The following is a 121,896-nucleotide window of genomic DNA, read 5'->3' as shown; positions in this document are numbered from 1 at the left end:
TCTTGGCTTATTGAACTTTAGTGGGGCTTAGCGATCTTCCCTCACTCGGTAGTCCTAGTCTAGTTTCGAAGAGCATCAGAAACCTACACTTTATCACTATCTTTAAGTAAAAAAAAGGCGCCCTGGGCACCGGGGCTCGCCCGGGACTGAGTCAGCGGCGGGGTCGAGAAGTTCGGCGGGAGGCGCAGGGCGGGGCTTCCTCCCGCCGACTCCGAACCCGGCTCAACTTTTCCGAGTCCACGTCTCTTCCTTCGGAGAGGCGTGTTTCTCCAGGTCGGGACCAGCCAACGTGACAACTACAGACCTTTACAGAAAGAGCTCCCGTCCCGCCTCGAGGACCTCCCCCCGGCCGGGGCAGCCCGGACCAGCTCGACCAAGCCCCTCACGGACTGCAGCGCGCGGCTCCCCGAGGCCGAGCCCGCCTCTCGTCTCGCTTCTGGGCGCCCGCGTCGCGGCGCCGAGCGCAGCATCCCCGGCATGGAGACCGGCTCGGACTCAGGTCAGAGGCCTGCGCGTCCGCGTTCCGGAGGCCTGAGGCGTTCCGCGTCGGGGCTGCCGGAGGCTGCGCGGGCAAGGAGGGGCGGCGAGGAGCGGCTAGGCCGGGCCGCCAGTGAAGGCCGCCGCGTGCCGGGTCCGCGCAGGGAGCGCTCGCGGGCCGGCTCCCGCGCGCGGGGCGGGCGGCGGCAGGTGGGCAGGACGAGCCGCGAGCGAGCGAGCGAGGGCGGGCGGGCGCGCGAGGGGCCCGGCGGGGGGGCCGCTGGGAGGATGGCTCAGCTCTTTCTAAATATAAAACCGGCGTGAGTTGGGCGAGCGCGGCGCTGAGCCGCAGAGCCGCCGCGCGGGCCGGGCGTACCGGGCCTCGGCCGACGGACAGCGGCGGCTCCGCAGAGGCGCCGGACTGCCGGAGAGCCCGAGTCGCGAGCTCGCGGGGGACGGCGAGAACTACGCGTGCAGCGAGGAGGACGCAGGCGGCGGCGGCGACGGCGGGCGGGCCTCGTGGGCGCAGCGCGGCCCGCGCCGAACTACCGGAGGCGGCTGCCGGCCTGTGCTGCACCGAGAGCGGCGAGCCCCCAGTGCCGCCCGTCCGTGCCCTCCCCCTCCGGCCCCTCCCTCCCTCCCTCCCCGGCGCAACATGGCTGCGGCCGCCGCCTCCGCCTCCCAGGACGAGCTGAGTAAGTGCCACGGCCAGCCTGCGGCCGCGAGCCGGAGCCGGCGCAGCGCCGGGCCGGGTCGGGCGGGAGGGCCGGGGAACAGGGCCGGAGAGCAGGGCCGGGCTGGCGGGCGTGCGGCGGCCGCGGCGTGCGGGGGGCTGGGGCGCTTGGGCCTGGCGGGCGGGCGGGCGGGGCGCCGGCCGCCGCCGGCGTTTGTAGGCCTCAGGTTTGCACCGTCACGTTGCGAAATTGAAACCGGAGCCCCGGGCGGAGCCACCTCTGTGTGCGATCCGCCCCGGCCTGGGGGTGGGGGGAGCCTAGCCCCCTGCCTATGGGGGCTGGGCTGGCTGGGCGGCCGGAGCCCCAGGGGGGCGGGCTGTGTCTGCCGTCCCGTCTGACCCCCTCCGTGGACCCCGGGCCCAACTGTTAGGCGAGTTCTAGAAGTGGAGCTTTCGGGGAGGAGGAGAAGGTGCTGTGTTGTGACACTAGAAATCAGCGGAAAGGTCAGGAACAGGCGGTGACCCTCAGGTGGAGCAGGAAGGACGGGCGGGCAGGGAGGGTCGCGGCGCTAGCCGCAGGGGAAACCTCGGGGTGACAGCGCTTTCAGAAAGGAGAGCCAGTGCACACTTGACCTTAAACGTTGCAGTTTTCCGGGGGACGGCGATCCACGCTCGGGGAGAGCGGTGGTCACCCTGAATCGCAGGCCACCTCGCCCGCCGCCCGGGTTCGCCTCGGTGCTTTGTGGGAAGTGTAGTCCCCGGGCGCCGCAGGCCCACGCTGGGGTCATAAAAATTGAATTTTCCTAAGACAGTTTCTGATTGCCTTTGGGGTGGTTAGGTGAAAAGCTTTAGGCTGAGGTGTTTTCTCAACGCTGCCCTTCAGCTTATGAAGAACAAGAAAGGTGTTATTTAGGGATGAGGTGGGTTTTAAATGGAATGAAGCCTGGGTGAGGTGTCTCAAGCCTTGTGAAGTTTCTGTTGTTACAGCCCTCTCTGAATTTTCATATGAAAGTAGCTATACGCACAATAATTTCTGTTTCTTTGGTGCTTGGCAGTTTAAAGATACTTTTATATACATGATCTCACTTTTGTCCTCCTAACAGCCTAGTAAGGCAGGTAGGTAGGAATTATCCTTGTTTTAAAGAGGAGGCAGGCTTAGAGAGATAAGTGCCTTGCTGCTTTGACACAAAACTGGTGTAGCAGCAGTGGTGTTTGCTCATTTTGAGGCTGAAATAAAGAATTGGTGTCACCCTGGGCAGGATGGAGAGTCTTGAGTAGACAAGGTCTCATGCGGTGGTTAGAGATAGACGGGGCCTGATAGCCACAGAGTTGATTGCTTGTGTGTCAGTTCCAAGCTGGAGCACCACCAGGCCTTTTGGGGAGATCAGCTCCCTGATCTTTTTTCTTCCATTTTTTGTTACTGTGGTAAAATACACATAATATAAAATTTACCATCATAACCATTTTTAACTGTACAGGCCAGTGGTCTTACGGACATTCATATTGTTGTGTAACCATCACCACCGTTTATCTCCAGAACTGTTTTCATCTTGCAAAACTGAAACTCTATGCCCACTAAACCCTCCCTTTCCCCCCTCCTCCCAGCCCCTGGCAGCTACTGTTCTACTTTCTGTCTCTATGATTTTTTTTTGTAAATAAATTTATTTATTTATTTTTTGGCTGTGTTGGGTCTTTGTTGCTGTGCGCGGGCTTTCTCTAGTTGCGGCGAGCAGGGGCTACTTTTTGTTGCAGTGTGCGGGCTTCTCATTGAGGTGGCTTCTCTTGTAGCGGAGCACCGGCTCTAGACGCACGGGCTTCAGTAGTTGTGGCACACGGGTTCTACAGCGTAGGCTCAGTAGTTGTGGCACACGGGCTCAGTAGTTGTGGCACACGGGCTCAGTAGCTCCACAGCATGTGGGATCTTCCTGGACCAGGGATCGAACCCACGTCCCCTGCATTGGCAGGCGGATTCTTAACCACTGCACCACCAGGGAAGTCTCTGTCTCTATGATTTTGATATCTCTAGGTATCTCATGTAAGTGGACTCATACAGGATTTGTCTTTTTGTGGCTGGCTTATTTCACTTGGCATAATGTCCTCAGGGTTCATCCATGTTGTACCATGTGACAGGATTTTCTTTTTAAGGCTGAGTAATATTCTATTGTATGCATATGTCATATTTTCTCTTCCATCTGTCGAGGGACACTTGGGTTGCTTGTATGTTTTTAGCTATTGTGAATAATGCTGCTATGAATATGGATGTACACATCTCTCTTTGAGACTGTGCTTCCAGTTCTTTTGGATATACCCAGAAGTGGGATTGTTGGATTATATGGTAATTCTATTTTTAATTTTTTGAGGAACTACCATACTGTTTTCCACAGTGCCTATACCATTTTATGTTCCCACCAGCAGTAAACAAGGGCTCCAGTTTTTCTAGGACCTCGCCAACACTTGTTATTTTCTATATTTTTGATAGCAGCTATCCCAGTGGGTGTGAGGTGGTCTGACGTTTTAAGTTGTTCCACTGCAAGATATCTGAGTTCATGTTGTAGCACTAAACACATTAAAATATAAATTACTAGTTGGAATGGGGAACAAAACTAGAGGAAGAATTGGATATCATTCTTAAGTGGCTGATGTATTTGTATATATGCGGTGTGCTCCTGTAAATCAGGGACCTGTTAAAACGTTTTTAGTTCTTCTGGTTGAGGAATTTATTGGCTTTAGCAGCTACTGGAAAAGTTAGGAAGAAATAATTCCAGTGCTTGCTTTTCCATTGTTTTGTTTGGTCAAGTCACCAATCTTTGGCCACAGATGTCTGTTGACTTGGTTTCTGCATTTCTTCAGGAGAGCTTAAATACTTGGCACTTGGTACCTTGGAATAATTTAACTTGAAATCACACTGATATATACCGAACATGTATATAAGGAACTTCAAATAAACCATTTTCAGTTTCAGAAAGGTTATAGTTAAAGGAGAGATGGCTGGTAAAAAGGTGCTTTTTAGAATTCTGCTATAAAAAAAAGCAGCTAAGTATCTGAATATTTGCTGGCTATTATTTCTGACTAGTAGATGATAATAAAAGTAAACTACTAGATGCCAGCATTGGTTCTCCCCCTAATATTTTATCATAAAACTCTTCAAAAATACAGAAAAATTGAAAGTGAGCATTCATATACCCACTACCTAGATTCTACATGTGATATTTTACTTCTAGCTTTATCACATATCTGTCCATTTTCAAGCCACATTTTAAAATGTTATTTTAGTTATTTTATTATTTAAAAAAGATTGTGGTAAGATACACATACATAACATAAAATTTATCATTGTAACTTTTTAAGTGTACAGTTCAGTGGCGTTAAGTACTCAATCCATCTTATTTTGATGCATTTCAGAGTGAATTGGAGACATCAGTACACTTCCCCCTAAATGTTTCAGCACTAGCATTGTTTTAAGTGCTTTGTGTATATTCTCTTTTTTAAAGATTTTTTAATATTTATTTTATTTATTATTATTTATTTTTGGCTGCGTTGGGTCTTCGTTGCTGTGCACGAGCTTTCTCTAGTGGTGAGTGGGGGCTGCTCTTTGTTGCGGTGCGCGGGCTTCTCATTGTGGTGGCTTCTCTTGTTGCAGAGCATGGGCTCTAGGCGCATGGGCTTCAGTAGTTGTGGCACGCGGGCTCAGTAGTTGTGGCACGCGGGCTCAGTAGTTGTGGCTCGCTGGCTGTAGAGTGCAGGCTCAGTAGTTGTGGTGCACGGGCTTAGTTGCTCTGCGGCATGTGGGATCTTCCCGGACCAGGGCTCGAACCCGTGTCCCCTGCATTGGCAGGCAGATTCTTAACCACTGCACCACCAGGGAAGCCCCTATATTCTTTTATTCATCAAAATAATCCTAAGAGGTAGGTAAAGTTCTTATTTCTGTTTTATGGAGTGGAAAACAGTCATTTTAGGTTCCCTAGGTCCCTCAGCTAGTAAATGGTGGAGTTGAACTGGATTCCAGGTGGCTCACAGGCACTCATAACCAGCCTTTAGGCTGGATTACCTCCGTGTACCATAGAGTGTTCATGCTGATGAAGAGATCAAATCAGATGCATTGCTAAATTCTCAGCTACTTGATGCTTTAATCCAATGATTTAACTGCTGTTTAACACTGCTATGGTGTCCAAAAGAAACATGAAAGTCTACTGATGGAATTATAATACTACTGAGAAGAAAGAGGAAGAGTACTTGTAAACAGATATGTAAGGACCAAAGCGTATGATTTGTTATAGTTAGTAATGCTAGAGTAATATTATCATTTTTGGTTCCCAGGTCTGTTATTTTGAGATGTATAACTCGTAACACTGCCTTTCTATACATTTTAAATCAATGCGTTTTACCTTTGCATTTGAAGTGATATATATGTCATAAATTTAAATGAAATCTGTAGCTGCTTTCAGTTGTATCTGATACTGCACTCTGTAGGAGCTCCTGAGAAGCAGAATTGACAGGTTTGTCTTTTACTTATCTCTTTTCTTTTCTTTTCTTTCTTTTTCTTCTTCTCTTTTTTTTTTTTCGAGTAGTATCATAGAGTAGTATCATGTATGAAAGTTGTCAAAAGGTAAGCAGGATAATCTTGGGTTGGGGTTTGTTAAAATTTGTTATCCTTTCAAAATATCCTGTAATTGTCACTTTGAGTCAGGTGATTGTAATAGAATAATGGTAAAGCTAATGTTTTTTGAGAGCTTACCATTGTGTTCTAATCACTTTGTACAAATTAATTGATTGAATCCTTACAACAACCCTGTGACTTCGGTACTATTGTTGTCTGGTGTCGCTTCTCTCATGTTACAGAGTTAGGGCTTGAACTCAGATTTTTTGATTCCAAAGTTTATTTTAATTTTGTGCTGCTACTGTACTAGTGTCTCTGAAAGGGAAAATATAGTTTATAAGAAGATCAACATGGCTTTTTTCCCCATGTCTTGCTAGCCTCCAGAAGAAACCTGCTATAGTGTATAAAATGTGGCAATATTCTGGTTCATTGAATAGGACATACTAGATTTGGGGGTAAGATGCCAAAATAGAGAACAATTAGTTCTGACTGTTAAAGGCAGTTCTGAAATCTAGTTTGTAAATTACTTAAGATCATAGTCTGTAGTTTTCTTTCTTTATATTTAGAGTAATATAACTGTTTGGAATGGAATGAAATTCAATGCAAGGCATGTGGGCTAGTTTTTCTTCTAATATTATCCTCTGCCAGTTCATGGAAAAGTTGACATTGTAGTTATATTTCAGCAATGGGTAGGGAGATTTCTGACAGAGGGAAGGAAGCATTTGAGACTTTTCACCTGGTCAGCTGTTCAGTGGTTTCATGTTCTGGGCTTTATAATTCTAAGGCATCCTTAGAATCTGATCTTCATTGGGATAAAGACAGCTCATGAAGGAGCAACAGCCTATAATCTTAAAGCACATTGATGCTATTCAACTTGACCATTCGACACAGCCACTTCAGTTGCAAAAGTTGGCTGGATAATCAACATGTCAGGTGTCTTCTGAGAGAGTCTCTGCCAGTGCCAGGCGTCCTAGTGGCTCTTGTAGAGGATGAGATGGGGACGCTGTGTGTGTAGCTGTGTAGGTGAACGTGATTCTGTGAGCATACTGAAACAGCCCCAGAGAGATGGCTGCTTTAATGACAGCCATATATGCAGCTGAGCTGAGCTATGTAGAAAGGCTAAATCAAGCCTGTATTATTTTAATTTTGGGTACTTAGCCAGATCGGAAGGTTAAAATGGAAAATAGTAATGATATTTCTGTTTTTTATAATTTCTAGTTTTCCACTTCTACCCAATCTGGTTTTGAATTATGCTTTCAGTAAATTGTAATATTTAATAAAGGCCAGTGTTGGTGAGAATAGTTGGCACTGGGGCATTCCACCTTGTTCAGAAGATAGATGTTAAAATTATAGGCACTGCCAGTGTGCTCAAATGGTCTGATCTAAGTTGCTGGTCTCTGGTTTCGAGCCTGGCCGGTCTCTGCCTTGGTGCTTGCCATCTTATATGACTCCAGTTCTTTAAAAATGGAGTTACTAACATATGGTCCTGGCCTCACAGGGTTTATAATTCAGTGCAGAGGCAGATTTATATATAAATATAAATAGCTAATAGGAAGTGTGATACGAAAAATGCCTAACACAGTTCTTAGAAATGTCAAGGAGTGAGGATAGTATTCCAGGCTAAGGGAACAATAGCTTGAGCTCAGTCATAGAGTTTGAAAAATATTGTGCATTTTCAGGGAAAGTTGGAAGGAGTCTGATATGCTAGAATGGGGGTACTATGGCTGCATGAAGTACTAGGAAAGGAGTTAAAATTTGGAGTCTGAGACTTGGCCTTTTCTGCCTTTCACAATTTGGGATCTTGAGCAGATTATTTTACCTTACTAAGTTTAAGTTTCTCATACAATTGGGATAATTAGAAATACTCATAGTGTTGTTAGGCTTAATGTACATGTTAATGCACTGTATAAACAATTAAATTCTGTATATTATTTTTAGTGGAGGGGGTGGTAGGAGATAAAGCTAAGGAAAAGAAAGGTTGGGACCAGCTTGCCTAGGAATGCCAACACAACTAGTTTTTATTTATTTTTTTGGCTGTGTTGGGTCTTTGTTGCTGCGCCCGGGCTTTCTCTAGTTGTGGCAAGCGGGGGCTACTCTTTGTTGCGGTGCGTGGGCTTCTCATTGCGGTGGCTTCTCTTGTTGCAGAGCATGGGCTCTAGGCGCACAGGCTTCAGTAGTTGTGGCTCTTGGGCTCTAGAGCGCAGGCTCAGTAGTTGTGGTGCACCAGTTTAGTTGTTCCGCAGCATGTGGGATCTTCCTGGGCCAGGGCTTGAACCTGTGTCCCCTGCATTGGCAGGTGGATTCTTAACAACTGTGCCACCAGGGAAGCCCAACACAACTAGTTTGAACTTTGTTCTGTAGACAGTAGAGGACCATCAAAGGCTTTCAAGCAGGGGTGTAACCTGAGTAGACCCTTTTATAAGGATAACAGGTGGCAGTGGTATAACATTGATTGCAGGGGTCCAGAGACCAAGAGCAGCTAGACTAAAAGGACAATATTACAGTAGCCAAGTTAGAAGAAACTTAGGGTCTGAACTGGGATAGTGGAAGTGGATTTGACAGGTAATATAATCTAGAATCCCTAAAATATGTAGGAACTATTGGCTGAGTAGTGGAGAGTTATTCAACAGAAGGAGTTAGAGAGGATTCCCAGAATCTACCTAGAGATTAAGGGGGTCGAGAATATAGCCTCTAGACAGATTTGGGGAGGTAAGAGTGGAGAGAAGAGAGAGCAGGTTTGTGTTCAAGAGATAAATCATTTGTTGAATGAATGGGTTGAATTATTGAGGCACCCATGTTGAGTTGTTTAGGGAGACTGTTTTGAATAGTGACTAAAACCTCTGGTGTTGAAGTCAGAACTGGTTTTGGATCTTGACTCTGGCACTTTTTAGTTTTAATGTCAAGGGATCTAACTTTTAAGCCTTGGATTTCTCATTTGTAAAATGGGATAACAAAACTATTTTATGGGGTTGTTATAAGAATGGGAAGAGATAATGCATGTTAAGAACTTGGTATAGTGTTGGGCACATGGATTACAGGTGTGTGGGAACTTTGGTTCTGAAACTTGGGAGAGTGGGGGGTGATGTGGACGGATTGTCCAGAGGACAGCTGTCTGGGGGCTATGAATATATAGGGATGAGAAGAAGACAGAAAAGAACCAGGGAAGGGGATCAGAAGTGCCTAGAGAGGGCAAAGGTTTCCCAGGGTTATGACGATCAAATGTTTGCATTCTCAGTTGTTATAATGTGTTAATCAAGTGTGCCCATCCCCTAATACTCTTCTTATAAAATTATTGTGTGAATCAGACACTTTGTTCTAATTTTAATGTAAGGTTTTGTATGTTTATGATATATATATAGACACACACAATGTATGTTGTATTGGGGTTTTTTAGCCTTCAGTGAATAACTAGCAGTATATATGTATTTTAAGTATTAACATATTTGTTCTACACACTCAATTTTTTAAAATTGAGTATTGTTGATTTACAATGTTGTGTTAGTTTCTGGTGTACGTCAAAGTGATTCAGTTATACACACACACATACACACATATATATACACATATATTCTTTTTCATATTATTTTCGATTATGGTTTATTACAGAATACTGAATATAGTCCCTGTGTTGTACAGTAGGACCTTGTTTCTACACACCAGATTTTATTTATGGACATATTCCTTACTATTTCTCCAATTTGGTAATCACTATGATTTCCCACCCTCATTCTGAATTTGCAAAGCAGGGCATCAAATTAGGAGCTCTTAGCATGGAAATGAAAAGTGTTTATTTTGTTTTTTTACATGGTAGCTATGAGTATAAATCTTTTAATTGTTTTTTTTTCCCCTGGTGTTCTAAATAATAGATTCTTTATACAATTGCATATGTACGAGTGGATGAACACACCATTGGTGATCCAGAGGATTTTTGTCAAGACTGGATAAACCATGTATCACATTGATTGTAGAGGTTAGTAGATTTAGTTCCTTAGGATGTGTGCATTTTTTGTAGTAGCATTTAAAAATGCATAGGTTATCAAGTAGCAATTTCCCCCCAAGATCTTCATGGGTTTTTCTCCTTTTCTAGCTATCCTGAGGGAATCAGTGAAGTTCATTTTAGTTTATATATGCTTGAAGCTTCTATTCTCTGTAATTACATAAACATTAATTTAAAAAGTTAGCAAGCAAAAGATAAAACTTGAAGATGTTCTTTAGCAGTGTGTGCAAGGAAAAGGCTGTGGGTGTTAGTTTACAAGTAGTATTGTCTGCCACGACCACGAAGTATGATTTTATGTGCTCCAGGAATGTCATCATGGATTTAATTGTTTTATTTGTGAAAAGAGGTAAGGAGAAAGGCATCATCATGGTATTTGGATATTCCTGATTCTGCCATTTTGACATGCACTGTGATGGAAAAGCCACTTAATTCTACTTTGTTCTGAGGCTGAACAAGAATATGGTGTCAGTTTCACTCTTGGATGATATTGGATGGTCCTTTGATTGAAATTCTGTAAATTCAGATTGTAATTCTCTGATATCATGAGCTCAATATCCAGGGAGTACCTGAGATTTTGTAGCTTCAATCCAAAGGTGCCTTTTGTTGCCGTCTTTCAATTTAACTACTGGATTCCCCTTCCCCCGGTGCATTCTACTGTTTTTTGGAGTGTATGTTGCTGCCAATGGTGTATGATGCCTTAATTCATTAGGTGGAATTTTGAGTTATGGAATGAATGGAATGTTTTATAAACCAAAGTTCAACTTTAGAATAAACTTTGACTTATTTTTACTGTTTCACATATCTTCATTCCGTTTTAGAGAAATGGAAAATTGGAAGGTTGGAGAAAGTGTTTAGAAGAGAAATGACATTATTTACGCCTAGATTATTTTTTAGAGCTTTTGGACCTGTATAAATGTGTTAATTGCCATATACCGAAAGCAAGCAGGTCAAACCACAAATGCTGGGATTTAAATAGTGACTTAAATAAAAGACATTCTAGAGTTTACACATCCAAATGAGCATTGTTCTAGGTAATTAGCCGCTTTGGGTGGATCTTAACTATCATACATTTGACTTCTATGCAGTCTGAACTCTTGCATAGAATGTATCATCTCCTTTAAGCTGACTTTCATAAGCTGAACTAATCTTTCTGCTCATCAGTTTACTAACACTGATTTCTAATTGGGCGTCTGCCAGCTGCTGTATCTGGGGGAAAGGGCCTCCTTGGGAGTTGGAAGTGTTTGTGGACCTCAGTGCATCTGGAGTCTGGCACTTGTTCATTAAATCTAGGGTACAGATGAGCGCTGCTGTTTCCTCACTTGACCCAGCCCTGCCAAGCTAACTGTATGATGTCTTCTGTCCCTCCCTCTTTGTGTGTGGTGTTGCCTGGGGTTGGGGAGTGATGGGCAGGGGCTGTGTGTGAACAGGGAGGCATCGCCTTACTTTGGGCTGTACTGGGTTGGTAGGGGGGCTTAAAGTAGCCTGACATCATATGCAAATGGCTAGGACTTCTGAAGTGGCAGAAGAAAGGCTTCTTTCCCCTTCCCTGGAAACAGTCTAGTCACTCGTGCATCCTGATGCAGGGGTTTCCACATTGGGGTATCTGCTTGGGCCTTGGGGCTAAGACTGGTGGGCTAGGGAACAGGAAGATGGCTTGTCTGATTGCCTTAGTTCTGGGGGAAAGGAGTATCAGCAGGGACTTTGTCAGCAGGAACCTCCTGCTCAGGACCTCATTGCCTGCAAAGGTTCTTATCTACTGACCCCTTGGTTCTTGGGCTGCCCTGGGTGGAGGGAGGCAACTCCCGCAGGAACCATGATGGATTGTCTCTTTCTGGGAATGAATCCTCCCCCAACCCCTGACTTACTATATTTGTGTTTACTGCTGGACTTTTCAACATTTTCCTTTTAATACATTGGTGTTTAATGAGTTCTTTTAAAAAAAAGTGGGGAATGGGGGAAAGCCTGTATTTAAAAACACAGAAGTGGACATCACAGTTCTAAGCATTAATTCCTAAAGAAGTATCCTACTGGCCTCATTTAGATTTTGCCAGGTATTAGAGTGGCATTTAGTGAATTGAAATGGTATATAGGAACCAATAGATGATGTGGACTTTAACTACCAGTTAGTATTTGGTTAGATTTTTAAAAATTAATCAATTTATTTTTGGCTGCGTTGGGTCTTCGTTGCCGCATGCGAGCTTTCTCTAGTTGCGGCGAGCGAGGGTTACTCTTCATTGCGGTATGCGGGCTTCTCATTGCGGTGGCTTCTCTTGTTGCAGAACACGGGCTCTAGGCACGCCTGCTTTAGTAGTTGTGGTGTGTAGGCTCAGTAGTTGTGGCTCGTGGGCCCTAGAGTGCAGGCTCAGTAGTTGTGGTGCAAGGGCTTAGTTGCTCCGTGGCATGTGGGATCTTCCTGGACTGGGGCTCGAACCCGTGTCCCCTGCATTGGCAGGCGGTTTCTTAACCACTGCGCCACCAGGGAAGTCCTAGATTTTTAATTCTGGTAGATTGATGTACCAGAAGAGATTGAGTATTACATACAAAATCTAGATGCCAGCTAGGGCTTCCTTATTCTTCGTAGTTTTAGCCTCAGACTCCTAATTGCAGATTGTCAAAGTCCAGAGGTACTCACCCACCTACCCCTGCAATCTATCACATCCAATTTTTGTGAATTTTCTAGTTTAGTTTAACTTATGCTTTTCTTAGCTTCTGGGCTCCCATTTCTGAAAATGGTGTTTTGGTTCCACCCATGTCAGTTTGGACGTGAAACCCGCCTGTTTCACTGGTACACACACACACACAGTCCTCTTTTCCCAAGCATTTCAATAATTCACTTAGCTCTTCAAGAGCTCTTAGCTCTTAGATGTGGTGAGTCATGGGGAAAGGGCTTGACTTTCTGCCCTTTCCTGGTCTGTCCTCCCCTTCCATCTTTTTTTTTTCTCCTATCCTTCTCTTTGCAGTAACTACTGCACCCCTCCTGATTTAGAGCAGAATAGTTCTGTCACACAGTCAGACCTTCTGGAATTTCTCTCCTCCTCTTCTTTTTTTTTTTTTTTTAAACATTAAGCACTTATCATGACATTAAAAACCTAGGGCTTCCCTGGTGGTGCAGTGGTTAAGAATCTGCCTGCCAATGCAGGGGACACGGGTTTGTGCCCTGGTCTGGGAAAATCCCACATGCTGCGGAGCAACTAAGCCCCTGTGCCACAACTACTGAGCCTGCGCTCTAGAGCCCGCAAGCCACAACTGCTGAAGCCTGTGCGCCTAGAGCCCGTGCTGTGCAACAAGAGAAGCCACCGCAATGAGAAGCCCGCGCACAGCAACGAAGAGTAGCCCCCGCTCGCCGCAACTAGAGAAAGCCCACGCGCAGCAACAAAGACCCAACGCAGCCAAAAATAAAAATAAATTTAAAAACTAAAAACATATAGTCCCTTTTCCAAGAGATTCTGATGTCAGGTGTTATGAATTGCCACTAATCCCCTCCTTTCCTTTGCCACAGATGTTAGATGTATAAACTTCTAAATGGCTTTTCCAAATATGAGGAATTAATATTTCATACACTCAACAAATATTTGAGCAACTTCTTTCTATAAGGCACTAAGTTAAATGCTGGGATACCAAGAGACTACTTCACAGTTTCTCAACCTGAGGAGCTCTGGAGATGGATGGAGTAAATGAGTAGGCACTCAGGTGGAGTCACACCTCAAAGAGCTGTTATGGTCTAGGGAAGGGATGATCGGGCAGTTACATAATGTACAGCAAAAGATAACAAGTGCCAGGAGAGATGTAGAAAAGGTCTGTGGGAGTTTGTAGGGCCAGGATGGGATGTGTAAGTGTGGAGCATGTAGTATTTGAGCTGGACCTTGAATGGAGAGGATTTAGATATGTGGAGATGCAGAAATGGTCAGGAGAGGTTGGTAGAGTATTCTTGGATGAGGGGCTTGGTTGATCAAAAGAATTGTGCAAGAAGAACATATGGTGCACTTAAGAAGCTCTTGCAGTTTGGACAGCTGTTGGGGAGCAGTGTGATGCATGGTCAAGAAGGTCCTTTGTGGCTAGATTGGTCTACTCTTTTTTTTTTTTTTGAATTTTATTTATTTATTTAATTTATGGCTGTGTTGGGTCTTCGTTTCTGTGCGAGGGCTTTCTCTAGTTGTGGCAAGCGGGGGCCACTCTTCATTGCGGTGCGCAGGCCTCTCACTATCGCGGCCTCTCTTGTTGCGGAGCACAGGCTCCAGACGCGCAGGCTCAGTAGTTGTGGCTCACGGGCCCAGTTGCTCCGCGGCATGTGGGATCTTCCCAGACCAGGGCTTGAACCCGTGTCCCCTGCATTGGCAGGCAGATTCTCAACCACTGCGCCACCAGGGAAGCCCTGGTCTAGTCTTAGTAAGGACTTCCTCTCATCTGATATTCACCTCCGGCATATGCTACATGTGCTAGCTGCTTATTTTTTAATGTACTTTTATGGAAGTAGATTTTTCCCCCCCTTGGCAAAAACCTTCCGTTTACATTTGGACACAGTGTTAAGGTGGTATAAGCAAAAATGGGGCACTTACTGTAAGGAGTCATGGAGTCTTATGGAAATAAGAGGGACCCTCAGGAGGGGTTTGGAACTAAGGACTAGATGTCCTCCAGTTCTTCCACCTTCTCTCTGCACCCCCTGCCATTCTTTCTTCAGACCAGCTTCTTCTGATTTTGTGCTCCATGGCGTAGGCTGAAGATGCCCATGTCATATCTCCTGGCTTACTCTCAGAGGTCCAGGCACTCAAGGGAGGCTTGACTCTTTGGTCCCAATTCTGAGTTCCTGAGGAAAGGATAAATGAGTCAGGGACTATCCCTGTCACATTGGCTGTGGTCAGGGTACAAAGTCATGTTGTGCATAGTTATCTAGTAAGGCTTAGTGTCATCCCCGCCTACTTTCTCTGCCTCAGCTGTGCTGTAATTTAGCATACTAGAAGGAGCATTGGGTTTGCAGTTGACCGCCTGGAGTTTGAAACCTAGCCCTGCCACTTACTTACTACCTTTGTAATCTTGGTCAACATTCTCAGTGAATTCTGGGCTCTGTTTCCTCATCTGTAAGTTGAAGCTAATATTACCTACTTCAGTAAGTAGTACTTTAGAGGGAGGTACTGTGTTCTGTTGTGCACTTGGAGGATAAAGACCTCTCTAGGTTCAACTTGTGATTCTTTGTGTCATTAGCTTGGTGACCTTTGGCAAGTCAGATCCTGAGCCCCAGTTTTTCATCTACAAGTGCAGATAATCGCTGCCCACCTCACAATGTTTTTCTGAGGCTCAGAAGGCCATGTGAAACTGCTTTGTGACTATAATGTATTTACATATGTGTGAAGCAGAAGAAGTTAAATACTATTAGGGAGACTGTTTTCCTTGTGAAATTATTCTGTTATAGTCTAGTGTATTTTGGTAGTAACTTGACAGATCTTTCTCAAAATATCCTGTAACGTTGGATTATTAATTGATTTATGATGCAATGGGCAGTGGTCCAAGTATTTTCAGCTTTCCCTTTCAATCTCAGCTTCCACTTAAGGCTTCTAACCTGATTTATAATTTAAAATTTACTTTCACATTCAGAAAAAAATGATGTTCTTTGTAGAAAATTTAAACGAATGTAAAGAAATCTGAAACCTGTCACACTGAAATAACCATTTTCTCTTTTTAATTCACACAAGTAATTCACGCTCATGAAGTTAAGTTAGTAATGACATAGAATTAAACCAGCAAGCCAAAAAAGAGTCCTCTGAAATTCCACCACATAAGGATAATCACTACCTTAAATATAGCCCTTTCTGTAATCTTTTTGACAGTAATGTTTTTCTTGCATACTTTCTAAGGAATGATTTCATGTTCAAGTTGTCATGAAGAGGTGATTCATCTAAGGAAAGTGATTTATTGCTTTTTCTTTCCTTCTTTCTTTTTTATTTTTTAAAGTATTTTTTCCATAAGTGATGATATGAGTGAAAAGCCAGTATTTGCCTTTTATAATCCTGTGAAAAAAATAGCCTTTCTTCCTTGACTCAGAAGCCAAAGTTGTATTTTTTGGAGAGATATGAAGAATGAGTGATTTATGTGGACAGTTTTATTTCTCAGGAATAATTATATGTTTTCAGACTTATCAGTGGCCAATGGTAGATAACACTGAAGTGAAGTCCTTAAACCTTTACTGGTTATTTCTTCCTTGTGGGGTAGAAGGAAGGAAGGTCCCATCTTTCCCTTTAGATAGAGAAATTAAAGACAGGCAAATAATATGAATTAGAGAATTATTTAATGGAAAGTAAATGAATATATTTATTCTTTTTTTAAATCTTTTTTTCTTTCTTTCTTTTAATATTTATTTATTTATTTTTGGCTGCATTGGGTCTTCGTTGCTGCGCATGAGCTTTCTCTAGTTGCAGCGAGCGGGGGCTACTCTTGGTTGGGGGGCATGGGCTTCTCATTGCGTTGGCTTCTCTTGTTGCAGAGCATGGGCCCTAAGAGCACAGGCTTCAGTAGTTGTGGCATGCGGGCTCAGTAGTTGTGGCTTGCGGGCCCTAGAGTGCAGGCTCAGTAGTTCTGGCACACGGGCTTAGTTGCTCCGTGGTGTGTGGGATCTTACTGGACGAGGGCTTGAACCCGTATCCCCTGCATTGGCAGGCGGATTCTTAACCGCTGCACCAACAGGGAAGTCCCAATATATTTATTCTTAGTAGATTTTTTTTCCCACAGGAATGTAATAGCTGACATAAGCTAAACTGGGATTTGTTTTTTTGTTTGTTTGTTCATTTGGGGATTTAAGAATCTCAGTGTTTCTGATATGTTTCCTTTGAGACTAAATGTTTTTTTAAAGACTATTTTTTAAGAGCAGTTTTAGGTTTACAACAAAATTGACAGGAAGGTACAGAGATTTCCCATACACCCCCTGCCACCATATTTGTATAGCCACCCTCATTATCCACATCACTCAACAGAATGGTACATATTTTACAAAGGATGAACCTACACTGACATATCATAATTACCGCACATCCATAGTTTACCTTATGGTTCACTCTTGGTGTTGTATATTCTGTGGGTTTAGACAGATGTATAATGATATATATCCATCATTGTAATATCACAGAGAATATTTTCACTGCCCTACAAATCCTCTGTGTTCTTCATATTCATCCTTCCTTTCCCCTTCCTCCCTGGCAACTACTGATCTTTTTACTGTCTCCATAGTTATGCCTTTTCCAGAATGTCATATAGTCAGAATCATACAGTACGTAGCCTTTTCAGATTGGCTTCTTTCACTTAGTAATATGCCTTTAAGGTTCCTCCATGTCTTTTCATGGTTTGACAGCTCATTTCTTTTTAGCGCTGAGTAATAGTCCATTGTCTGTATGTACCAGTTTATTTATCCATTCACCCACTGAAGGACATCTTGGTTACTTCCAAGTGTTGGCAATTATGAATAAAGCTGCTGTAAACATCCATGTGCAGGTCTTTGTGTGGACATAAGTTTTCAACTCCTTGGGTAAATACCAAGGAGTGTGATTGCTGGATTGTATGGTAGGAGTATGTTTAGTTTTCCTAAGTTGTTGTCTTCCAAAATGGCTATACCATTTTGCATTTCTACCAGTAAATGTTCTTATTTTTGTTCTACCATATTCTTTTTTTAAAAAAATTTATTTATTTATTTATTTGGCTGCATTGGGTCTTCGTTGCTGCACGTGGGCTTTCTCTAGTTGCTGGGAGCAGGGACTACTCTTCGTTGTGGTGCATGGGCTTCTCATCGTGGTGGCTTCTCTTGTTGCGGAACATGGGCTCTAGGCGCACGGGCTTCGGTAGTTGTGGCTCGTGGGCTCTAGAGCGCAGGCTCAGTAGTTGTGACGCACGGGCTTAGTTGCCACGTGGTATGTGGGATCTTCCCAGACCAGGGCTCGAACCCCAGTCCCCTGCGTTGGCAGATGGATTCTTAACTACTGCGCCACCAGGGAAGTCTACTTCCATATTCTTTAAGGTTCCTTTCAAGTTGTAAAATTCTGTGATTTAAATTTCTTTATCCTTGAAACATGGATTCATTTAAAAAATTTGCTCTGTATGTTATTTTTTCTAAAAAGAAATGTATTTTTACTGAAGAGTATTTGAAAAGTACATGAAAATATAAAGAAGAAAAATTACTGATGTATTTTCTTCTTTTTATATAGTATCATAAAACAATTATTATGGTATATATATTCTTTTTAACTAATGAAATATTTCAAGTATGAAGAAAAGTATAGAGAATTATCTTAGGAACACTTAGGTATGTCCCACTCATATTTGTCAAATCTGTACATTTTTTGCTATTAGCTTCAGGTCTTTTATTTATTTAGCTATTATTATTATTTTTTAACTTTTAAAAAAATTTTTATTTTAATTATTTATTTTTGGCTGCGTTTGGTCTTCGTTGCTGTGCGCGGGCTTTCTCTAATTACAGCGAGCAGGGGCTACTCTTCGTTGCGGTGCACGGGCTTCTCATTGCGGTGGCTTCTCTTGCTGCGGAACATGGGCTCTAGGTGCACGGGCTTCAGTAGTTGTGGCACGTGGGCTCAGTAGTGGTGGCTCACGGGCTCTAGAGCACGGGCTCAGTAGTTGTGGCGCACGGGCTTAGTTGCTCCACAGCATGTGGGGTCTTCCCGGACCAGGGATCAAACCCGTGTCCCCTGCATTGGCAGGCAGATTCTTAACCACTGCACCACCAGGGAAGCCCCAGGTCTTTTATTTTTTAAAGACATAAACATTACTGATACAATTCAAACCCCCTGTGTTACCCCTTACAGATTTTCCTTTTCTTTCTTTTTTTCTCTCCTCTCCCCTTCATTTTTTCTTCTCTTTTATCTCCTTGACCAAGGGTTGTCATTCCTGTGCTGTACATATCATAAGCAATGTATATGTTGCATTTAAAAACTTGACATAAGTGGAACCATAATGTACATATCCTGCAACTTGCTTTCTTTGTTTGATCTTAGTTTTTAAGATATTGTCATGTTGGTCCATGTGACATGTGACTCTTGCTTATTTTCATTGTTGTATGACCCTGCCACATTTTCTTTATCCATTTTCCTGTTGACTGACATTTAGATTGTTTCCTTTTTTTTTTTTTTTGCATTTACTGACCCTGTGGCTATGAACAGTTTCTTACAGTGTCCTTGTGCTTGTCTTTGCCTGGGAGTTTTTCTCCAGGACAGTGATACACAAAGAAGTGTGGTCTGAGGACTTGGGAATTATGTCTTGCAAACAGGGAACTTGTGGCAGAATCTAAATCAACTCTCACTGTTAATTTATTTAACATTTCTTATGCTGGTAAGACTTTCTCAGTGAAGCAAGAAGTGTTCCTTCTCTCTTAGAGGGCTGGTGACAAACAGTTTGCAGCTGCGCTGCTTTGCAGCTGGGCACTGCTCTAGAGTATGGTCCCCTGGAGTAGGACTGCCAGGTTGAAGGGGATGTGCCTCTTGAACCTCACTGGAGACTACTTAACTAGAGATTTGTTCCTCAGAGATTGTATCCGTGTACAGCCCATCAGTGGTGAGCCTGAGTTCCTCTTGGTTGGTTTCCAGTCTTTGCCAACATTTGAAGAGTTTTTCTAATGTGTAGGGTGCAAAATTGTATCTCATTATTGTGTTAATTTTATGTATTCCTGATCAGTGTGACTGAGCATCTTTTTTTTTTTTTTATTTTTAAAAAAATTTTTTTTTTTAAGACTGTTGCTTTTTTTTTTTTTTTTCTTTTAGTTAATTAATTAATTAATTAATTTATGGCTGTGTTGGGTCTTCGTTTCTGTGTGAGGGCTTTCTCCAGTTGCGGCAAGCGGGGGCCACTCTTCATCGCGGTGCGCGGGCCTCTCACTGTCGCGGCCTCTCTTGTTGCGGAGCACAGGCTCCAGACGCGCAGGCTCAGTAGTTGTGGCTCACGGGCCTAGTTGCTCCGCGGCATGTGGGATCTTCCCAGACCAGGGCTCGAACCCGTGTCCCCTGCATTGGCAGGCAGATTCTCAACCACTGCGCCACCAGGGAAGCCCCCTGAGCATCTTTTTACGTGTTATTAAATGTATGACTCTCATCTCTGAATTGCCTGCTTATACTCTTTGTCCATTTAAAATCTTTGGATTAATTTGCTTTTTCTTGATTTGTAGGAATTTTAAAAGTATATTTACTCAATTTCTTTTCATTTAAAAACATTGTAGCTATTTATATCTTATTCTTTTACTTTATGGTGTGTTTTATATTTTAAAATCTTAACCTGTTATTTATTTTTTAAAATTTTATTTATTTATTTATTTATCTATCTATCTATCTATCTATTTATTTATTTATTTATGGCTGTGTTGGATCTTCGTTTCTGTGCGAGGGCTTTCTCTAGTTGTGGCAAGCGGGGGCCACTCTTCACCGTGGTGCGTGGGCCTCTCACTGTCGCGGCCTCTCTTGTTGCAGAGCACAGGCTCCAGACGCTCAGGCTCAGTAGTTGTGGCTCATGGGCCTAGTCGCTCCGCGGCATGTGAGACCTTCCCAGGCCAGGGCTCGGACCCATGTCCCCTGCATTGGCAGGCAGATTCTCAACCACTGCGCCACCAGGGAAGCCCAACCTGTTAGTCTTTAATGCCTTGTGCTTAAGTTTTAATTTTCCCTTCTCAGTTTTCTTTTAAAAGCTTTAAAATCTTGCTTCTTACACTTGTGTCATTAATTTACCTGCAAGGATTTTTTAGGTTTTTTTTTTTTTTAAATGGGCAAATAAATTTTTTCCAGTTCTTCCTGACTAGTCCATTTTTTTTCTTTCCTGAGTTGTTATGACCCCATACTCAGTTTTCTTCCTATTTTTGTCTGTTGCCTATCCTTCCGTTTTTCAGACTCTCCTTCCTCCATCCTTAAATGCTCTTGTCTTGAGCAGTCTATCTCTGGCCTTCTGTTGTTTTCTTTCTACTGCAGTTACCATACACGTGTGCTAAACCTGGACACCAGCCTTGCCTCTTCCTTCTCTACTCTATACCCATGACCACCAAGCTCTGGCACACAGTAGGGCTTCAGTACATACTTGAATGAGTGTGTGAGTGAATGTGTGATCTAGATAGGGGAATTAGTGCTTTACAGGGTGAAGACAGCAGGGTGCTGGGCCTTGATGGAGGAGAGAATTTGGCAGAGCAGGGAGAAGGAGGAAGGGTAAATTTAGTTTGACATGTTTGGTCTTAGCTTCTTATTCATAGTAGTGAGCTTTCTCTGGTGTTTTCTGACCTTTGAATTTGTACATTTTCCCGTTGTCATAAATACCACCTGAATGAGGCAAATTCTTATGACCTTTTGGTGATTCTCTCAAACAGGGCTCCCTGTAGAAGGTGCAGTATACAGGGATAGTATCATATAAAATACAGGGTCATCGTTGTAGACAGTTGCATGGGTAGGTAAGGGTTTTTAGACTGAAGGTCAGAAGGCCCTATTCTAGTTCTTGCTTGGCTGTAATTACCTCCGTGACCTTAAAACTCACTGTGCTTTTTTATATTCAACAGTCTTTCAGTCCTCTCTGACTCCAAGTGGAGTAGAAACCTTTCTTTGTACAGGTTTCATAATAAATTTTTTTTTCTTGACTTGGGCAGTAGTTATATAGGTGTTTATAATAACTAATTAAACTACACTTATGTTTTGTACGCATTTTTCTAAATGTTTTGTTTCACAATGAAAAAGATTTTAAAAACCCACAAAAGACTAGGTTTCTTACATCCCTCGTGTGCCAAAAAAACTCCAGCTGGATTAAAGACGTGGATACAGAAAGGAAAATCGTAAGAGCTAGAAGAAAACACAGATAAACATATGTGTCAGGGTTTCCAGGACCACCCCCAGGTTCCATGACTTGCTAGGAGGATTCACAGGACTCTGCACATATTTGTACTCATGGCTAACATTTATTACCGTAAAAGGATAAAAAGCAAAATGAGCAAAGGGAAAAGGCACATGAGGTGGAGTCTGGAGGAAACCAGGTGCAAGCTGCCGAGAGTCCTCTCCCAGTTGAGGCATATGGGACATGCTTAATTCCTTCAGCAATGAGTTTTGACAACATGTGTGAAATGCTGTCTACCAGGGATATTCTTTAGAGACTCGTTACCGAGGGTTTTTATTTGGTGCTGGTCACATTGGCACCTTCTGCCTAACACGTACTAGAATTCTAGATTCTCAAGAGGAAAGCACGGTTGAGCATGAAGCATATTGTTTGCACAAACAGTTCAGGCACAGCGAGTAACTCTCATCAGCTCTGGGAATGGTGGGAACCCTCCTGAAATCCAAGTCTCCAGATGGCAGCCAAGGACCAGCCTTGGCAAACAAAGCCTTGTAAGGATAGCAGTCTCAGGCCCGCTGTGTTAACTCTTCTCTGCAGAATATAATATTTTTTATAATCTTAGAGTTAAAAAGGCATTTCTAAGCATGACTAGAAACTCAGAAGCCATAAAACAAAGGAATGGTAAATTTATGTTTAAAAAACTTAGATATGAAAAGAAAGAATGTGCTATAGAGTCACAAGGCATACTAGGAAAAAAGTATTTTAATGTATGGAAGAACAGGGGGTAGTTTTTTCAATATTGTATAAAAGCTTTTAGAAGTCAGCAACTCAAAAGAATAAAGCAATTTGCTGAAGAAGATATGTCAAATGACCAATAAGGGACTTCCCTGGTGGTGCAGTGGTTAAGAATCCACCTGCCAATGCAGGGGACACGAGTTCGAGCCCTGGTCCAGGAAGATCCCACATGCCGCGGAGCAGCTAAGCCCATGCACTACAACTACTGAGCCTGCGCTCTAGAGCCCGCGAGCCACAACTACTGAGCCCAAGTGTCACAACTACTGAAGCCCGCGCGCCCTAGAGCCTGTGCTCTGCAACAAGAGAAGCCACCGCAATGAGAGACCCGTGCACTGCAACGAAGAGTAGCCCTCGCTCTCCGCAACTAGAGAAAGCCTGCGCACAGCAACGAAGACCCAACACAGCCATAAATAAATAAACAAACAAACTTTACCTCAGTAATAGAAGATATAAAACAACAGTGAGATTTTTTTTAATTTATCATATTCAGCTAAGGTTGATTACTTACAATCTTTGTAAGATTGATTACTCATTGTAGGAGTGAGTATAGGGAAATTGGTACTTACATATACTGCTGGTGGTATAAATGAGCACAGCCTTTTTGAAGGACATTTTTCCAAAATCTCTTAAACTTGACGCTCGTACCCTTTAACTCAGCAGTTTCATTTCTAGGGTTTTAGCTTACAGAAACCCATACAAGTGCACAGATACAGATGGATAAGGATGTTCTTTGTTTTTTATTTTATTTTATTTTTTTTAACACCTTTTTTTTTTGACATCTTTATTGGAGTATAGTTGTTTTACAGTGGTGTGTTAATTTCTGCTGTATAACAAAGTGAATCAGCTATACATATACATATATCCCCATATCTAAGGATGTTCTTTGGAGCGTCGTTTGTGGTACTGTAAATCTGATAATAGCACAAATAGTTAAATAAATCATACTACTTCTATAGACATAGTTGCCATTATCAATTAGATCTTTATTTAGTGCTATGCAAAGATATTTAAGATTTTATACATATCCACACTTTTTTTTTTTTTAGTGTAATTCTTTGGGTATTAAAACCTGACCTGAATGGATATGAGGTTCTTTATAATCTTTGACTATCCCACTTAGTGTGAGCATCCATACGTCTTACTGCAGTAATCTGGATGTATTTAATTATAGGCACTGCCCTAGAACACACAGGGTGGATAGGGTTATTTGAAATACACAGCATATACACTTTATTTTAATTCAAAAATCTGAAAAGTCCTGAGACATCTATTGCTCCAAGGGTTTTAGATGATGTGTTTGTGTTAACTAAAAGGAAAAAAAAGGCAAATTGTAAAATAGTATGTGTCATATTCCAGTTTTTAGGTTAAAATAATGTTAGTGTATGAATAGGAAAAAATAGTTCAGAATATATTCCCCACATTTAACAGTGATTATCTGAGGTTATAGTGATGTCTTTTAATTTTCTTGTAAGCGAAATTAACTCAATATGCGTTTGAATAAGAGGAATAACATCAAAATTGTGGAGAGGGTGGAACTTGCCCCTGACTCTAAAGTAATGTTTGTCATACCTCAGATACTTTGGTGGTGACCTGGGGGATCTCAGTTCCTACAACTAAACACTGAGTCCTCGTGAAAGGTGAACTTGAGTTTTAGATTCCTTTTGAATTTTCAGAACTTTTGGTTACAGCCCTTCTTGTTTCTGAATAGACATGTTTGGGGGCAGAGGCCTAATTTGGATTGTCACTTTCACGGGGCTGAGTTTCCAGGGTTGAGGGTAAAGGCACAGGGTTCACCTTTCTGTGCCGTTAACAGCAGGATTCAGGCACCATACTGTTGCTAAATCTTTGCCCATATTTTGCTAACTTTGGTAGGCTGAAAAAGTTAGTGGTTGATTATATCTGCACTTTTATTTACATTTCTTTTCATAAAGTTTGAACGTGTTTGATGATCGTTTATTTAAAGCATAGATGTTTGTCAGAATGACACAGCAGTGCTACACTGATCTCCTCCTTTGCCTCTTCCTTGGGTATGCTTGACCTGTTTGACAGGGACCCCCGTGTGATGTTTGGTGCCCTTTCTTTCCATTCCCACATTCCCATCATAAACAATTTTACTGTGTTGAGGATGTTATCTTTTCCTTTCTAGTGAGCGAGAGTAGAAAGTGTTAGGTGCTATGCTGGGGATACATAGGAAGCACCCAAATGATTGTATGAAAAATGAGAAGGACCAGATACCACCTGTTTTTTTTTTAAGCCTGTGGCACAGATTTTGCAGGTTAGTTTGTTATGAAGAATTTCACTTTTGGCCTTCTTCCACAGAACAGTTCTTCTAAGTTTCTGTAGCCAAAATCTGTAGGCAGTTTCCACTGCCTAAGATCTATAAGGTGCTGGGGCAGAGACTCCTTACCTGTTACTTCCATGGGTGTTGTGGATTGAATCCACTGTTCCTAAGAGCTCCTTTTTATAGCAGCATTCAGCTGTTAGCAAATAGAAGCATTTGGTCCGATAATCTCAGAGTCAGCCTTCCTGCTTTCCTCCCTTCCTTCCCTTATTATTAATTTTAAAAGCTAAACTCAAGACTTTATTTGGATTTCATCAGTTTTTCCGTTAATGTCCTCTTTCTGTTCTGGGATCCAGTCCAGGGCACCACACTGCATTTAGATGTCCTGTCTCCCCAGACTCCTCTAGTCTGTGACAATTTCTTAGTCTTTCTTTTTTTTTTTTTTTTTTTTTTCACGATCTTGAAAGTCTTGAGCAATACTGGCCAGGTAGCCTGCTGTAGAATGTATTTTAACTTGGTGTTTTTGTTGGTTTGTTGTTTTACTCATGAGTAGATGAGGGTTATGAGTTTTTGGAAGGAATACCACAGAGGTGAAATGCCTTTCTTGTCATGTTAGTGACCCTGATACCACATGGCATTGCCTGGTTACAACAGTGTTTATCAGGTTTCGCCACTGTAAAGTTAACATTTTCCTCTTTCCCTCTTCTGTTCTTTGGAAGCAAGTCACTAAATCTAGTCTACCCTCAAGGGGTGGGTAGAGGCACGAATTAAGCTCTACCTCCTGTAGGGGGAGGTATCTACATAATTATTTGGAATTCTGTAAGAAAGACTTGTCTCTTTTCCCCAGTGCGTTTAATCATTCAGTCATTTATTTATATCATGGAGTCATGTAAATTTATTTTATACTTTGGGTTAGAATCCAGTACTATGTTATTTATTTTGTTCCTCAAATTTGTTCCAGCCTTGGCCATAATGGAGCTCTTTCAGGGTGGTTCCTGCATCCCTTTGACTTATCAGGCCCTGTTCCCTTTCTGGCCCTACAGGATGCTTCAGGTTCATCTTGTTTTTTCCCTGCCTCAGCCCTAGAATCAGCCATTTCCCCAAGAGTCCGGCTCCTTTTACTGGAGAATGGTGTTTAAAAACCCAAGATCCGGGTGCTGGGTGTGCGTGTTGCTACTAGGTTGTGCCAGGTTGTGCCTGCTTCTAGGCTCCCCTGGAGATACATATCTATATCTATGTATCTATATATGTGTAGATATATATATCTCTTCCTGTAAAAAATTGTTATGGAAATTTCAAGCATATACAGAAGTACAAATTCTCAGTATCTATCACATAACTCGAACAGTTATCAGCTAGTGACCAATCTTGGTTTCACTTACATGGCCCCTCCCCATTCCTCACCCCAGCACCCCCAATTATTTATTTATTTTAAAATGAGGACCTGAATGAGGCCATGACTTTATTTTTATTTTAGTTTCTGAAATAATTATATATATTTAAGGTGTACAATGTGATAATTTGATACGCATATACATAATGAAATGATTACTTCAGTCAAGCTGATTAAGATGTCTTTTTCTCACAGTTGCCTTTTTTTTTTTTTGTGAGAACATCTGAAATTTACTCTCTTAGCAGATTTCCAGTACACCTCTGATTATTTGATGTAAATCTAAGTAACTGTTATTTCACCTGTAGATACTTTAGTCTTTATCTCTGAAAAAAAGGACCCCTTTAAATAAATTTTTTTGTTTTTTATTTTTAAATTTTAAAATTAAGGTATAATAGATACAGTAGAAAGTATGAAAGGATAGAGCTTGTGAATTTTTATAAATGTATATAGCTGTGTAATCATCACTCAGATTGAGATGTAGGAGGACATTTCCAGCTCCTTAGAATGCTTCCTAATCACTTACGGATAATTTTTGTAAGAACCTCTAAAAAACAAACATAACCACAATACCATTGTAACACCTAAAAAATTAACAATAATTAAAAAAAATCAAGTATCCAGTCATTTGCCGTTGGTAGGTGCCCCTTTCACCTCAGCACTCTCCCCCTCCCCTGCAATGTATTGATTAAAGAGACAGAAGCTCTGAGTGTGTTAGTTGATTGTTCTGTAGTTGCCTGGGTTTTGCTGAGAGCATCCCTTTGGTGTTAATATGTTTCTCAGTGGCTTTCTTGGTGGAAATTTGTCTCTCACATTCTGGTTGGCTAATTCCAACAGTAATGGGCAGTGATTCTGTCTTTGAAGAAATTTCATCAGTAAGACGGTTTCCCCAAAGATATAATATTATCCCTGGTATCTGATAAAAGTTCTCCTGCATGGCTCTGCTAGCTAGGTCTAGGTGATTTCTTCAAAGCTTTTGTATCTTTTCTGGTATCCAAATCCTTTAGAAAAACTGAATAACCTTTTATATAGGAGAGAAATTTGTTATTCTTGTCTTTGTTTTCCTCTCTTCTAGAGGTTAAATGACCAGGACAGTTGTAAGACAGTATAATTAGCTAGTAAACCTTTTTAGTGTTGCTTCATTGCTGTGTCAAAATCATCTGCATACAGGGCTAGCTATGGTTAAAGTTCTGGCTGAAGGATCTGCAGTATAGAAAAAAGGATTAAGCTATAAAAGTGTTTGGTCTTAGTTCTGTTTGATTTGCTAAGTTCTCCTTTTCTCTTTTTATATTGTAGATCAGCTTGAACGAGTCTTTTTACGACTTGGCCATGCTGAAACAGATGAACAATTACAGAATATTATATCTAAATTCCTTCCTCCTGTTTTGCTCAAGCTGTCCAGCACCCAAGAAGGAGTACGTAAAAAGGTAAGCATGCTGGGACAGTTGGGGGAATTAAATAGTGAATAAATGGATGTATTTTATGAAGTGAGTTTTCTGTTCCCATTATTGAAATCTAGCTTCATGATCCCAATTAGGCCTTTCACAATGGACAGTAAGTCTAGGACCAGCTTCCATGATTTAAAAGTACCTTTTGTATGCTTAGCACAGCTGCATTTAGCTCCAGCTGTACACTTGGCATCAGTACTGGATGACATAATTGAGATAATTATTCTGGAATGTATGGAGGTCTGATCTAAAATCTATGCCCTTGAGTCCAATATGAAAGTCAGGTGGTAATGGGTCAAAAATATTTTTTAATCATTGGCTGACTGTGAATATGGCCTTAATTAAAAGTAAGCAAAAGAAATGTTTTTAAAAGCAAGATACTGTTGTATAGCTCCTGTTTTAGAATTTTTTGAAGAACTGTTAGTAAAAGCTGGGTAACTGTCAAATCAAGATTTTCGTTTTTAACCTAATGTTCTACATGGGACATTTGGACGCTTCACCTTTAAAATAATTCATTTGTCTTCTCGTGTATTTATACTAGACCTTTGGGTTTTTGAGCTATCATCAGGTTTCAATCCTTGAGCCACTGTAATTGATTGGCCGTGATCTTCCCGGAGGTCTGCCCTGAGAGGGATTCTGAGGGCTGATTTGAGTTCAGTGGAGAAAGAGTATCTTTAAGAATGTCTGTTTTGTTTACAGGAAGGAATAGGGCATTCTTGTCATGTATTTGACATGCCTGTTGTTAATACTGCTTTGCTAAGATAGATAACGTGTTTGATCACATCATTCTCCTATTTAAAACTCTTCTATGGTCTTTTCTTACCCTAAGAATAACTAGGTATAAAAGGCCTTCATGAGTTGGTTTCTGTTTCCTTATTTAGCTTCATCAATCTCATCATTTATTTGGCAAATATTTACTGGGTACCTTCTATATGCCAGGTGTCAGGGATACGTTGGTGAAGGAAAGAAACGTCTACTTGGGGAGACGAGTATTAAACAATAAGGCAAAGAGTATAGAGTTAAAATGGCAATAAATGCTAAGATGGAAAAGGATTGTATGAAAGAATATATTGGGGGACTTGATTTAAATTAAGTATAAGGTGTAAGGGAGGTGTGTAGGAAGTAGCCAGGCATAGAGATGGGGAGACCACTAAAGGCAGAGAAGGCCCTGTGCAGAGATTCTGAGCTGGAACTGAGTGTAAAGCCTTCAGGGAGCTGAAGAAGGCCACAGAGATGCACCCTGTGCACCAGAGGAAGAGTGATAGGAGTTCAGGCATGGGGATTCCAGTGGCAGCCATTTGAAAGGGTATTGGTGGTAGTGACATAATCATTCTGGCTGTGGGGTGGAGAAAGACTTGCAGTGGAGAAAAGGGGAGTAAACAGAAGGAAGTTTTTGCATTAGTCCAGGCTTCTAGGCTGAGTATTTTCATTAGGGTTGTTTTTTTTTTTTAAACTTATTTACTTAGGAGTTTTATGTTTCCTTGTATTTTATCTTTAGTAGAAAATCATTCATCTCTAACCATCTACTTTATATGTTCAGTTGTATATTATTTTTTAAAATTTATTTGTTTATTTATTTTTGGCTGTGTTGGGTCTTCGTTTCTGTGCGAGGGCTTTCCCCAGTTGCGGCAAGCGGGGGCCACTCCTCATCGCGGTGCGCGGGCCTCTCACTGTCGTGGCCTCTCCCGTTGTGGAGCACAGGCTCCAGACGCGCAGGCTCAGTAGTTGTGGCTCACGGGCTTAGTTGCTCCGCGGCATGTGGGATCCTCCCAGACCAGGGCTCGAACCCGTGTCTCCTGCATTGGCAGGCAGACTCTCAACCACTGCGCCACCAGGGAAGCCCTCAGTTGTATATTATTCACGTCTATCATACTATTATTCTTAATATTCTGTTACCATTCAAGTGGAGAAATTCCATTCTTGTTTCTAATTTTTTTGTTACTACCAAAGGTTTGCTTTTTTTAATGGACCAATTTAAAAGGAAAAAGAGTTTTATATTAATTTTTTCAAGTGTATTTTTCTTCTATTTTTACTCACATTATTCCTTTTTATGTTTTCCTTTGGTGTGTTTTTCTCACATAAGATTTCAGTTTGTAAAGTACGTAATGGTAAAGGTCATTATGTGCCAGGAAAAATGCTAATCACCTAAATACTCACAAGATTATGTGAGGTGTAGGTGTTATTTCCATTTTATAGATGAAGCTGAGGCTTGGAATGATTAAGTGACTTCATTAAGGTGAGATAACAGAAAAACAGAACTGAAAACGACCTCAGTTTCTGGATTTCTCTTTGATTACTATTTTGGTTATGCCCCATAGTTACACTGGTGAGCAGTATTAGGTTATTTTATTTTTGACCTAATAATTAGTTGATAAGAACATTGTTTTTCATTTCAAAATAGTGTAAAATTTGTCTGGTTTTACTGCATTCTGATTTGAAACCACAGTGAGCAAATGTTCTAGTCTTTTAAAGCATATTATTTCTGATGTTCATAAAAGCTATTCATAAGATTAAAAAAATATTTCCTATTGGTGGAATACGGAGCTCAGTGTGTGGATAGGCCACTCAACACTGTGCTCTCGTTTCTCAAGAAACCTGTCTTCCAGTACTGTTGTAAATTAATAGTGAATTACAATCTCCTGCTGCTGTTGTAGTTTTTCTGATTTTCCTTTTAGTTTTAATAATTTCACCTTGATGTGTTTTTTTTTTTAAAGTGTCCTTTTTTTTTTTTTTAACATCTTTCTTGGAGTATAATTGCTTTACAATGGTGTGTTAGTTGCTGCTGTGTAACAAAGTGAATCAGCTATCTGCATACATATATCTGCATATCCCCTCCCTCTTGTGCCTCCTTGATGTGTTTTGATGCACAAGTTTAAGATCTTGTGTTTCTTAGTAATTTGTATTATATTACATACTTTTCTTATCTTTCAAATCTCATTTAAGATTTCTTTCCCCAATACCTCTATCGTCTAAGACTAGTATTGTAGCCAGTGTTTTCCTTTGGTGTAAGTTAGATTGAGGAATCTTTGCCCCAGCCAGCAGTCTTAACCTTATTTACTTTAGCTGCATATCTTCATCAATATAATTGAGATGTCACATTTTTTTGAGGTTTGGATTGAGGGCATGTACATCAGTTGTTCCGGTTATTAACCTTTCTCATCACTTCATCTGTTCTCATTCTCTCCATCTCTCCCTCTTCTCCCTTCCCTCCTCTTCCTGCCACACATTTTCTGTTTAAGAGTTTGATAACCTATATTCTGTTTTAATATAATGATTAATCAAGCAATTCTATCCACATTCTTAACATTTCAATCATTAATTTGTATCTAAGTAAACAAGATGTTTTACTCAGTTACCATCAAGTAAATTATTTTATCTTGTTCAGATTTCTTCCTTCTCCCCCACCCTTATATTTCTTACTAGAAATAGTAATTACCTTCTTATTTCGTTTTTCTTCTTTTTTTCATTTATATTTATTTTTCATGTTGTCCTTTATTTATCTATTTATTTTTTAAACATCTTTATTGGAGTATAATTGCTTTACAATGGTGTGTTAGTTTCTGCTTTATAACAAAGTGAATCAGCTATACATTTACATATATCCCCATATTTCTTATTTCTTTTTATTTCTTACTAGGTTGTTCCCTAGAAATTTTCCTTTGATTTTCTTCTCATATTCCAAATAATGCTGACTTTGATCTATTGGTGAATTTTTCTAACCTTTTTACAAAAAGCTTGAAGGAAATATACAAAAATGTATTTACTTTGAGTGATGAGTTGTACAGATGATTTTTAAAAAACAACTTTGAATCCCATGGAATATTATGCAACTACTACAAAGAATGAGTTAGGTCTAAATTAAAAAGCTTATATATTTTTAACTGGAAACAAAGCGGACTCTGTGCTAACGTGAATGATATATAGCTCATTTTTGTAAAAAGTAAACAAGTAAAATCTAAAGATATAGCTAGTGGGAATCAGGAGCATAGCACAGAGAGATCAGCTCAGTGCTTTGTGATGACCTAGAGGGTTGGGATAGGGAGGATGGGAGGGAGGCTTAAGAAGAAGGGGATATGGGGACATATGTATGCATGTGGCTGATTCACTTTGTTGTACAGCAGAAACTAACACAGTATTGTGAAGCAATTATACTCCAATAAAGATCTATCAAAAAAAAATAAAGATGTAAATATGTTTGTAGAAGTTTTTGTGGATACAGAGAAAGATGTGAAGATGAACACCAAAATATTAATACTGGTGTCTTCAAGTGGCTATGAATGGACTAGGGAAAAGGGATAATTATGATTTTTCACTTAATTTATTGTAATAAATGTGTTTTTCTATTATAATATTAAAAAGCAAGAAAATAGAATAAAGTAATAGAGATATAATCATTGTGAACTTGTATATTTAATTTATATTGTAAAATACTAATTTTGTTTGCTTTTTTTACATATCAGATTTCTCTTGGTAAAGGGGTTTTGTTGTTAAGTAAGTTTGAAAACTTCTGGAATAAGGGAAAAGAGATCTAACAGCTGAGACACCTGTTTACATTCTAAGCAGTATGCTAGACTCTGACATATCCTTCCATTTAATCCTCATAGTAGCCTGTGAAATGTTATCATTTGATTTCTGCAAATGGGGGAAAGTGATTCAGAAAATGATAATAGTGCAAAGTGTTAAATGCCTATGTGGACATTGTCTCAGTTCATTACAACTCATTTAACAACTCTGTGGGATATAGGTGCTCATTTTATTCCCATTTTATCTAGGAAGAAACTGAGGCTCAGAGAAGTTAAATAACTTGCTTTGTATCACACGACTAACAAGGGACTTTACACATGCGAGATAATTCCAAGACTAAATGATTTCTGCCAGGCTTTGCCTTCACGTGATGGCAAACATGTTCATTCTTTAGCTTATGTATGAAAGTGAATTCAGTACATGAAGGGTCAGTGAATGAAAGGTGAGGATAAAAGAATGTCTGAAAGCAATAACATAATTTTGCCTGCATGTTATTTTGACTCCTGGTAGTAGGCTTGATGTGTGTTTCCTTTTATTTGTTTTGAAGTATAGATACTTGGTCAAACTTTTATTTACTTTGAAATATAGCTACCTGGTCAGACTTTCATGATTTGTACAGTCCTGTACTCATACTAATACCTCTTGCAAATAGAACCAATATGATAATTGGAGTTCTGGTTATTATATAATTGTTAATAAAACAAAGGATATAGATATTGATCACAAATCTAGAATGCAGTTACAATTATTAGACCATTTTTTACCATATAAAATAAGACTGTCGTGTGAAAGCAGAGTATTTTTTAATAAAAGCTTACATATAAATAATTTCAGTATGTAAAATTTTGTAGTCAATGACACTAGGGATTAATTTAGTATTGACTTTCAGTTATGTAATTTTAGGGCTCCTGACTGTCAGTTTCATAATGTTTGTTAGGCTTAAGCAGGATACCCGTAAAGTAGCTGATAATTTGTGGATAAATTGGGTGAAAGAGAAATAAGTTTTATTTTTTATTTATTTATTTTTTGGCTGCCCCGTGTGGCTTGTGGGATCTTAGTTCTCCGACCAGGGATCGGCCACTGGCCCATGGCAGTGAAAGCGCCGAGTCTTAACCACTGGACTGCCAGGGAATTCCCAAGAGAAATAAGTTTTAGACTTCTGCTGTCATATCACTATTTTAAGGAAAATGAGATATCTTATGTAGAATTCTATTTTACAGCGAACCTTGTATATTCTGACTTCTTAGAATAGGTAAAAATTAAAAACTGACCACTGCTGGTGGGAGTGTAAATTAGTATAACCACTTTGGAAAACTGTTTGGAAATATTCTAAGGCTTATCATATGTATACTTCATGACCAAGCATTTCCAGTCCTGGATTTGTATACAACAGAAGTGTGTATACATGTGCACCAAAAGACATAGCTAAGAATGTTCATAGCATTATTCATAATGGTCCAAACTGGAAATAATCTTATATCTATCATGATATAGGAGAATGGATAAATTCTGGTTTTTTCCTACTAGAGCAGTGAAAGTGAACAACAACGTGGATGAATCTCAGATATAATATAGAATGAAAAACACATGAGTTCATCCTATTTGTTCCATTTATATAAACTTAAATATGGTGTTAGAAGTCAGGAAGAGGGGTTAGTGAGTGGGGTGCAGGGCCTTTGTACTTCTGGTGGTTACAAAGGTGTGTTTACTTTGTGAACATTTATTAAGCCATACATTCTCAATTTTGCACTTCAGCTATATGTTATACTTCAATTAAAAAGTTTACTAATGAGTAAATGAATGAGTAATAAGGGGAACTGATAGGGACAAAATACTATATACCCGAGGCTGGTAATTCTGTAGGCTTACTGACAGAGGTTAACTGTTGTCAGTTTAGCTGGGAGAAGGACTGGTTCAGCGGATTTCTTAATTTTTATGGGTTTATAGAGGATTGCAGGCAGTGGGTAACCAAATTTAGGAAATGAGTCAATATTTAAGGTGATAATATTGCTAGAAGAAAATTAAGTAGTTAATCTACTTAAAATTTAAAAAATTGTCGTAAAAAAGAAAGTATGTAATTGTGGGCATGATTGTCTACCACCATCAATAATGATTTTCCATAGGATCCTTCTAGGAATCAACCTAGCTTAGATCATCAGAAGAGGGCTGTTTCCTTTAGCCTGGCTCCTGATTTTTTTCCCTGTCATCCAGCTGAATCACAGGTCTGGACAGGCAGGAGGCTGGGTGAGGTATGTGTGGTCATGCAAGTTTCTAGGTCTTTGTAATGTATCAGGGCTCCCAAGGGTGTCTCACAGTGACAGACACTTTAGCTGAATTAAGCTCAACTGTCAGTGTCTGATAAGGTTAAAAATATGGATTCTGGAGTCAGATCTTGACTATGCCACTTGCTGGCTCAGTAACCTTGGACAAGTTAACTTCACTTCCTGAGCCTCTGCTTCCTCACGGGTAAAATGGGAACGACAATAGCAGCTCTCCAGTTGTTGTGAGAATCAGATGAGATAAGGAATGCAAAGAGCTGTCCTGCGTGGAAACTGCTCAATAAATGTCAGCTATTTTACGATTCTTCTTATCACTCATTTAACAAACATTGATTTTTAGATTTGTTGTTATTTTTAAAATTCACTTATTTCGTGATTGCTGTAGATAACTTTGAACTTTTGCTGTTGCTGTGAACATCCCTACAGCTCTCCTTAATACTTGCTTTGAAGCTAGAGCTCAAATTTCAGAAGTGATGGAGAACAGTGTAAGCCTGGCCCTCTGGAATAGTCACTTTAAATTCTTGAGTCTTTAGGTGAGGCTTTCTAAAAATCTTATATCTCAATGCTCCTTTCTTAGCAAGATAATCCCACTTTTATTGTAAGCTTGGGGTCATTTGACGTAAACCTCTGTAGCTTCCTTTCCACCCATGGGTATTGTTGACTTGTTGACCTCTATTTCTGTCTTTTCCCACTTAAAGGAGAGGAAGCTTGATATTACTTACTTAAAACTTTTTAGTAGAATCAGGTGATCTTCAAAATAAAGTAAAAATTTCTCAGCATTTTACCCAAATCCTTTTGTAATCTAGGTTCTGCTTTTATCTCTTACCACTCTGTGTTTTAGTCAGATGCCGTGCACTGTGTTCTTTTAGACCTCTTATACCTTCTTATAACTGATCTTCTGCTTGGAATTTCATCTGCTCTTTGGGACTTAGTTTCCTGTCAGTTCCTCCCGGAAGTCCTCCTTGATCTTAGTAGATACTTTTTCTTCCTGAAACTCTCAGTACCTTGTATATTTCTCTTGCTGTAATGTTCATGTTGTATTTTAGTTAGTTTGGGCTGCTATAACAGTATACCACAGACTGGATGACATAAACAGCATTTGTTTCTCACAATGTTGGAGGCTGGAAGTCCGAGATCAGAGTGCCAGCATGGTCAGGCTCTTCGTCGGGAACTTTTCATGGTGTACGGAGGGCTGTCTTCTTGCTTTATCCTCAGACGGCAGAGAGAGGAAGAACTCTGATACTTTCATCCCCTTTGAAGGGCACCCATCCCATCGTGGGCACCCCACCTCCCGACCTCCTCCAAACCTCTTTACCTCCCAAAGCCGTCACAGTGGGGTTTAGGGCTTTAAAACGTGAATTTTGGGAGACACAGACATTCAGTCTGTAGCATGGTGTGTTGCTATCGTTTGTTCACAGGTCTTCTGGGGGACTGTGCCTCAGTGTAGGCCCATCTGGAATCTCAAGTTTAATCAACTAAAGGACATTGTAAAAATAAATTCACTACTAAAAATCTGGTGCATGGATTCTTGGGGATAGCATTTTGGAACAAGATTCTAATATTGTATACTCCCTTTCTGGGATGTCAAATTTACCTCCTTTAAGAGAACAAAGTAGCTACTATTCATTAAAATAAGTAATATCTGAGAAATGAATTCATTTTTAAGATATGATCAGTAATTTCAGTTTATATCTTCCTGTATTTTAGGTAATGGAACTGTTGGTCCATCTGAATAAGCGTATAAAAAGCCGCCCCAAGATACAGCTCCCAGTAGAGACACTCTTGGTTCAGTACCAGGACCCTGCTGCAGTTTCCTTTGTCACAGTGAGTGTTATCTTGGAATATTTTCTGACTTACAGTAAGTTTTCTTTCATAACATTTATTAGATGTCGTCAGTATATTGGCCAGCCTAGAATTTCACCTTAGACTAAATGAAACATGAGGTGTTTTTCTTCAAAAGGACACACTGTTTTTCCACTGAGTATTGATCTGGAGGAAATGGTAGGAACAGGATAATGTATGGCCGTTTACACAGGGCAAAGGAATGCTGGTGTAATGACTTGTCAGGTATGTTGATTTACAAAAGAATGATTGATTCTTGGTAAAAGATTATGAGAGGTCAGTCTGAATTAGAAAGAGAAGGTTATTTTAGTAATTGACCAGTTGGGAAATGGCAGCCTAGGATTTAACATGGGGTCTCCTCTTAGCTTGAAAGGATTAATGTAACAAACTGGGAGAGCTGATACTGATGTGTAGTATGTAGGTTTAGGTAAGTCAAATGATTACTTTTTTCTTTTCAGTGAAAAGTAATTGCACATATGAGTACTTTATTTTCTTCCCAGCTTTATTGAGGCATAACTGACAAATAGAATTGTATACATTTAAAGTGTACAATGTGATGATTTGATATACGTATAAGTGCTTTAGACTAGATCATGCTCTCTCATATGAAGCCCATCTTAAAAGTAAGCATTTTGAGTAAGTGGGGCTGGGGTTCTTCCTGAGATATACTAGTTTGTCAAGCTGTAATAAACAGGTGATAAACATGAGGAAGGAGGATTCAATTTCTTTATTATAACAAAGCTGCCTAGGTTATTAGTCATGTGTTTTTGTTGAAATCCTAGAGTATTTCTTTCATACTTACTTGAGTTTCTCTTGTTGCATTAGAATTTTACTATAATTTATGTTAAGATGGGCTATCCTCGCCTACCAGTGGAAAAACAATGTGAGCTGGCTCCTACACTTCTTACTGCCATGGAAGGGAAGCCTCAGCCCCAGCAGGACAGGTATGCTTTCCTCGGTTACCTTATTGCCCACCTGTGAGAGTCAACAGCTGCCATTCAAAAATAGATCCACACATTTGGTTTCACTTGGGCAAATACAAAGGCTTGAGTTGAGCTCTTTGAGTTGACAGTTCTGTGTTACCTCAACATTACTGTTTTGTTAATTTTATAAATTATAAAATTTCTTGTGAGCATATCAAAAAATGTGTAGAACTAACATTTTTCTCAATCTAAATGCATTTTTATTTCGGTTAGTTATTTTGAAGCAACTGATTTTCTGTGATTGCAAAAATTTGAGATCTAATATGCTTTTCATCAGACATTTATGTCTTGGAGGATATAAAGTTTCAGGCAGTTTTCTTAAGGAACTAATTACTCGTTTGTATTAATATGGGAATTGGAGAGGTGAAAAGGAATATAATCCTTAGTTTCTAGGCTTAGCTCAAAACTTCTGTATCCTACCTAGCCCTGTTGTGGTGACAACCATGAAAAGAAGTTGTGGAGGAAAGATGGATTTAAATCATGTTTTCACTTCACTTTTTAGAGCATAAACATTTTTAAAAGATTGTAATACAGATATTTACAAGTAAAATTAATAGACATTGTAAACACTTTGACATTTTCGTGTTTTAATAGCAACAGGTATAGTGAAAGAAGAAAAGAATCTGTGTTACTTAAATTCACACAGTGGAAATTTAATATTGTATTCCAAATATTGACCTGATTGATGTTTAATTTCTTTAGATTTAGAATGACTTTATTTTTAATTAAATGTGGAAAGGAAAAAAATGATTGACAGGACATGTTATAAGTTGAACTTTACCTAAGGTTTAATATTAAATCTCTTGTGGTAATAGATATTAACACTGAGCCCATATTATGTACATTTTTCTCAGGTGTTTTTAGTGATTAGCCAGATTGGCTAAATGTCACTTATTACTCAATATCCTGAGCGTTTAATAAGAAAGAAATAAGAATGAAATCTAGGCCACTCCCTAGATTAGGACTTTGTAAATTAGTGGTATTGAAAATGAATGGCCCTTAGTACAATTGCTACTTTTTGTTATGTGATTTTTATTTTTCTGGTTTTGTCTGTTATTTGCATGTATAAAAAACCTTATTTTTTAAATAGTTGCAATAAATGTAATTGTTTTTTCAGCTTAATGCATCTTTTAATACCAACCCTTTTTCACATGAAATACCCTGTTGAATCATCAAAATCAGCTTCTCCGTTTAACCTTGCTGAGAAACCAAAGACTGTGCAGCTGCTTTTGGACTTCATGCTCGATGTCCTTTTGATGCCTTATGGGTAAGTAAAAAAAAATAAAAACAAAACAAAGCAACCTTGTTCTTGATTGCTTTTACTGTGTGCAGTCGAGTACTCTTTTCAGTGATTCAACTTTCTCTTGAAAATGAGTGTCTCAGGTTTGCTTTGCTGCAGCCCTGACCTCTTCTGAACTCCAGCCCCGCTGCTTACTGACCTTATGGGTGTGGAGCTGCTGCTGTGCTTTCAGACGTGGCCCGTCCAAGCTGAAATCAGGCTTCCCAGTAAACATAGTTTCTCTTCTTTAACTACCATCAGTGCTGTGATGATTCTCTTAGCCTTGTAGGCGCTCAGTTATAAATTGCCTCTAGCTTTCTCTTCCTCGTTGCTGCGGTATCAGTTCCGTAAGACCTCCTTCCTCCGCCTCCCTGTGTCCTGGAACCATTCCCACTGCTGCCATCTAGTTTCGGCTCTTTTCAGCTCTTTTCATGACTTTCTCACCAGCTGCTCTTCTTCAAAACTTTCTACACTGCCACAGAGTTTCCTGATTTTTAAAACACAGATTTTATCAGGTGACACCTTAAAATCCCCGGGCTGTTATTTTCCAGTCATTACATGCACTCATGCATTTCATGTACTCTGTGTCTCCTTGCCTGTCTACATTTTAAGAGAAGACAGTTTTCTCTGCTTAGAATGCTTCCCCATCAAGAAAGAAAGGAAGAAGGAAAGAAAGAAAACAACAGGAAACGACAGCCAGGAAAACCACTTTGAAAAAGCCTCACAAACTAGCTTAGAGGCCAGTTCTGTTGTCTCTGACTAAATCCCTGCCCTAGGCACAGGACTCTTCGTTGTCCTCATAAGGCTAAGCACCCATCTGAAGTGCCAGTTTGTGCTTTTATTGCGTTGTTGGCTTATCCCATCCTAATAGATTGGGAGCTCTTTGAAGTCAGGAGCTGTTTACTCTAGCTCTGGTTCCTGGCGTAGTGCCCACGTTGTCATCTGCTTCCAGCCTGCTCCTTTTCTAGGTTGTCCTGCTGCCAGAGATATTCTTCTAACGTATTGCTTTCATTACATTTCTTCCCTAACCAAAAATGCAGTATACGCTATGAGCATGGCATGGGGGGCTCCACATCACCTGCCCCTCCATCCAGCCACGAGAGTTCACGCTGTACGATTTCTTTCCTCTCCTTTTTGCTCTCCTCCCGCTCCTCTAATTTGGCAGCTTTATTTTCTGCACCTTCCACTACCTCTGTCATATCATTTCTTACTTCCCTGCAGTTTCTTTGTCATTGATGACATATCATATGCTGTTGCACGTGTTGCGTTGTTATTGTCTCAACTTGCTCCAGATGGCAGACACTCAGTCTTACACCTCCTGGTGTTCCTCTGTCTTGTGCTTAGGATGGTGTTTTGCACGATGTTAGCTGTTCAGTAGTTATTAATTGATTTACTTACTGCTGCCAGTCTTGCTGTAACTGAGAAATAAATGAAAACCTCCTTTTATAGTTGTTGAATCAGGAGGCAGCCAGAATTGGCAGGTGATGATGGCTTTGGTAATTTAACTTTGAAATCCAAATTTAACTTAGGCACACAATGTACCCAAGCCAGTAGTTCCTCACATTTTTCTTACCAGTGAGAATTTGCCTGTTTATATAAAAATATTAAAATGATTCTTTAACAGGTTTTTAAAAAAAAAATTAGATGAATTTAAGAATGGAACAAATATGGTATATAGTAATGTAGAATAATCTACTGTGCCATTAGGTTTCAGGTGTTTTCTTTAATTTTTATTATAACGGGTATTTTATTTTAATATCCAGTCTGGTAATTTGTCAGCATAGCATTTTAGAGTTCAGAGGGACTTGAATTAATATTCATATCAAAATTTTCATTTTGTAGATGAGGAATGCTAGTTTAATTGGTTCAAAATGAATTTATCAGAAATCTTATTTTTAATCTATAGAAGCTGAAAAAGAAATGGGATGATAAATTAATAACTAGCTGCAAAGCTGTATGCTTTGAACATATAATGGAAAAAGCTGGTCCTTATTATGATTTTATTTCCTCTTTGGATCCTTTTGAATTTTTTCATTTTTGGGGTGTATGTGCTTGTATGGTAAGTGGTTTGGAGGTTTCAGTGAGTTTTCTTTTTCTATTTTTTAAAAATAAATTTATTTTATTTGTTTATTTTTGGCTGTGTTGTGTCTTCGTTGCTGCGCGCGGGCTTTCTCTAGTTGCAGTGAGCGGGGACTACTCTTCGTTGCGGTGCGCGGGCTTCTCATTGCCGTGGCTTCTCTTGTTGTGGAGCACAGGCTCTAGGCACGTGGGCTTCAGTAGTTGTGGCACACGGGCTCAGTAGTTGTGGCTCGTGGGCTCTAGAGCGCAGGCTCAGTAGTTGTGATGCATGGGCTTAGTTGCTCCGTGGCATGTGGGGTCTTCCCGGACCAGGGCTCGGACCCGTGTCCCCTGCATTGGGAGGCGTGTTCTTAACCACTGCACCACCAGGGAAGCCCTCAGTGGGTTTTCTAATGCAGAAATATAAGGAGTTCAAGGAGAATTGAACAGAAATGGGAATGACTATAAATATTCTCTGCTTTGGGTATAAAACAATAGTTCCCCCTCCACCCCATTACAGTCAGTAAACCTTTGTCTGTATTTGTCAACTAAAAACTCAAAATGTAGTGAGTCCATAGTGGCTTTTAGAACAATTATTTATAGATTAAGAACGAACATAATATTTATATTCATTGTTGGTAACTGTTACAGTTCATTTGTAACCAAGTTGAGCAGATGTACTCTAATGGTTAATTTGCTGAAGATGTAGATACCTTTTTTAGATAGCTCTAAAATTTTTCTTTATGATAAAATTTTAATTTCAAGTGTTTATTCTTCTAACAAAATTCTGTGGGAGGAAAGTATATAATTGAATGTGCTATATATATGCGTGTGTTTGTATGTGTTTGTAGAGGGGTTAAATTCCTATTTCCTTTCCAGATATGTGTTAAATGAATCCCAGAGTCGCCAAAATTCATCTTCAGCACAGGGTTCTTCTTCAAATAGTGGGGGAGGTTCTGGAATACCACAGCCTCCCCCAGGAATGAGCTTTTATGCAGCTAAACGAGTTATTGGAGATAACCCATGGACACCTGAACAGTTGGAACAGGTATCACACACTGCTTGTTCATACGGAGCTTAACCCTGCACACTTGCCCCTTTGAAGTCCGTGGAAGCATGTGTCACATAATTCCAGCGTATTCAGCTTCTCTAATGAAATACGATTGATGTAATGTGTTCTCGTCATCATGTCATTTATTGGTTAAAGCCCCAGGGAAAGGGAGGAGTGGGAAATGCTCTTTAGTTTTTCTAATACTGCTTACATATTTCAAGTATAAAATATAGCTCATTTATAAATTAAGTAACTTCTTTCATTTTAGTTTTTAATTACAGGTTTAATAATTATCGAGCTGCTTTGGTGCAGTTGAAATACAATTTATCTTACATTATTTAGCTTTTTAGGGCTGTACATTTTGTGTAAAGTGAGGAACAAGTGACCATATGGGGGAAAAGCATGATGCCCTTTTATATTTCTTCCTGGGAATTGAAAAATTGGCATTAAGAATTTTATTCTGGATTTAAACAGGACACAGATGTTCTCTGAGCAGCTTTTAAAAAAGACTGGTGCTCTACAGAGAAGGTGCCTCACTGTGTCTGTGTCATCAGGCACCTCAGGGAAGAACAGATGAGATCAGTATGTAATTATTTTGGAATTCAAGCAACATGGGTTAGTCTTCCAATCCTTCCTTTATCTCTCCATGGCAGTCTAAATGATTTGATCCTTTTCTTTTTGGCAGTGTAAGCGATCACTGATCAAAACAGTGTTCCCAGGAAAGGGAAAAAGGCAAGTGGGCATTCTTGCCACTCAACAAATTTATAGAATGATTTGTTCAGCAAGGGCTCTATTTGATTAGATTAACATCTTCGTGTTTTATAGATCTTTTTTCTTCTTAAACCATGATGTAAGTAAGAAAGAAGGGTAAATAGTAACAGAAGCTACTCTTTATTGAGTGTGATCTATGTGACAGGCACTATGCTGAGTACTTTGAATACATTATCTCATTTAATCCTCACAGCAACCTGACAAGGTATAGAAATTGTTAGTTCCATTTTGTAAAAGGAATTGAGGTTTTGAGATTCACCACAGTCTCACTCCTAGTATTAGGCTTTGAATCTAGGTCTGTCTGAGGGCTAAAGCTATAAGTGCTGGAGAATCATTGTTAACATTATAAATTGTAATCTTAACATTAGTCATTATTTGCTGATTTCTAAGGGCTTCTGTATGCCTTTTGTCAATTTCATGATCTAGTGTTGAACAGTTTAGTTTCAAGGATGAAAGCTGTTTTCCTCTAATTTTTAAATATCTCTTTTTTTACATTTTTTTCTTTCAGATAAGACAGCTTTTATTTTTTTCAAATGATAAAGTTAGTGATAATGTAAATGTTCAAGTAATACAGAACATTATAACGAGAAATTTAAAATTACCTGGAATCCTGCCACCCTAGTTTGTCATTCACCTACAGCCTGCTCTGTGTACATGTGTGTGTACACAAATGTAATTTTACACAATACATTTTTACGTATCACATAACACACTATTTGAACTTCATTTTTTTCATTTAATAGTATATCAGGTTTTTAAATAATGTCCTTTTTAATGTCTGTATTAAATGTAATTATGTGTAAACCACATAATATGTTTTAAACTAGTCTCCTATTGCTGGACATGAGTATTGTTCTCAGTTTCCTTTGCACACTTTTTTGTGTATATCTTTATGTAGTTGACTCCCGTAACTGTGGGTGCGGTAAATGCTTGCATCTTCTCTGTTGTAGCTCTTGTTGCAGGTCAGTTGTGTTGAACATGGGGAGGGAAGGCAGGCATTTTTATGATCCTTTTTAATTGCATCCTTTGTCATTTAGTTATTGTAAACTTTATCAGTCCTAATTCATATACATGAGAACTATCACGTAACTGATTCTTAAAGGTAAAGTTTCATTTTTCAGGTATATTTATCCTAAATAGAGTTATTTGTATTGAAATTCATAGCTCCTTCACATTGCATGAAGTTCTAAGCAGAATCTCTCTTCAGTCTGTGTTTCATTTTAGCCAGTTAGACTGAATACTGTTTGATTAGAATTTCACTTGCATTTGCAGTTCTTGCATATGTTTGAAATCATGTTTTTTTCAGTATGTAAGAATACTGAGGACAGAGTTAGTATGTTAACAATAGATTAGAACTTCATGGACTGTGAGTTTAGTTCTTTTTGAACTGTCAAAACAATCCATGGAGTACTTTACTTCTGATGTACCCCACTTCTACCTGGAGGCTCCAGATTTGGACTTCAGTTCAAGGCTTCATCATTTTAGAGAGGCTGTTAACCTAAGTAGGAAGGCTTCGTATCATAATGGCCTTGGAGTCCGAGACTTGGGTTTGGATTGTGCCTTCATCATTTACTAACTGTGTCTTAATCTCTTCAGCCTTGCCTCAGTTTCCTTATCAGAAACATAGGTATAATTATACTCATCTCACAGATTGTGAGGGTTAAATGAAATCACGAATATATATGGTTTAGTATAGTCCCAGGCACATTGTAAGCCTAAATAGGAATGGCTACTGTTGTTCTATTAATCTTTGGTTTATGAGCGTACTGATATGTGAAACAGATGTTTTAGGTTGGTGGTCTTGGTTTCTCTGATCAGTGGTTTTCCTTCCCTTCATTTATCTACAGTGCAAATTGGGTATAGTGAAATTCATAGAAGCTGAGCAGGTGCCTGAGCTCGAAGCTGTTCTCCACCTGGTGATTGCTTCTAGTGACACACGCCACAGTGTAGCCACAGCAGCGGACCTGGAGTTGAAAAGCAAGCAAAGGTAAACTGCTTCCCTTTTAAACTTTCGAAATTAAAAAGAGGCTAGATTTCTAAAAGCTTGCTCAGCACATATTTGTTCTTTTCAGGTTTTGTGTAGTGAGACATTCAGTTTATGAGATTGTGAAATATACCTAATTTGTATGAAAGACAGTTTGCTAAAGAGCAGAATTCTGTATAAGACAAAGAAGAAAAGCTGCTTGGAGAAGTAGTTTAAAATTGGAATGGGTTAGGATTATAACTGTAAGAATTGAAACCTTTGTCTAGGTAAGTGAACTTAAAGAACTGATGTTAAGAAAAATGTCAAAACCCGGAAGTTATTCATTTTTGATTTTTCCTCTATCTCAAATTATTTGAGATGGCTTTTAATAAAGGATATGTAGGTATTATGGTTAATATGAAAATCAGGTCCCCTGAAAAGAGGTGTTGAATAGATCTTAATTTATACAGGAGGAAATACATATAGTAAATAGGCTCATAGAAAATATTGTGTTTAAGAAATCAAATCATACACAATAAAACAGTGGTATGCCAATTTGTACCCATTGGTAAATAAAATTGTGCAACAGTTGATTACTCCATTTAAGTTTCTGTTGAAACTGCTATTCTTATGCCCTGTTGATTGACACTGTAAGTTGAAATAATTTTTGGAAAGCAGTTTGTAGTAGGTAATGAATCATAAAAATATTTACAATCTTTTATCTGAATCTTTTGGGAATTTATCCTAAGAGAATCATTCAAAAGAAGAAAAATATTATATTTAGAAAAATGTTACAGATTCATTCATTATACCATTTCCTGTAGTTGTTCAAAAAAAAGGAAACAAATTCAGATTTCCACAATAGGTAAATAGTTAAATAAATAATGTGACCTATTTGGAATATTATATATCTGCCCAAATGATTATAAAAATAATAAAGCAACATGTAAATTGCCTCCAAGTAATGGCAAATGAATAAAGCATAGTACAAAATGATATATGTACTGATTTTAATAAATGACATGTGCAAAGACTGGAGAATACATGAAAAATTGAAGATACTTCGTTAAAAAAATCAAATTATGGAATAGTTCTTTTTTGAATTTATTTTAATGCTCAATGTAGTTAACAAAATGGGATATCTCTAGGTCCATCCACGTTGTTGCAAATGGCATTATTTCATTCTTTTTTATGGCTGAGTAATATTCCATTGTATATATGTACCACATCTTCTTTATCCATTCATCTGTTGATGGACATTTAGGTTGTTTCCATATCTTGGCTGTTGTGAATAGTGCTGCTGTGCACGTTGGGGTGCATATATCTTTTTGTATTATTGTTTTGTTGGGATATATGCCCAGCAGTGAGATTGCTGGATCTCACTGGCAACTCTCTTTTTAGTTTTTTGAGGAACCTCCATTCTGTTTTCCAAAAAATCTTCCTTTAAAACTTCTCATTGTGTTTGAACTGACTCCATTCTTTACACCATACAGTAGATTGGATTGTTGGAACTATAAATGTGGTGCTCAGTTATTCTAATTAGTTTTGGTTTTGTCTATTAAAATAATTGTATTTTCCAAAAAATAGCATAACATTGTTAAGAGGTAAAAAGTGAGTTGAGAACAATATGTAGATATCCCATTTTGTTAAATAAAAGTATCTCTTCAAATGATACGTCTGTTTCTTTATCTACCTGCCATGCCCATCCAACTATTTTACGTGCATAGGAAAGAAGTCTAGAAAAAGATAGACAAAAGTTAGTGGTTACTGAAAAGGAATAGAGAGGGTTATGGTGCAGATTATAAGGAATTTTATTTTCTGTGTTATTCATTTCTGAATTTTCACAAGCATGTAATCAGAAAACTAAAACTAGAAAGGTGGCAAGAGGAAAAGTAGAAGAAACAGTGAAAATTATCCTTATTAGTTAATCACTATTAAGTTTTTAGTTTGTTTTACTAAAGTGTGTGTGTGTTTTGTCACAAATCGCTAAACCTGAAGTATTTATAGGAAGGAAACAAAGATGGAGCTTGAGGATTAGTTAGTAGCAATCAGCTGAGGAAAGATATAGGTAAATAATAAGTAGAATTATAGAATGTCTTTGAGGCTGGTGGAATTGTGGATATCCAAACAAGAGGTGGATTGATAAGCTATGAAAGAAGAGATGGATTAGAAAAACAGTCAAAGCAGCATGATAAATTATGTTTGCACAAATACAACATAGTTTGAAAGCAGAATCAATGTCAAAGGAGAGAAGAGAGTATGGTTAAATCTCACTAATCAAGTGAAATGCAGGATTGCGTTATTGCTAGGTTTATAAAATGACGGCAGGGGCTGCTGCAGGGGGTGGGTGCCCATCAATAGTAAGTCACCTTATTGTGATCCTCAACTAGGAATAAGTCTTAGTGACTAACGGCAGCAGGACTGCTCTGTAGAATTAGGTGCTAAAATTGCAAGTGGGTGCTGGGAGATAAGAGGGGGATACTGGGGATCACAGTGACACGGTATTTGAGAAATGCCATGGGCTGCAAGCTTCCTAGGGTGTGGCTTTAATGGGTAAAATGTTTTTTGTCACTTTCTGTATCACTTTTGAATTTCCAAGTGGCTGAACAGAAGAATCATGCCTCAGGGCTCTTTGAACAAGTGTAGTATGGCTCTGCTGTGTTGGAACTGCTCCGTGGCATTGGCCCTGAGAGTGGAGGACAGTCCAGATTTCTTGAGTAGTACCAAATTGGGCCACTGGATACACTGATCTATCTTACGTTGAATCATGGTGGGATAAGTGACTTTTTTTTTCTGTTTGAAAACTAACTTTGATAGAAGTTAATCCCTTTCCTTCTCTTCTGCAATGTCAATTACCCATTTCATTTGTGTATTTATAATATTTTTCTTTGGTAACACATATTGAGGCTATGATTTTTTGAAATTATTGGAGTGGGAGAAAAAAATAATAATTTTAACAAGCTTTGTTGAAACCTTCTGTAGCTTGATTGACTGGAATAATCCTGCCATCATTAATAAGATGTACAAGGTATACCTTGGAGATATACCACTGAAGACAAAAGAGGTAGGTTTTTTTTTGTTTACTCTCACATCATCATAAAAAGCATTTTATTGACATAGCTCTATGTATTTGAACATTTTCTCCAGGTTATTTTGATTTAAGCTGAATCTATGCTGTGGGAAATACTGATACTAGTTTTAAGCCATACGGTAACTTTGTTTACCTGATCTGGTGTTTTCAATTCAGGTGCTTAAATAATGATTGTCCAGATTATGCTTCAATGAACTTTTTCTGTAAATATTTTAGGCTTTATTGGATATATCGTTCTAAGGCTGCAGCTGCTCAACTCTGCTGTAGCATGAAAGCAGCCATAGGCAGAACAGAACTGAATGAGCATGGCCGTGTGCCAGTAAGGCTTTATCGTTACTGAAATTTGAATTTCATATTATTTTCATGAAATATACTTTTACAAAATATTATTTTGATTTTTTTTTTTATTTTTTTATTTTTAACAAACTCATTAATTAATTAATTAATTTATTTATTTTTGGCTGTGTTGGGTCTTCGTTTCTGTGCGAGGGCTTTCCCCAGTTGCGGCAAGCGGGGGCCACTCTTCATCGCGGTGCGCGGGACTCTAACTATCGTGGCCTCTCCTGCTGCGGAGCACAGGCTCCAGACGCGCAGGCTCAGTAGTTGTGGCTCACGGGCCCAGTCGCTCCGCGGCACGCGGGATCCTCCCAGACCAGGGCCTGAACTCGTGTCCCCTGCATTAGCAGGCAGACTCCCAACCACTGCGCCACCAGGGAAGCCCTTATTTTGATTTTTAAAAAATCATTTGAAAATGTAAAAACTACTCTTAACTCACAGACCTTACTAAGATAGATGGTAGGCCAGATTTGGCCCATGGGCTGTAGTTTGTTGACCCGTGGTCTAGAACCTAGAACAATAGGTGGGTTCTTCTGAATTCTGGAAATAAGATGTTTGCTTAATAACATAAGTTCTGTTTAGTTAACTGTGTTTAAAAGTGTTCCAAGTTGAAACCTTGACATACAAGATTATTTTTTTGCTTTCTAAACGATTAATAGTTGTTTTAAAAATCATATTAGCTCCAGGGAAAACTGGACAGCTACACGTAAAAGAATGAAATTAGAACACTTCCTAACACCATACACAAAAATAAACTCAAAATGGATCAAAGACCTAAATGTAAGGCCAGACACTATAAAACTCTTAGAGGAAAACATAGGTAGAACACTCTATGACATAAATCACAGCAAGATCCTTTTTGACCCACCTCCTAGAGAAATGGAAATAAAATAAAAAATAAACAAATGGGACCTAATTATACTTAAAAGCTTTTTCACAGCAAAGGAAACCATAAACAAGACAAAAAGACAACCCTCAGAATGAGAGAAAAAATTTACAAATGAAGCAACTGACAAAGGATTCATCTCCAAAATATACAAGCAGCTCATGCAGCTCAATATCAAAAAAAAAACAACCCAATCCACAAATGGGTAGAAGACCTAAATAGACATTTCTCCAAAGTAGACATGACAACAAACACATGAAAGGATGCTCAACATCGCTAATCATTAGAGAAATGCACATCAAAACCACAATGAGGTATCACCTCACACCGGTCAGAATGCCCATCATCAAAAAATCTACAAACAGTAAATGCTGGAGAGGGTGTGGAGAAAAGGGACCCCTCCTACACTGTTGGTGGGAATGTAAACTGATACAGCCACTATGGAAAACAATATGGAGGTTCCTTAAAAAACTAAGAACTGGACTTCCTTGGTGGCGCAGTGGTTAAGAATCCACCTACCAATGCAGGGGACACGGGTTCGAGCCCTGGCCCAGGAAGATCCCACATGCCGCGGAGCAACTAAGCCCGTGCGCCACAACTACTGAGCCTGTGCTCTAGAGCCCGTGAGCCACAACTACTGAAGCCTGCATGCCTAGAGCCCATGATCCGCAACAAGAGAAGCAAGCACAATGAGAAGCCCGCGCACCGCAATGAAGAGTAGCCCCCGCTCGCCGCAACTAGAGAAAGCCCACGCGCAGCAACGAAGACCCAACATAGCCAAAAATAAATGAATAAAAATAAATAAATTTATTTAAAAAAAAGAGTAGAGAGGCAAACTCTAGTTATTGAGACGGGTATTTGGCATGTATTTTGTCTTTTAAAATGAAAAAATGAGGCTTCAAAAAAACAGTTAACATGCTTTATAGGCAAAGATGAAAGTTGAGGTTTTAAGCAAAAGCTAGAATTTTGGGAAATTTGTATTCATCACGATGAGCTTGACAGCTTGTCAGTGCTTACAGACTTTTCTGATGAGATTGGTCATGATATTAACATGTGATTTTTTGTGTGTGCGTGGATGTTTTATAATGAAATATTTGCTTAACTCGGTGAGCCAGTATTTTCCAAATGACCAGTGATGTGACAGAAGCATACAGGGTAAGGGAGCCATTCAGTATGCAGATAGACTGGTGGAATTTAGTAGAACAGTATGCAGATGTTCCATTGATATGGTTTCAAATCCACATGGCAATTAACCTTTAAGAACCTATTGCAGGGGGCTTCCCTGGTGGTGCAGTGGTTGAGAATCTGCCTGCCAATGCAGGGGACACGGGTTCGAGCCCTGGTCTGGGAAGATGCCACATGCCACGGAGCAACTAGGCACGTGAGCCACAACTACTGAGCCTGCGCGTCTGGAGCCTGTGCTCCGCAATAAGAGAGGCCGCGACAGTGAGAGGCCCGCGCACCACTATGAAGAGTGGCCCCCGCTCGCTGCAACTAGAGAAAGCCCTCGCACAGAAACGAAGACCCAACACAGCCAAAAATAAATTAAAAAAAAAAAAAAAAAAAAAAAGAACCTATTGCATATCAAGTTTTGGGGTGGCATCAAATATCTGTAATTACCTGAAAAGGCTAAAATCACCCCCACTTTTCCAGTCACATATCTCTGTGAAGCTGTTTTTTTTTAACATACTTAAAACAACATATTACAACAAATTAAATGCTGACAGATATAAGAATCCAGCTTTCTTTTATTAAGGTGGACAGTGAAGAGATTTACAGAAAATATAAAACAACGCCACTGTCTCAGTGCAGTTTTTTGTTTTGGAAAATATAGTTTTTTTATTTTTCTTAAAAATATGTTATTTATGAAAGTATATAATGGGTTTAATATTATTTTTAAGTGAATAAGTACTTAAAATATTTTCAGTTTTAATTTCTAGTATATTAAATATTGATAGGTATTCAGTATAAACAAGAGCTCTTTGGAAGCTTCAGTAATTTTTAAGAGTATAAAGGGATCCTGAAACAAAAGTTTGAGAGACCATTGATTTAGATGATCTCTCATGACTGTTTTCAATTCACAATAATTTTGAAGTGCTGAGTTATAATCACACATATTTACAACAGGGAGCAGTTCTGAAGCCAGAGCTGAAAAGGGACCCAGTCAGTACAAGGGTCAAGTTAAAGATTGTCCCCCACCTCCTTCGTTCTAGACAAGCTGCTGAAACGTTCCCAGCTAACATTCAGGTAACTCATTCTTTCCAGAGAAAAATGGCCTGTTTACAACTTTCATGTTTGTTTAACTAGACAAAGAACTGCATTAATGGATATTCAGGAGGTAGGTTGATATGTATAACAAGATTAATGAGATTCTTTTTTCTCTCTCAAGTTTAGCTGCAGAAAATACTTTTTAATTATAGCTATAATTAAAAATATATTTTATTAATATATTAATATTATATATAAATATATATTATGTATAATATATATTATACATTTTTATTATCGAATATATGCTGTATATGGTTACCATTCACCCTAAATGTATGGTGATAATTCCTTTCAAACTAGTGCTTTTCTGAGTGGCTTTTTTCCAAAAATGGTAGCACTAGACACTTGGTCATTTAGGTGGGAAAATGAGTCATCCTTGACTGGAGTCCCTCGTGAAGGCAGTGGCCACAGCCTCTGGATGCTGCTGCCTCAGTGTCTTCACCCCCGTCTGCCGAATGCTCATGTTAATGGAGATCGTCACTTCTTGTTCTGCTTGCCGCAGTCGTCTTCCTTGTTGCCCTGCCTCTAGTCTTGCCCACTGCCAGTCTGTTTTCTGTGTTGCCACCAGAGTTATTTTTGCAGTTGGAAATCCTTATACTCTGTTGGTGTGGGATATGAGCCCCTCCGGAAAAGCTCTTGCCTTTTGGTCCAAGTAATGACCAGCTCAGCTCTGGAGACAGACTCATTTGAGCATAATTTTGTCATTAGTTACTTACTTTTGATCTTAAATAAGCCTCAGGGTTTTTCCTGTTTTTCTTTAAACATAAAAAAAAATCTGTAAAATGGATGTAATGATAGCAGCTACCTCATAGCAATGTTGTAAAGACTGAGTGGGTTAGCAGGTAGAAGCTTTAGAGCAGGGTGGCTAGTACTCATTCAGTTAGCAAGTTCTCAGTAAATGGTGGAAAGGCAGCAGTTACTTCCCTTCTGGTCTCGTATCTCACCATACCCTTGCCCTGTACCTTATGCTCCAGCAGAGACTGTTGCTGTTTAAGTATGCTGTTTTCATGGCTCTGTGTCTCCACTCCTGGCATGGTGGCCCTCCCCCCTGTAGCCTGGTAAACGTCTACTCCAGTTTCAGGATTTGCTCCGGTGTGCCCCTTCCTATCTGAAATGTCCCCGTTTCCTGCCTCTCATCTCTTTCAGTCCCTAAGTAAGAACACTGTCCTCTTGCTCACTGTACGTGTGTGGTGGACATTGGCTTCTGCCTTCGCATCTCTGCCTCTTAAGGCTTATTTGTTTAAGTGGCTGCTTCCTCCTTTTAGGTGATACAACTTTTATTCCCAGTATCTGGCTCTCTAATATTTGACTGATTTCAAGTACTCTGTTCTGTGTTTCCGTAAACATAAAATAATCACAGAACTTCTTCCATTTCACTTTCCAGGCACTGTTTCCCTGACAGTGTTTTGATAATTTTGGTTCAGAAAATTTGGTTGTAGTAACACTACATTATATAATAAGCAGCTAGAAGTTTGTGGCAGAATATTCATAGACATCCTGTAGGTGTACCCTTTATTTGTAGTTATTTATGTTTTCAAAATGAGTCCACATGTAATTAAGAAACGTAATACCCCCAAAATAATCTTCTCTGCTCATGTCCCTTGCGTGAGAGTGGCAGCCCACTGCAGCGTGAACTCTGTGTTGCTTCCTAGTGGTAGCCCCACAAATTTTGCAGACTTGTAACATCTACCATTGTGTTTGTTGTTACTCCACAGACTGTTGATTGAAGCTACTGATTGGCTTCCTAAGGCCGTCAGCTAAAATATTTGTATGAAAGAGAACTGCATTAATTTTGAAGAACAAGGTGTAGTGCAAAAGACCTACTGTTGAATCCTTAATAGTATTTGAAGATAGTAAATTGCTATTGTTAATCGGTATTCTTGATGTTGTTCCTTTTTCATAGGTGGTATATGATGGACTCTTTGGTACAAATACAAATTCAAAATTAAGAACATTATCCCTGCAATTTGTGCATCACATTTGTGTAACGTAAGTTTTTTGAACTATTTGTAAAGTTTTCAAGCTGTTGGAGTGATGAAGTGATGCAAGTATATCTTACCTAGAAACAAATCGTGTTTGCTTATCTTAAAGTATTTCATACTTTAATAGATTATTTAAATTTACTTCAGTTATGTCTCTAAGTAATAATCTGAAAAGATATGTAATTATGAGATTCTTATATCTTGCTTTGTATGTGTTATTTTTTTAAAAAGCTGTCCAGAAATCAAGATTAAGCCATTAGGTCCAATGCTTTTGAATGGCCTCACCAAGCTAATCAATGAATATAAAGAAGTAAGTGACTTGTTTTTTTAAATTTTTGTTAACATTTTATATTTTAAAGTATTTTCTGTTATAAACTTTGCTGGTCTGTATGTTGATATAGTTAAAGTTTGCTGTTGTTCCATCATTTCTTAACATTTTTAATTGAAGTGGTGCAAATTTCAGAAATTACCACCATCTTCTGCCCTTTTTTTTTTGAAATAAGTATTAAAAACTGATACGGATCTTGAGGTGGTCTTATCATTTCTTTAAATAACATTTTAAAAAGCTAGTACATTTTATTTTACTTTTAGGCACTGTGCAAAAATGGAATGAAAAGAATTAAATTTTAGTTTATTATTTATTTCCATATAGGTCTATTTGGATTTGCTTGTTTTGAGAAACGGTGTTAATTCTTAGGGACTGAGATTTTATTGATTCAAAACTCTGTCAGACTACCAAATACACTACCAAATGTAAAATAGATAGCTAGTGGGAAGCACCCACATAGCACAAGGAGATCAGCTCGGTGCTTTTTATCCCCTAGAGGGGTGGGAAATGGAGGGTGGGAGGGAGACGCAAGAGGGAGGAGATATGGGGATATATGTAGATGTATAGCTGATTCACTTATATTATACAGTAGAAACTAACACACCATTGTAAAGCAATTATACTCCAATAAAGATGATAAAACAAACAAACAAACTGTCAGAACATGCATTCAGTAAATTTTTGATTCCTTAAGCTAAGTGGAATGAGGATTCCTTGGATTGTAGATTTTCAAATCCTGTTTTTCCTTGCTGTATCACTCCTACCATTTCTAGTATTTCAGGGGAATTTGCTAAAAAAGGTAAGGTTTCAAGAACTCTAGTTAGTATTTCTTCCTAAGTCTTAGCTAAACATGAATGCATGTTTGCAGTAGTATAGTGACCAGTATTTTGCCATTTGGATTTAGAATTGAGTTTGAATTCTAGTTTTGTTCCTTGGTGAGTTACTTAAATTCTTTGGACCTCTGTTCTTTATCAGAAAAATGAGGATAATAGTATCACTTCACTGGATTATTGTGAAGATTAAATGAGATAATTCATGTAAATTATTCAGCACAGTAAAGGCATATTAGTAGATATTATTAATGAAAAGCTATTCATTTGTTGTGCAGCTGTGCTTTGGGGCAGTGTTAGGCCTGACTCTCCTGTCTTCTTCTGTTGATTGAATAGAGCTTGCATGGTTCTTAAGGCCTTGGGAAACTTTCAGATTATTTTTATGGCATAGTCAGATTCTTTGGATGGTTGGTAGGAATAAAAATGCTTTGGGGCTTTTAGGGGAGGAACTGTATATTTGAAGATAGGTTAGAGAGGCCAGATAAACTACAGGGCTGTAATCCTTTTACCTCCAGATGACACTGCATGTCTTCCCAACAGATGAGTCTGTAAGAGTGGCCATGTAGGTGTGTGAATCCTATGTTAAATGTATAAACTTCAGCTCACAGAAGTGTTACTATGTTCTAAGTAATGTCAGACTATTGGTTTTCCTAAAACCACGTAAAATTCTATCTGTATCTTGAGTGGGAACCTCACTAACTCACCCGAATACTATGATCCCTTTAATTTTTTATGGTGGAAGGTATGAGAAGAAGCTGTTTCCTATGGTGCAGATTTTTAGACAGTTGCTCCCCAGCGTACTACAATTTTGGGTGAGAGAGAGTGGATCCTAGCCTGTTGGGCAGGTGAATTTTCTAATAAGTTAAGCTTTTTTCCCAGTACGTTGGTGGTGAATTTTGGTATTTGCAGGTTATATAGTATTGAAACTATCCTGAACTTAGCACCAGCTAAGAGAACCTTTTCATATATGACCACTGCATTTTCCTTTTGGAGTAAGTTGGGGATATAAAGTTTTGTTTTGTTTTTCCTTTTACTACTGTGATTCATTCTGGGTTTGGACATTTTTATTTGTTTTGTTCAGATGCTGATATCATATAGTTAGGCAGGGTGAGACCTAGGTTTAACAAGGAGTAAAATAATGCATTTAATTGCAGCAAAAGGGTTTTGCTGTTTACTGTGTTTTTTGTTCTGTCTGCTTTTTGTTCTTTTCTTTTCTTTTTTTTTTTTTCCCTTAATTTCAAGGACCCTAAGCTACTGTCAATGGCATATTCAGCTGTTGGAAAACTCTCCAGGTGAGTAAACTCTTTTTCAGTGAGAGATATCCTGTTGGTAAACTAAGAAAAATTGTGGCATTTAATAATGGATGGAGAATAAATTTGTTATGATTCTGAAAGGGTCATAGGTTGTTTAGAAATGTCTTCCTTGTAGAAGGATAATGAATGTGAGACATTTTAACTTACATCTGAAGATGTGTTACCATATTAAATGGCAGTCTTGAAATGAGATTTTGAACTGGATTGTGTCATAATGTGTTACAGTTTTCTTGTACCCTAGAGACATTTGATTGACCTTAAGTGTTCTTGTTGCTACTTACTACCAGCGTTTATAATCTCGATAATCGAGAATTTTTCTAGTGATTCTCTTTTCTGATAGCATTATATTATGATTCTGAGCGGCCCTGTTTCCAAAGTTGGATTTTTTTTCTTCTGCTTAGTATGGTTTCCTGCACCCAGTTCCTCCTGGTTTCCTCTTCCTTCACTGTATTTCAGAGCAGGGGGATAGAGGAGCAGCATCCTCAGTGGTACCAGGTGCTGCTTACACCCTGGCACAGGTTCTGTGTTCGCCTGTGTAGACTAGGTCTTGCTCTTCTGCACTGTGTAGGGAAGGAGTCTGGGGGCTCAGAAGACCGCCACTTCAGATCAGCTGATACAGCATAGGGTTGTCAACAAACCTTGTCCCTTGTGTGTTGGCATGAAGTGACAAAAGTCCTTGTCACCAGAGTCATTAGTTTAAATAACATTTAGTCTCATCTATTTTCTTTATTTTAAAATCAGAAATGTTAACTGAATGCATGGAATATTCTAGTGAGAATATCTGGATAATAGGTATATTAATCTAGAGTTATTTTATTAGGCAGTTGAAGAATTAAATATTTACTTTAAAAAGTGTTTGATTCTTTGGGGGAAGTAATCCAGTGATGTTCACATGGTTCAGAAGTGAAAGTGCAAGTTTAGGCAAGTTTGTGTTTAGTTTCTTTTTTTTTTTCCATCTTATGGAAATTTTTGATAGTAATGATGATCTCATATTCTCTTACAGTCGAATGCCCCATTTATTCACTAAGGATATAGCTCTTGTGCAGCAGCTTTTTGAAGCCCTATGTAAGGTAGGGAAACACCTGGCAAGTGTATGCTTTCTGTTTGGATGCTCACTTGGAAACCCAACAGGGAGGGAAACACTGTTTTTATCATCTTCATAGGAAGAGCCCGAGACGCGACTCGCTATTCAAGAAGCACTATCCATGATGGTTGGAGCTTATAGTACTTTGGAAGGAGCACAGCGGACTCTCATGGAGGCACTTGTGGCTTCGTACTTAATAAAGGTAGGTCCAACTATGTGAACTACAATGGCGGGTAGTATATGAATTTTACATTTTTTTTTAAACATTTTTTAAGCTCTCAGTTTTTTAAAAAAATTTATTTATTTATGGCTGCATTGGGTCTTCGTTGCTGCGCGCGAGCTTTCTCTAGTTATGGCGAGCGGGGGCTACTCTTCATTGTGGTGTGCGGGCTTCTCATTGCGGTGACTTCTCTTGTTGTGGAGCACAGGCTCTAGGCGCATGGGCTTCAGTTGTTGTGGCTCATGGGCTCAGTAGTTGTGGCTCACGGGCTCTAGAGCGCAGGCTCAGTAGTTGTGGCACACGGGCTTAGTTGCTCCGTGGCATGTGGGATCTTCCCCGACCAGGGCTCGAACCCGTGTCACCTGCATTGGCAGGTGGATTCTTAACCACTGTGCCACCAGGGAAGCCCTACATTTTTAAGATCAAAATTTGAATTGCTTTTTGTCTTAACTCTCTATAATGAAGAGGAATATTTGCTTTCACTTGGACTGTGATTTATGATCTGTTTTAGATTCCTCGTTATTGGAATCTGATCTTAGGGAAGAAGGAGTAGTCATATTCACAGAGGCCTTATGTTTAAAGCCTTCCTTGTTGGAAAACTGTTCTTAATATCATGCTCTCCCAGTTGCAAGTGTTTTGTTTTAACTGGTAGCTGAGCACTACAGTCCACTGAGGTGGAGTTCTGTAGGTAACACTGGGTGAGAAAAGCAGAAGGAAAGAAAGGCACGATTTATGGATCAAAATGAGTCTGTAGGAAGTAAGCCAGTACCATCATCCATACTCTTCTTCCTTCTAGTCCTCTTCATTTGCCTGCCATGGGAGTTTGCAGGAGAATTTTTAGTATCTGTGGTTATTTACACATATGTATACATGATATATAATATGCAATATAAAATAATACATTATGTATTTGCTTTAGTCAGTTCTTTGTCCTCCATTTCTAGGAGTAGAGAGGGAGATTAAAGAGGGAATGATGTCAAATATTGGTGAGATTAATATGAATTGCATCTTAACTGAAATTTGGCTACCACGTTTATTAACACATTTATATTGAGGAATTATTAAAGGTTCAGAAAGGTATCTGGTTTCTGTTGAAATATGACAGGATAATTATGTACACTCAGAAGGCTTATTATATATAGCGTCCCATTGTCAAATGCTCTTGGTGTCCAGTGTACCTGGTTCATGATCATATAACATGGACAAAGAAGTATAGGCTTATTTGGAAGCTCATTAGAGTCAAATACTTAAAACTTTTTGTAGGTAGCCTTACAAGGAAATGGAATGCTTGTATAATGCACATGGGTGCTGGTTATACTTATGCAGATCAAATCATGTAACAGTATTACCAAGCCAAGGTAATTTATTTTCTTTTCTCAGACTACATGTAAGGCAACCAGACCCTGGGCTAAATGATATAGGCTGGTCCGTAATATCATTGCCCTTTACAGTAGCTCCAAAAATGCTAAAGAGCAAGAACACCTGAGTAAATGAGGTAGTACACGTTTCTAAGCATCTCTCATCTCACTTATGTTGTGACTGGAGGAATGACCCAGGGGGAAGATACACGAGAATAAAGCTTAAGCATCAGTAGACTCTACAACTGCTTTTCTGGCTGAACTTCGTATTCATAGATTACAATCTTAATCTATTTAAGTTAATTGGATATATTTATGTAGTTGAAGCTTTGCTTTGGAGTCAGTTTTAATTTAAGAGCTAATCTGAAAGCGTTGGCGGTATTTTGCTTTAAATTTGTAGGGATTCCAAGTAAGCTCTGTTTGTGTTCCCTGCAAAATATCTGAATTTCACTCATGTGACTGAGAGTTTAAGAGTTGGAGAAGCAGAGGTGGTGGCTAGAAACTGCCAGAGTGACCTTGGTCTGATGGTTGGGCCTGAGGATGTGCATCTGCAGAGAGATTCTCTGGTTATGGTCTTGGTGGGGTTTCCTGCTCTACTTGGAGCGTCCTCTTAGATCATAATAGTATTCTTTAAATAGTGTCATTGTCCAAAGACTTTTAAACAACATGATTAAAGATCTGGACTAAATGATGTTTTATTTATTTAGATATATTTATTGAAATATCAACTTAAATTTTGATTGTTTACAATTAAGATGACTCGACTGGAATGAGTTGTTGGTAATTGAATTCTTTTTTTTTTTTTAATCTGTGTGTGTGTGTGTGTGTGTGTGTGTGTGTGTGTGTGTTGTGTTCTTGCATTTATGTGTCAAATAGCCTGAAGTTCAAGTTCGACAAGTGGCTGTGAAATTTGCCAGCACGGTGTTTCCCTCAGATCATATACCGTCCAGATATTTGCTCTTATTAGCTGCAGGAGATCCGTAAGTTTCAAAGGTGTTAATTTGAATTTGGGTTCATTTAAAATTTAGTTGAAAATTGAATAAAATTTATGTTGTTTGCAGTGTTCATCTGTGGAATTTAGGAGCAATTTATTAGGGTTAAAAGTATGGCTCCCTTGATACAATATATAGACCTGTAGTCATACCCTGTCTTGTTTTTTCCTGTGGGTAAAATTCAAAGATGAAAGCCATATGACTCTCCACATCTAATGAAATTTCCAAAAAGAAGCAATTGCTTATCATGTATTTTATGCCTCTTTGCATAGATAGCGAAAAATATATTTAAGACAGATGACAAATAAAATTGCTGTTCTTAGTCTTCATATGATCATTCTCCAGTTGGTGAAATTTATTTATGTTTCTTATTTATCTTTCTGAAAGACGGGAGGAAGTTCATGGAGAGGCACAACGAGTTTTAAGGTGTCTTCCTGGTAGAAATAGAAAAGAAAGTGCTTCTAAGCAGATGCCATCTTTCCCAGAAATGGTATATTATATCCAGGAAAAGGTATGATATTTAACTTCAGATAATAGTTTAAGTCATATAATGAATGATGAAAATAAACTTACATTTTTTTAGGTGACACATTTTAAAATGCTAATCACTAAATGTTGAATAGTTAGTAAAGTTTCTAACAATGTTAATACAATAAGAGGAAGGTACGAAGTGAGGAGAAAAATATAAATCTCAGATGTAATTAATCTGTTTTGCCCAAATCTAAATTACTTACAATTCCTTTTATGTTATTCAACATTTTGGCTGTGTTTATTTTATTATTATTATTATTATTATTATTTTTAAAATTTTTATTGGAGTATAGTTGATTTACACTGTTGTGTTAGTTTCTGCTGTACAGCAGAGTGAATCAGTTATACATAAACATACATCCACTCTTTTTTAGGTTCTTTTCCCATATAGGTCATTACAGAGTATTGAGTAATGTTCCCTGTGCTATACAGTAGGTCCTTATTATTTATCTATATTTTATATAGTAGTGTGTATATGTCAATCCCAATCTCCCAGTTTATCCCTTCCCCCCCTTTTCCCTCCTGGTAACTGTAAGTTTGTTTTTTACAAATTTGACTCTATTTCTGTTTTGTAAATAAGTTCATTTGTACCGTTATTTTTTATTTTATTTTATTTTTTTAAAATTTATTTATTTATTTATATTTTTGGCTGTGTTGGGTCTTCGTTTCTGTGCGAGGGCTTTTTCTAGTTGCGGCAAGCAGGGGCCACTCTTCATCGCAGTGCGCGGGCCTCTCACTATCGCGGCCTCTCTTGTTGCGGCGCACAGGCTTCAGACGCGCAGGCTCAGTAATTGTGGCTCACGGGCCCAGTTGCTCCGCAGCATGTGGGATCTTCCCAGACCAGGGCTTGAACCCGTGTCCCCTGCATTGGCAGGCAGATTCTCAGCCACTGCGCCACCAGGAAAGCCCTGTACCATTATTTTTATTGGCTGTGTTTAACATTTTTACCCTTGGCATGACATGCTTGAAATATATCTTTTCTATTTTTAAGGGCATTATTTAGGGCAGCATAAGTTTAAGAATGCTTCAAGGAGCAGTTCAGACTTTTTCCACCATGATCGTAAGAGAGCATTGCGTCTGCTTTTGCAAGTCTCCTGTTTTTGCTGGTAGATCAGAGTATTGACAGTCATGACCCCCCACCCTGACCCTATCCTACTTTTTACATTGATGTTTCTCTTAGTGTGCTGGGGGGATACCTTACTGTCTTTCACCTCTACTGGTGGTCTTAGCTTTTTGCTTAGAGAGACATCTTAAGGGTGCTGGAGGTCAGTATGTAGCAGCCATGATTGTCTTCTCCATAACACTGTCATATTTGTGGGCAGAAGATGCTTTTGTGCTAATATTTTCCTTCGACCTCTATTATTAATGAAAATAACTGGCATGCAGCACCCTGGGGTGACTGTCAGTAGATGCCTGGAGTGGGTTTATTCTTTTTATTTTATTTTATATTTTTTACTTGCTACTGTGTCATCTTTGCAGCTTTTTTCTTTTTCTTTTTTCCTTTCTTTTTAAAGTATAGTTGGTTTATAGGTTTATTCTTTTTAAACAAGCCAGTCAAAAGGCAACACATCTGTAACTTAGGGTTTGAGGTCCGTGCACAGTCAAGCATGATTAATGGAAAAATGTTTTGACTAGAAAAAAACAGTAGCAGACAATAATGTAGTTAGAAATACAGTTATTTTTGAGTTGAGAAAGTGCTTTGTTTTCCAGTAATTGATTTTTGGGGTTTATTTTTATTAGGCTTCCCATCGAATGAAAACGCCAGCCAAGTATATGACTGGGACAACTGTCCTTCCATTTAACCCAGCAGCCTTTGGAGAGGTAGGGCTGGCATATATTTCTATTTTGCTTTCGCTAAAGGTTCTTAATGATAATGTCACAGTCAAAGAGATGACTGTGAATTTTTTGTGTTCTAGGTAAACCCATAGAGTGACGTCATTGTTTTATACCAGGTTGTTTATTAGGAAAACAGTACTTAGTAATTGGTGTTATTTTAAATCATAGTGGAGTCTAGAAATACATTTATCTCAGTGAGATTCTCTTCGTGAAAGAAGTAGATGCTCTGCATTGGTTGCTATTGGGAATTTACAGCAAATTAGATTTGAATTTTAAAGCCAACAATATATTGAGGTTATTTGGATTATCCAGTTTTGAAGGTTGGAGAATTAGATTATCTCATTTACTAAGGGAAATTCTGTTGTTTCAGTCATTGACTTGCACTAATTAAATGGCAAGAGATAATCTTGTTCAGAGTGAGTAAGAAGACTCATGATGAAATTACTGCCTGTCCTGTTCTAGCTGTCAAGGAAAGAGCTTCCAGAGGACTCCTTAGTAGCTAATTATGTCAGAGGTTTTTAATGACATCGCAGCTACTCTTCTGTAGATGATTTGAACCCATTTTCTCAAATTCTTGTGTCAGTGGAGATTAAATGCAGCTGGAGTTCCACAGGAACAGATCATTGGTCCCAGGTTTCTGCCCAGTGTCTGTCTGTCTGTCTCTCTCACATACATACACACACATCTTTAAAAAAAAATAATGATTTTCCTTGTTACATTTTAGACTTTAAAAGTGGAGTTTGTGTTTTAACTCCATTTAACTCTGTTAAAAACCACTCTTTGGATTATAAAAGCTGGTTATGTAAGTTCTGCTCCATTGTGGTAATTTCAGTTCACACGTTGAGTCATGTTTTCCAGCTTCTGTGAGGGCTGTTGAATAGCTTTATGAAGGAAGGTGGGAAATCAAAGCTGGGAACTGTCACTTTGAAGAATATCTCCTGCCTTGAGTTTTTGAGACGCTTATCTGGTGTCCTTCTTCCTTCTGTCTGTAGATAGTCCTGTACTTGCGCATGTGCCTGGCTCACAGTGCGGGAGTGGTGCCCACCTCTCAGAGTTTGGCTGATATGCAAGACCACGCCCCGGCCATTGGACGCTATATACGGACTTTAATGTCGGGCAGCCAGACAACACCCTCCTCGTCTTCTTCCAAGAGTGGGGAAACCAACCCTGTTCAGATCTACATCGGCCTGCTTCAGCAGCTGTTAGCAGGGGTTGGAGGTAGGCGGTCATGACGCTGAGGATTATACTAAAGCACTTAAGCAAAAATCTAATTTTAAACTCAGCTGAGAATTTATAGCAAAATTATTTTCTGTCTTCTCTCCTACAACTGAACATGAATCTTTGTTTCTTTTCTAAACTTGCCTGAGTTCATCTTTGGTCCACTGTTTCTTTTTTCAGAAAGAAATGCTTAACAATAGGTAATATAGTTTTACTTTGGAAGTGGATGTGAAGAACAGGGCATCTTTTTATAGACAATAAGTCTGTAAATTTGCTGTATTGAATCACATACTGTATTTAAGTTAACTTTTGTAGAACTGGGGAATGCCTCCTAAAGCTGTAGCCTTATGCTTTAAAGGAATGTAGTGATCTCTGTACGTTTATTGCTTTTCTTGAAATCAGAATGGTTCTGAATTCCTTCTTATTTAGGTTTGCCAGTCATGTACTGTCTATTGGAAGCTGTCTCAGTGTATCCAGAAAAGCTGGCTACCAAATTTGTAGACAAAACCGAATGGATAAAGGTATATCCTGTGCATGTGTATTTCTTTTTGATTCTATATTTTAAACTTTGGTCTCATGATGTCGCCTTCCTACCAGTGTTTCGGTGGCCTTTTCTGCCTTGAGGTCATTTTGAAACTCTCATCATTAAACACTTACTGGGAAGCGTGTAGGTCCATGTATTGCAGTGATCCATTTAGGTGAGAGGGGGAGATGAATTGGGAGTCTTATAAGTAAGAAAAAATTATTTTTCTGTTTTAAAAGTTTAAAAAAGTAATAAATATGTATAATTTAAGTAAACAATTATGTAAGATGTCTCCTTTGCATAGTCTCTCAGCTACCCAGATCCCTTCACCTTCCTGCCTCTTCCTCTCTCACCTGACAGACATGCATAGGTTATCACTTATTTGTATATGGTGTCCCTTCTAGAGTTTATTTATGCATATACACACAAATGAAATTAACATTTTTGATTTTTCTACCTTTTTTCACACAAAAGGGTATTATACTTTTCACACTGTTTTTTAAAAAATTTAATTAATTAATTAATTTATTTATTTATTTGGCTGTGTTGGGTCTTTGTTTATGTGCGAGGGCTCTCTCCAGTTGCGGCAAGCGGGGGCCACTCTTCATTGCGGTGTGTGGGCCTCTCACTGTTGCGGCCTCTCATTGTGGAGCATGGCTCTAGATGTGCAGGCTCAGTAGTTGTGGCTCACAGGCCCAGTTGCTCCGCGGCATGTGGGATCTTCCCAGACCAGGGCTCGAACCCGTGTCCCCTGCATCGGCAGGCAGACTCTCAACCACTGCGCCACCAGGGAAGCCCTTCACACTGCTTTGTACCTTACTTCTTTCGCTTAGCGTTAGAACATGGAGTTATTCCTGTATAACTACAGAGAGAACATCCCCTTTGTTTTAACAACTTCATTGTTTTCCACTGCATGAATGTGCCATAATTTATTGTAGGTCCTTATTGATGGTCATTTAGGGTACTTCCAGTCTGCTGCAATGAACAATCCATCATTTTGAATATGAGTGGGTATATTTTTAGATAGATTCCCCAGAAGTAGAATTGAGGACACATGGATGCAATTTTAATAGATAATGCACATCCTCCATATGAGTAGTTCCAATTCACACTCCCACCAGCCATGTTGGAGAGTATTTTTGTCCCGTGGTCACACCAAAAGGGTTACCAGGTTTAGCAAATAAAAATGCAAGATACTCAGTTAAACTTGAATTTCAGATAAACAGTGAATAATCTTTTTTATTACAGGTCTGGCTCATATAGTTTTGTATACCTTTTGTGCTACATAATGTAGTTCTTTTTGGAAAATGCAGTTTGAATTATGGTAAAATGTACCAATTATTTAAGTGTGAAAGCATGAAGGTAATTTACCAAGAGGAGTGAGTTTTGTACTTTTCTGGAAAATCTAGTCTCATGAAATTGCTTCTAGTTTAAAAAGATTTTTTAATCTTTGTGAATATTTGCTGATTTTAAAATGATCTTAGAGTTTTTGACCTTTGATCTTGTAGCTCAGGGGTCATTAACCTGTGGTCCATGTGCCAAATCTGGCCCGCCTCCTGTTTGTATGGGCTGCAAGCTAAGAATACTGTTTACATTTTTAAAGGGTTGAAAAAAAATTAAAAGATGAACAAAATTTCCTGACATGTGAAAATTAGAGTGTCTGTAAAATTGTACTGGAATCCAGCCACACCCATTTGTTGTCTATGACTGCTTTTGCACTGCAATAGTAGAGTGGAATCATTGCGATAGATTTGGCTCTTTACAGAAAACACATGCTGACCTCTGTTTCAGATCAGCTGTGTATTAATTCCACCTGTTTTATACTTTGTATCTTTGATGAAAATGCACATAAGATTTTGGTCTATACCTCTGCTGTTATTTTGTTTTAAAATAATAGCTTGTTGTGTTCTTTTCTCATAGTTACCAATAGATGGAACATTGTAATGTTTTAAATGTTAGACGTTGTCAGCAGGGAGATGATCATATGTTATGTGTGTATTTCTTTTTCTGCACCGCTCAGAGTCTGATGAATAGCAGTAAAGAAGAGATGCGTGAACTGGCAGCATTGTTTTATTCTGTGGTGGTATCTACAGTGTCAGGAAATGAGTTGAAGTCAATGATAGAACAGCTTATAAAGACTACAAAAGACAATCATGTATGTTATCAGTTTTGTCTTTATCCTTTTTTGTGGGAAATAGTTTTACAAAAGCATCTAATATATTTTTAGTTTTTGTGTTCTCATTTGTAAAACGAACTCATAAATTTCTTGCCTTTATGATTGTAAAGATTAAATGAGATAGATAATACATGGATTCAGTCAGTTCAGTCAACAAATTTTGAGTGCCTCGTGTCTCATAGGCATTGTTTTAAGTGCTACGAATACGGCAGGGAGTGGATACATGAGAAGCTCTAGTAGCGCTTGGTGCTCAGAAATGTTAGTTCCTTTTTTCTTCCCTATCTACTGCCACCTCTCATTGTACCTGTCCCGTTAGGAAACACTGTTGAAACCATGTGCTTTCAAATATTTTATTTGCATTTGGAGGTTTTAGCAATTAGAAATAGGATCTGTTCATTGTATTTTGTTGGCAGTAGAGGGAAATTATGCTTGAAAGTTATGACGGTATGTTTACCTAAGTGTTATTTTTAAGCTCGAAGAAAGTGTGGGTGCTTATAAGAGCATGCGATGGACTCACCTCACCCAGAGTTGGAGCTGGGTATGGGATTAGGGAATCTTAAGTCCAAGTGAGTCAGGACTCAGCTTAACTTCTCAGAATTCTGTGTTTGAAACTCAAGTTTTCTCTTGTTCCCTAGCCGATTTATTAACATCCAGTGGAGCCTCACATGATCACTTTATTCTTTAGCCTTATATTTTATTGGGGAGATGACTGTAGTAAACACACAGTTATTTCATTGCATTCACACACGTGTGAGAGAGACAGACATACGGTATTGTGTTGTTAAATCCAGAGCCCGGAGATACAGCACGGATCCTTGCTTGCATTGGGATTCACAGTAGGAAGATATTTGGCTAAGAAGAAAATGAAAATGGCAGAGCAGCAAGACGTGGAGACAAATGCTGATTTTCTGCCCGAACAAGAGGAACTCATTCAGAGTGCCACAGAAACTATCGGTAATTAATGTGTTTATGCGGATTTGGATGTCAGCATAAGTAGGTTACAATTTTTTTGAATTAGGTTAAAATTTATTGTAACATTTTAATTTCTTTTTATAGCATTGCACTCTAAATACACGAGCTTTTTCACAAAATCTTGATGCTAAATAAATTCTGTGTTTTTAATAACAATGCAAGTACTCTAGTTTTTCTATATATATATTTTTTCTATATGTTTCTATTTAACAGAGATGATTCCATTATGGGAAAAAATGTAAACATTAAGAAAGGACATGACTCTGGTGTTTTATTACTAAAGAAATGCTAACAAATTATCAACTGGAAAATATGTTATATACTTTGATTTTGGTTTGCTGTCTTTAAAAAAATCTTGAGTACATTGCTGGTTGCTTTGGATTCCAGGGGTAATGATATAAAATTTTCTTTTGTCTAAATGTGTTTACAGGCTCATTTTTGGATAGTACATCACCCCTCCTGGCAATTGCTGCCTGTACAGCCCTGGGTGAAATTGGCAGAAATGGTCCACTCCCAATCCCCAGCGAGGGATCTGGCTTTACTAAGTTGCATCTTGTGGAAAGCCTGCTAAATAGAATACCCTCCAGTAAAGAAACAAATAAGGCAAGTCTCTTCCTTTTATCCTTCTCTTCTGAAATTCTTTCCATTCATAGGTAAATAAATGAGTAAAAGCAGAATCATAGTCAGGATAGATGGCATTACAGCTGGAGGAAGGATTGAATGTGAAAAAGAATGATAAAGAAGAAAGTCTAGGTGACTGTTTAATTTTGAGTTGGGGATGATTTGTGCACCGCTTTTGTGTGTATACCACATGACCCAGTTACTCCAATTTAGGCCCATAACTGTTAAGATTTGGGTAAATATTAAATGTATCAGGTAATTCTTTTGTCATGCAAAAGGGGGGTAATAAAGTGTTAAATAGTTTTACGATTTTTGTAATTTCAGACCAAATCTAAATCTTAACTTCCTATACCTAGTTTGGTTTTAAGAAGTCTGGGCAGTAGTAAGCAGTGTGAGTAATCTCTGAGGAAAAGGACACTTATGGTTTTATTAGTTTTAGATAAAAACTTTCATAGACTTCAAAAATTTTCTTTGGGATAAGAACACCTCAGTGTTGAAGTATAAGATGATTTAATGAACAGAAAAATCAGCTTACTACAAGTTTAATAAATATGTAATTTTATTCTTGATCTAGCTACTATTTAAAACTTTCTGAGATCACAGTAGTTTTTATTAGCTGTTAGCAACTAGTCATTACCATCCGTTGTTGAGCACTTGCAATCTGCCAAGCATATGCTGAGTGCTTCACATGCGTTAATTAATTGAATCCTCAGAAGATCTAGTGAAGTAGGTACAATTGTCATCTCTATTTTCCGAGATGAGGAAATAGTGTCACAGAGAGGTGAAGTAACTTGCCTGAGGTCACACAGTTGTAAAGGCTATTAAAATGGTCGAGCTGTGACTTGATCTTAGGTCCTCTGGGCCCAGAATCTACATTTATAACTGTTACAGCTTGTAGGATAATGAACTAGTTAAAGACTTTGTTCTTCCTTCTTTTGCAACTGTGGACCCTTAATGAACTCAGTTTTATGTCTTTCTACCGCCAATGTCTTCTAGACATAATTCTGTAAAATTGGATACTTAAAAAAAAAATTGTGCTGATGCATTAGTTAGACAGACTCCCCCTCCCTGCTTTCTCATTTTGGAAACATTTTTTCTGGGACCAAGTTGTTATATACTTCATTTAAAAAAAAAAAAAAAATTCTGTGTTCTTCAGATGAAAGAAAGAGCTATCCAAACACTGGGATATTTTCCAGTTGGGGATGGAGATTTTCCTCACCAGAAACTCCTCTTGCAAGGTCTGATGGATTCTGTGGAGGTATTTATATTGCTATCTGGTTGTTAGTCATTCAAACAAAAGGCATTTTTCTTAATTTGGAATTTTGCATGCTGTGAGGTTTTAAATTAAAACTTTATTCATTTATTCACCAAGTACTTACTGAGTACCAGCTGTGGGCCCATCACTGTGGTAATCATAGCATTGACTAAATCACCTCTGTGGGGAAGTCCTTTTCTCATGATTTTTTTTTAAAATAAATTTATTTATTTATTTATTATTTTTGGCTGTGTTGGGTCTTTGTTGCTCTGCACGGGCTGTCTCTAGTTGTGGCGAGCGGGAGCTACTCTTCGTTGCGGTACACGGGCTTCTCATTGCGGTGGCTTCTCTTGTTGTGGAGCACGGGCTCTAGAGTCCGTGGGCTTCAGTAGATGTGGCGTGTGGGCTCTAGAGTGCAGCCTCAGTAGTTGTGGCGCACAGGCTCAGTAGTTGTGGGTCGCGGGCTCTAGAGCACAGGCTCAGTAGTTGTGGTGCACGGGCTCAGTTGCTCCGCGGCATGTGGGATCTTCCTGGACCAGGGCTCGAACCCGTGTCCCCTGCATTGGCAGGCGGATTCTTAAACACTGCGCCACCAGGGAAGCCCTTTTCATCATTTTTGAGTAAAGCGTGGTGCAGTGTAGGTAGAAGGGGAAATGTACCCATTCAGCTAGATGTGGGGAGTGGGTGCCAGTATTCTGGTTGCCCTTGAGTCTGATGACTTCGCTTCTGTCTTCTAGATAAATGTCCAGTGTGGTGGAGAAGACCTATAAGTAGACAACTGCTAGCCAATATGATGAGTGACCTAACACAGTCTGATGTGGCCCCTGACTGGGCCTTGCTTCTTGTCACTTACTCACCAGCCACTTTTGTTCACCAGCCTCTTAGTCTTTCTTTGCTCTGAGCTTTTGAAAGACCCATGCTTCCTTCTTTCTCAGTTTGTTGCTATAGCTCTTTGAAAAGTTTCCTGACCCTTCAGACTCGAGTAGATTCTTTATTTATTTGTGCTTTCATGCTGCTCCATACCTTTCTTCACAACATTCATCACAGTTGCTAACTGCCCACTAGGCTGGAGGCAAAGTCTGTTTTGCACCCCCATCCTCACCCCCTTATACAACAGGGGCCTGGCAGCGTAATTGGTAGTAGCAGGACCTCAGACATTTTTGGAAGAGTAGCTGAATGAGGAGATGTTTGCGTGTAAGGCAGTGGACTCACGAAGGCGGGCGTGAGCACTTCTGTCTGGGGGAGCTGGTGCACGTTTTTTGGTGGCAAAGTCGCTGCTGGGCCTTGAAGGAAGAGAGGGAGGAGAGGGGAGAGCTGTGGTTGAGGAATAAGGCAGCTGAGTGATAGAGCCGACATTAGGATTCAGGTCTCTGGATTCTTGAGGGAGTATTTTTAAGGTGAAAGTTTTTGACAAGAAATTATAACCATATCTCATTCTCCCTGGATGTCACTGACATTGTAACATCTTGGGGAAAAGCTTGTGATGTCTCCTTTCTCATCTTTTTTCTTTTTATATATCTATGGTAGAGATGGGTTTCTTCCAGTTTTGTTTAAATGAATGAAGGTTTGTCTCGGTTCTTAACTTGCTACTGAAGACATTATTTTAAGAGTTTAGAAGTACAGAGCTATATGAAAAGCTTGAAACATGCTAGAGAGAATGAAGGAGGAGAATTTTTAAAAAGCAGGAATCAAGAGAAGCAAAATATCTTCACAGTCATCTAGGACAAAGTTCTAAAGGTTTTTTTTGTTGTTGTTTCTTTTAACTTTTTATTATGGAAAATTTCAAACATGCACAGAAGTAGAGAGAATAATAATGTAATGATCCCTATTTACCCACTCTTTATTTCTAGAATATTTAAAGCAAAATCTGGATATCATCTTCACAAATAGAGTTAGGGAGTTTTGTTTTTGTTTGTAATACCAACTATGTTGTTATTAACATGTAAACTTGTAAAAACAGGCACATAAAATGACTCCCTAATATGGGATCCTCTGTTTTGAGGTAACCTTTTCTCAGCTTAGAGTTGCCAAGAGAAACTTTTGACCAGGAAAGCTGTAGGACTGAAGCCTTCAAATACTTTTTATCGGAGTAGGAAGTGTGCGGTATCAGCACTTAACACCTCAGCAAGCCTAGAGCATTTAGTTGATTGAGCTTGGAAATGGCTAGACTGTTGTCTGTATGCTTTACAGTGTTCTCCCAAAAGGCCCATATTCCCATACCCCTCATATTCTCTGTTCTTCATTCTCTTCTTACTCTCCTATTCTTAGTTCTTTTCTGATTCCCAGCAAACATTAGAGGAAAATGCCAAAGGGAGCTGAGGCTGGCCCAATTCCATATTAGTCAGTGATTCATAATTGTGAGATGTGTCAATTTCTAAATCTGATTTTAAAAACTTGAGTATGTATAGTTCAGAATATTTTAAACTTTTGATTTTTGAAATAATTCCAAATTTACAGTGTGGTTGTCAGAATAATGTAAAGAACTCCTGTATACCCTTTATCCAGACTTACCAAATTATAGTATTTTACCACGTTTGCTTTGTCATTCTCTGGTTTTTTTTCTGAACCATTTGAGAGGAACTTGCAGATATCATGTAATTTAAGCGTGCAGAGAGGAGGTGTTAGTAAATGATAAAGGCCGCTGTTAAGGGTGCAGTTACTACCAATCGAGTGTCTACTAGATGCTTTATGTAGGTTAACCTCGTTTAATCCCTACGGGCCTGACGAGGTGGATGATGGTATTATGTATGCTCATGTTACAGGTGACAAAGGTGAGTCTCAGAGTTTAAATAAGTGTATGTAGCTGGTGAGAAACAGAATTTCTACCAAGACCCGTATGGCTTCACAGTCCATGCCCTTCTCCCCCAAGTAAATGGTTCCATTCTTCCAAAGATTAAAAATCCCTGCTTAGTGGTTCCCTGCTGAGGGGGAAGGGTGCAACACAGACTTGGGAAAAGATCCTCAAGTCATTCTTGGGTTCTCCGTTCCCTCACCCTGCCTCACTTTCCAACCATCCCGTTAGCTGAGAGCATTGCAGGCAAAAGAGTAAAAACAAAAGCATGCCGAGAAACAAGACAGTAAGCAGCTTTTTTGTGGAAATGGATGTTTTTGGGCAATGTTCTCTCTGACTCCTGACTTTTGTCCCCTTCATTGCAGGCCAAGCAGATAGAACTTCAGTTCACTATCGGCGAAGCCATCACCAGTGCTGCGATAGGAACTAGTTCCGTGGCCGCCCGGGATGCCTGGCTGGTGACTGAAGAAGAATATACGCCCCCTGCCGGTACCATATAGTCAGCTAATCGGTTTATTACCACCAAGTAACCCTCTTCTGTTCTTGTTATCACCTTTGAGCAAAAGAAAAAAATGTATACATTCCATTTTAACTCTCTTTCCAATATTTATATATGTCTTATCAGTTTGGCTCAGTCAAGAAAGATAGTTGGTTAAAGGAGACTGAGCACAAAATGAACGAGAACTGTTTCTTTAGTCCTTTGGCAAGCAGGCAGGGGAGTTAGCTATCGATTACCTTCAGACTTGTGCTCTATTCGTGAGGATTGGTGTATTTAGCCAGTGTTAGAGGCTGAGGCCTAGCGGTTTCCAAGTTTTATGTCCCCTAATCCTTTATCACACAGTGCAGGTCGTGCAGCAGGTGCCTCTTCACTAAGTCACTCTGGCTTTTAGTGACCACATGGGTGAAGGGGCATGCGTTTTCTGACGACATGTTACAGGTACTGTGATTTCACACGTCTCGTGTGCCGTGAACATCCTGCAGGGCGCAGGATGGCTCTCCACAGCAGAGTGTCCTGCCGACCTCAGTAATGCCGAGGTTGAGGAACTCTGAAGTGACAGAGGAAAGGAGAACAATGGCGTACTAGCTGGAGGAGGAAAGTGAGGTTAATAGTGGTTGGTTTGCCTGTTAGTGTTTAGATGGAGATGGGAAGGATACGGTAGAGAAAGAAAGATTGCTGACACTAGAGAGAATGGGGATAATTAAAAATAATTAAGACAAAACTAATATAACATCTTAAATTAACTATGCTCCAATAAAAATTTAAAAATTTAAAAACAAATAAATAAAAGGAAAAATATTTATTTTAAAAACTCCATGTGCAGTTAAGGTCTAAAAGGAAATATAAAGGAAGAGAAATACTTTTTTTTCCTGCTGTCACTGTTTAAATGAGTAAAATTACATTAATCATATGGGTATTAAAAAAACTTGAGACAGTTTTTTAAAAAGAGAAGTTTTAGGTTCAGAGCAACATTAAGAGGAAGGTGCAGAGGTTTCCCGCACCCTCTACCCCTACGCATGCCTAGCCTCCCCCATGATGGTGATAATTTTTCATTCTAGGGAGCTAAAGTTATCTGAGTACCTTTGACAGGTTATTTAGTTTATGCTAGGTTCTGAAATGAATGACTATCAATTCCTTCAATTTATTTAAACACCTTAGTCATTTAGATCTTAATAGGTGGTAGGATTGTTGTATTGAGTAAATGTTGATTAAAATTTAATCTTTTTCAGGAAGCTCTATTCAGTTATTTTAATTGCTTCTTATTCTTTCCCTTTCTCTAGGAGCTAAAGTTAATGATGTGGTCCCCTGGGTGTTGGATGTGATTTTAAATAAACATATCATCAGCTCCAACCCACATGTGAGGCAAGCAGCCTGTATCTGGCTCCTTTCCCTTGTGAGGAAGCTCAGTACCCATAAAGAAGTGAAGGTGAGCCATTCTGTAAATGTGATCCAGCTCTGTTGGAAACTGTTTATGAAATATTTATAATAGAAAGGTGGTAGGAAGGGAAGTGTATGAGGGTGAGGGCCACTAACCAGTAACACGTATTTTGAAATAAGCTATACGTGAAGGAATGAAGGATGGTACCTGATATATATGGGCTGGAAGATGATTCTTAAGTTGAAGGTTCAATGTCAGAGGAAGTGGTGAGGATGGGGAGGCTCAGACTGTGTGCGATAGACCACCTGTAAGTGCTACAACCTTCAGGTAATTTGGCCACCTTCGAAGATGAGAGCACAGCAGGGTTTGTGACTGCCTCTGGTCGTGAGACTTCACAGGGGTTGTGTACCCTGAGAGCAAGATTTTTATTCTCCCAAGGAGGTGGAGTTTCAGTGTTCTGAATGCCTTTTTTCTTCTTTCAGTCTCATCTTAAAGAAATTCAGAGTGCATTTGTTTCTGTTTTGTCAGAAAATGATGGTAAGTAATTGGTAAATATTTGATTTCCAAACTTCTTTAAACTTGTATTTTAAATTTTGAAAAATCTGGATTAATGAACATAAAAGAAGGCTACAGGAAACTTGATTCTTAATGTATTTATTTATTAATTAGATCATTTATTCATTAGATCAGTTTTGCATTTGCATGTAAAAGTGGAGCCGAGGCCTTCTTTGACATTCGTACTTGTACCAAATAATAGCTTTCTTCTACTGATACTTAGAGTTCCTTTTCTCTTTGTGATTTAAGCCAGGAGAGAGTGAAAATATTTGTGTTAGACATTTAAATAGTAGCTTTGTTTTATTAATTGTTTTAAACATGTGGTCTAATGTTGACTTTCCATTTAAAAAATTACATGTGGGCGTCCTGAAATCCTGTGATTACCTCTCATGTGTGCAACGTGCATCCATTGACCCTTTGTCACCATGCACTGCACACTAAGGCCCAGCAGGGTTGACTTGGTTTGTGAGTTGGATCTTCTGTGAATGTAGTTCTCATTTACAGAGACTTGCCGGTGTCATGTCCACTCAGATGATTTAGTATGTTTTTAACAAAATAGGCAGGTTGATTATGTTTTCATATCTTTACTTTGATATCATTTTGGGTTAATGTTACAAGTCTAAATTTTTTTTTACTTGATGGCCAGAGGACAAATTTTTCTTAAAAGAATATTGTTTTGTCTGACTTCTGTGTAGAACTTAGCCAAGATGTTGCCTCAAAAGGCCTTGGGTTGGTGTATGAACTGGGCAATGAACAAGATCAACAGGAGTTGGTTTCTACTCTTGTAGAAACACTGATGACTGGCAAAAGGTACAGTGAACTTGAAAATTTCAGATTTGAACACGCAGGACAAGTTTTGCGCATACTGAGAACATGAAGTGGAAGAAGGAAAGTTCAGCTTGTGATTTTCCTGTTTATTAAGCCTTTTCTAAATTGCAAGTCATCGATTGTTATGCTGTGGATAGCAGTTTAATTATCCAGTGTATACTGTTTAGAAAGTAAACTAAAATACTGTTTAGAAGCAGGCAAGTAATTCAGGCTTTGAAAATTGAATGATCTTGGGACAGGTAAAGCATTGGATTACAGAAGTACTGTAATTACTGTTGGCTAAATGGAATGAAGATGTGGAGAGGAAGCGTGTCACGCAAGTCCGATCTGTGAAGAGGAAGAAGGGGGCAGTCATTCTCGTAATTGGTTGCTGCTTTATGTTAACCTTCCTTGTAGGAAGAATAGTTCTCAACGTGTGACCACATTTAATTCAGTGTAACTTTATGTGGGATGTCTTTTATATCTATTTGTTCTTCCTAGACTTCATTTTACAAAATTCTCTGGCTGATGGGAAGGGTTAGTTGACTTTTACATCTTGCACACTGTAGATACTTGATAGGGAATTTGATTTTATCAGTTTACAGATGAAATGTATGCATTAGTTGAATGGTGGTATGAAAATTTTGAGGCTAATTTAAATTCTTGGTGTTGTTTTTGTTTAGAGCTAAGCATGAAGTTTCTGGAGAGACAGTGGTGTTTCAAGGGGGAGGCCTTGGCAAAACCCCTGATGGGTAAGTGTGCCAGATCCATTGATCAGTCACTGTAGACATCTTCTCTCCGTTGGAAAGGGTGCTCACCAGGTTGATTTCCACCCTCATGGGAGGTGTTGTGTGTTAGTGGAAGAAGAAAATGTCAGTGAAAAAGCCTAGTGTTTTAGATTGGGTTTCCTGTGGGAACAGACTGAGATGGAGGTGTGTATGCTGGAAGTTTATTGAAGGGTGCCTGGGGTCGTCACCCTGGGGGAGTGAGGAGGCAGGACAGGTCCGGTGGCCGAGGAGGAGCTGAACTGCTGCCCCCGCTTACGAGATCGTGACCCGTCAAGGAGCTCTGGGACTGGGCTGGGAGGGCCTGCAGGGAGGTCCTGCTCTATGTCCCCTCCTCAGGTCTTTTCACTGCCTCAGTGACTAGCCATTGGTGGTGGGCTGCTCTTGGGGAGGACCTGACCTTGGACTGAGGGCAGTTCTGTCAGCTCCCAGCCAGTGGGTCCTCAGGGAGGAATCAGCACCCACTGCACCTAGTTTTTTTGGGGGGCATCTCTACTTGGTGCTTTGGAGTCTGCCAACTTGGCATTTCAAATTAATTCATAGACCTTACCTCTTTTGTCTTATCATTATTCCATCATGGTTATGCTGTTGCTTTTCCTCTGAAAACCCTGAGGTCCAGCTGCAGCTTGCTGGGCCTTGCTGGGGAGTCCCCAGAGCCCTGCCTCCCCAGAGCCCTGCCTCAGGCTGTCTCTCCCGTAGCTCCGTGTTTTCACACTGAAGTTGTTTCATTCCGCTTATCCTCCCTCTAGACTCCCTCTGAGTTTTAAAAAAAAGTGCTCACTTTTCACAAAATAATGAAAAAGATCAGGTAGTTGAGCAAATAAAGAGGGAAGTTAACAGGACTTGAAGAAGTTATCAGGATTGGGATGCTGTAGCTTAGAAAAGGCATAGGGAGGACAGAAGTTGTCTTCAGACGGCTCTCTTAGGATCCTGAGAGAGATTGGTGCACAGTGTACTGAAGAATTATTGCTGTCTCCTGAGGTGATGAGGGCTCCACCTCCATGGGCATCACAGGTGCCTTAGGTCATTTACCAGCCATTGCTGAGAACTGAATTAGGCGACTTTTTATATTCTCGTCACCCTGGTTCTCTGCCTCTGTGGTAATGAGATAACTCAATATTGGAAATTTAGCAAAAACATAATTTTAAAATGTCCTAGTAATATTGGTAATGTAATTTTTAATAGTCTGGAGGTGGAGAAATACATTACAGCATACTTTTTCATTTTTGTTTTCAAGCCAGGGCCTCTCTACTTACAAGGAGCTTTGTTCTCTGGCAAGTGATCTTAGTCAGCCAGATCTGGTGTATAAATTTATGAATCTAGCCAACCATCACGCAATGTGGAACTCTAGGAAGGTAAGTGGCTATTGCTGGATATTTTATTTTTTTCTTCCCTCCAAATCAAACCTCCTGCATTGGCAGACGGTGACAACTGTTAATGCAATGTGTTTTGTAAAAGTCTGTGATTAGAGAGATCTAGACCACCATATAGCTGCTATTATTGATTGGTAAAGCTGGACACCCAGTAAATCAGGCTCTATTCATGGACAAGGATAGGAGGAAGAATTTTGTGATATTTAATATGTGGATATTATATCTGAGCCACTTTGTTATTATTTTTTTAGGGTGCTGCTTTTGGTTTTAATGTAATTGCTACCAGAGCTGGAGAGCAGCTAGCTCCTTTCCTGCCTCAACTAGTTCCTCGTCTTTATCGTTATCAGTTTGATCCCAACCTTGGCATTCGACAGGCCATGACAAGTATTTGGAATGCGCTGGTCACTGACAAGTCAATGGCAAGTATCTGTGAACCCTTGTCCCAGATTACACATGGCATGTAAACCCATGCTCATCTTCCTTTCTACTTTGTGTACTTATTTGTTTAAACAAGCAGACTTTCTTTCATCCCTTGCTTTCTTCCTTCTTTCAAGGTATCAGAGATGCTCATGGCAACATTTATTGAAATCTCAAAAATGGAAACAATCTAAATGTCCATTGGGTGGATGGTTAAGGAAGTGGCAGTGTATCCACACAAATGGAAAACTGTATGTCGATAGTTAACCACTGATGTAGTGGAGAACAGGTCGTGGTTCTTGCCTTCAAGGAGTTCACGTAGTTGGGGAGGTAGATAAGGAATCAGGCAATTACCATATTTGGTTTTTTCTCATCTGGCTGCTTCTCATATTCTCCTTCACTGTTAGATACGAGGATTTCTCCGGGCTTGCCTCTGAGTACCGTTTACTCTCTCCACTTTCTGTTTTTAGTTGAGCTCATCAGTTCCAGGGCTTGTAAGTGTCATCTTGATTGTGATGGTTCCCAATCTTTACTTCTGGCCCAGGCACGACTTGTGCTCCTGACTTGTCTATCTCACTGCCTGCTTGACATTGTCACTTGGATGTGGTTTCGAGATACCTTAGACTTAATATGTCCAGAACAGGACTTAAAAAAACAAACTTCCCCCTCTCTTCTCCTCGGCGTTCATTCATTTACCCCAGCTGGGAAACTGGGCATCATCCTTGATTATTGCCTGTCTCACCCTCACCCTCAATTGAATCCAGTAGCAAATTCTGTTGATTGTGCTTCCAAAATATTTCTCCCTCCCTCCTTCCCTCCCTCCCTCCCTCCCTTCCTTCCCTTCTTCCCTCCTTCCTTTCTTTCTCTCTCTCTTTCTCTGTTTCTCTCTTTCCTTCTCTCTCTCTCTTTTGCTCGTTCTTTCTTTCTTCCTCCCTTCCTCCCTTCCTTCCACCATGTGGCTTGCGGGATCTCAGTTCCCTGACCAGGGATCAAACCCGGGCCCACAGCAGTGAAAGCGCTGCATCTTAACCACTGGATCTCCAGGGAATTCCCTCCAAAGTACTTCTTGAATCTATTCTCTTTTTTCCTAATTCTTCCCTGATGAACAGGTTGTCATCTTCCTCTTCTCTTTGCCTTCTTTCATTTAATTACCAATAGTAAAAGTGATTTTTAAAAACGCAAATTGGATTGCATTTTGGGTTAAAATCCTTTGGTGGCTTCCTAGTTCACTTTAAATAAACCCCATGACCCTTACTCTGTCTTTCCATGCCTGAGCATGATGCAGTCCTTTCCTCTGTCTCCAGTCTGAAGCTGGTAGGCACTGGAGGGTTCCATCTTGAGGGTTCGGTGAGTTGTTTGCTCTAGGAGAGTACTTGGTACCACTGGGTCAGCTGAGACCTAATAGGTCGAGTTCAGGGCCCAGGCTTAGGCTCTCAAGATGTGAGTGTCATCTCTGTGTGAGTGGAAGGTGAAGCCACAGATGTGGATGAGATCACTATGGAGACTGTCTAGAGACATGGACATAGAAAGACATCAGTTTCTTAAATCTTAGGTGAGTTATTTCCTCCCTGTCTTGGTTTTCTTAAATGTAAGTGAGGATAACAAAACCTCTCCTACCTACAAGAGTAAAAGTGGAAAAGCCATAAGTTTTGAAGTTCTTTGGATTAGCATAAAAAGTGAATCTACTATCAGTGTGTAGTTATTACCAAATGGATAAGTGTATATCAAAACTAAAGAGGCTTAAAAGATTAAATTCGTCTTCATTCTGAACAATCAAATGCTTCTTTATGTGCCAGACGTGGTGCAGGGTACCAGGGAGGCAAAGACAAGTGAGACACTGTCCCTGCCCTTGAGGTCTCAGTGTGAAGGGGCAGGACAGTTACTGTGCTGTCTGATACAGTGCGCTTAAGAAGGTGCCGTGGGAACATAGGGCAGAGTAGGCCAGTCCTGTCTGCGAAGGTGATGCCTGATTTGAATCTTGGACAAGCAGGAGATGGAAGAGGTAGAGGTAGTGTGTGCTAGGAAGTGGAGGTGAGACAGGACATAGAAGAACTTGGGCGCGAGATGGTCCCAGGAGGGCTTCGTATCCACGCCTGGGTGATTGGACTTTATTCTCACGCACTGAGGAAAATAAGAGGATCACGTTTGCATTTCAGGATGATCAGCTGGGCAGCTTTCAGCAACTAAAGTGGGGAGAAAGTTGTGGACTGAGAGGCCTAGGGAGACACTTAGGCTGTTACGTACAGAAACACAGTGTGGTAGAGATGAATCATTTGATTATTGATGGATTTTGCATTCTCAGTTTTATCCTTTTGCTTTCATTAGGTGGATAAGTATTTGAAGGAAATTCTTCAAGATCTGGTTAAGAATCTAACCAGCAGTATGTGGCGAGTTCGAGAATCCAGGTACCATTTTTGGAAATATAAGACTAGTCAAGTAAAACTGAATTTGTTTTCCCTTCAAATTTCCAGGTTTTATACTTTGTGCAAAAGGAATAAGTTAAAACCACTAAAAAGCATATTTCTGGTTGGGTTAGACAGTTAATGATACTTAAGCTCTAGTCAGTGGTTTTCCTAAGTTGTATTAGTTTTTGTAAGTATGAAATAACAGAAGTAGATCACTGTTAAATTAGACATCAAGATACATTTATATACTCTCATGACTTTGTAGGGTAGCATTTATTTATACATACATAATTTATGTTTATTCAGTGCCTGCTATGTGCTTGGCAGTGTGCTAGGCCCTGGAGGTATATTGGTAAGTAAAAAATGATGTATCATCTTAAAGAGATTGTATTATAGTTGTGGGAAATAGACATTTGATGAGTGTACATGCCATATGCCTGTGTTATAGTTGAGGCACCAAGAAGAGAGTAGTTATTGCCGTCGTGGGGTGAGGGAGGTTAAGACTAGAAATATAGGCAGAATCCATATTCTTGTTTGATATGAATGTTTCATAGTAAAAGATTGAGCTTTCTAGATCATATATTTGAAAGCAAATTGTTTATTTTCAGCTGTTTAGCTCTGAATGATTTATTGAGAGGAAGACCCCTAGATGACATCATTGATAAACTTCCAGAAATTTGGGAAACTCTCTTTAGAGTACAAGATGATATAAAGGTACTATATACATAAATCTGCATTTATTTATAGAATAGCATAAATTGGAATTGTTAAAATATGTATGTTACATATTTCAAAATTCAATATCCAGACAATTTTTTTAAAAGACCAGAATTTTCCTCCAAAGTTTCAGTTTTGATGTGTCTGTGAAGTGGCAAGTTTAGGTATCTTTAGATCTAAATTTAATTAAATTAAAAAAAAAAAAAAAAGGGTAACTACTGCCTGATTTTCTTTTAGTAGAGATCTTGTGATGCTGTTGATGAGGAACAAATAACAGTTTAGAAATAATCCAAAATAACTCTACTTAGATCAGCTTCGTAACTTGGATCAGTCATTCCCAAATAACGTGACCAGTTTCTCTTTTGCCTCGGCAGTCTAAATTTTAGATTTTTACATCTTACCATTAAAATTAGGCACTTCAGTTTTTTGCTTTATTCATCAGAGATTTTTTTTAAGTCTTTCAGAATCTTCACATAGCTCTCTATACATTTGCTTTTATAATACATTTAGTTTCTAAACTGTTATACTTAATATCCATATTTTTGTAAGGTCAAAATAGGTTATATCTAATTTAAAAAATAGTAGTATGGCATAGCTCTCTATACATTTGCTTTTATAATACATTTAGTTTCTAAACTGTTATACTTAATATCCATATTTTTGTAAGGTCAAAATAGGTTATATCTAATTTAAAAAATAGTAGTATGGCATGGTAGTATGTTCCTTGACGGGCAAAGAGCCTAGTGAAACACCGTTTTTTACCTGGTAATGAAAGTAGGATTTTTCACCAATTTGTGTAGATTTGGAGGCAGTTTAAATACACATTTTGGGGTAGATGAGAAGGAAACTCTGACGTTGTATAATGTCATATTTTTCTCATTTTTAGGAATCTGTACGAAAAGCAGCAGAACTAGCTCTGAAAACGCTGAGCAAGGTGAAAACTCTTGTCTTATACTGGGGGGTGAAGTGGGGCAGGATTCTGTGTGACAGTGAAAATTATGACTTATTTTTTTGTCATATAAAGTGACATTTAGTTGCAGTGTAACTGGCTTCATGTTACAGCCCACTTCTTAACAATGAATGGGAAACTGGTTGCTATTACATTAGAATACTAGTATTTTTAACAAAGTGTGTCTCTGGGCTCTTTAAATGGAGAGCTCTTCTGGGCCTTTATATAAGATAGGACTTTCTCTTGACCCTGAAGTACACATTACATTTAGATCAAGCAACATCTATTCTCTTTATTATTGCTATGTTTATATGTTAATCTGCCTTTCATACTTATGAGGTTGGCAGCCTTTTTGAAACTGGTTTCCCACTTGAACTTGATTTTGTGGTATATCAGGGCCTTCTAATATATTAGAAGGTTTTAAATCCAAGTGTTTCTTATTCCACATTTGTGTTCTTGACCTCTGTGTTATGCTGCCACCCAAAGTTATTGATGATGATCATGATAATAATACCTTAAGACTTCCTCAGAGTGCTTTCTAAACATTTTCTCATTTCATCTTCAGCTGTTTCCTGTTTCACAAATTAGAAGACCAAAGCTTAGAAAGTAAAATGCATTACCAAATTTTCTGTTTAATTATTGGCAGACATAAGACTCAGTCCCAGATCATGAGATCTTCTTTTTCTTTCTGTGATATCGTAGAAAGTAGAGTCACTTATCCTTTTCTATGGATATAGGAAGTAGGAAGTATTTTGTCAGATGAACACGTTATTGGGTGAGAGGTCAGTTTCACTAATTTCCATGCTCTTTGTATGTGAGGTTTGTGTGAAAATGTGTGACCCTGCCAAAGGAGCAGCTGGCCAGAGAACCATTGCTGTCCTTCTGCCCTGCCTTCTGGACAAAGGAGTGATGAGTCCTGTGACAGAAGTTCGAGCCCTCAGGTTTGAATTAGCTGATGAAATTGAATGTATTGGATTTACTTAGTTCATAGCCACCCAGTAGAAATTGGGTTCCTTTGAATGTTAGATTCTTGAAAGAATGGAGAAATGAGTTGAGGAGAATCCAGTGGGGTGACCCAATAGCAAATGTGAGAAGTGGTGAGTCAGAACATTTTTGCAGAGACGTTCTCATGGGAGCCTTGCTTTTGTCCAGCCTTCTGCCACTCTGCCGCAACCTTGAGTAAAGTGTGTTATTTTCTTGTCATTGGCCTCTGCCCCCAGCAGGCACATCTTCCTATTCTGCTACGCCTCAGGTCCTTGGGAGCTTGCTTGTTGGTTATACCACTTAGTAATGTTTCACAGATTATTATGTTTAAAATAAACTGTTCACCGCCTGTGAAGTATTCAAGAAGTACACATTTAGATATATATGGCTCTTTTAAGTTAAAATCAGCAGTGAAGGATTCTATTTTTTTTTTTTTTTTTTTTAACTAGAGTGCTATCTGGGAACTTCATCTGTTCCATTTTTTATTTCACTCTTGAAATTAGATCAAATTAATTGTACCAACACTATTTCACGGTAACTAAATAGTTGGTATGGGAAAGCTCTTCTTAGAAGGATTCAGCTAACAAATGCAAAGGAATGATAAAATTAGGATATCACCATTTTGCTATCCTCAGTAAGATAATCCAGGTAATGATCATAAGTGGCTCCTGAGTCCACTGGTAAAGGCTGACGGGGGGAGCATTATAATGGATGGTTGGTTCATGCCGACCAAACTTGAACCTGCTGTTCACTCTTTAACAGCACAAAAAAAGACAAGCATCCTGATGTGATGAGACAGGACATGTGCAGACCACCTGTGAAAGATTCTTGTTTTAAAAAAATTGAACTGAACTTGATTTAGCCTGCAGATCTGTATAAGCTACAGAGGAACCTGTTAAGTGACACCATCAGAATACAAATCAATAGCTTAAAAAAAAGAGGACGGAGAGAGCACTGTTGAAAAAGATTCAAGAAATGCAGTAAATTGCAATGTGTAGATGGACTCTGGATTCGATTTCAGCAAACCAACTCTTACGGACACTTGTGAAACAATCAGGAAGTTTGGATATTAGATGATATGAAAAAAATTCTTAATATTTTTTAGGTGTGAAATGGTATTTTGATTATGATAAAAAGTCCGGGTCTCTTCATGATACATGCAGAAGTTTAGTTAGGGAATATGCTTCAAAATACTACAGTGGCAGGGGGAAAAGTATATGTATGGTCTGTATGTATGGTGGATGCCTAAGTGAGACAAAATTGGCCAAAGGATGCTGATTGTTGAACTGGGTGGAGAACGTACAGAATTGCATTTAAGATTCTCTTTACTTTCATATATGTGTGAAAATTTCTATAATAAAAAGTAAAAACAAAAACCAAAAAAAGAACAACACAGAGCTACGACCAGGCTCTGTACCCAAGGGAGTATGTTCCTTAATGCAGTAAAGTGCAGGAGCTCCTCGTGATTAGACCTGTAGGGCTTCTTGCTTTTGTTAAAAGGACTCAGGAGTTGTGTTTTGTGTGTCTGTAGCATTAACACCCTCGTGAAGATCAGCAAAAGTGCAGGAGCCATGTTGAAACCACATGCACCAAAACTCATCCCAGCTCTGCTAGAATCCTTAAGTGTATTGGAGCCTCAAGTTCTCAATTATTTGAGTCTCCGGGCTACAGACCAAGAAAAGGTGAGTTGACAACACAGCCATATTGGTAATTATCATGAAGGGAGAGCCCTGTTAAGATACTCACCAGGCCTTCCAGGGTCCTTGTCTTTAGACAAACTCCATGACTCAGATGATACTTTCACCACTCTTGAAACACCTCAGCTTCTATAACCACATGCCGTGTTTTCTTAGGGGGGGCGGAGAGGGCTCATACACTGTTATGTGAGGTGAATGAAAAATGACACTTCCGTCCAAAAACATACATCAATACATTTATTTAACACAGTTTTTTGTACATGTTTGTTTATTTTCTAGGGGTTGGGTCTACACCCTCAGAGTCCTTCTATGGACCATTCCTGCTCTGCAAATCAAGAGGATTTGTAGCTAGACTTTTGCATAGTCCAAATTAATTATTCTGCTTTTTAGGTATACTGTAGTTCCCTAGTCTCTGATCAGAGTTTTGTTTTGTTTTGTTTTTTTAATTACAGATGAAACATATTTATTGTGAAAAGTTAAAACAACACAGAAGAGTAGAAAGTAATCCCCTAGGAGTCCCCTCTGCTCTGGCAGCACAGTATCATTTCCTGAGGAGTACTCACTGTCAGCAGTTTCCTGGGTCTTTTTTCAAATTCTTTTGTAGTCATAGGCTGCAAAATCAAACAAACATACTAATTTTAAAATAGAATCAGACTGCGAATATTGTTCTGCAACTTGATTTTTGTTTTTAACAAAATACCATGTGTATATATATATATTTATTTCATTCTTTTTAGTGCATGCATAGTATTCTACAGTGAGATGATTTTGAAGTTTTGTGTGAGATTTTGTGGCATCAAAAGTTATGAATGTTCTGTTTTCTCCACATCTTTGCCAACATTGAATAATATCAGTCTGATAAGCAAGAATCTTCATTATTCTAATTTAGTTTCCTATTATTAGTGTTGTCCATTGTCTTTTCGTATTGTGTCAGCCATTTATAAATATTTCTTCTGTGAGTTGAATGTTTCTACTCTATGTCTGTTTTTCACTTGTTTATGTTTTTACATTTGTCTTTATTAGAACTGTCAAACTCCTGTTACATGATTGTAAAAGTTTTCTCTCAGTTCACTATTTGGTTTTTAACTTACCTAAACTATTCTGTTCTAATCACTTACTCTGTTTTCCCTTTGCCTCTGATATTGCTGTTTCTTCTCCAGTCATCATTCTTTCCTCTTTCAGCAGTAATCTTGCCTTTCCTAGGTTCTCACCTACTAGGTGTTGAGAATTAGGAAAACATAAATTCTACTCCAAACTTTGCAGCCCTAGGCAAGTCACTTTTGTATGCCTAATTTTTCTCACTTATTATGTCTGGGTAGTGTCAACCTCTCCTGTACCATAGTTGTTTGATTAAAATGCTATTGTATCAATAGATAGGAGGGTCCTTTATAAAGTTAAAACAATACATGTATAAAATTAAAAATCATGTATTAGATAGAAAATTATTTAGTCTGTTTCTTTATTTAATGGAGGGAGAACCTGAGGCTCAAGAAGGCTGGATAACTTGCTCAGAGCCATACTATGTTCTTTTCTAACTGCAGTTAATTTCTAACTGTCGTCTGCATTTGTCACTTACGGTGAGCTGCTGCCTCTACATATATGTGGTTGAGTGGAGGACAAAAGAAACTATTTAGACTTGTGTTTGAATTTGTTGTATCTATATATTATTTTTAAAAATATTCCTTAATTTGTCAGTAAAGCCCAGTTTGAGTGTGTGAAGGTTCTTCTTTTATTTTGGCTGTGCCGTGTGCAGCTTGTGGGATCCTAGTTCCCTGACCAGGGGTCGAACCCACGCCCTCAGCAGTGAAAACCGTGGAGTCCTAACCACTGGGCTGCCAGGGAATTCCCTGGAGGTTCTTCTTAATTGATTGAAGGTGCTTGCATTTGTGTTCTCAGGCTGCGATGGATAGTGCCCGACTCAGTGCTGCCAAATCCTCTCCCATGATGGAAACAATCAACATGGTAAGTGCCTCACGTAATGAGAACATTTACGTTTGCTTACTTATTAGAGTGTAATTGTTCAAAGTCTTCAGTTTACATTAAATGAAGTAGAGGTTTAAGGGATGAGTCAAGGCAGCTGTTGTGACTCTAGTTTTTTCTTAGTATAGTTCTTTTTTCTTTTCCTGTATTACTAAATGGAATACTTGCCACAATACTAGATTGCATTAGTCCAGATTTGTGTTACACAGGAGAACAATATATTAAAAGGTCTGCCTATAAATCTATCTATCTGTATATCTTTTGGCCTGTCTATTTAGAAAGTTCGGATACTTGTCTCTGCCTGAGCATTGTCTCTGGCAGGACCTAGGAAGGTGTAAGTAAGCTGGAGGTGTCAGTGAAGTAGGCAGCATAAAAGGTAGGGAGAGAGAACTGAGCAATGTTGGTAGGTTGTTCAGTTAAAGGAAGGGCCTTTGCAGAAAAGAGCTGCTTGGCACCAAGTTTCGAAATCCCAGTGTTTCTGGAATCGGGGGCTAAGAGCCTCTAAGGTCACAAAAGCCGACTGTGCTGCGCATTCTCTGGAGTGGTTAATTGAGAGCCTGTGAGCTACTGGAAATTGTTTTGATGGGCAGATCACAGGACTGGACAAGAGAAGAAGGAAGTTTTTTAGTGCTTACTGGGGAACTATTACCAAAATTTGGTCTAAGGATGTCTTTGTTGGATTATGAGGGGAAAAGAAAGCTTAAAGAAATAGGAATAGTTAGCAAACACCTTATAGATATGCTCATCAGTAATAGAATATATGTCATTACATTTTCAAAAACATAGTATAGCAAATTCAGCTAAGAAGTCAACTTTAATAAGATGGCTTGATAGCGCAGGCCCACGGAAGAAGGTCAGTTTTAATCTAGGTCTTTTACGCTAAACATGGATTGTTAAAGAAGAAGTAGGCCCAGAGAGACCCTCTCTTCTTGGATGCTCATTATTTATTTTCTCCTTTATACATCAATGTTTTTTATTATTTTTGTTTTGTTTTTAATGTTGATCCACTGATGAATGGTTTTCTTGTTTGTAGTATAATGATTTTAACATTGAAATTGGAGCAAAATCAAACCAGTGGTTTTTGCACTTCATGTCAAAACCAGTTGGGTACATAGTTGACATGGGCAGTTTTTAATTCAAGATGTGGTACTGACTTAATTATTTGCTAAGGTTAACTTTATATTTATTCTCTTCCAAAAGTGCCTGCAATATCTTGATGTGTCGGTGCTCGGTGAGCTAGTTCCTAGGTTATGTGAACTGATCAGAAGTGGTGTAGGTCTTGGAACTAAGGTAAGCAAGTGTATTTTTCACAAGAGGAATTTGCATCTTCATTAGTTTGGGCCACAAAAATAGAACAGCCGTCATGTGTGAAATTCATTTTTTTTCTTAAAACCTGACTTTATTTTATGTTAACTATTTTGTTTCTATGACTGCACTAATAACTTAAAACATGTAACTCATTCAGAATATAGAACATGTGACTTATATTCAGTAAACATTGTCATACTTTTTTAGTGGAATCATTTCTGTCCCCTGGTTGCCAGGTACATGCCCTCTGGGTCCTCGTTCATAATCAGTTATTAGTGGAAATGCTTATCCAGTTATCAAGTCATGGTTGCTTAAGGTGGTGATTAGCATTTGTCACAGAGGAATCAGCAGGTATTTAGATGGAAAAATGTCTTCCTTTCCAAGATTTTTCAAGGATCAGATCCCACGCCCTACACTTTGAAAACAAACAACTCACGTTTATTTCTCCTGACAAAATTAACATTTACTTCTATTTTAAAATTTTAGCATTTATAGATCAGGAGAAAGTTAAAAGTTGTCCGTAAGTTTACCACCCATAGGTAATTGCTGTTGACATTTCAAAATGTTTCCTTCTGGTCTCTTTCTGTGCATGTGTCTTCTACGATGTCCTCTCTAATGGCCATATACTCTCTTGTGTGGCTGAAACATCATTTATTTTAACCCATCAAGGAATACCTGATTTGTTTTCAGCTTTTTTGATACTAAACAAAGCACTGTGATGAATGGTTTTGGACACATCTGAAGCTGCTTCCTTTGGTTAAATTCCTAGAACTGGAAATGTTAGAACAAGCATGGACAAGATGACATGTTGCCCTCCCAAAAGATTGTACGAATCTCCTTCTCACTTGCAGTGTATGAGAGCCGTGTACACTTGCAGCAAGACCTCTGCAGGAAGTCTTGAAGGAAATCTTTGTGTTAATAATTTAAAATAAGAGTTTTACTCTTTCTAGATAGAATCTTGGAGGGGCTGTAAGGCTTTGTGTATTTCTTTAAATCTTTGACTCCTAAAACAAAGGGTTTCATAGAACACTGTGACCATCAAATTTAGACCTTTGCCTTTGTAACCCTGTAGGGAGGCTGTGCCAGTGTCATTGTGTCATTAACCACTCAGTGTCCCCAGGACCTAACACCTTACTCAGGTGAGTTTGTCAAAACCACTGGGGTGATGTTTTTGTATGGCCATGTCTTGTGTGACAAGGTTTTAAAAGGAAAAACAGTGATCATTCAGACATGCTTGTGATACCGTGTACTTTTTCTTCCCTCAAAACTCTCCCACTTCTACCTTTATCTCTGTTTGCAAGAGGTACAGGATGATCAAGTTTAGCAAGTTTTTACTGTTTTATAAGTGTTTATTTCTTGGTGGTATAAGGAGGTGGGAGTATCTGCTATTCTGTACTGTATAAATGGTTTATTACCATTTATATTTAATTTTACATCAGCATTTTTCTTTTCTTGAATTGGCTCCTAGATGGGGCTGATGAACTTTATGTACCTAACTGTTGTTTTTACAACTGTCCCTATAATAGTCTAGATTAATTAATTAATAACAGATTAATTTTTAATTTTATACCAGGCAAAGAGAAGCAAATGGATATACAAATGTAACATGCAAGGGTTCTAGACTACTACGGAATAAGTCAGATATTAATTATAGGGTTAAGTTTGTTTTGGTCCTACGAACATAGCAGAGCATTTGGTCAGCCAAGTATCAGATTTTTCTTCTTTGTTTCCACTAGGTAAACTCATGAGTGCTTTGCTTAGTGGCCTGACAGATCGGAACAGTGTAATTCAGAAATCCTGTGCATTTGCCATGGGCCATTTAGTTCGGGTGAGTTGAATTTCTTACTTAGTTAAGTAAGTATACTTTGATAATTATGAAGAACTGACCAGGATTGTTTCTCTTCCAGACGTCACGGGATAGCAGCACAGAGAAACTCCTGCAGAAACTCAATGGCTGGTATATGGAGAAAGAAGGTACCTTTTTTTTCCTACTTAAATTATTGTTAATTTAGATGTAAACAACCTAATGAAACAATACAAATCAGGTCTTACCCTTTCTGATTTTATGTGGTTTGCTAGGAACATTTCTGATTGATTTTACTGGTTTGTTTTGCTGTGGTACAAGCCGAGCAATGGTCTGTTTTGATCAGTTACCCTTAAACACAGTAAGTGTCATAAAGATTGTTTTTTTCTGCTTCTCTTTAGAACCCATCTACAAGACCTCTTGTGCTCTGACTATTCATGCTATTGGACGGTACAGCCCTGATGTACTGAAGAACCATGCCAAAGAAGTTCTGCCTTTGGCATTCCTAGGCATGCATGAAATTGCTGATGAGGAGAAAGCAGAAAAAGAAGAATGTAATTTATGGACTGAAGTATGGCAGGAAAATGTACCTGGTTAGTAAACAGTGCCTGTGAATTAAACCTGTTTCTTAAGAACCACAGTTGAAATTTTTAACTCATATTTTTTTATTCATAGACTTCTGTAGTTACTTTCCCGGGACCTTAACAATGTGTGTCCCATTGGGTTCTCAGCCCATTCAAATTTCCAAGTTCTCAGGTTGGCGCTCAGAGCTCTTTTCTTTCCTCCCTCATTGCTGCCCATATGAGAGAATAGAAACTGCCCAAGCGAAGCAGAGCTTTGCTTATTTCAGTTGAGAATGAGCAGTGATTTTTGTGTTGCCTTGAGTATTATTTTAGAGTAGTGCTTCTCCACTCTGCTCTTCACCTTGACACGCGTTCGTGGACGAGAGCCCTCCTGCGGACATATCCAGTTCATAACGTCCTGCTGTTGTAAAGATTTCTCACACCACCACCCACTTTCTCTCCCTTTCAGAGAGTAATGTGGTGTAACCGTTGAGAATCACTGCTGTAGATTGATGGTCACTGACTTTTATTCCAGACTTAGAAAAGAAAAATCAGTTAGTTTATATATATATATATATATTTTTTTTTTTTTTTTTTTTTTGGTCACTTAAGAGTTGCTTTTAATTTTGCTTTAGGTTCCTTTGGTGGCATTCGGTTATACCTGCAGGAGTTGATTACTATCACCCAGAAGGCTTTACAGTCTCAGTCCTGGAAAATGAAAGCCCAGGGTGCAATTGCCATGGCATCAATTGCAAAACAAACCAGCTCCCTGGTACCTCCGTATCTGGGAATGATACTGACCGCATTACTGCAAGGCCTAGCTGGACGAACATGGGCAGGAAAGGTAAAGGAACCATTCATGCCCAGTTAAATTTAAGGTATCCTTAAAGGATTATGACTTCATCTTTCATTTTTCATTTTCTTTAAAAATTAGAATGTCGTTTTGTGGGACATCAGATGGGTTGTTTTTGTAAACCAGATTTCCTGGACAGTTGGGAAGCTTTGGGTAAACTTTGCCTGATTAAATGTGATATTTCATCAAAGTATAACCCACGTGTCCTTGAGTACTGCACAGTAGTGCTGGAGGTTGATTTTTATTTATCATGTTCAGCTTTCCGAGAGAAGTCTTAAACCAAGTGGTCACCCTTTTGTCCCTGTTGACCGCATGAACAGATCAGAGTTTGGGCATGTGAAATTGAGTAGCAAGGCAAGCTGTGTCTAAACCCCGGGCTGAGGATGCCCATCTCTGGGGCCTCTGAATTAGTAAAAGTCATTTTTTATACAAGGGTGATGGTAGGTTATACATAGTGACTACTCAGTGGGGAGCGCGAGACTGTGGCCTCATATACCGTCTGGTTGACGTGGTAGAAGCCAGTAGTGGCCAGTGCAGAACTGTAGACGAAGTACGGGTCTAGGAGTCAGACACAGTTCTGATTCCATTGTTGACGCTTCTGCCTCTGTGACCTTGGGCAAGTTGGTTCTCCAGGCTTTATAAAATGGAGAGGAAGACAGTTACCCTGCTTCCGTGGTTTGGAGTAAAACTCTGTGGATGTGCTTGTTAAACAGTTAAGTGTGTCAAAGATATGGTGACTCTGGTTAATTTTTGTTGTCATAATTTTTAAAAATTTATGAGGTAATTATAGTCATGTATAGTGTATGTAAATGACACGTTTGCTTAATAGTATTCCCTCATCTTTCAACCCTTTAGGAAGAACTGTTGAAAGCCATTGCCTGTGTGGTGACAGCTTGCAGGTAAATGTTCCTTCAGTGAAGATGCCATTTCTTAAACTGCACGTGAAAGCTGCAGCCTTTGTTAACTGTTGTGATGCTTTTGTATGGATCCTGCAGTGCAGAGCTGGAGAAGCCTGTGCCCAGTCAGCCTGGCGCCAGTGAAATCCTCCAGGCTGTTCTGAAGGAGTGTTGCAAAGAGAATCCCAAATACAAGATTGCAGCAATCAGCTGTGCAGGGGATGTCTTAAAGGCCACCAAAGAAGACAGATTCCAGGAGTTTGCTGACATTGTCATACCTCTCATCAAGAAGGTAATGATCGCCATATCCTTCCAGGTCTGGTTTATACTTTAAAAAATTAAAAAAAAAAAAAAAGGAAAGAAAGAAGGAAAAGATTTTCCTGTGTCCTGTTTGCATATTTTAGTAGGATTCGTGTAGCTGCAAATAGCAGAAAAATCCCCACATATCATGGCTTCAAACAAGGTAGACGTTAGTCTCTCACAGAAGAGTTTAGGGAGTCTGGCTCTTTGCAGCTCCCAGCTCTGCCTTCCCTGGGGTGTGGCCATTGTCTTCATGGTCCACCGTGTATCTGCATTCCAGGTGGGTGATGGCAGAGGAGATGAAGAAAGGATGAAGGATCAAAGTAGGTATGTCAGTTCTCTCTTAAGGAGAGTTCCTGGAAGCTGCTACAGGGCCCTTTCACTTCTGTCCCACTGGCCAGTGCTTAGCCGGGTGGCCACACCTGGCTGCAGGTGAGGCTGGGAATAGTAGTCTTCATTCTAGGTATCCGTGTCCCCTCCATGGGAGAAGGGTGGCTGTTTTTTGTTTTTTTAAAAAACAAAAGCGGAACGATGAGTTTATTGCAAGGGTTTCATCCTGCGAGCCGGGAACCTCAGGGCCATGGGAGCGGTGCGTTCCCGAGGGTGGTGTTGGAGTGGACGGACAGTCCCTGTCTTGCTGCTGACGAGCTTTGCCTTGAAAGCATGTGCTGCAGCCACCCCGGGCACCCCAGAGTGAAGACAGACTCTGCCACGTGCTGGGGGACTTTGATCAAAAGCAGACTTTGGTTTCATTTGGAAAATGAAGTGCTCGTTTTTAAAGGTTGGGCACTGGTTCAAAGAAAGAAGAGTATGGTTTACCTATTTACTTTTTTGTGAAACATGAAAAATTTTAAATAGCATTCTCATTCTGTTTCTTGTGTTGCTGCTAATTTGCTGTTGTAAAAAAGCTGTTTAAATAATTTCTGTTAAGAGGGAGGGGAAGTGGGGATATATGTATTCATATGGCTGATTCACTTTGTTGTACAACAGAAACTAACACAGTATTGTGAAGCAATTATACTCCAATAAAGATTTGTAAAAAAAATAAAAACAGTAAGAAAAATAAATTCAAAGTAAAATAATTAACTCTCAGAAAAAAAATTTCTGTTACATACATAGTGATAGTGTATGGATTTGGGAGCCTGTATCACGAGCTTGCTGGACAAGTCACTTCTCTGCCTGTTTCCATATCTTATTAAGAAGGAGTTTGGATTTAGATTATTACCGGGTTCTTCCTCCTTTAATTCCGTGATTCTAATGCAAGTCTTTTTTATGTTGTACTCAAAATACTACACATATGGTATTTTTTTCACCTTTTCCTACAGATTCCTTTAGAGGATTTCCGAAATTTATTGGAGAGGTGTAGTACTCCTGTTACAAAATCTTTTTACAAATAGAAAAACTCATGGTAGAGACTGTAGCATTTAATTCTTGGTTAACATTTCGTACTCTGGTACCCTGATTGTTTTAATAGTATGCCTGTAACTTTGAAGGAAACAAAATTAAAATTTGCTTTCCTTTTTTTTTGACATGTCATAGAACTCACCTGAAAGCATTGGAGTCCAGACAACCAAAAATGAAGATGAGAATGAGAAGGAAAAGGAGCTCCAGCTGGAATCTCTGCTGGGAGCCTTTGAGGGCCTGGGCAAAGCCTGGCCCCGAAATGTGGAGACCCAACGTAAGCAGCAGAACCTGCATTTGAAGAAGTGCTGTGGCCAGGGGTTACTTCATGACAGCAAAGGTGTTCCGTGTGACGAGTTATAGCTGCTGTTTCTTGTAGAGCCTGACTGATTAACGGCGAGAATTATCCAGTATAAATTTTACTCCTATGTTGGCAGATAATCTCATTGACTGTTAGTTTTCTAGGGCTGCTGTAACATAGTACAACAGACTGGGTGGCTTCACCCAGGGAACTGCATTTTCTCACAATTCTGGAGACTAGAAGTCTGAGATCAAGGTGTCAGCAGTGTTGGTTTCTTTTGAGCCCTGTCTCCTTGGCTTGTAAATGGCCATCCATGTCTCTGTGTCCAGTACATTCTTATAAGGACACCAGTCGTCTTGGGTTAGGGCCCACCCTAATGGTCTCTTTAAAACCCTGTCTCCCAACTCAGTCACATTCTGAGGTACTTGGGGTTAGGATGTCAACATGTGAGTCTGTGGGACACAGCTCAGCCCATAACAACCATGATACATTTTATGTAGATGGTTTGACTATAAAACGAATTCTTTTACTCTTCTTTATGGTGCTGTATTCAGAGGAATCTACAGAACTTATTAGTGAGGTCTCTTCATCTCAAAATTAATGGCCTTGTTGCCAAATCTTCAATAAGCAAATGAAATCTCTATTTCCCTGAGAAACTTGAAACTTTCTGAGAGTTTTCCAGAATTGAACATATCTTTCCAAAGGGTTAAGTAAATAAAGAGTAAACCTTTACTGTTGGATTGGGTTGTAGTTCGTAGGAGTTCGCCTTGTGTTGGTTCCTGCACGGCATCCTACATCTTAATATTCATGAGTGTTATGAAAAGTATTGTTGACTGTGATTGGGTGTTTCTAAAATCAGGCTTAAGATTGTCTTTGAGCCTTGCCATCCTTTGTGTGAACTTCAGGAAGTATATTTGCTATGTATAGGGAGGGTTTTCCAAAAGATACAGATTTGTAAGAGGTCTTATTTCTTGGTATTATGTTATGGACTGCAGTGGAAGTCCACTTATTTGACATCATTAGGACTACTAACTTTTGCTTGATAGGTAGAAGAAGTTAAAGTCGGGAATTATATAAAAACATGATACATACACAAAGCAGTTTTAGTATAAGGAACAGAAATGTACCTTTGCTGGATTGGTTATCATCTGGGGGAAGGGCCAGGGCCTTTGAGGATTTGGTCCACACTGGCTTCTCGTATACGTCTTACTCATAATGTATCATCTTCAGTTTCTGGTTTTGTTTCTTTATAGTGGAGAAAGAAATTACAGTCTCTTAGGAAGCAATTCAAGTGCAGAATTGTAGATTTTTTTACCCTCATCCATCTTTACATTTGTGAACCATACTAAATTCTGCAGCATTTAAAAAATAACTACTTTGTTGAGCTTTATACTCCTGTTTCATCACTTAGCATAATATTAATTATATAATTATAACAACAAGTGCAGTTGGCATAACAGGTTTGGATAAGGCACCGTTAACTCTTGTTAAGCCTACAACATGCAGAAGCTTGTGAGCCTCCAGAGTTCTGCTCTCTTTGGCTGTCATTCAGGGTGTTTTATGGGGAAAAGGCAGTGTGGTTTAGACTCTGTGTCAGTTCCTTAGAAAAGGATATTGCCTTGACAAAGAACACTTATGAACAGATATATAGGATTTTGGGGGGAGGGGGTGTTTCTGATCAGGGAAGTTTGTGGGAATTGGGCATAAAGTCATGCTGAAGTGTTTCCGAAATGTCATGGCTTTAATTAAAGGCATTTGTTGTTTTAATTTTTCCTCTCCCCTTCTCTCTCTCCCTCCGTCTATCCCTCTCTGTCCCTGTCTCTCTCTGTCTCTCTGTCTTCCCCTCACTTGCTCTGTCTCTTGCTCCTTCACATGCTCTGTCCTCTGCCCCATTCTTTTTTTCCAGGTTGTTATCGTCAAGAGCTTTGCAAACTGATGTGTGAGCAGCTAAAACTCAGCACGTGGAAAGTGCAGCTGGGAGTCCTACAGTCAATGAATGCCTTTTTTCAGGGGTAATTTGCTTCATAGTTCAGTCATTTATTTCCCCTTCCCCTACCCCTTAGCATTTTATATATAATCAGTGGATTTTTTTTTTAACATCTTTATTGGAGTATAATTGCTTTACAATGCTGTGTTAGTTTCTGCTGCAGTGGAATTCTTTTAAGTTTTAAAACTAAAAGCTAAAGTGACATCATAAAGCAATATATACAGATCGAAATTGTTTGTGCCAGAAAGGTTTTGGAATGTTTCTTAATAACTAGTATTTGTATCTTGCTTTCTGATTTGTACAGATTAATGCTTTTAGAAGAAGAACATGCAGATCCTGAGGCTCTGGCTGAAATTCTGCTTGAAACTTGTAAATCAATCACATATTCTTTAGGTGAGTGGTAAATTGACATAGATAAGGAGTGTTCATTTTAAAGCTCAAGGAGTTAAGCTTCAAACATTCCCTGCCTTGTGCTAGGAACTAAATTTATGGAACAACTACTGAACTCTCCTATTTAATATACTCAATATGTGCCCCCAAACTGGAATGTATTAATCTGGAACTGTTAATTTAGGATTTCAACACCTAGATTAGAAAAACCTTTGTGACCAGTATTTTTTAAAACCCTGTACTTGGAAATAATTTCAAACTTACAGAAAAGTTACAATAATAATGCATGTAATTCTTGTATATCCTTTACCCAAAGTCACCTGTTAACATTTTGCACCACTTACTTTATTACTTGCACTTCTGTATACATACTTTTTCCTCAACCATTTGAAAGTATATTGCTTACATCTTGCCCCTTTCCTCCTGAATTCTTTAGTGTGCCTTCTTTTACATACCAACTTTAGATAGTATAACATTGATGCAGTATTTTTTAACCATTCATATTCTGGGTTTTCAGTTGACTCAGTAATGTTCTTTATATAATTTTTTCCTCTCCTCCATTAAGGAATCCAGTCCGGAATCATTTAGTGAATTTAGTTGTCGTATCGTTGTAGTCTCCTTTAATCTGGAACACTTCCTCAGCCTTTCTTTGTCTTATGTGACATTGACAATTTTGAAGAAAAGCCTCCCCCTCCCCCCATTTAAAACTACAATGTTTCTCATTTGGTGTTTGTCTGATGTTTCCTTGTGATGAGATCCAGGTTATGAATTCCCAGTAGGGCTGCTCTATAAGTGATGTTATGTCCTCTCACATCAGGAGGCACACAGTGTCCACCTGCCCTCACTGGCAGCATTAATTTTGATTCCCTGGTCAAGGTACTACTCAGTTTCCTCTGCTGTATGGTTACTATTTTTCCCCCTTCTGTCTGATAAGCAGCCTGTGGAAACACACTTTAAGACCATTCAGATAACCTGCTCCTCTTCAAAGTATCTCCTTTGGACTTAACATGCATTGATGGGTTTTTCCTGAACCAGCTTTTACTAAGATGATTTTCCAACTCTAGCACTTCTTCCACATTTACCATTTGACAGTTGGCATCCTCCCATAAGCAAGGTCCCTCCCTCTCTCGAACTCTTTATCTGTTATCCATATTGATTCATGGATTCCTTTATTTTCCCCTTTGTTTATAATTATTTTCCTTAATTAACTTGTTGCTCAAATTATCCCAGATTTGGCCAGTGGAAGCCTCTTCAAGCTGTCTTCTGTGTCCTATTGCTGGCTCGCCACCATTCTTTTAAGCGTTTGCGTACTTCGTAGCATGACAGCCTGTTATAAGCTCATCTTTTGCTTCCTTTGTCTCGGGTCTGGTTGTGTGTTAGTTTTTTCAGTAAACAGTTTCACTGTGAACTAGATGCTGTGTCTAGAGTAGACACCAAGGAAGCATATTTCAGTTGTGATTCTTGGAGGTAGCCGCATGCTTTTGGATAAATAACTGGCAGCTGAGAAACTAGTCTTCACAGGGTCGGGTCGCAGCCAGGTGTCCCTAAGTTGGCCTTACCCCTGGGTGATGTAATGTTCTTTGGTAAAATGAAGAGGTCATGCAAACCTAAAGACCTTTCTTAGGTATCCTGTGAAGTCAACTTCTAAAATGGGTCCTTTAAATATTGCCATTTGTTGTGGAGATTGGTATATTTGGTATATTTGACAGCTTTTTTTTTAAGTAAGGAATGTGGACATATAGCACATTTCAAGTATTTGATGATAATTGGCTAAGGGAAGCTTACTTAGGAGCACGTGTATCTTTCCCTGAATTTATAATTTCTGAACATCTTTCTTTTGGTAACACCAACTTAATCTTAGATGTTCTGTTTGTAAGGCATATATAAAACAAATAATGTGAACTATTTGATTTTCTTCTTAGAAAATAAGACCTACTCATCTGTGAGAACAGAAGCTTTATCTGTGTTAGAATTGCTGCTTAAAAAACTTGAAGGTGAGTTCTTGATACTTCTCATTGGAGGACCGGAAAGCCAGGAGACTTTATGGCATATGTTTTTGGAATTTTTTTTATTTTCTGTTGTTGTTTTTAATAAGCATATACTCCAAAATGTAAATTAATATATTTGTACATGGAAGTGGAATATGCATAGCTAAAACCTTCCAATTTTATGAAGTGTTAAATTTGGTACTCTTTTATTTTATATACTTTTAATGCATTATGAAGCTATGGTTATCTCAATGAAGTTTTGGTTTCCATGGTGAATCTTGAGTTAATCTTGGTTAATTACAGCAAGAGGCTGACAGTGGCAGAACAGAGCTCACTATACGCATGTAAATAAACAATGACACTGAAAAGTGGAGTTAGGAGAACATTTAACAGTTATCTAACAATTATCTACCTGAGTCATCGAATTTGATAGCAGTTTTCTTAATCCTATTTTTTTTTTCTGTTTTCCTTTTTTTAAACCGTCTTGCAAAGAAGCAGATTTCGTCTAATGGTCTGTTCTGTCACTGGTAAAAGAAGACTGTTAGCATTTTCTCCAGTGGTGTATCTGTTACTGATTTCAAAAGGAGGCCTCTTTTCGTTTTTCATTTTCCTCTTTTTATTATTTTAACCACGTGGATGAAGAATGGGGAATATGGAACACTTTTCTCTAGAGCATTGTGTATCTGCTGTTTCTCCTTCTGTCTCTCTGTTTGCTTAGCAATTCAAGCACCTCTGTCAGGGCTCCATAAAACAGGCCGTTTAGACTCAGCGACACTACACGTCTCATAATCCCTTTTTTCCTTGTTGAAGTAGAAGAGCTAGACACTTAGATATATCTCTGAATTCTCACAGTTTGCCAAATATGTATGAATATATTCTAGATGAGGAAAATGAAGCTCAACAGTGAAATAACTTGCCTGAAACCACATTGCCAGAAAGTATCAGAACCTCATAAACAAGATTTAGGATCTGATGTACTTTATGAATTTCTAATATTTTGAGTATGCCTGTAGTTCTCTGATGCTTTTCTTAAAGGAGTAATAAAGTGTCATCTGTTCAAACTGTCTTTGCAGTTATGAAATTTATTGAGGATTTTTTTTTACTGAGCATATCTTACAAAGATATATTCAGCTCAATTGCTGAAATAGCTTTTTTGTTACTGTGTGCCCTGCCTCAATACTTCCTGCTTCCCAGTTGGCTTCAGGCTCCCTTCATTCTCTTTGTCCCACCTGCTCTGGGGACAGAGGATGAAACTCCCTGATTGGCCCTCAGGTTATTGTCAGTAATTAGGTTTGGAGACAACTCTTAAACCTGTGATCATTATATACAGAACTGTTACCACGGGGTTGCTTTGCATTTATTTTGGGGATAGGATATGTGGAAGAAAAGCAGAAAGAATAGTTTTGGATTCTCTGCTTGCTTCTTCTATAAGGATTCTTTTGTTGTTCTTTCTCTTTCCATTCAGAATCTAAACAGTGGGAAAGTTTGACATCTGAATGCAGAGTGCTCCTGATTGAGTCTTTAGCAACTATGGAGACAGACAGCAGACCTGAGCTGCAGGAGAAAGCATCGTTACTGAAGAAAACACTTGAAAATCTGGAATAAATTAGAAGGGGAAGAAACAAACAAGTGCCATGTTCATTGGGGGTTGAAATGGTGGTATTCTTTGTGGGGAAAAGTAAAGATTAATCTGTAGCATGCATCATTCCTTGGCTGAAATAAAAAAAAAAAAAATGCCTTAAATTTTGTTCCTTATTAGCTTTATTTTACTTGATGTTTTAAAAGTATCTGGGCTGAATAAGCTAAATGGAACCTTGGATATTTGAGAGGTGGTTATAGGTGAAACTGACAGAAATAGCTGTTGAAAGAGTTAAAGCTGTTATTAAAGGAATAGACAAAGTTGCAGAGGAAGCTGCATAAAAATCTTAGAACTGCATCCAAATTTTAAAAAGTTATTTCAGGAAGGGGCTGTATCAACTACTTAGTTTAACCCCCTTCTTTACACCTGAAGAAACAGGTTATGAGATGACGTAGCTTCCTTTCAGAGGCCTGTGCCGAGGCTGGAACCTGGGTGATGGAGGACCTGCCCAGGACACTTTCTTTTACAACCTGCTGCTAATCAGTGCTAACCCTGGCCTACCTGAGAAACTCCCAAGATGAGATGGTACAGCAGTCCTGGCACCAGAACTGAACTGACCCATTATGTAAGCACCACTGGATTCTTGCAATTCAGAAGTTGAACATTGTCTTGTCATTTGTTTAGATGATTGGTTTTTAGAAAATGATTATCTACCAACCTTACAGGTTGAGATGGAGGGAAAATTTGGTCTCCATGTAATCGTCCTCCTTTTATAAGCAGATGAAGGTAGATTAGGACAAGATTGTTCATTTTGTCTGTTATGTATTTTGCAAAACACAAACCAACAACGAAATCGTGACTGCTTAGTTTAGACCATTTATAATCTCAAAACTGTAAAGACAAATTAAAATTTTCTACCCGCTTTTATGCTAACAGTCACGACTATGGGATAGAAAGGAAAACATTTTAATTAGCCATCTGTGAATAACCTGATACCATTCAAAGTAAATAATTGCAGCTAGGGTTTCTTCCTTTCCTTATGCTGCTCAGGCCCCTGCCTAAGGATGTAGGGTAAGGGGAAAAAACAAATTTAACATAAGTGTTTATTAAAGTAAAAGGAGAACTCTCTAGCTCACCTTGGATTCCAAGCACAAAATTGGCTTACACTCAATACTGACCCCATGCTGATAGTAACACCAGGGTGGAAACTCCGTGTTGTTATTTTTTGTGGTCTCTATTAACCAAAGTATTTAAAATTTTCTTGACTGTGACCCATAGTAAAACTTTTTTCATCATGACCCAGAACAGTGTGTGTGGGGTGGAGGGGAGGGAGGGAGGGAGAGAGAAACAAAGAATGAATATAAAATCTTTAACTGAAATAAAATGTTTTGTGAAATGGTACATACTATGTGTGATCTGCTTCGATCCCTCCCCGCCAACTCCCCACCACCGTTTTGAATGCTCTTTCAGACCCACTAAATTCATTTCCTGACTCATAAATGGGTTGTTACTCACAGTTTGAAAAACACTGCCATAGATAGTACCTAAACCTAGCTGCATATGCTATGTTCTGGGGTTGCTTCTGTTTGGAAAAGGGGTTTACAAATGAAAATTTAAGTGTTTATTACCAAAACATCCTCTTAGCTGGTACTGAATATAATTGTGAGTTTTAGTAGCATCATGAATTTTAGGTAAACTATCGTGGACTTCCACTTGAGAGTGGTATTTGCTTGGGGAAAAAAAATCAACTCTGGGTGTTTTTCAGAAAGCTTGCGTCCTTATAGGACTTGGTGTTTTCCAGATCTGTATTTCCCCCTCCATGAAGTGCTCTCTGACTTTCATTTACAGTACCTGGGATACTCTTCCTAGGCAAGAGTGCCATGTAGGTCAGGTATTGTTGGAAGGTAAGAGTGTAAGGGCAAGAATTGTGCTCTTGGCCCGTATCAAGTTTAAAACCTCATCAGATTTTATGCTTTTTAAACTTTTTGTTATTCAATATTGGGAATTTCCCATGGTGCTGAGAGAGGTGCTAAGATACTTGAACCTTAGTGCTTAGTGCTGTTGAATTAATTTGTTTTAGTTTTCTAAGCACGTTTCTAAGTTTTACACTTAACTGCCTTCATCTTGACCAGCCAAGTCATTTGTACAACTAGTAACATTAACCATGGTCTCCCAATGCAGCTTGTGTTGGTGTGCATGGGCACACATATTTATTTAAAAGAGTTAATAACTGAGAGTTTGTCATTGTGGAATGTTGATATTAGTGAACAAATGGCAAAAGGACCCATGAACATTTATATCTTTGGCCTTCATTTCCCAAAGCTACGTGGAACAGATTTTTATTTTTTTTTTCCCTAGGAATATTCAGTGCTACTTGTCATATAGGCAACTGATTTAGAGAGTCTACTGAATTCCTTATTCCTGGAATATATTTCGTCACACTAGATAGATCGTCACAAATTTATTGATATGTGAAAAGGAGGTACCTGAAATTTGGCAATTGGAAATCAAAACAAAGTATAAAATTGTCTTTTTTGGTGATAAAGAGCAGCCATTTCTTTAATTAATGTTTGTGTCTAATTTACAATTGCCGGTGTGTCTGCCTGTAATACAGTGTACCTGCACAATAAAACTGATTGCCACCAAATCCCCATTGCTTTACCCTTCCATCTTTTACTTGTGTATTCACTAATGAGAAGAGAAAAGAAAAAAAGATGTGACCTTGTTGGTCTGTGCTCTAGTAGCATTTGCACTGTGTGAACACTGTCTGCCCATTGGGGGAAGTTTCTATCTGCTGCTGCCACAATATATTCATGCTGCTTGTGAAGTACAGGGAGTTATTTTGACATTGGCACTCATTGTAATGTACAAACTGTTGTTAAATGGATGTATATGTAACAGATTTTTGTATTTTATATGCGAAGTCTTCATAGAATCCTGCAATATGTACTAAGCTAGCTAAGCATGTGGTAGTCTTGAAAGGAAAAATCCTTCCCATGCCCAAGAAGATATTAAGTGGTAAATAAAAGCTGCATGATCAGTTCTTTGAAGTGGTGCATTAATTTTTACTGGTTCTCTGGGAAAATAGTTAACTTCCAAGGCATTGCCTGGTTATACTTTAAAGACCAAAAAAAGCCCTACTGCCTGCAGTATTCTGAGCTACTTCTACCAAGCAGAAATTGTTGGCTTAAGTGTCTGGGAGTTCCAAGGCAAAACACAAACAGAGGCAAGGCACCTGAATAATTGCTGTTACATGCTTGGAGAGAAGCAATCATTGAAAGATTGGAGTTTTTGATATAGGTAATCCCTGATGAACACATAGAAACAACAAGCAGATCTGCTTTTGATTAAGATTAACATACATGGCTATGCACATAAAATATCAGAGCTATAGGTACATCCTATGTTGTAAATAGCCAAAGAGATTCTAGGCTGTGGCTTTTTGTCCGACATCTTAGCGAGGTGCGGTGGTAGCAGCTGCTCTCCCGGCTTCGCTGTGTCGCCCAAGAATGACAAGAAGAAGAAGGATGCTGGAAAGTCAGCCAAGAAAGACAAAGACCCAGTGAACAAATCTGGGGGCAAGGCCAAAAAGAAGAAGTGGTCCAAAGGCAAAGTTCGGGACAAGCTCAATAACCTAGTCTTGTTTGACAAAGCAACATAAGACAAACTCTAAAGTACCCAACTGTAAGCTTATAACTCCAGCTGCCGTCCCTGAGATACTGAAGGTTTGTGGTTCCCTGGCCAGGGCAGCCCTTCAGGAGCTCCTTAGTAAAGGACTTACTAAACTGGTTTCAAAGCACAGAGCTCGGGCTTCCCTGGTGGTGCAGTGGTTGAGAGTCTGCCTGCTAATGCAGGGGACACGGGTTCGAGCCCTGGTCTGGGAGGATCCCACATGCCGCGGAGCAACTGGACCCGTGAGCCACAACTACTGAGCCTGCGCGTCTGGAGCCTGTGCTCCGCAACAAGAGAGGCCGCGATAGTGAGAGGCCCGCGCACCGCGATGAAGAGGGGCCCCCGCTCGCCGCAACTAGAGAAAGCCCTCGCACAGAAACGAAGACCCAACACAGCCATAAATAAGTAAATTAAAAAAAAAAAAAAGAAAATTCTAAAAAAAAAAAAAAAAAAAAAAAAGCACAGAGCTCAAGTAATTTACACCAGAAATACCACGGGTGGAGATGCTCCAGCTGCTGATGAAGACACGTGAACAGGTCCCACCAACTGTATATTTTGAAAAATAAAACTTTATTAAACAAAATTTTTTTTAGTCTGTGGAAGATATGCTTGAAGGTGAGAGATACCTTGCTTTTTCTCGTAGCAGCTAAAAAGCCTAAGCTGCTCCCTTTCTTCTATGCTTTTCCTCCTTTTTCCCTTCAAGCTAGTACCAGATTATTTGATTAGAATAACAATTGGTTTTTAAAAAGTGGAAAACCCACAACTAGAAATATGAAAATCACTAAAGGAAAAATCTTATCGGTAAAGGCAAATATACAGTGAAGATAGTAAATCAACCACGTATAAAGCTAGTATGAGCGTTAAAAGATAAAAGTCATAAAATCATCTATATCCACAATAAGTTGAGGGATACACAAAACTAAAATATGATGTCAAAAATAGTAAACGTGATTAGCTCTAGTAGTTTTCTGATAGCATCTTTATTATAAAGCAGAATCTAACACACCATTGTAAAGCAATTATACTCCAATAAAGATGTTAAAAAAAAAAAGTAAACGTGGAGGGAGGTAAAAATGCAAGGATGTTAAAATGCATTCCAACTTAAGGGATCTGCAACTTAATCACATATATATATACAGATTGCTATATATAAACCTCATAATAACCATAAACCAAAAATCTATAATAGATACACAGAAAAGAGAAAGAAATCCAGGCATAATACTAAAGATAGTCATCAAATCACAAGGGAAGAGAGCAAAAGAAAAAAAAAGGAACAAGAAAGCTACAAAGACAACCCCCAAACAACAAAATGTCAAAAGTACATACCCATCAATAATTACTTTAAATGGACTAAATGCTCCAATCGGAAGACACAGAGTGACTATATATATGTTGCCTACAAGAGACGCCAGATCTAAAGATGCACACAGACTGAAAATGAGGGAATGGAAAGAGGTATTCCATGCATGTGGAAATGAAAAGAAAACTGGAGTAGCAATAGTTACATCAGAAAAATTGACTTTAAAACAAAGACTGTGACAAGAGACAAAGAAGGACATTACATAATGATCAAGGGATCAATCCACGAGGAGATATAACAATTGTAAATATATATGCACCCAACATAGGAGCACCTCAATACATAAAGGAACACCTAATACATAACATAAACCTAAAACACCTAACATAGGAACACCTAAATACATAAAGCAAATCTTAATAGATATAAAGGGAGAAATCAAGAGTAACACAATAATGGCAGGGGATTTTAACACCCCACTTAATAATTTTCATATATAACGTACAGCAGTGTTAATTATATTTATATGTTGTACTTTAAATTCCTAATACTTATTTAACTCATAACTGTCAGTTTGTACCTTCATTCTATTTTCCTACCTCCCAGCCCCCACCTCTGGTAACTACATATCTAATCTCTTTTTCTGTGAGTTTGTTTGTCTTTGAAGTAAAATTGACCTACAACACTGTTAGTTCCTGGTGCATGGCATAATGACTTGGTATTTCTATACATTACAAAATGATCACCAGGATAAGTCTAGTTACTATCTGTCACTGTACAAAGATGTTATATTATTATTGACTTATTCCCCACACTGTACATTTTATGCCCATGACATTTATTTCGTAGCTGGAAGTTTGTACCTCTTAATTTCCCTTACCTGTTTCTCTCATGCCCCCAACTCCCCTCCCCTCTGGTAACTACCTCTTTGTTCTCTATATCTATGACTCTGTTTTTGCTCTCTTTGTTCAGTTGCTTTGTTTTTTAAATTCCACATGTAAGTGAAATCATACAGTGTTTGTCTTTTTCTGTCTGAATTATTTCTCTTAGCATCATGCCCTCAAGGTCCATCCATGGTGTTGCAGATGGCAAGATTTCATTATTTTTTAAGACTGAATAATATTCCATTGTATTTATATGTATATGTGTGTGTGTGTGTATATATATATATACACACACATATACACACACATATATATGTACATATACATACACATATACACACATATACATACACATATATGTGTATATATACATATCACTTCTTTATCCATCTGTTGATGGGGACTTAGGTTGCTTCCATATCTTGGCTATTGTAAAGAATGTTGCAATGAACATGGGAGTGCATATATCTCTTTGAGATAGTCATTTAGTTTTCTTTGGATATGTTCCCAGGAGCGGGATTGCTGGATCATATGGTAGTTCTATTTTTAATTTCTTGAGGAAACTTCGTACTGTTTTCCATAGTGACTGTACCAGTTTATATTCCCACCAACAGTGCACAGGGTTCTCCTTTCTCAGTGTTGAATTTTTTTTAATAGATGGTGAAATGTTCTAGGATTGATTGTGCTGATATTTGCATGACTGTGAATACACTAAAAAAAAAATCATTGAATTGTACACTTTAAATGGGGGCAATTGTATGGTATATGAATTATATCTTAGTAAAGTTTTTAAAAAAAGACAATCCATTGTAACTGGTTGGGGCATTTTAGAGTATTTGTAAGTTACAGATAACGAAACATGTATTGATTATTTTTCCATACACAATATTTGTTAAAATATGTTAATAAATTGTGTTCCCTAACAAAATGAAGCACAAGATACCACTATATACCCATTGAAATGGCTAAAATCAAAAAGAGTTACAATACCAAGCATCGGCACAGATATAGAGTAACAGAACTGTCATATATTACTAATGCAGTTTCAAAATGGTACAGCATCTTTTTTAAAAAATAAATTTATTTATTTTATTTATTTTTGGCTGCAGTGGGTCCTCGTTGCTGCGTGTGGGCTTTCTCTAATTGAGGCGAGCGGGGGCTACTCTTCGTCGCAGCGTATTGGCTTCTCACTGTGGTGGCCTCCCCTGTTGCGGAGCACGGGCTCTAGGCGTGCGGGCTTCAGTAGTTGTGGCACGCGGGCTCAGCAGTTGTGGCTCGCGGGCTCCAGAGCGCAGGCTCAGTAGTTGTGGTGCACAGGCTTAGTTACTCTGCGGCATGTGGGATCTTCCTGGACCAGGGCTCAAACCCGTGTCCCCTGCGTTGACAGGTGGATTCTTAACCACTGTGCCACCAGGGAAGCCCCCTGGTACAGCATCTTTAAGAAACAGTTTGGTATGTCATATGAAGTTAAGCATATACTTGCACTATGACCCAGAAATTTTACTCCAGAGTATTTACCCAGGAGTAATAAAAACCTATGTTTGCACAAAAACTTGTAAGTGAAGAGCAGAATTATTCATAATAGCTCAAAACTGAAAACAATCCAAATGTCTATCAACTAGTGAATAAACTGTTGTGACAGATTTATACAGTGGAATACTACTCAGTAATGAAAAGAAATGACCAATACAAATATAAAACATTTTGCTAAGTGACAAGGCTGTATATTATATAATTCTATTTATAGGAAATTCTAGAAAAGGAAAACTGTAGTGACAGAAATCAGATCAGTAGTTTCAGGCATGAGGTCAGGGGAGACTGACTGCAAATGAGCACAAGAGAACTTCTTAGTTGTTGGGAATATTCTATACCTTGATTATGGCCATAAAACGAATTATGGCTCTCACTTATTTAAAACAGCTCTCCATTGTCCGCAAAATTAAATTTAACCTACTTAATCTGGCATAAAAACCATTTATGATGTTATTACTGCCTACTCTTAACAGCTTGTAAGTTTATGCTTCCGCCTGACTTTTGTCAATCAAAACAACTTTCAGATGCAAGACTGTGCTAAACTAGAAGTTCTGTGTTTAGAAAATAAGGCTTCTTGAGACTTCCTTGTTCACCAACAATTCCAGTGTGTGCTTGGAATCTTTTTTGAGTCATCTGGGGAGAAGCCTCCATGGACCCTCTGTACCTTTGTGCTCACATAATTCCATCATGAAATGTATACAATCTGAGTGCTTTTAGGTGTTCTTTTTTATATGTAGCTCCCAATATTACACTTTAAGTTTCTTGACAAAATAACTTTCTCTTTGAATCCCTAAAGAATATTTACTCACAGAATGTATCCTATCTTTTAATTGGTTTTACCGAGGCTTTTTAGTCTGAGATCAGCTCACCAGTTCTGACCGCAGCTTGAATAAACTCCTGCCTAAAGGAAAAAAAGTCTCAAATCCAAAATCCTTACCAAGTTCACACTACACAGTCTCTCACAAATATTACCCTTAAATAGTCTGAATGCCTGACCCAGACTCCATGGTATATGAGAAAATGGCTATTGTTTTACGGCAATAAGTTTTGGTTACTTTGTTATGTAGTAAGAGGAAACTGATACTTCTGATAGTAAATTTTCATACCATGTTGGAAAATCACTTAAAATCTACTAAAGATGGGCTTCCCTGGTGGCACAGTGGTTAAGAATCCACCTGCCAATGCAGGGGACACGGGTTCAAGCCCTGGTCCGGGAAGATCCCACATGCTATGGAGCAACTAAGCCCGTGCGCCACAACTACTGAGCCTGTGCTCTAGAGCCCGTGAGCTACAACTACTGAGCCTCCGTGCCACAACTACTGAAGCCCGTGCACCTAGAGCCTGTGCTCTGCAACAAGAGAAGCCACCTTAATGAGAGGCCTGCACACTGCAACAAAGAGTAGCCCCCGCTCGCTGCAATTAAAAAGAAAGCCCGGGGGCTTCCCTAGTGGCGCAGTGGTTGAGAGTCTGCCTGCCAATGCCGGGCACATGGGTTCGAGCCCTGGTCTGGGAGGATCCCACATGCCGCGGAGCGGCTAGGCCCGTGAGCCACAACTGCTGAGCCTGCGCGTCTGGAGCCTGTGCTCCGCAATGGGAGAGGCCGCGGCAGTGAGAGGCCCGCGCGCCGCGATGAAGAGAGGCCCCCGCTTGCCACAACTGGAGAAAGCCCTCGCACAGAAACGAGGACCCAACACAGCCAAAAATGAATAAATAAATAAATTAAAAAAAAAAAAAAAAAAAGCCCGTGCACAGCAATGAAGACCCAATGCAGCCATAAATAAATAAATAAATAAATAAATTTATATATATAAAAAAGCTAGAGTAAATATTAAAAAAAAATCTACTAAAGGTGACTTAAGCATGTTCTATCACTTACTGCTTTCACTCCTAAGTATATACTCATGCACAGACATGAACTAAAAGGTACACATGCAGGTTTGTAACATTAGTTGAAGTAGCCAAACGGTGGAGCGAGCCAATTAAAATGTCTAACAACAGTGGATAAAGTATGTTATGATCATAAAATGGACTATCATATAGTAATAAAAAATGGACAAACTGCAGCCACATCAACATGGATCTTGCAAGCATACTGTGGAGGGAAGGAAGCCAAACACACCACAATGCATAGTCTGATGGCATAAAATCAGCAGGTAATGTTCCGTGTGTACTCGAGAAAAATGTGTATGTGTATTTGTATATTTTGTTCGGTGGGTATTCTATAGGTGGTGTGAAATCTGGTTGGTTTATAGTGTTGTGCCAGCTTCCTATATCCTTGTTGGTATGCTATCTAGTTTTTTTTTTTTTTAACCAATTATTGAGAGTTCAGTATTAAAGTCTTCAACTATTACTGTTGAATTGTCTAGTTCTCCCTCTAATTCTGTCAGTTTCTGTTTCGAGTGTTTTGGGGCTCTTCTTTTCAGGTGCATATATATATTTATTTTATTTAGGCTTTTTAAAAATTTTATTTATTTCACTATTATTTTTAAATTTATTTACTTATTTGTTTTTGGCTGCGTTGGGTCTTCGTTGCTGTGTGCAGGCTTTCTCTAGTTGCAGCCTCTAGTTGCGGCGAGCGGGGGCTACTCTTCGTTGCGGTGCATGGGCTTCTCATTGCCGTGGCTTCTCTTGTGGAGCACGGGCTCTAGGCGCACGGGCTTCAGTAGTTGTGGCACATGGGCTTGGTAGTTGTGGCTCGTGGGCTCTAGAGAGCAGCCTCAGTAGTTGTGGCGCACGGGTTTAGTTGCTCTGCAGCATGTGGGATCTTCCCGGACCAGAGCTCGAATCCCTGTCCCCTGCATTGGTAGGTGGATTCTTAACCACTGCCACCAGGGAAGTCCCCATATGTATATTTATAATTGTGTCTTCTTGATGGGTTGACCTTTCTATCATTACTAAATATGGGCCATATTTTCCTGTTTCTTTGCATACCTCATATTTTGTTGTTGTTGAAAACTGGACATTAAAAATAATATTGTGTGGCAAATCTGAAAATCAGATTCCCTTCCCATTCCAGAGTTTGTTGCTGTTGGTGTGTTCTATTTTTAGTGACTTCGTGAACTAATTCTGTAAAGTCTCAATTCTTTATTGGACCCGACCAATGAAGTCTCTACTCAGTTAGCTGAATGGTCAGCTAATGACTGGACAGAGATTTCCTTAAATACATTGCACCAAGAAGTTCCCCATTCTGGCAGCTACTCCTGTTCCTCCATTAGCCAAAGCTCAATTAATTATCCAAGACTAATAATAGAATAATAATAATAGAGAATAGCTAAGACCAGCCAACAACCTATAATTCAATTTGAGCTATCACTATTTTTATAGATCCTTAGTCTTCCCACCCAGACCCTCAGGGCTCAGTCCGTCTTCCACCCTGTGTTGAGCAGCTTCACTACCTCATCGTAGATGATGAACACGAGGGCCACGTCCAGGCAGGCCCGGCCCCGGCGGGGGACGATGCCACTGTAGAATGCTTTGAGCTCCTCATCCCTCAGGACCTGCTAGCAGCCGTCTACGTGTTCGGTGTTGCTCCGCCTCCCGGCCCTGCATCCGGTCTTGACGTAGTCCAGAGGCGTGTTCCCAAAGACGCTGGCTGCGCTCGCGATAGCTCGGAAACCCCGTGATCAGCGGTTTCAGGGCCTAGCTAGAGTTGGGTCCTGGGTACCAGTTGTGTAGAGAGCTTCTGACCAAGAAGCGGACGGCCCGCTGGGATCTGCCAGCTGGCGGCCCTGGTAAGTCCTCTTCAGCCCTTGTTCCCGAACAATCTCCCTGACCCCGTGGGGGAGTCCTCTGTACTGTGGGTTTAGGGGAGATCTGGTCGTGTATGAACTTCACCTCGATGGTCTCCCTGGGCGCACGGCCTCGGCCTCGCGGGCGCCCAGGCCACACAGCAGCCCACGTGCTGTCCAGAGGTCCCTGGGCACGCCGCGCGTGCGTGCTGAGGAACGCGACCATCCTGGACCTGATGGCTGCTTTGGGGCTGGAGCCGTGGAGCGGGGAGGAGGCCTCGGTGCAGCCCAGGGCACCTGAACGGCGGACCTCCTGCCATACTCAGTCCCAGTGCCCAGGGACCCGGCCGTGTGAACGCGCGTAGGGCTGCACCTGTGTCATTATGTACCCGGTGGGGAAGGTGATGCAAACTGCGATCCGGCCGCTAGGGCGCCTGTGGGGACCAGGGACCCGCTTCTGAGAACCCTGCCGCCCCGCCGCCGCGGACTTGGCTGCGTCTGAGCCGCTGGGAGGCCTAGCCGGTCCCCACCCTCCACCCGCGTTGTCCTGGCGAGGCAGAGGGGTGACACGCAGGTCGAGCCCCTCCGGAGTGAACTTTTAAAAAACATATTTATAATTAGGCATTTAGGTACCCCAAATATAAAAATATTGTGGAGATTCTTGCAGCCATTGATAATTCAGTGACTAAAAAAGTTTAATATTTGTGTAAGAAAAATAAAATACCTTAGTAAAAAAAAAATTTAAAAAATTTTTATTTTATTGAAGTATAGTTGATTTACAATGTTGTGTTAATTTCTGCTGTACAGGAAAGTGATTCAGTTATATATATATATACATATATATTCTTTTTCGTATTTATTTCCATTTTGGTTTATTGCAGGGTATTGAATATAGTTCCCTGTGCTCTACAGTAGGACCTTACTGTTTATCCAGTTTATATAATAATAGTTTGCATCTGCTAATCCGAAACTCCCAATCCATCCCTCCCCCACCCTCCTTCCCCTCGGCAACCACAAGTTCGTTCTCTGTGTCTGTGAGTCTGTTTCTGTTTCGTAGATAAATTCATTTGTGTCATATTTTAGATTCCACATGTAAGTGATATTTGGTATTTGTCTTTCTCTTTGTGACTTACTTCACTTAGTATGATAATTTCTAGGTCCATCCATGTTGCTGAAAATGGTATTATTTCCTTCTTTTTTATGGCTGAGTAGTATTCCATGGTATATATGTACCACATCTTCTTTATCCATTCATCTGTCAGTGGACATTTAGGTTTTTTACATGAATTGGCTATTGTGAATTGTGCTGCTATGAATATAGGGGTACATGTATCTTTCTGAATTACAGTTTTGTTGGGCTATATGCCCAGGAATGGGATTGCTGAATCATATGGCAACTCTATTTTTAGTTAGAAAACATATTTTTTAATGAACTATTTAAAGATAAGTTGGAGGGTAAGTCACCCCTTTAATAACAAATACTTCAGTATTTAACAACAAGAAAATTCTCTTACATAACCACAGTGCAGTTATGAAGATCAAGAAATTTAACTTAGGGACTTCCCTGGTGGTCCAGTGGTAAACAATCCGCCTTACAATGCAGAGGATGCGAGTTCAATCCCTGGTCAGGGAACTAAGATTCCCACATGCCACGGGGCAGCTAAGCACATGTGCCACAACTATTGAGCTCACGCGCCTCAAGGAGAGAGCCCACATTCCACAAACTACAGAGCCCATGCTCTCTGGAGCCCACATGCCACAACTGGAGAGAGAAAACCCGCACGCCACAATGAGAGAGAAGCCCGCACACCACAACAAAAGATCCTGCATGCCTCAGTGAAGATCCTGCATGCCACAACTAAGACCTGACACAGCCAAAAATAAATTAAATAAATAAGTAAATCTTTAAAAAAAATTTAACTCAAAAAAAACTAAAAAGAAAAAAGAAATTTAACTCTGATACCATACTGTTATCTAATTCACAGCCCATATACCAATTATGTCCATTGTCCTAATAATGTACTTTAGAGCTAAGTTTTTCCTGGTCTAATATTCAGTGCTGGGTCATGCATTGCCTTTAGCTGTCATGTCTCTTCAGTCTCCTGGAATATTTCCTTAGCCCTTTTGTTTTTCTGTTTCCCGACCTTGACATTTTTGAAAAGAATAGGCTGGTTATTTTGCAGAGTATCCCTCAATTTAATTTTGTCTGGTTTTCCCTCATGAGTAGATTCAGGTTATGTGTTTTTGAGAGGAATCCCACAGAAGTGATACTGTGTCCTCAGTGGAGGCACGTGGAGTCAATATGTCCCATTATTGGTGATGTTAAGGTGGCTCTCTGCTGTAAAGCTATTATCATCTTGTTTTTGAAATTAATAAGTAGTTTGTGGTGAGATACTTTGACATTATGTAAATATCCTGTCTCTCATCCAGCTTTTACCTATGCAACTGTGATATTTACATCTACCTACTGTAACATTTTACCTATTATAATCTATTACTATAACAACCTAAACCTTGATTGATGATTTTCTAACTACATCATTCTTCTATGTTTATATTTTGGCATTCTACTGTAAGGCAGACCCCTCCTTCTTCCCTCCCCTCCCCTCCTTTCCCCTCTCCTTCCCTCCCCTCCCCTCCTTTCCACTCCCCTCCCCTCCCTCTCTCCCTACCTCCCTTCCTTCCTTCCAAAAGAATTCATGCATTCTTATTTCATTCTATGGATTATAATCCATTTTTACCATTATTTATTTTGATGCTCAAAATAATCTGTCCCAGACCTGGCCAATGGGAGCCTCATCAAGTGGGCTCCTATAGCCTTTTGAAATATCCCAGTTGTTCTTTGCATACTTCCTTATGTTCTAGTGCAATAGGGTACTCCAAGCTAATCTTGTCCTATTCTTGCTCTAGCCTTGGCATCAGCCATTTCTCTAAGGAGCTACAATATGTTTCCTATTAGTTGAGAATTGCATTCATTTAGAAACCAAGGTGTGGGTGGAGGTGTTCCGTTGCTTAAAGGCCCTCTCAATATGTGTAATTGAATAAAAGTTCTGATCACTCGTTGGGACAAGTGGCTTAACGAGTAAACTTTCTTCCTTTAATCTCTGAAAAGTAGAGAGCGGTTTCACAAATGAAAAAAAAAAATACATGTAGTTTCACCAATGAAAAAAATACATGTCTTAGAATTCTAGGGATACCTTTTTTCTATATACTGTTAAGTATTCTACACTGTAATCTTTCAAGAAAAAAAAATTTTGATATAACTAGGTTGGACAGGGAGGAGTAGAAGACTCTGTTTTTATGAGTTCTTTGAAATTATTTTGGGGGAACTGTGGTTCACTCAGTCTCAGTTTTTAAAAGTTTGATATAATTGGATCTTTGGGACATTATCCCTGAAGGAGCTGAAGTTTCAAACCTCTGCGTATTATAGTTGCTGAACTGTTAATTGTTCAGGGACAACAGGTGTTTCCCCAAAACAACAGGTGATTTAAATTTACATAGTATTTCAGTTGTTATACTTTGGTATTTTTAGTTACTGAGGTAACAGTCAATACTTTTGAAAAAAATGAATTGCATTTTTGACTTTCATGTAATATGTTTAACATATTTAACATAGATGCATTCATTCTTTCTTGCACATAGCTAACTTTATGAAGTATATCATAAATAATATTTTATTTGGAATTGGTGCAGGGAATTGAATTTTTCTTGGATACTATTTCTAAACAGTAGAAAATATCAAGTTGCAGGCAACTGGGCTGATTTTTCATTCTAAAAAAATTGTGGGAGTGTCCTGTGAGGAGCTTCAATACACGTCCCAAGCTAAGGTGTCGGCTCAGCCGTTTCACGAGGAGCTCTGGTCTGAAGGGCGGGGGGCAAGGCCTCTGCACGGGGCCCGCTATGAGCAAGTGAAACAGACTAAGCACAAAGGGAAAAAAGGTGGATGAGCTAGGCCTGAAGTGAGACTGCCAGATTTATGTCCTTTCCAGATAAAGTGTGGATCCTCTAGCTACAAGAGGTGTGAAGAGAGAGGACCTTCAGGATGGCGGGGGAGTAAGACGTGGAGATCACCTTCCTCCCCACAGATACATCAAAAATGCATTTACAGGGGGCTTCCCTGGTGGCGCAGTGGTTGAGAATCTGCCTGCCAATGCAGGGGACACGGGTTCGAGCCCTGGTCTGGGAAGATCCCACATGCCGCGGAGCAGCTAGGCCCATGAGCCACAATTACTGAGCCTGCGCATCTGGAGCCTGTGCTCAGCAACAAGAGAGGCCGCGATAATGAGAGGCCCGCACACTGCAATAAAGAGTGGCCCCCACTTGCCGCAACTAGAGAAAGCCCTCACACAGAAACGAAGACCCAACACAGCCATAAATAAATAAATTAATTAATTTTAAAAAATGCATTTACATGTGGAACAACTCCTACAGAACACCTAGTGAACACTGTCAGAAGACCTCAGACTTCCAAAAAGCTGTGTGGCTGACAGGGTCTTGGTGCTCTGGCCAGCTGCCAGGCTTGAGCCTCTGAGGTGGGAGAGATGAGTTCAGGACACTGGACCACCAGAGACCTCCCAGCCCCTCGTAATATCAATCAGCGAGAGCTGTCCCAGAGATCGCTGTCTCAACGCTAAGACCTAGTTCCACTCAATGACCAGCAAGCTCCAGTACTGGACACCCTATGCCAAACAACTAGCAAGACAGTAACACAATAATAGTAGGTGACTTTTACACCCCACTTTCACCAATGAACAGATCAACCAAAATGAAAATAAATAAGGAAACACAAGCTTTAAATGACATTAAACAAGATGGGTTTACTTGATATTTACAGGACATTCCATCGAAAAACAACAGAATACACTTTCTTCTCAAGTGCTCATGGAACATTCTCCAGGATACACCATATCTTGGGTCACAAATCAAGCCTTGGTAAATTTAAGAAAATTGAAATCGTATCAAGTATCTTTTCCAACCACAAAGCTATGAGACTAGATATCAATTACAGGAAAAAATCTGTAAAAAATACAAACACATGGAGGCTAAACAATATGCTACTAAATAACCAAGAGATCACTGAAGAAATCAATGAGGAAATAAAAAAATACCTAGAAATAAATGACAATGAAAACACGATGACCCAAAACCTATGGGATGCAGCAAAAGCAGTTCTAAGAGGGCAGTTTATAGCAATACAATCCTCCCTCAAGAAACAAGAAAAATCTCAAATAAGCAAGCTAATCTTACACCAATTAGAGAAAGAGGAACAAAAAACCCCCAAAGTTAGCAGAAGGAAAGAAATTGTAAAGATCAGATCAAAAGTAATGAGAAAGAAATGAAGGAAAAAATAGCAAAGATCAATAAAACTAAAAGCTGGTTCTTTGAGAAGATAAACAAAATTGATAAACCGTTAGCCAGACTCATCAAGAAAAAAATGGAGAAGACTCAAATCAATAGAATTAGAAATGAAAAAGGAGAAGTAACAACTGACACTGCAGAAATACAGAGGATCATGAGAGATTACTACAAGCAACTATATGCCAATAAAATGGACAACCTGGAAGAAATGGACAAATTCTTAGAAAAACACAACCTTCCAAGACTGAACCAGGAAAAAATAGAAAATATAAGCAGACCAATCACAAACACTGAAATTGAGACTGTGATTAAAAATCTTCCAACAAACAAAAGCCAGGACCAGATGGCTTCACAGGCAAATTCTATCAAACATTTAGAGAAGAACTAACACCTATCCTTCTCAAACTCTTCCAAAATATAGCAGAGAGAGGAACACTCCCAAACTCATTCTACGAGCCCACCATCACGCTGATACCAAAATCAGATAAAGATGTCACAAAAAAGGAAAACTACAGGCCAATATCACTGATGAACATAGATGCAAAAATCCTCAACAAAATACTAGCAAATGGAATCCAACAGCATAGTAAAAGGATCATACCCCATGATCAAGTGGGGTTTATCCCAGGAATGCAAGGATTCTTCAATATATGCAAATCAATCAATGTGATACACCATATTAACAAATTGAAGCAGAAAAACCATATGATCATCTCAATAGATGCAGAAAAAGCTTTTGACAAAATTCAACACCCATTTATGATAAAAACTCTCAGGAAGTAGGCATAGAGGGAACTTACCTCAACATAATAAAGGCCATATATGACAAACCCACAGCCAACATCGTTCTCAATGGTGAAAAACTGAAACCATTTCTACTAAGATCAGGAACAAAACAAGGTTGCCCACTCTCATCACTATTATTCAACATAGTTTTGGAAGTTTTAGCAATAGCAATCAGAGAAGAAAAAGAAATAGAAGGAACCCAAATCGAAAAAGAAGAAGTAAAACTGTCCCTGTTTGCAGATGACATGATACTATACATAGAGAATCCTAAAGATGCTACCAGAAAACTACTAGACCTAATCAATGAATTTGGTAAAGTAGCAGGATACAAAATTAATGCACAGAAATCTCTTGCATTCCTATACACTAATGATGGAAAATCTGAAAGAGAAATTAAGGAAACACTCCCATTTACCACTGCAACAAAAAGAATAAAATACCTAGGAATAAACCTACCTAAGGAGACAAAAGACCTGTATGCAGAAAACTATAAGACACTGATGAAAGAAATTAAAGATGATACCAACAGATGGAGAGATATACCATGTTCTTGGATTAGAAGAATCAACATTGTGCAAATGACTATACTACCCAAAGCAATCTACAGATTCAGTGCAATCCCTATCAAACTACCAATGGCATTTTTCACAGAACTAGAACAAAAAATTTCACAATTTGTATGGAAACATAAAAGACCCTGAATAGCTAAAGCAATCTTGAGAAAGAAAAACGGAGCTGGAGGAATCAGGCATCCTGAATTCAGACTGTGCTACAAAGCTGCAGTAATCAACACAGTATGGTACTGGCACAAAAACAGAAATATAGATCAATGGAACAGGATAGAAAGCCCAGAGATAAACCCACACACATATGGTCACCTTACCTTTGATAAAGGAGGCAAGAATATACAGTGGAGAAAAGACAGCCTCTTCAATAAGTGGTGCTGGGAAAACTGGACAGCTACATGTAAAAGAATGAAATTAGAGCACTCCCTAACACTATACACAAAAATCAACTCAAAATGGATTAAAGACCTAAATGTAAGGCCAGACACTATAAAACTCTTAGAGGAAAACATAGGCAGAACGCTCTATGACATAAATCACAGCAAGATCCTTTTTGACCCACCTCCTAGAGAAATGATAATAAAAACAAAATAAACAAATGGGACCTAATAAAACTTAAAAGCTTTTGCACAGCAAAGGAAACCATAAACAAGACGAAAAGACAACCCTCAGAATGGGAGAAAATATTTGCAAATGAAGCAACTGACAAAGGATTAATCTCCAAAATATAGAAGCAGCTCATGCAGCTCACTATAAAAAAAACCAAAGAATCCAGTCCAAAAATGGGCAGAAGACCTAAATAGACATTTCTCCAAAGAAGATATACAGATTGCCAACAAACACACGAAAGGATGCTCAACATCACTAATCATTAAAGAAATGCAAATCAAAACTACAATGAGGTATCACCTCACACCAGTCAGAATGGCCATCATCAAAATATCTACAAACAATAAATGCTGGAGAGAGTGTGGAGACAAGGGAACCCTCCTACACTGTTGGTGGGAATATAAATTGATAGAGCCACTATGGAGAACAGTATGGAGGTTCCTTAAAAAACTAAAAATAGAACTACCATATGACCCAGCAATCCCAGTACTGGGCATATTCCCTGAGAAAACCATAATTAAAAAAGACACATGCACCCCAATGTTCATTGCAGCACTATTTACCATAGCCAGGACATGGAAGCAACCTAAGTGTCCATCGACAGATGAATGGATAAAGAAGATGTGGCATATATATACAATGGAATATTAGCCATAAAAAGAAATGAAATTGAGTTATTTGTAGTGAGGTGGATGGACCTAGAGACTGTCATACAGAGTGAAGTAAGTCAGAAAGAGAAAAACAAATACCATATGCTAACACATATATATCGAATCTAAAAAAAAAAAAAAGGTTCTGAAGAACCTAGGGGCAGGACAGGAATAAAGACGCAGACGTAGAGAATGGACTTGAGAACATGGGGAGGGGGAAGGGTAAGCTGGGACGAAGTGAGAGAGTGTCATGGACATATATACACTACCAAATGTAAAATAGATAGCCAGTGGGAAGCAGCCACATAGCCCAGAGAGATCAGCTCTGTGCTTTGTGTCCACCTAGAGGGGTGGGATAGGGAGGGTGGGAGGGAGACGCAAGAGGGAGGAGATATGGGGATATAGGTATACGTATAGCTGATTCACTTTGTTATACAGCAGAAACTAACACAACAATGTAAAGCAATTATACTCCAATAAAGATGTTTAAAAAAAATTGTGTTTTCTTTACTAGTTTTAAGAATAGCACAGAAAAATTGTTTCTTTGAAATCATCTCTTACAATAATATAATAAAGTTTTTGTAGGAAATTTGTTGAATATAAAATCTAGCAGAGAAGTCCCTAAGAAATCATCTCTTAACTAACAAATGAGTAAGAACTAACTGCTGAGATGTAGTAAAAATGGAGCTTTTAGGAAGAAAAGCAAAAACTGCATGCTCAGGTGCCGCAGAGGGCAGTAGTACTGACAAGTGTTCTCTAGAATACTCAAAAGAGTATTCAGGGTTACTGATAATGTTTGTACCTCACTGTAAGCTGCTGGAGGTCTGATGACTAAAACAGAAAAAAAAAATGACAGGATTTGCTAATAGCCTGGATATGTGATACAGTGGGGAAGAGGTCAGAGATAATAATGTAATATAATGAAAAGTATTTGACAAATATCATGCCACTGTTATAGGGCCATGTATAAGGTATTGCTCACACCATTATTATTTTCACCATAACCATTTAGACCAGGTTTTTAAATATGAAGAACTGGGAGACAAATGATAATAATCACTGTATTAGTGATGAGAAAGTGAAGACTGAACTATTGTAAGATAAACCATATAACTAAGGAATTTACCTGTGAAAGAAAGAGCAAAAATAGGATGGCAATTTACATATGTAGCATGACAATGAAGGGAATTTTTAAGAACAGTATATTTGAAAATAGAAAAGAATTAGTGGGGAAAGGAAGAAGATTGATGGTGATAAAGAGCAATATCAGTGCGTAAGCAAGGTAAGTTTTTGTAATTTTTTTTTTGGCTAATAATGTGAAATGTAAAAAAAAAAGAAATAAAACCTTAAGTGTCTGGTATATAATTAGATGATCTATAATTTTTTATTATATTCACTAGTTTGTTTTATTTTTTAGATTCCACAAGTAGTGATATCACACAGTATTTGTCTTTGACTGATTTCACTAAGCATAATACCTTCCAAGTTCATCCATGTTGTTGCCAAGAGATTTTAAGATAATTTTTAAAGGGAGTTTAACTTCTGCATTTTCTGGATCTTCATGAGTTTTAATGTATAATAAGAGTATTGCCTGGGTATAATTTTTAGAACTATTTACATACTCACAAAGGTATGGCTCCCAATAATGAATGAAACTGTACAGGGGATGTAATAGTGTTTAAATGAGGTAGGTTATTTGACATGACTTGTAAACTGGCTCTTACATAGAATCAGAATGGGTATCCACAGTGCTTCAAACAATGTCATCATTTTTAAAACAAGTGTGTGGACCTCTAAGCTGTTAGCTGGAAAGGACAGAGTTCATTTAGACCCAGAACTTCATAGGTGTTAGTTTAAAACTCATTTATTTGTTCCTTTCAACATTCCTCCTCTTCTTCCAGTGAAGATCATTACTGGTTTTTATTTTTACAAATGTGCTTTATTTTCCTCATTTATTTGACTAACTTTTCTAATTAGTGCTCAATAGCGTATTCAATGTTCTTTCATATTTTTCATTACTCAGTATTTTCAAATCTTTACTGAAAACCTGCTGTGTGCCAAGCAAAGGATTACGAGCTGAGATTCAAATATTAAATTTGTTTATTCTTGGTTTCAAATTCACTCTTTTCTAAATTTTGTTTTGAAAGAAGGGCAAAGAAAACTGAAGAGACTTCTAATCTACTGATTGTGCTCTTCAGACCCAACACCAAGCTGGCTGAGCTCTAGTTGGTTCGTCTGTAAGTCACTGACCCACCACTGAGGGACACAGGCCAAACCTGTTTCCCCTCCTCTTAGATTGATAGATACATTGTCCTGTGATTTCTTATGGTAAAATTGTGCTTATAATAGTGAAAATAAGTTCGAAAGTGTTTTCTTAACTCAATGAACATTATACTTTATCCCTCTCTTTCTGTCCTCAGATGAAATGAATAGAATAATATTAGAATAACTACAGGTGAAAGGAAGCAAATGCAAGGCGAAAATCTCACCAGTTGGAGTTTTTTTTTTCCTGGAAGGTTTTTCTAGATACCCAAAGTTAGAGATTGTTCTCTTCGTCTTCAGCCTTATAATGCATCTGATAACCCTCTTGGGCAACAGCACTCTTAATCACTATCCTAGATTCATGCCTTCAAACTCCCATGTACTTGTTCCTTGGAAATCTCTCTTTCATGGATATTTGTTACACATCTGCTTCTATTCCAATTTGCTGGTGACTTGCTGTCATCCCAGAAAACCATCATCTTTTCTGGGTGTGCTGTACAGATGTATCTGTCCCTTGCTCTGGGCTCCAGGAGCAGTGCCTGCTCCTGGCTGTGATGGCGTATGACCATTACGTGGCCATTTGCAAGCCGCTGAGATACCCCGTCATCATGAACAGGCAGGTCTGTGTGCAGATGGCCACTGTCTCCTGGGTGAGGGGCTCTCTGACAGCCCTGCTGGAAACCAGCTTCACCCTGCAGATACCCCTCTGGGAATTTCATCCCTCACGTCATGTGTGAAATTCTGGCAGTGCTGAAGCTAGCTTGCACAAGGTCATTGCTCATGGACACGATCATGCTGGTATTTAGCGTGCTCCTCCTGCCCATTCCAGTGCTCTTAATTTGCATCTCTTATGTCGCCATCCTTTCCACTATTCTGAGAATCAGCTCAGCAGAGGGAAGAAACAAAGCTTTTTCTACCTGGGGTGCTCACTCAACTGTGGTGTTCTTGTATTATGGGGCTGCACTCTCCATGTACCTAAAGCCTTCTTCGTCAGGCTCACAAGAAATAGATAAAATCATCTCGTTGCTTTATGGAGTGCTTACCCCTATGCTGAACCCCATAACTTACAGTTTATGAAACAAGGAAGTCAAAGATGCTATGAAAAAAGTGCTGGGCCAAATATACTTGCAGCAAATACAGGAAAATCTCTGACTGGGGGCCTGCGGTTTCGCCAGGGGTATGCTCCTGGCAGAACTCACCAGAGAGATTCAAGACAATATACTCACCCTTAGAACACTGACTTGAACTTGAGTTCTGTCATCTTACAGCTGTGAGATAGGTGTATACAGAGTGATTGCCTATGGGCGATAATAGGTTCCAATTTGCATTTGGTAGTAATTTCTGTCTTTTCTGTCGCATGGTTGTGAGAAGTTTGGGGCTATAGGGTCATCACACATTTGCTCCAGAAGGAAACTTGTATGAATTTAGAGTCAGTGAATGTTGGTGCAGAAGAAACTTGTCTATCATTTCTGCCTTAAATCCTTTCCAGAATGAGGTGAGAGCATAAACAAACAAAGAAACAATAGAGATTGGCCTTGCTTACTTAAGCGAGAAAGCAGAATCAGTGAAACAGAATCAATGAAAAATTAAAAGACTTGCTCAACATCACAGTTGTAGGACCAGAACTGCAACCCTTATCCTTTGGACTTTTTCGCCAGAGCTTGTTCTACACACTGAGTGGCTCCCTAATTACCCTTCCTCATTCAAAACTCATTAAAACTCTTGACTTCCTGAGTAAGGCAGCAATGCCTACTTGATTTGCTCAGCTGCCAACCTTGCTTTTCTAAGCACCTAGATACTTGCACAAATTGTATGAATTCCTATGC

General features: G+C 39.2%; 2 protein-coding genes and 2 pseudogenes across 9 annotated transcripts; 3 read left to right on the top strand and 1 right to left on the bottom strand.

Annotated features, from left to right (window-relative positions):
* The first annotated feature begins 225 nt into the window (after positions 1-225).
* On the top strand, positions 226-101,769 carry ECPAS (Ecm29 proteasome adaptor and scaffold). 8 transcript variants are annotated; one of them, XM_059925288.1, is made up of 50 exons: positions 226-499; positions 9,614-9,717; positions 27,288-27,418; positions 35,950-36,066; positions 36,910-37,028; positions 38,185-38,334; positions 41,284-41,452; positions 44,074-44,213; positions 47,172-47,253; positions 50,630-50,749; positions 52,677-52,762; positions 52,987-53,065; positions 55,156-55,205; positions 56,230-56,296; positions 56,390-56,512; positions 58,765-58,868; positions 59,268-59,391; positions 61,152-61,232; positions 62,240-62,465; positions 62,895-62,986; positions 65,009-65,143; positions 65,956-66,118; positions 66,567-66,739; positions 67,914-68,015; positions 71,169-71,292; positions 72,583-72,728; positions 73,163-73,217; positions 73,931-74,045; positions 74,726-74,794; positions 76,065-76,182; positions 76,452-76,619; positions 78,943-79,022; positions 79,631-79,736; positions 80,626-80,673; positions 81,508-81,629; positions 83,204-83,354; positions 85,266-85,331; positions 86,550-86,639; positions 87,730-87,796; positions 88,394-88,485; positions 88,565-88,631; positions 88,863-89,054; positions 89,660-89,868; positions 90,733-90,776; positions 90,873-91,065; positions 92,613-92,751; positions 94,682-94,787; positions 95,067-95,155; positions 97,075-97,146; positions 98,606-101,769. In XM_059925288.1, the coding sequence occupies exons 2-50, from the start codon at positions 9,696-9,698 to the stop codon at positions 98,743-98,745; spliced, it is 5,523 nt and encodes a 1,840-aa protein (XP_059781271.1). In that variant the 5' UTR covers positions 226-499; positions 9,614-9,695; the 3' UTR covers positions 98,746-101,769. The 8 variants fall into 8 exon arrangements, 7 of the variants coding, with proteins under 7 accessions (XP_059781271.1, XP_059781273.1, XP_059781270.1 ...); XM_059925287.1 differs by lacking the exon at positions 226-499 and adding an exon at positions 805-1,172; XM_059925289.1 differs by lacking the exon at positions 226-499 and adding an exon at positions 1,496-1,654.
* Positions 101,716-102,923, top strand: LOC132368099 (small ribosomal subunit protein eS25-like; annotated as a pseudogene).
* A 6,544-nt stretch (positions 102,924-109,467) lies between these two features.
* Positions 109,468-111,829, bottom strand: LOC132368098 (tricarboxylate transport protein, mitochondrial-like; annotated as a pseudogene).
* An 8,361-nt stretch (positions 111,830-120,190) lies between these two features.
* LOC132367940 (olfactory receptor 2K2) lies at positions 120,191-121,222 on the top strand. Its single transcript, XM_059926545.1, is given in 6 exon segments — positions 120,191-120,307; positions 120,309-120,409; positions 120,411-120,509; positions 120,511-120,598; positions 120,601-120,776; positions 120,778-121,222. Coding segments are annotated over 6 exon segments (939 nt in total). The 5' UTR covers positions 120,191-120,277.
* The last annotated feature ends 674 nt before the right edge of the window (positions 121,223-121,896 follow it).

The sequence above is a fragment of the Balaenoptera ricei genome, chromosome 6 (assembly GCF_028023285.1).
Source record: "Balaenoptera ricei isolate mBalRic1 chromosome 6, mBalRic1.hap2, whole genome shotgun sequence".
Lineage (NCBI taxonomy): Eukaryota > Metazoa > Chordata > Mammalia > Artiodactyla > Balaenopteridae > Balaenoptera > Balaenoptera ricei.
The sequence above is the reverse complement of the archived record's forward strand: the minus strand, read 5'-3'. Positions and strand labels throughout refer to the sequence as shown.

What these genes read in the sequence shown, in the direction of transcription:
- ECPAS (XM_059925286.1), top strand. Translation starts at nt 1,133, where the DNA reads ATGGCTGCGGCCGCCGCCTCCGCCTCCCAGGACGAGCTGA. An exon ending in GAGTTGAAAAGCAAGCAAAG is followed by an intron (nt 44,214 to 47,171) that starts GTAAACTGCTTC and finishes AACCTTCTGTAG; the next exon opens with CTTGATTGACTGGAATAATC. An exon ending in TGTTTTGTCAGAAAATGATG is followed by an intron (nt 73,218 to 73,930) that starts GTAAGTAATTGG and finishes ACTTCTGTGTAG; the next exon opens with AACTTAGCCAAGATGTTGCC.